At 46.3% G+C, this 144,179-nt stretch overlaps 1 protein-coding gene and 1 long non-coding RNA gene across 2 annotated transcripts; one reads left to right on the forward strand and one right to left on the reverse strand.

Annotated features, from left to right (window-relative positions):
- Positions 1-59,829: 59,829 nt before the first annotated feature.
- On the reverse strand, positions 59,830-109,978 carry LOC121104625. The gene is made up of 3 exons (XR_005836983.1): positions 109,898-109,978; positions 78,514-78,609; positions 59,830-60,131 (listed from the first exon to the last, which is right to left on the reverse strand). It is a non-coding gene; the product is annotated as an uncharacterized LOC121104625 (long non-coding RNA).
- MC3R (melanocortin 3 receptor) lies at positions 102,126-110,053 on the forward strand. Its single transcript, XM_008699492.2, has 2 exons — positions 102,126-102,486; positions 107,265-110,053. Exon 2 carries the CDS (start codon positions 109,046-109,048, stop codon positions 110,015-110,017), a length of 972 nt encoding a protein of 323 aa, XP_008697714.1. The 5' UTR covers positions 102,126-102,486; positions 107,265-109,045; the 3' UTR covers positions 110,018-110,053.
- Positions 110,054-144,179: the final 34,126 nt, after the last annotated feature.

Raw genomic sequence — 144,179 nt, forward strand, 5'->3', positions numbered from 1 at the left:
CTATTTGAGCTGCTATAACAGAACATCATAAACTGGGTTACTTATAAACAACAGAAATTTACTTCTCACAGTTCTGAAGATTAGTCTGATTTCAAGGCACCATCAGATCTGGTGTCTGGTGAGGACTTCTTGGTGCATAGAAGGCTGTCTTCTCACAGTCCTCACATGGCGAAAGGGTGGGGAGCTGTCTGGGGCCTCTTTTATAAGGGCACTAATTTCATTCTTGAGGTAGAACCTGGTGATCACTTCCTGAGGCCCACCTCCAAATACCTTCACATTGGGGATTAAGCTTCTAATGAAAGAACTGGGGGTTGGGGGCACAAATATTCAATCTGTAGTACCATCGATGGTCATCAATGGTTGGGAAATCTCACAAACATTTTGCATCCCCACAAAGAGAAGAAATTCCCAGGGGCCAAGCCTGTGGAGACAGCACCTTTCCCAGGAAAGCCAGCAGCTTGCACTTTAGGCTTAAACTGATGTTCGGGGGGCACCTGGGTAGCTCAGTCCGTTAAGCGCCTACCTTTGGCTCAGGTCATGATCTCGGGGTCCTGGGACTGAGCCCTGTGTCAGGCTCCTTGCTTAGTGGGGAGTCTGCTACTCCCTCTCCCCAGCCCTGCTCATGCTCGCTCGTGAACTCTCTCTCTCTCTCTCAAATAAATTTTTTAAAAAGTTAAAATAAAACAAATAAACTGATGTTTGGTCTGAAAATACTTGCCTGGTGCACTCCCTCACCCTGTTTAAGTCCCTACTCAAAAGCCTGTCTGGAAAGGGCCTTTCCCTGACTACTCACCATTCCACCCCTCTCTACTACTCACCTCTACTCACTCAACTGTACTTCTTAGCACAGCAATTACGACTGACTCCGAACCCATTTTTTGTCACCGTGTTGACAGTTCTGTCTCCTTCCACTAAAACGTAAGCTTCATGAAGGTAAATTCATTTCCTGCTTTGATCACTGCTTGATCTCAGTACCAAGAAACTACCTGGCATATTGTACGGTTTCGGCAACTATATGTTGAACTTAATACAACCAGATTATTTGAAAGAAGGCCAGAGCCTGACATCTTATAAGAAGCAGAATAGTTTTGTGAAATTAAAAACATCCCCCCCCCAACCTTCCAGCTTCCTACCCCGACCTCCTGCATGTTCAGACAAGGGCCTGGGGATTCTCCGGCAACCACCGACAACAGCTCTATAATTCTCCACCCACAGGCGAGGAGCTTCATTTCCAGTATGGGGAAAGTGTTTTGAATTCTAAACAAGACCCGACATTTAACATCCCCTCGTTTTTCTCTCTCAACAGTTTACTCCCCTCACAGCTAATGTGATTAAGCATTCACAGCAATGGGTGTACATTTTTATTAGGACTATGACGAGTGATTCAGAGGTAATTAAGCAAAGGAATGTTTCACACAATGCTCACTCCACTTAAGGAATAAACTCCACATTTTGCTGGATTAACTGGCAAAAAGAGGGGGGGAAAGGCATTTGGAGAGTGTCAACTGTTAAACAACTATCAGACGTATTGTTGGGCCTTGGATAATCATAAGAAAGTAAAATTTTTCATTTATACAGAAGGATGAGAAAGATAAGAAAAATCAATATAAAGATATATATTACATGGTCAGTTATTAAAGCCCTATTTTTCTTTTTTATAAGAGGCAACATCTTAAATGTACATCAATAACGGGATGAGTGAATAAATTGGAGAATGCACAGAATTTTATGTAGCACTTAAAAGAATGAGGTACGATGACAGATACCTACATAGAAAGATGGCTGTGCTACATTGATAAGGAAAAAAAGCTGTGTGATAGTTCTCATTTTAAAAAGGAATTTAATCAGTAGGTGTAGGTTTCTATGTGTATGGAGAAAGTTATTCAAGGACACGTGTCGAACTGTTTTAAGTGCTAACTTCTAGGAAGCGGGCTTGGGCCTGAAATGACAACAGGTACATATTATTTTTGCAATTATAAAAGATATTAAACCATTTTAACATTTTAAAAATTAAGCAAAAGCAAAAGCAAAACAACAACAACAACAACAAAACTGGGAGCCAGAGAATCCCTGGAATAACCTGATTGCTGCAAGGAAGCATGGCCACTTCAACAAGGTGCTTCCCCTCCTCTTTTCTATCCCAGCCCCCAACCCCTTTTTTCCCCCTAAAACACAGCTGAACACAAGTGAACTGACTTGTCTGGTACTCAAAGAAATGGTGATCTGTGCATGTATAAGAGGAGAAACTGGCCAGGACAGACAGGCTGAGCAACATTCGTCGTCTCCAGCAAATCCCAACGTCCTGTTGTCAGGGGTAATTTTTGCTCTGTGCTAATTTTACCTTCTGCTCTAACACCAGACTCCAGCTCCACGTTAGCTTCAACTCCACTACGGCCTGAACTAACGCGTTGCCAAATTTTTCAAGGGCCCTTTACAAATAATCGATACTAGTAACAATGACTGCTACGTTTCGTGCGTCCACAACGTGCCAAGCCATATGCTAAGGCGTTACGGGGTTTATGCCACGTGATCCTCCTAAATCATCCTGCGCGTAAGTATTATCATCTGTGTTATGAGAAAGGAACTGGAGTCTCTCAGAATTTAAGTGACCTGTCCAAAGTCACACAACTAACCGATGGTGAAGAGGAGAAGTGTAGAAAGGGAACGCTGAAATCCTGATCCGGTTGAGACACGGATCTGCCTTGCTGGGCCCTGCTACGTAATGCGCAGGGCCCAGTGCAAAACGAAAATGTTGGGAACTCTAGTTCAACAAGTATTAAGAATTCCAACACGGCGACCACAGAGCCTTGAAACAAGCGTGAGACCCTCATGGGCACGGGCTCCTGGGAGACTGTCTGCCTGTGAAGCGGGCCCTGTATCTCGCCCTCTGCGTCTGCAGACATGGCAAACACGTTCCATTCTGGAGCCTCAAGGAGCAGCTGCAAGGCTCCGCTGTTGGGGAATGACCAGGCGACAGCTTCTGGGCCCTGAAAGCAGTCAGCCTGCAGCCTGAGGAAAGGAAGGTAGGCAACAGGATGTGTCCCGAGCTCCTGACCCATGACAAGGCTTCGTCCTCCCCTCCAACTCTTCACATCAAAAGCAGACTCCCGGCCTCACTTCCTCATCCCACACATGGCTCCATCACTGGCAGCCGCACACACCCCCACGCAAGGCAAACTGGAGGATGCCTTTTCTATAGATGGGTGTAAGTCAGCTACCCCCATACTCAGCCACCCCTGACTTGACACAATGATCCAGCCACTCCACTCACTGCAGAAATCATTGCTATTTTTTTAGGCAGAAACCAACCTCAGTCCATATACTGAAATAAGTTTCCAAACCTCTAGGGAATAAAGTGTAAAGCAAGAGAAAAGAACAATGATAATGGCAGCTACCTCGGAATTCAGTGTTTGCTAAGAGCTAGACGCACTTTATGCACATGTTCCCGTTCCATCGCCACAGAAGCTCTCTGAGGTAAGTACGGTCTCCATCCCATTTTACTTGTAAGGAAGGGGAGGCTCAGGAGGGTTTAGGTAACTTACCCAAGGTCATGCCGCTAGTGGCTGGGGGACAGTCGTAACCGGAAAGCAAACCCAAGCATCTGCCCACACACTCCATGGTGGCCAATAGTTACTATAACCTGGGGGCGCCTGGGTGGCACAGCGGTTAAGCGTCTGCCTTCGGCTCAGGGCGTGATCCCGGCGTTCTGGGTTCGAGCCCCCATCAGGCTCCTTGGCTGGTAGCCTGCTTCTTCCTCTCCCACTCCCCCTGCTTGTGTTCCCTCTCTCGCTGGCTGTCCCTATCTCTGTCAAATAAATAAAATCTTAAAAAAAAAAAAAAATAGTTACTATAACCTGGACTGGAGATGGGCTGTCTAAGTACGATACCAAGCGTGACTGCATACGGGCATCTGGTAGACCTGACGAGGTTAAAAATTGTAGACATTCACGTGTCAAAAAACACAGTGAACAAGACTGAAAGGTAAACCATATCCACGAAAGGATATACGCAGAAGCACGAATCCCTTACTACGAATAAACCACTTAAAATGAGTAAGGGAAAGGCAAATATCCCACTGAAAAAGGAACAGACAAAAGACCTGAAAAGGCATTTCACAATAGTGACTAAAGGAATGCAAACAATGGTCCGTGGGCCACATCTGGTTCACACTCTCTGCTTGTAAGGAGAGTTTCATGGGGGCCCAGCCATGCTCCTTTATGTCTGTATCGCCTGTGGCTGCTTTTGCCCTGTGATGGCCAAGCTGAGGAGCTGCCACAGAGCCCATGGTCCACAAAACCCAAAATATCTTCTACCTTATCCTTTACAGAAAAAGAATTTGCCACCATCTGGTTTACAGCAAAAGTTTCTGAGTGAGACAGACCTGAGTTTGAATCCTTGGCAAGTTATTTGAGTCTCTGAATTCCAGTTTCTTCCCCTGGCGGTTGGAAAGATGAAGTGGGGTAACATACGTAATGACGTGAACCCCGCGCCAACTCCTACGGAACACTCCACATGTGGTCACTAAGATCACTGCTGTTGTGGTAATTGCCCTTGGCATTGAACATTTAGGTCACTTCGAGTTTTTCATAGGATTCGATAAACCTAATTCAATCACATGGTTCCTCAGGATACATTCATAGAAGAATTCCTAGGTTGAAAAGCATACACACTTCAAGGATTCTGTGGCAATTTGGTAAATTGACCTCTGGAAGGTTTGTACCAGTAGGGCCCCCCTCCCCCAGGTCAACACTAGGTATTATCATGGTAATAGATAGTGGACTTGCCTACAAGGGCAGGCAGGCTGGCAAGTTTCGTCTTCCAGGTATGCCTACAAAGAATAGGAAAGCCAGATTTGATTGAGCCCAGAAGGCTTTACAACAGCAAATATGAGAGTGAATCAGAGAATTTTCACATTATTTCCTAGATAATTAAGCTCTATTTATAATGAGCAAAAACTGAAGACAAAACCATTATGCATATTGGCATTTTTCATTTGAAAGATATTTATATAGGGCATACTTACCTAATAGAATACGCTGCATTCACCAAAATACATAACGCACCTGGACTCGGGCTAGACCCAGCTAAATACAAACGCCCCCCATAATCTTTCAGGTGGTTTATCTGGCTTTTAATCAGCACAGACTAAATGTAAGAAGAGCCAGTTTCCGCAGGAAATAAGGCGTGGGAGTAGGGGGTTGCATGGTTTTGGACTTCTTTGATCTAGCAGGATACAGATCATTTGGTGGGAAGACAGGAGGTAGCAGAGGGGAGCAATTCCCCTCTTGTTTAATCTCTAGCCTTGAAAAAAAAACCACTCAAATAGTGCGTGTTTGAGAGTTCCCATGACAACCAATTCACCGCATCCTTTCCTCCACAGACTGTTAAGTCATCTCCTACATATTCACAACTAGATGATAAACTGCGTGAAGGCAGAGTCTGAGTCTTGGGGAAGAGCCTGGCTCATAAAAGACATCAGCACACGCACAATAAGTAGACTCCAACTGCTTGAATGGAATGAAAGACCCGATCGGGTTTAAGGCAGGTTTCGGGGTGTGCAGGATTACTTCTAGAGCATGAGCCTGGAACCTTCTTCAGGTAAGGGAGGTCTGGGAAATCATCTCCAGTGGTATTTCTTATGCCCCTCCCTAACTGGCACCCTCCTCTTTTTCTGATAACAGTGGGCCCCAGGCCCGGTCCTCAACGCTCAGTGGACTCAGGGTGGAGCATGTGAGTGGCCTAGCCAATCGGTGCATCAGACTCCCTTGGCCAGTGCTTCAGAGGGCACATAGTCCAAGTCAGTCCCGAGAGAATGAATCTCAGGAGTTTTTCAAGAACTATGGGAAAGATACTTATTCTTTCCTCCTGGGCTTGAATGTGAGCAGATATGAAGCTGTAGTCCCCAGAGCTATCTGGATACCTTGGGGAGCATCGGAATGAAGCCAACACTCTGACAAAAGCCAAGAGGCAGGAAAAGTCCAGTTTCTGCTAAATTAGCTTCAGCCAGGGAACCCGTCCTACCCCTGGATATTTCCTTTTCGCTAAGCAGCAACTCTCTTATTTAGGTCTAACTGGTAGAGCATGCTTCACTACGAAGAGCAGCAAGGCCTGGACCCTTTCCTCACTGCAATTTTTCAGAATTAAATAAAGGCTGGAGATGGGGAATTCCAAGCTCCAGGGTCTACGTCTGGCTCTCAGCCAGCATGATCACCTTGAATCTCTGAAAATGCCCCCCCACCCCCCACCAAAGACCTAAGAATGAGCATGACGAAGCACACATTAACTCCCTGGATGCCAAAGTTCATAATCAGGATTTGGACCCAAAGGCAAGTTTCTCCCTTATGTCTTTATTTTCCTCCTATTTACTCCTCCACATGTCCCAGCTCACTGGCAAATGGCCATATAACCAGTCAGGGCTAGCAAGATGTGAGCACAAGTGACGTGTGTCATTTCTGGCTGAGGCAGTGAAAAGTTCAGACACAGCTCTCCGGTATTTTTTCCCCTCTATGGCCAACAGGGGAAGCCACATACTCTACATGGTATCACGGCAGAACGACGGCAAAGTCATCAGCCTGAGGCCCCGGCAACCCACAAGAGATGTGAGGCCTGAGTGGGAGAAAAAGAACCACTTCTGTTGAGTTGAGCCACTGAGATTTGGGGGCTGTAGGTAACGACCAGCCCTCTGCTGATAGAAGGAGGTTTGGGTCCGGAGTTTTCTACATATGCATTTCCCCACTAACTCAGAAAACATTTTCCTTCAATAATGACGTTGATATTAACACCATCAAAGAGTGAAGAAGAGCGTTTCCAAAGGCCTTGACCACATCAACTGAGAGATGAAGTTGATCTGGATAACTACCCACATGGGGTAATTCCAAAGTCAAAAGCAAAGTAGGTACGTGTTTGGGGGACACATACAGAAAAATACAAAAATGAGACCAAAACCCTTGGCACTGAAAAGGTAAAGATTTTCCCTTCTCATAGGGGAAAAAAAAATCAAAAAAACAAAAAACCAGGCAATTAGACAAACGTCAGTATTCTCAAGCAAGGTAAACGGAGGCCATCCCGCCGGGACGTTATCAGCTGCTGAGTTCACGCTTCCCACACTTTTTTACGTGTGTATCTCCACATATTGACCAAGGAGAAACCTATCTGTTGATGTAAAATGGAAGTCTCATTGGATTTTTTGGATGTTGATGAAAATCAACTTTACGACATCATATAACACATACAAAGTGCTAACAGTTTTAAACATTCTCCTAGATTTTTTGTCCACGGACAGTCCGGTCAGAACTGAAATTGATGGTATTCATGTGAAAAATGTCAGGGGTCCTTGTTAGGTTAATAGGTTGCTCTTTCTTATGTATTTATAAGTTGTATATTTTTAATCAACTTCAAAGCACTAATAGTCATGCCAAAAAAAAAAAATGGCTATTTTCAGCAAGGTCTGCGTTCTATGGCAAATTGAGGCAGGCAGCTGAGCAAACTGTGCTGTCAGTGTGTGCTCATTAGAAACCAAATCCTTAGAGTAGCTGTATTTATGAAAAAGGAGCACAGAACAATAATTTAGGTAATAAAAATGAACTCAAGAGGAAAAGCATTAACGTGGCAGCAAAGCAAAGTACAGTCTCCTGTGATGTTGATATCTTTTCTGTCCATTATTTTCATCAATACTTTAAAAATGTTAGCTGGGCAGTTTCTAACTAGTGCTAACCAATGGCAAATTTCTTGTCTCCTCTTCCTTAGAGCTAGGTTCTGAGCCTAGTGGAAGGTGAAGGGGAGAAAGAACCAAATCGTTTAAACTTTGAAAACAAGATTTCCGTCTGAGCTGGAGACATTCACTTTAACTTTTCATTTTTGTTAAAAGAAGGAAAATCTTCAAAGTTCACAGGATGACTAGAAGCTGGCCTTTTTGCCAACATTTCCAAAGGGGTCCTCTCGCAAGAATGGTGCCTTTTTCAAGCCTCTCGGGGAGCTGGTGCTCCCGCAGAGGTGGCCTGATCTGATTCAATCATCACCAGGAATCTGTCTCATTCGCTCTGGGACCAGGTCCCTGGCAGAACTGTGTGGACACCGACACGCTGTCGGAGAGTAGGTGCTCCCAGGCACATCAAGGGAGGCCGCAGGTCTGCGTACATTCAAAGTTTAGCTTATGAGGCCTTCCCTTCAGCAGGCCGACTGCACTGGGGCGCAGCTAGGGGCAGCGCCTGGACGGTGGTGTCAAGGCCAGGAAGGGAGCCACGGGACCAGCAGTGGCTCTAACCAAAGATGTCCCGCAGCACAGACCCCACATGTACCAAGCTCCTGCCCACTCTTTGTTGTTGGGAGCTCATGAGCCGCCAGCAGATAAGCCATTATTTCCATGGATTTTCCCTTGGTCCCATCTGCCCCAGGCAAAGTAATAGGTCACCCTTTCCCACTTGCTGGAAGGGTAACCCGGTAGAGCCTACAATAGTCCAGAAGACCACAAGCAACCTCTTCTTATAGAACCCCATTAACTAGGGAGCCCAGGCCCATCGAGACCCTCCCACATGGATGGCTGAAGGCAGAGAGAGCCGTGTGTGAACTGCTCAGGCATTCACTTACCAGGAATGAAAAGATGCACGTCACCATTGAAACCCTTCCTTTCTCACACCATCTTAACACAACCATCTCATTGGTAATTCCCTTCAAATTTTAAAAAATCAAAATATGGTCTAACCTTGAACAGGGAAACAGCCTCAGGTTTGGAAAAGCCAACACTGTACTTCAGCAGAAAAAGCCAGTGGATCAACTTAACAAGACGGAGAAAACTGGAAAATGGTAAGAAAAGTCAGTTCAGACATTCAGAAGAATGAGACAAAATAAGGAGAGATCTTTTTTCTCCTTCCCCCAGATTTCCAGAGTGAACCTGAGGGAGACCTGCACACGCTCGCAAGCACCCACGCACGCTCGCACGCACCCACGCACACGCACCCACCCCCACACACACATGCTACAAAATACTGTCTCTGCACAGGCGTCAGCAGGAGAGCCCAGACAGCCGATGGCTCTCCCACGCCCCCACAGTGGTCCACAAGCCTGGCCCCGCCGACCCCACAACAGATCCTGGAACTCTCTACTTCTCCCTACAGCCCAATTCCATGGTTGGCTCAAGTTTGGGTTTGCCTTTAGGGAGTTTATTCCTTATAAAATGTCTTGTGATACCTCAACCTTTGGGCTAACGGAAAGATTCTGATTTTTGTGAAGAACTTTTATCCTCTTCTTGTTCATTTCTTGCACTGAAATTTTTTTAATGCAAAAATACCAGAGCACTTTGTGATTACGTAACTGTCCCGGATTATTTGGGGAATCGTTCTATTTGCTACTAAAATGTTACTTTCGTTGACTCCCACTTTATTTTGAGGAAGTGTGTCTCCTTTTGACAAATTACAAAGTAAAAACAAAAAAACTGCTAACCAATGCACCCCAGTTAAAAGATAAATCCCTTCCTTAAAAATAGCTGCAACATAAATAGTTCCAATTTTCATCCAAAATAAAATGATCTCCTCACAGTAATCTTCATTCAAGAAGAAAGACAAGGTGTGGCTCGGTGACCTTGGCAAAGTAAGCTCGGTTTCAGTTTCCTCATCTCTGCAATGGGGATAAAACTAGAAATGATGTACTCAGGTGCTGGGGGGGGTCTTTCAAGATGAAACCCCTTGTCTCTGAAGAGCCCCCCACCCACAGGTCCTCTTCTTCTCCCAGGACGCTCACCTCTTCCTGCCAGGTTCTCTCCCTCAGGAGTGTGGGACTGGCGTTCAGACACAGCCAGGCATAGGGCTGCGGGTGGCTCGACGTGAGGCGGCGTAAACTTGCAAACTTTAGAACAGCCTTCTCGTGCCATGTTCGTGGAGTAACCGAGAGAGCTGGTCAGGACACGTAAACGAATCAGGCAGGTATGCAGAGAAATTAGAGAGAGCTAAGAGGCCCAGAGCAGCTGCCAGAGCTCCTGATGGTCTTCTACCTCCCAGCTCCGGTTCCTGCGAGGGCCGATTGCCTTCAGCATTTAATTTCCTATATTTAAATCCAGACATAGTAGGCTCATATAAAGATAAATTCTAGACTCATTTAAAAAAAGAATAAAATGGGGCGCCTGGGTGGCACAGCAGTTAAGCGTCTGCCTTCGGCTCAGGGCGTGATCCCGGCGTTCTGGGATCGAGCCCCACATCAGGCTCCTCCGCTGGGAGCCTGCTTCTTCCTCTCCCACTCCCCCTGCTTGTGTTCCCTCTCTCGCTGGCTGTCTCTATCTCTGTCAAATAAGTAAATAAAATCTTTTAAAAAAAAAAAAGAATAAAATAACCTCTCCCTATTTTTTTTTTTTTTTGCAACATAAAACAACCCTGATATTATCTCTCAAGATCTGAGCTGGTGGGGCAGTTCTTCCGGTCGGGGCCCCGGCGGCTGGGGCTACACTGGACTCTACTGGATGGCTGCACTTACGTGGTTTTGGTTTTGTTTTTATTCCAGTATAATTAACACAGTGTTATATTCGTTTTCGGCGTATAATGTAAGATCCAACAATTCTAGGCATTTCTCCGTGCTCATCCCAATAAATATACTCCTGATCCCCTTTATCTACTTCCCCCCATCCTTCCACCCACCATCCTTCCACCCACCTCCCCTCTGGCAACCACCAGTTTCGTTGCTCTGTGTTTAAGAGTCTGGTTTTTTGTTTGTCTCTTTTTTTCTCTGTTTGTTTTGTTTCTTCAACTCCACATCGGAGTGAAATCATACGGTATTTGTCTTTTTCTGACTGACTTATTTCACTAGCATGATAACCCTCCAGGTCCATCCGTGTTAAAACCAGAAAAATTTTCATGAAAACATGGAAAGGAAAAAATGCCAAAGACATGTCTTTCTTTATCCACACTGGCTCTTCAAAGAGAACTCTGCCACCAGCCGGGGTCTGCGCGGCCCCTCCCACACACGGATTCCAATTAGCGTGAAACAAGGTCTTTAGACACACGTGGTCATCAATATGCAAAAAGGTGACACCAAACCAACGTCGAGTGCCCAATTACCCAAATGTCTTGCTCACGTACCAGCCTTGAAATAGTCAAAGGCTCTTTGGCAAATCATTTTCTTTAGAGAAACTAAAGCCACCTTTGCACGCAGATGATTTCACATCCCTTAACAGCCACTCTTGGAATGATTGACTGAGCTGCCCGTCATAGAACGCGCCAGGTCAACGGGGTACTGTGAAGCCATTTTACTTAGCTGGGGGAGTTCGCCCCAGCTCAGGCCCCCTTTGGATTTTCATGTGACTGACAAGCAGCTCATCACTTACGAGAGGCCTCAAGGCAAGACCTCTTCCAGTTTGCTCTTTGAAAGGAGTCAAGCCTGGGGACCCCCTGGTCACAGCCTGAGGGCCAGATATGTTGTAACCATGGGAAGTGCGTAAGGGCAGGCCCATCTGGGGGCTCGCTGAAGGGAACAGGGGAACATCTGAGAGTCCCTGACCCTGCAATGGGCTGGTGTGGGGCCTTTAACGGACCGTTCAGAGAACTCCATGAATGATTTCCGGGAACACAGAAGAGGCCGGCGTGTAACTGACTGAGGAATCATTTGCTACTGCACCGATGCTGGCACAAAGAATGTTCTTCACTTTCCTACACCCACGGTACTCGCTGTATGCGCCCAAGTGGACCTATTTACCAGTGAACTTGCTCTTGGTTTAGAGAGTAGAAATTCATACTCACTCTGCAGCCAAAGGGTAAGCAAATTTAAGAAGGTCTGATTTCGATGCAAATCAACTTACTATGCTGTATTTCTCACGGATAATTTCTCTGGGCCCCTGTTACCAGGAGAAACACGGTTCAGTGCAGACCCCCCCTACCTCCCAAGCACTGGCCCAAAATCTAAAGACTCTGGCAGAGCCTGGATATGCACAGGCTCGCAGTATGAGCTTATGGTCAAGAGGACAAGCTTACTGCAATCTAGTCAACACCCCCCACATCTGTAGGAACATGTAGAAAATTCCCAGCAATGACGAGGTCTATTCAGTGGTGGAGGAGAAACAAAATCACACTGGGTGTTTATCTGCTTAAACGTATATTACCAGTATGCTGACCTCTGGTTTCAGCTCCCCCAAGTAAAGAGTCTGGAAGCTGTCAGTCCCATCCTTATAACAAGAAACAGCTCAACAAAGTGAAAATCGATGTCTGGTCTGGGACCCAGGAGAGAAGTGAGGCTGCAGGGCAAACCACCACCCTGAAATCTGAAGAGGGGAGAATTCAGAGGAACATGGCCAAGATCTGCTCACCTGGAACAGAAGCCAGGGACCTGTAACAGACAGGAATAGTCACGTGGCCACTTTGATGAGTTACTGGAGGCTGAGAACAGACTAGCAAGTGGGCTGAAACCTTATGGGGACCCCACAATTTCATGGGCTTTTCCTCTAGAAACCCCACCAGGTTCTCAAGGTGAAGACTCAGGTAGGATCCCCCAATGGCTCTGACTGGAGGAGAAGTGTAATCCTTATGAATTAGCCACAGAGCTTTCCTCAAAACGCAGGTGTTGTTGCCCTGAGTCCCTACTGCCGGACCCATCGGAGGCGTCACGATACTCCTGCTGGCAGCAATGCTGGATGGTTGGATGGATGGATAAATGAATGGATGGTAAGTCATCTGAGCCCTCATGGAAATTAAAATACAGAAATTCCTAAATGTGTCCCTCATAGAACACCCTCACTAACACCTTTTGATGTTTAATAGCTGCGCCATGGTGTTAAAAAGTTCTAGTATGGGGGTGCCTGGGTGGCTCAGTCGGTTAAGCATCTGCCTTCAGTTCAGGTCATGATCCCGGAGTCTTGGGATTGAGCCCCGCATCGGACTCCCTGCTCGGTGGGGAGTCTGCTTCTCCAACTCTGCCCCTTACCCCACTCATGTGCTCTCTCTCACTCTCTCTATCAAATAAATAAGTAAAATCTTTTAAAAAGAGAGAGAGAGAGAAAAAGTTCTAGTATGCTCAAAAAATTGGTGGGAAATGCTCAATTTAGGAAGTTAAACAGATTTCTTTACTACAGGAGACTGGATCCCAGGCACCTTTCTCTTTCTAGAATTGAACACAGCTGTTATTAGACACTCAGTAAAATAATCAAGAGTGAAAACATCACAGAGCAATTCATTCCACAGATGCTCACGGAGCACCCACTATATTACAGGCACTAAGCCAGCGTCTAGGAAGCAAAACGGGAGCAAACAGGAGCAGAAGCGCGCAGTAGAGGAAACAGACATTAAACAAGGAATCTCATAGGTAAGTGTAAACTCACAACTGTGACGCTCGTTACCACGGAGAAGTAGATGGAAAAGATACAATAAAGCGAACAGCTTGGTCAGGGAGGTTAGGGAAGGTTAACAAAAGAGATGTGAATTTAAACATTAGGAAAAATTAATGTGACAAAATGGATGCGGGGGGAGCGTCACGGGGAATCCAGCAGAGACATGTGTTCCTTAACGGCCCTTTGAAGTCCTGTAGCCAGAGGGGGCGTGGCACACGCAGGCGTGGAAAGAAAGCCAGACTGCCGTGTACGGTTAGGCCTCCAAGCGCCGCAATGATCTGTTACGCAGCGTTAGATGCCAGATACAGGTCACTAACTCAGAGAGATCAAGGTTTCTGCGCTGAATGTGTTTCCTTAACCCCTCCAGATTCAATCCCCCCACTCTCTACCCTGCTTCCTGCCCTGAAAGTCTTGTATGAGCTGCAACAACCAGAGTCCCTCGCCCTCTGGCTGCTACTTGGGTTTGGCCAATGGGCGGCACCAGGACAAAAGTCAGAGGGTGGGGGGCGAGAGAGGTCGGCGTGTCTCCTCTGCTCTCACAGCCGAGGTACAGTTTGACACTGACTATATCCTCTGCTCAAGGCCATGGCTCTTAGTGAGTGGTCCCCTCCTGCAGCCTCGGTCTCCCTCGGTTCCAGGACCCATTCTCCCCCTTGCTCCTTCAGGCTTACAGACATAAATGGCCTCCTGCTGTCACTGCCCCTGGGTCGTCTCACCCACCCCCACTGTTCCCTTGATTAATGCCACCTATGCCTTTGCAAACAATCCTTTCTGTTGTCTCGTTATTCATGCCATTTGGGTGTTCCATCTCTCTCGGGTGGACAGACCCGACTCAGCTACAGAGTAGTGGAGCTGTGACTCTAAGATTCAGAAACTTAAGAAAACCTGAAGTAACGGGGCGCCTGGGGGGCTCAGTCCGTTGAGCGTCTGCCTTTGGCTCAGGTCGTGATCTCGGGGTCCCGGGATCGAGTCCCGCGCTGGGCTCTCTGCTCTGCGGGGAGTCTGCTTCTCCCGCTCACTCTGTGCACGCACTCTCTCTCTCTCAAATAAATTTTTTAAAAAGTTTAAGAAACTAAAATATCTATACCTTCCCTCAGTGGGCATAAGCCCAGGGACTGGAAATAAGCCCGTTAGGCTCAGACCGACATGGGTCCAGAGCTTCTGTGGAAACTGACTTAGCCTCTCTGGGCCTCAGTTTCTTTTTTTTTTTTTTTTTTAAAGATTTTATTTATTTATTTGACAGAGAGAGAGACAGCCAGCGAGAGAGGGAACACAAGCAGGGGGAGTGGGAGAGGAAGAAGCAGGCTCACAGCAGAGGAGCCCGATGTGGGGCTCGATCCCATAACGCCGGGATCACGCCCTGAGCCGAAGGCAGACGCTTAACCGCTGTGCCACCCAGGCGCCCCTGGGCCTCAGTTTCTTCATCAGCAAAAAAAAGGAACAATACCTGCCAGTCACGGCATAAAACTGCCATGAGAAATAAACACAGAAACCGTAAAACACATAGCACACAGCAGGGACCAGGAAACAACTGGTCATCTAAAATGCCATCGGCGAATTATCTCATTTTGCTAAACCAACCTGACCCCACGTGCCTGTTGGTACCGTCAACAGCCCCAGTATTCATCAGTTCAGTCGGCAGACCCACAGGAGGGCACTAGAAGCACGCACAGAGACGTTATCTGACCCGCGCTGCATGCACCTGAGCCCCTGCAGAGCTGCCGTAGCCAGCATCACTTACCAACGTCGTGTGCAGCTCCTCAGCTCAAAAGAACCGCTTGGCTCCTCCGAGCGCTGCTGTTGTTCTGCATCTCAGTGGTATTCAGAGACCGGGACGGGTCCTGGAGTCCTGTCACATCGAATTTTCTCTTCCCGGGGTCACACATTACCCAGACAGGTTTTTGAATGTGCAAAAGCGTGAGGGAAGGATAGAAGAAAACAGGAATCCACTCTCGGTGACATTACCAGAAACATGTTTTGACTTCAGATGAGTTCTGAGAAAGGGCAGCACCGTATGCCACATTTATGGCCACTCCAACTATGTTTTAATGAGTCCCTGAATGCTGACAGGAGGGCCACTTAGACCTGAATAATTGGGTCACCACAGTTTCCCAAGGACGTGGGGCGGGCTTGCGGGGTCTGATCGTTGGCAGAGAAGTGGCTGGTGGACGCAATTCAAAGTCAACGGAAAGTGAGCTTGAGCTGGAAACAGGGCCAGGAGCCAGAGGGTCCTCGGATGGTGGCACAACACAAGCGAGAGAGAGCGGCTCAGACGACAGTCCGCTGTCGCCCCCGTTACAAGGGCTGCACCACACTTCCCGGCCTCAGCCCTTGTGCTCCAACCACTGAGGTCTTCACGGGCTCACATCCCACCCGTCTCTTACTCACTTCGCTTTCTTAAAGCCAACCCAGAGTCTTGCTGAAATAAATTTATTGTCATTGAAATTTTATATCACCACCACCAACAGAAGCCAGCATCACTTGCAATCAATAGAAAGCAACAGTTAAAATAAACACAATGAAAACAAGTGTCATTTCCAGATCCCTGCCAGAGACTCTTTTCCGTGGAATGGACTGAGTTTGACACGAGCTGTCTCCTCGATAAAAAAGGGAGGCTGGCAAGTGTTCGAGCACCAAACGAGATTTTTTTTCCTCCTATAATCAGAATCATTAAAAGAGAATGGAAAAGAAAATAACTTTCTGACTGTGTTATTCAATTTTATTTTATGCTGAAGTCACCAAGTAACGCATCCACAATCATCTCGTTACGTAACCCTGGGTTACCCAGCTGGGATGCGGTGTGCTCTTCTGCACCGCCAAAGCCTGGCCCTCAGCCCTTCCAGCCATAAATCACGGTCTGTCAGGCTGGTGCATGGTATAGGAAGTAACTATTGTAATTAATCTCTTCCAAGTATCATCTGAGTGCATCTTGCCTGCTCCCCAGGGTGCAGACGCCACCCTCGGCATTGTACCAAGACACACTGAACTTCAAGTCCCACAGGCGAGAAACCCATGGAAATCCCCACCTTGAGGCACAGGGCGACCGCCCAGCAAAAGGACTCCCCTTTCCCTGCCGCGGAAGGGGTCTTCGTGGTCAGAACAATGTCAGAGAAGGGTTCTAGGGAAAGGGAGTCGGAGGACATCAGGGCCCTCGTCCTGATGAAGATGCCTGGGGCGTAGGGACCGAGGTAGAAATGGTAAGCACTCTCTGTGGGTCCAGAGAGGTCCCACCTCCAGCAAGGCCAGCACCCTCTCAGCCCTGTGCTCCTCCTCGGAGGTCAGGACCCTCTTGTGGAGCCCTGAGTGCAGTCAGGCAAGGGGCTGCCCCGCATGCCTCCTGTGGCTGCACCCGAGGGCTGGATGGTTCTGGCAGAGCCCATAGTACTGACCTGGGAGGCTGACCATCCCCCTGACCTGGCCGGGATATGGCAAATCCGTGGTCCTACGGGATGACCCGTGTGACGTGATTCATTCTGAGGCTCGTCTCACGCATGTCCATGAGGCCCCCACCGTGTGCCAGGCACTGTTCTGTGTACTAATGGTACAACGCAAGAAACCCGGCCAATTCTCTAGTCCTGCGGAGTTTATATACGAAAAGACAGATAAAGAGCAAAGGCATGGAAATGTCAGGTGACCGTCCGTGGTCCATGAGGAAGAGGGTCAGGAATGAGAAGGGAGGGGCTTCTTTACGCAGGTCCTAAAGGTCCAGGAGGGTCTTTGGACAGTGGGAAGTTGAGGAAAAGCGGGAATCAAATGAGAGAGTGAGCCATTTGTCTGAAGGGAAGGAAAAGTGTGCCAAACGGCAAGACCGATGATGGCAAAGGGCAGGTGACTGCGAGACACGTTTGAGCAGCAGCAAGGAAGCCAGTGTGATGGGGGGGGGCGGCAGGGGGAGTTGACGGGAGCGGTGGCAGGAGATATGGTCCGTGGGACAGCCAGGAGACCACAGCGGGCGAGCGTTGGCATTGACTCTGAAGGAGATGGTCGGCCTCCAGAGAGGTCAGAGCAGAAAAGCTGACACCATCTAACTTGTGCCGGAGAAACATGACCCTGGCTGGCGGGCAGAGAGAGCAGGACGGGGGCCCGGAGCTGGTTTTGAGAGAAAGGGTGGCATCCTGGTGCAGGGGGACAGCAGCGGAAGTGGGAAGGAACGGCACACTTTGAAGAGGTCAGTGACAGGACTCACGGAGGGACTGAAGTGAAAGAGGGAAAGAGAGGAGTCAAGGATGACCCCAAGATTTCTCTCCTGAGCGATGGGAAAACGGAGTTGCCATTTACGGAGATGGGGTGACCTAAGCGGGGGGCCGAGAACCGAGTGCTGGGCATGTTCTGTTAGAGACACTTAAAGGGAGTCGGAGGACATCCCTACGCAAGCAGAGATGTGCCCCAAAGCAGCAGGAGGTTAGTAATGATGATAACAATATTTACCATTTCTTTTTTTTTTTTTTAAGATTGATTCATTTATTTGAGAGAGCGAGTGACCGAGCAGGGGGAGGAGCAAGGGGAGAGAATCTCAAGCAGACTCCCCACCCAGCGACTCCCCACCCAGCGACTCGGGGCTCAATCCTACGACTCTGAGGTCTCGACCTGAGCCGAAACCAAGAGTCAGATGCTCAACTGACCGAACTACCCAGGTGCCCCCATTACTTATCATTTCATGCCAACCTGGCCTCTGGACCATCCCACTGCCCGTGTCGCCCTGGGTCCCTCTGATTCTTCCCTGGTGTCTCCCACCTACCACACTCACACCCTGAGCTGGGGTTAGGGACTCCTTCTCTGTGTTCACACGGCCTGCAGTATCTCTCCCATAACAGCACTTAGTACACCTTATTATAATTGCCTCTTTCTGGTTTGTCTCCCCCAGACTATAAGTCCCATGACAGCAGGAGTCATCTGCATTGTTAACTTCTGTATACCAGGCACCCAGTATGAGCTAAATCAATATTTTAGAGGCTTCTAAAATACCTCTATCGTCACGACAACCTTACAAGGAAAATAAAGATCTTCTTTCTGTGGAAGAGGAAACTTAGAAAGGTTATGTAACTTGCCCAAAGTCACCCAGCTTGTAAATGGAAAGGCTGAGATTTGAACTTGGGTCCCACTTGGTTTCAAAATCCATGTTCTTTGCCCCATGATCCATTGTCTCTCCTGTCGACCACACAAGACAGAGTTTTAATAATGATTCAGAACTTCCCTATAGCGACACCCACAAAAGTGCTTTCCATTCCCACCCCTCCACTCTCTCAAGCTCCTGTGAAGTCCTCTTTGGCTCACACTGGCTATACTGGGACTGCTGAAAATGAAGTACCAAGGTACTTGTCAGGAGGGGTGAGGAAAGTATGGGTCATTCAGATCGGTTTATTTTTCCATCCACACCTCGCTCTTCTCTCCCAGACCGATCCCCCACCCACCCCCAGCCCAAGGCTTCCTTGCAGACCACTTGGAGCCTCTGAAGTTGAAAGCATCACCGCCTGTCCAACAGGCAAGCAAGGGTGTGACACGGGGAGGTGAGCAGAAACACGACCATCTCATGACAAACGGTCCGTTTCCCTCACCCCGGAATTGGAGGTATTGCGGGTACAGGAACGAGACATTCCAGGTTTTATCAGGAAAAGATGCCGTCTCTTACTGTGCCACTTCAGACAAGTGAGCCTGTTTCATCCGCCTGAAATGAGTGATATTAATCTCACAGGTGATAGAAAGTTTAGAGGAAATGTATATAAAGGGTTCAGTGTCCGGCCCCAAGTAGACACTCAAAAGAAAACAGCGGCCACTTTTACTGGTAGGTCATTGACAGGGGGCGGCAGGACCCCCCTGCTACATTCAGAATGGCAAAAGAACACTACGCTCGCCTCAGAGCGGCCTGGAATCCCAGAGCTCCACCGCCCCTGCAGTAAGACAGCATTGACAAGGTTCTGATTAACTTTGCCAGAGATATTTCTAATTTAAACTGAGTTCTGTTGGACAGTTCAACTTGTCAGAGGAGAAGAGCATAACCACGGCTGACCTTTTCAAACAAAGCTAATTGCTTGGGTTTTAAGGTTATAGAGCTGAAATTTTGCCATATATTGATCCAGGGGTGCAAATTTCCCTCCGAATTCCTAATTTCCTCTTAAGGAGAAAGTAGGAATTTGTCGTGATCTCCTAGCCCATTTCCTCCAGGAGGAACAAAAATATTCAGAAACTTTCTGCTTCCAAATCAAGGTGGTCAATGACACAGTGTAATTTCTCAAGTGAACAATCTGACCCAATTACTTCGCTTTTCCTTTAGTCAGTCCGTACTTCCTGAGCACGTCTGATGGGCCAGGCAGTGTGCGGGGCTCAGCAGACGCAACGGTGAGCACACGGGACGGGGCGGGGCAGGTCGGTGTGAGTCAGGTGAGGACACAAATCAGTATAATTTTCCTGCATTGCACTGGGTGAGAACTAGGGTAGGACAAGCGGGGCCATGGCAGTCGTACCCCTCAGGTGCAGGCAGCAGTGGGGACTTTGTCAGGGATGTAAAGGCAAGTCAGTCTGCTTTTCAGTGTCACCATACGCCAGAAATTCTAAACACTATTGGTCATAAAACGCCCCCCCTCCCTGGACAGACCTCGCTCACCACCCTCATCTTGGGTGCTCCGCGATGACAAAGCGCAGGAGGGACCCATCAAGTCAGGGAAGCAGGGCTTCCAAAGAGGCACGCAGACCACGCTGGGATGGGAAGGAGGGCAGAGCTGTCCTGGCAAAGCAGCGAGAGCAGGGTACTCCACCGAGGGCACGCGGAGCAGTGACCCTGGGCCAGTGGAGAGCAAGGACTCCCGGAGCAGGGCCAGACGGGTAGCATGCATGATGGCAGTGGGCTGGAGGGTCCCCGGGGGAACAAGAGAGTATGTGTCCCAGAGAAAGGGCAACAGCCACTCAGCTGCAGCTGATCCACTCTCAAGAGAAGCAGAATTTCAGATTGAAAGATGCCCTATTCTGGGGGCGCCTGGGTGGCTCAGTCGTGAAGCATCTGTCTTCGGCTCAGGGCGTGATCCCAGGGTCCTGGGATAGAGCCCCACATCAGGCTCCCTGCTCTGCTGGGAAGCCTGCTTCTTCCTCTCCCGCTCCCCCTGCTTGTGTTCCCTTTCTCGCTGGCTGTCTCTCTCTCTGTGTCAAATAAATAAATAAAATTTAAAAAAAAAAGATGCCCTATTTTTGAAAGTAATGACAACCAATTAAAAATCAGAATGCCATATGAAAAACAAAGCACATCTGTTGGCCAAATTAACCTTATGACCTCTCCACTAGACAACTGGAAGAAATGAGAACCAGGAAGAAGCAGCAAGATGAGAAAAAGCCATCTCCCCAGTGAGAATTAGCCCCAGCTCCCTTGCCTGAGCCCCTGGCCACAGCCCCGGTCTGTTCGTGGGCTCCTTCTGTCCTGTGGATGACTGTGTGAGGCTTGGCCACTCACCTCTCTTCCCCAGGACTCTGTAAAGGCCTCGAGAGAAGAAATGACCTTCATCAACTTTGAATCCACTCTGGTGCTGGACAATGTCAGGCACTTGGCAAGTGTTCAGCAAACATTCCTTTGGTAGAATTTATCAGCTGGGCACCCCAGGCCATTGCAAATCATTTTCCAGCCTCTTTAGTTGATTCAGATGGTTTAATGTTTTCCTACCACTTCCTGAGCACCTGCCCTCCCCCCTGGAATGACCCTGACCCCTTCACACACAATATCTCCATTTTTCCTTCCAACCCTCTGTCAGGTCTGGACTATTCTCCTGCCCATTTCACGGAAGAAGAGATAAAGGCTTGGAGAGATACATAGGTTTCTGAAAGTCACAAAAGGAGTAAGTGGCAAAGCTAAGTTCGGACTCCAAATCATACCTACTCCAAGGTGCAAAACTGTAACCACTATGCTCCATTAAGATACAAGCAACAGAAGAGCACTGAATGCCAGCACCGACTACTAAAGCTATTATTCCCTGAGCGCATGAAAGCTCTGCATGTAGGTGGCCATCATCCTTGGTTTGGACAAATGGCCGGGGGTGCAATGTGTTTAGCAGCACCTTCTCTTGCCAGCCACGCCACATGCTTCGCACGGAAGAGAAACTCAGTTCTACTGTGTGTCGCCTCACTGACACCTAGGACAAACACAAACCAACCAACCTCAGGACTAGAAAGGAAAGAGTATCATCCAGCCTCTTATTCCAGTTTCTTTTAAAGTATAGGCAGATATCCAGAATATGGGATTGACTGATGAAAGCCGGTTGCAGCAACATATGTAATATGATCCCCCCAAAATAATTATTTTTATTATTTTAAAGAATGAAATCTTGCCATTTGCAATGACGTGGATGGAGCTAGTGTATGATGCTAAGCAAAATAAGTCAGAGAAAGACAAATACCATATGATCTCACTCATATGTGGAATTTAAGAAACAAACAGATGAACATATGGGAAGGGGAAAAAGAGAGAGAGAGAAAGAGAAAGGGAAGCAAATCATAAAGGACTCTTAAGAAACAGAGAACAAACAGGGTTGATGGAGAGAAGTGGTGGGGGATGGGCTAAATGGATGATGGGTATTAAGGAGGGCACTTCTTTTTTCTTTTTTAAGATTATTTATTTTAGAGAGAGAGAGAGAGAGCTAAGGTAAGGGCAGAGGGAGAGGGAGAGAAGCAGATTCCCCATTGAGCGAGGAGCCCAACGAAGGGCTCGATCTCATGCCCCTAAGTTCATGACCTGAGCCGAAATCCAGAGTCAGACGCTTAACCTACCAAGCCATCCAGGCACCCCAGGGAGGGCACTTCTTACAATGAGCACTGGGTGTTGTATGTAAGTGATGAATCACTAAATTCTACTCCTGAAACCAATATTATACTATATGTTAGCTAACTAGAATTTAAACAAAAATTTGAAAAGAAAAAATACAAAATAAAAATAATAATTTTTAAACTTTACTTAAATAAATATATGTAATTTAAATGAGTCTGTGCACACACGGGGAAGGGTCTGCAAGGAGACTCCATGAACTGACAGTGGTGTCTGGGGGTGGTGGCTGGACAGAATAGTAAGGGTGAGTTTTTTGCTTTTCAGTTCCATATTGTTGAATATTTTACTAGAAGCATATATTACTTTGCATTTAGAGAGAAGATACCCAAAAGGGAGGTCATTCAAGCCTTTGGAATTTGTCCCCTATGAGGACAGCATGGCCACCGCAGGTTGAACCCGTCCAGTGCAGCTGAGCCTTCCCTTGATCCACCGTGAGTCCCTCCCTCACTGGAGACATCAAACTACCCACAATGCCTCCAATGTTCCAACAGGGATAGGAAGACAGGGCACACTGATGCATTACATTTGGATGATGATGATAGTAATAATAATAATAATAATAATAATATTAATATTAATAATAATAATACCAGCAATTGTTGTCACCGTTTCCTGAGTAATTTTGTCTGTGTCCGACACTCAGCTATGACTTTTTATATTAACCCACTTAATCCTCATAAAAACCCTGTGATGAGGCTTCTGCTGTTATCCTCTGTTGTTCAGACAAGAGAAGACACACACACCATCACACGGCTACATGGCATGTCCAGGATTCAAACCCAAGTCTGTGCCAAACCATGCCCACTGCCCCCAGATGTTTTTAAGGACATATCTGGAAGAGTGAGTGCTAGTGCGTGCTGCCATCAGCAGCATCACCATCAGCATTGTCACCACGTTCTCACAGGTGACCAGGCGCCAAGTTCCAGTTATGGTGATGAATGTTCTACGTAAGATCATTTACTCAACAATTTGGTCAACACAATCCTTCTATTAAATAAGCAGCATTACCTAGTAACGCTTCATTTGTAAAATGAAGGAAATGAAGTTGAGAATGGTCTATGACCAAAGTGGCAAATCAGAGATTATCCACAAACTACAAAATAACAACACTCAAGCTTTATCTGTGACTTCACTCTGTCAGAACAAAGATAATTCACTATTTGATTTTGCTTTAAGTAGGCCTCCAGGTTCCCCCAGCTGACCTTTGCAGTCAACTATTTATTGCTCTGTAGTTCACACTGCCATAGTGGTCCAGTTTTCTCTTCCATTATTATTATTATTATTATTATTATTATTATTATTATGCATCCAATTGACTCAAGAGAATGCTGGAATATTTGTCTGATGGAGAGATGTCCTTACACTTCACAATAGTAGAGAAGGAAATTCACAACGTCCCCAAACATCTTCCATCCTGACTATAAGAATGTCAGTGGAAACACAAATCATTATAAGATCTGTAAATACAAAAACACACTCTACAATAATATCAGATATGCCAACTACATCCCACGTCAAAACCTGAGCTAGAAGACACAGCTAATAGGAGCTAAACAACCTACCATCTTCCTGTTCCTGCCATGAATCTCAGGAAATCACTATACCTACAAATAAAAGAAATCTTTTATAGTATAAAGTCATGACATTTTTAGGCTAAACAAGACTTTGGAGGTCATCCAGTCTAACCCCAGCCCAGATGTGTCAAGGGCTTCCCCATCATCGAGTGGACACCATAGACTCCAACAGAAACTGGATTCTAACAAGGATACTCCGAGGGAGCCTTGCAGGGGAAAGGGCCCCATCCTACATGACCCTCTGGACAGCATCCTGCTCCGGTTCCAGCAAATCTTCACACACTACTCCCTGAGTGGGAGTTTGAACCAAAAATAGTTTCCCACTTTACTCCCTAGTCCTGCTGATTCAGAAGGTAAATGAGCTGTAGGGCAGGAGAGAGTTCAGAGAGGTGGTGGAAGGTCTGGGTATCAGCTAAAGTTACATGATCCTCTAGAAAGAAAAAAAAAACAAAAAGCATGTCTAAGAACCCAAGACCTTTGACTGCTTCACACAAAAGAGGCAGAAAACAGCTAAATAAACCAAAATGATGAATGAATAACTAACTATCTGGATATAACCAGAGGCCCACATGGTCTTGGCTGACACTCTGTGTCCCTATCTATTCCAAAACATAATAATAATACAACAAAACATATAACCAAAAGGAATCCAAATCTTCACTCATTCCCATGAGTCTTGATAAAACGTAGGATATTACTCATATACCTTAAACATTTTTGAAAAGGCTTTGTATCCGGTTCTGCTACTCACCATCCTCCACGTGGAAAACACCTGATCCCCAGACTCACTTCTGAAACATTTCCTGGAAACCCAACCTGTCTGGTTCCTCTGACCCTTTCTCCCCCCTCCCCTTTGCCCCAGTTTATGCTTGTTTATTGCCTGCTGATTTGGTTTTTTAGGTAGCTCCCTTGGGTCTCTCTGACATCATTCCTCGTTGCTCTCCCTTCTCGTTCCCCGGAGCCTGCTCAAGAAAAGAAAGTGAGGGCTCAATGCCAGAAGCAAAACTCACTTCCTTTCATAAGGCAAGGGCGAGACTGAAAAAATTGCAAATTAATCTCTTTCATCCCCTTTATACACAAACGCACATGTATTTTCAAGACGTATTTCTGCATATCGACTTGAAAACATGCTACTGCCTTTTGATCACAGCAGCTTGTGGCAAAACTGTCTGTTTACACTCAACAGAATGCCAAGAGCTGGTACAGAAGTTCACAGCAGCGATGAACTCTATCGTTGAAAATTTTGAAGAGGAAGGTACCGCAATCAAGTGGGGCAACCTCAGTGAGCCTCTTCGCGCCCAGGTAGGAGAAACAAAAATTACAGAAGGGCTCCTTATTAGCAGACACTCCATAAGCCCCGGCTGAATTCAGTGGTGCTATAGAAAGAGTCCATTCCCTAAAAGAATGTTGTTTAAAAAAAAAAAAAAACAAACTGCTGGGTTGGTTGGTATCTGATTTAATTACTGGGGGGGAAAGGTTCGATTTCATTTTTCATGATTGAAGCCAATTTTTACTTCCTTTAATTACAATGTGCATTAAAGACCCTCTTCCCCATCTCTGTTAATGAGACTAAGGAGAAGCATATGGCTTCACCTCGACACAAACAGTCTACGATTCTGTGCTAGTTTCTGCTGATGGAGTTTCACGAATTGGGATATGCTGACCTCACACTCGGGTCCTGAACACACAGGGTGGGAAGGCCTGTTTGGAGGAGGTAGGGAAAGAAAAGGAGAATAAATTATTCCATTTGTTCATTTGACACTGGATAGATCACACGGGAGAGAAACAGTCACCACGAACTTCTCAAACTTTACTTTTCCTTTGTTACCAGGGACATTACCTTTATCGCACAATCCTAGTAACCACGAACCCCAGGACTGCCTCGTGCCCCGTCTCCACTGGCACAAGATTTAATTTGGGAAAAATGCAAACTGCTCTTTGACGATCCCTCTCTCGGTGTTAAAAATGGCTTTACGTTCAGATCGACCTGAAAGAAACCATTTTAAAAGCTTGTCATTGCACATTGCAAATGCTTGCTAGGATGCCCTGGTGGGTTTCACCATTATTAAAACAGCAACCGAAAATAAATAAATAAAATAAAACAAAGAGGGAGCCCATGTGAGGCCTGAGTAACACAGTGATTAGAAAATCATCTCTGCTTTGGTAGAAGATTGGAATCAAGAAATGCAACCATTTTCATCATCGGTATGACTCTTTGTAACTGATTTCAGCAATGGCCCCAAATGGATGCTGCCTGCTCCTTTGTTACCCACAGTTGATAAATGTGCATCAATTTTTCATTTTGAAGCGTTATTTCCTTTTGCAATTTGCCAAGTGCCTTTTCATGCCCCATTTGAAGACTGTCCCATGAACAAACCTCCTTCAGGGAAGACAAGTTAATTATCTGACTGCCACTCCGATTGTTGGCTGCTGGAAATAAAGTTCTTCGCCAGCCCTGATGGTGAAGCACCAACACCACCGTTTGACAATGGTCTCAAATTCCCACAGGACTGGTCATGGACAAGTAGGAGAGCAATGGCCAAGAACCCAGACTTAGAATCAGGCAGACCTGGGCTCCAATGCTGCACTTACTTTGGGCAGGTTATCTAACCTCTATGAGCCTCTGTTTTCCCCATCTGTAAAATGGCAATAGTCCCTATGTTATAAGATTATAAGCCTTAGATAGCACAACGTGTACTTAGCTGTGGGCTCACAGTAAGCACTGAACAAATACTTCTGTTCCGATAAACCGTAACAACTGAACAGTTCCCTTCCACTCACCAGAAGATTCTGTGAGAGGTTATTTCATGATGCTTCCCTAGGCATTAGTGCAGAAATGCTGCCACATGAGACAGTTTCTCACTTTGCAAATGTTTAGTGGTGCAGACTGGTGACTTCAGGAAGGGTGCTGCCAAGGGTGTCGTCTGGGTGTGGAGCTGCAGCACGTGGCTGCCTGCTGGGGGGACCTGACCAAAGGCAGACTCACATTCCTAGGTACTTCCTATTTCTCCTTACACACACCCTTGCAGTTCGCTCAGTAACCACTCTCTTCTACGAGTATATTCTTCTTAGTCATCTAGTTATTAAGAGTGAAAATGGAAGGACTCTGAGACAGTGCCATCCCCCTCGTTAAAATAATTAGTTTACCGTAAGACAAGAGAAGGAAGGGGGTAGAAAAGTCCCTTTGGTTTAGTATTTAAACATTCGAGCCGTGGGATGCATATTCTAATCTGAGTTTCAGAAGAGGAAAATAAACAGTACAAGAGCCAAATATGTATTAATTACGGCTTATTTATTTAGTGCCACTGATGCGTATCAAGCTGTGCAAAAGGTAAATTGAAGGGGTAAAATAAGGTCCCAGTTCAAGGGAGCAAACCATCCCAGAATACCTCCACCTCGGAATATTTTACATAGAGCTCAGCGGCTGACAACGATAGGAAAATGGGAGTTAAATCCACGGTAGGGGTGAGAGGGGGACAGGACAGGAGGGTAAAAAGAGAGAGCTAAAAGAAATAATTCCAACCCTGTTTAAGACCTCAGCCATGCGGGGGGACGTCAAGGGAAAATTCCCGCTGCCCGCTCCCAGCTCCTGAGAACCCTTCATGAACGGGGAGACAAGATCCCAAGTCCGCAGCAGTGGTTCTGACCACCTTCCTGCATAGCTCATCACTGACTTCTAATCATGCAGAGAGGAGGCCCAGGATGCCCCCAGCAAGACACTCCCCCCTTGATGAGTTAACATGAAGACAACTGCCAGTCCTGACAGCAATATGAGTGAGCCTTTATGAATAAGGTTTTTCAAGTGTTGCTGCTTGAGAAATGCTTGCTGGAAGATTCTAGAATCCTGAACCTCCAGTCTGGTGTAAATCACTGTACGAGTGCAAGAATCATGGCAAAATCCTCTATCTGATTTCCCCAAAAGAACTTATTTTTTTTAAAAATCTCCTTTATGGGGGTATAATTTACATATAACACAATTTACTCATTTTAAAGGCACAATCTGATTATTTTTTTAATTTAATTTTATTTTATTTAAATTCAATTAAATTCAATTATTGGTTTCAGAGGTACAGGACTGTGATTTATCAGTTGCATACGACACCCAGTGCTCATTACATCACATACCCTCCTTTGTGTCTATCATCCAGTTACCCCATCCCCCACCCCGCCCCTGCTCCCCTCCAGCAATCCTGTTTGTTTCCTACGATTAAGTGTCTCTTATGGTTTGTCTCCCTCTCTGGTTTCATCTTGTTTTATTTTTCCCTCTCTTCCCCTATGATCCTCTGTTTTGTTTCTTAAATTCCACACATCAGTGAGATCATATGATAATTGTCTTTCTCTGACAATCGGATGATTTTTAACAAATGTGTACAGTCCTATCACCACTAGCAGAATCATGATGAGAAAATTTTCATAACCCTAAAACGGTCCCTCATGCCCCTCTGCAGTCAATCCCCACCCCAACCCCAGGCCCTTACAACCACACTCATCTGATTTCTGTCAACATAGTTCTTGCCTTTTCGAGAACTTCCCATGAGGGCGCTTGTCCCTGGCTTACTTCACTTTCAATATTGTCTCCGTGGTCCATTCATGTTTGTAGTGTGTATTTGCTGTTCAGCCTTTTGACTGCTGTATAGTATTCCGCTGTGTGAATACACCACATCTTTACCCATGGACATCTGGACTGCTTCCAGCTTGCTGCTGGTACAAGTAAAGCCCCCACAAACATTCAAGCACAAGTCTTTGTGTGAACATATTTTACCTCTGGAGGGAAAACAGCTAGGAATGAAATTGCTTGGCCCTATGGTGAGGGTTGCTGACATTTATAAGAACTGCCTACATGTTTTCTAAAAAGCTGTATCATTTTGCTTTCCCATCCTTGTCAACACTTGCTACCATCAGTCTTTAATTTTAGCCATTCTAGGGGGTGTGAAATGGTATCTGTTGTGACTTCAATTTGCATTTCCCTGTGATGTTAAGCACCTTTTCATGTGCTTATTTGCCATTCATACATATTCTTTGGTGAAATGCCTATTCAAATCTTTTGCCAATATTTTAGTAGACTGTCTTTTTTTATCCAATTTGTCCATCATTTCTTTTTCATGATTCACTGTTTTTTATGCCCTATCTAACAAATCTTTGCCTAATCGAATGTTAGAAAACATTTTCTCCTATTTTTCTATAAGTTTTATATTGACAGATCTTATATTTAGGTATATGGTCTATTTCACTTTAATTTTTGTGTATGAAATGGGGCAAGGATTGAAGTTAATTTTTGCATATAAAGTGATATATATCATATATCTAAAAAGTTCATTTTGTATCTCCAGTTGTCCAAGCACCGTTTGTTGGAAGACGATTCCCTCCCCATTGAACTGCCTCTGCACAAAGCTAGTGAAAGCCTCCAGGCCCACGGGCTCACCAGCAGTAGCTGCAAGCGGGAGGCAGTGATGAGATGATCCTAAAATAATGACATTAGTGTTTAATACACACATTATAGACTCCTACTCCACAGTCACTTAAAGTGATGGTGAACATCTATACTGATTGATGATAAAAAGATACTTAATAAAGTATCACTTAATAAAGCAATGAAAAATTTACCACTTAATAAAGTGATGAAAAATTTATCACTTAATAAAGTGATGAAAAACCATATTACTAAACAGAATAGATTTAGGAAGATTTCACAGAAGATTTCATGTTTCTAAATAGAAGAGTAGACAATAAGAAACACAACACCAGGGGCAGACAGAGGAGCGTGTGACTCTTGACCTCAGGGTCATGAGTGTGAGTCCCATGTTGGGTGTAGGGATTATTTAAATTTAAAAAAAAGAAGAAGAAGAAGAAAAAAAAACAGAAACACAAAGACCAACAAAAGATCTATTCCAAAAGTTTATCGTGGTCATCTCTAGGTGGTGAATTAAAGATGATTTATATTTTTTGCAATTTTCTCAAATTTTTCAACGTGTGTTGATACTTTCATAATAAAAAGACTTTTCTATTTTGAAAGTGTCATAGGCAGAAAGAGACAGAAATGAGGGTGGGCAATAATTTATTGCCCCAGATCTGAAGGGCGAAGTCATCCCATTTACTACTAGAAAATCTTAACGAGTCTCAGCACCATGTGGGTAGCACGGAGAGAATCTCACGATAGCTCCAGACAAGGCCCCGTTATCAGTAAAATACATGCTGACGTGTGTAATTCTTAGCTCTGAGGATGCTTAAGTCGCATGCATGGCAATGAGAAACTGCCGAGAAACATGCAAGTAATGGTAGAAATTAGTAGTCAAGCTATTTCAAATTAGTTTTTATTCAGAGTCAGTTGTTTATGGCCATAAGGCAGTACCAAGCTACTGTCTACGGAATCTTGGAGTGACTCCTAATTACCTGTAACTGGATTTTCTGCCTTGCAGATTATCTGCAGTGGCTCTGGAATTGGCCCATTCATCCCAGAAGCTCTCCAGCTGAGTGGGATCACGTAGCCCAACGTCTATCCAGAACAGTTTAAAACTGATTCAAAAAAAGAACAAGGTAAAGGAATGGGGGATGGATTAGCATAGAAACGAGATGCCGAAGAGATTTCTAAATTACTGCCTGCAGATCTTTGATAGTGAAGTTATTAACCAGCCAGGCAACAAAGGGGAATAAATAAACTTAAGTTAAAATTAGAAAGATTTCACTTTGGCCGCAGGATACCCTAAGAACATGATTACACTCATTCACCCAACACTGTGGCTCAGACACATCCACGGTTCTTCAGTGATGACCAGTCCGGTCTCATATTCTAAGGGGGACCTATGGGGACCGTTCTGTGGATTACTGAAAAAATAACCAGACTTTAGCAACCAGGCTCCAAAATGTTAACCCAATATCAAAATCATCACTGATTCCATCAATTAACACTTCCTGAAAATCAAATCGAACCCGGCCACTGCCCATTTTCCCTGTCTTCTATTGCATAGTGTGGGCTTTAGGAAATAGATGCGTCTGAATGAGCAACTTCCGTAACAAGTGTGACATTCCCTTTAGATCTCTTTCAGCGTGAGAAATAGTACTCCGGGCCTTCACAGCTCTGGCAGTCATAGAAATCTCTTCCCCCACACCCTCTTCACCATCACCTTTTCCTACAGGTGCTCCTGTTGCTGACTGAGCAAAGAGAGCAACGCAAAGAGGAGGAAGGAGACGGGGTGGTGGGGAGTGGGACAGAACAAGTTCTGCAGGCTTGGCGTTGTGGGGGCAACAACTGCTGAAAACTGTTTGCAAGTTTGACTTAAAGTAATTTCTGGGGCGCCTGGATGGCTCAGTTGGTGGAGTGTCTGACCCCTGATGTTGGCTCAGGTCATGATCTCAGGACTGTGAGATCGAGCCCCAGGTCGGATTCCACGCTAATCGTGGAGCCTCCTTAATATTCTCTCTCTCTCCGTCTCCCTCTGCCCCTCCCCACTGCTTACACGTACTCTCTCTCCCTGAAGAAAAAAAAAAAAGTAATTTCACACAGAGGAGTCAGAGTTCTAAGAAGGAGAACCCCCTTTTCTCCCACTCAGGTATTGGCTATTTCAAGGTTTCTCAGGTGAGGACTTCTTTGAGATCACAAATTTCTGCCTTCAAAGACTGTCAAGGAATAAAAACCGAATGATCCATTAAACAGCATTACTCCACTTACCTTAATACCTCAAACAAGTTCTCCTATATAAATTTCTTGAGTTGGTATAACAAAGAGGAAATGGAGGTACTGTCAGCCCATCGTATTAATAATAAACAATAATTATGGAACATTCCCTATGGACTGATACAAAACCAGGTGGTTTTGTACACATATCTACACATATCACTTCATTTTATCCTCACCCCAAACTATGAGGCAGGTTACTATTATCGCTTCTTTTGTGGTCCGGGAACTGGAGCTCAGAGAGGTTAAGTAAGCAGTTCAAGGTATCACAGCAGTAGAGTCAGGGTTTGGACTCTCATCAGCCTGTCCCTAGCCTGGGTTGTAAGTCACCACCTGTCTTACATGTTCTACACCCAAGAAAAGCAAACTGCACCCCAATAGCGGTTAGTGGCCTTGTTGCAAAATGCTTTCTGAGGTCTTATGTCTTCCTTTTGCTTCTGAATAAGACTAACCTAAACAGAGCTCTCATAAAACTATGTTTGATCAGTATAAACGAGCAGTGAAGCCATTTAGACTAAGCATCGTGCAACCCCCCAGCAGGGCAGTGCCCCCTCCACCCCGTCCCCAGCCACCACCATCGCCTTCCCAGTGGAAGGTTTTCAGATTTTTCTGCTAACACACTGTGGGGGTTTGACATGACCCACCTGATGGCAGACAGGAGACTTTTGTCTTGTGCTTCAAGAAGAAAGAAAAAGGAAGAAACAAGAAGAAAAACCAAAACAACAAAACCAGGGAGAAGGCTGGTCATCTTTTTAGTGCCTATTCAATCCTTCAGAGTCACAGATGGCATAAAGCATCAAGCACTTATTTTCGACTCAAGAAAAAATTTCCAGTTAGACAAGAAACCAATTCAACAAGGCTTCCAAGACCTAGCAGGTCAGCATTACAACCTCCACCAGCAAAGTGGTACAAGTATTCATGATTATATTTTTTTTTTTGCTCAGAGAAATTAAGTGATTTACCCAATTTATCAGTAACAACAGGGATTTGAACCCAAGCCTGTCCGAGTGCACAGCCCAGGCTGCCAACCACTTGCCTAGACCAAGGATCAGCATGCATTTTCTGTAAAATAACATATAGATAATATTCTCAGCGTTATGAGCCATGACGTCTCGGTTGCAACGTCTCAGCTCTGCTTTTGTAGCACAAAACCAGCCACACACAGTAAGTGAACAAATGGGCGTGGCTGGGTGCCAATAAAACTTTATTAACAAAAACAGGTCACCAGCCAGATTTGGCTCAAGGGCCACAGCTTGCCAACCCCCCTTCCATACTTTCACGAAGGAGAAAAGATTTAAGCTGATCTGTTAAGGATCGTGCATCAGTCTGCTGAGGCTGTCATGATAAGGTACCATAGGCGGGGGGCTTAGACAACAGAGATTTATTTTCTCATAGTTTTGGGGGCCGGTAATCTGAGACCAAGGTGTGGGCAAGATTGAGACGGGTTGAGAGGGTCTGAGACCTCTCTCCTTGGCTCGTAGATGGCCATCTTTTCCCTGTGTCTTCCCATGGCCCTCTCTCTGTCCGTGTCTGTGTCCTTAACCACCCCTTCTTATAGTGACACCAGTCATATTAGTCATTTAACGACCTCCTGTTACCTTAATTACCTTGTTAAAGAGCCTGTCTCAAATACAGTCACATTGCGAGGTACTACGGGGGTCAGGACTTCAATATATGGATTGGGGGGACACAATTCAGTCCATCACAAATGGAACAGATTTCAACATGTGAAGACAGGAAGGGAAGAAAACTAAGGAAAAGCACGGGGTTTGTAAGGGTCAGGGTAAGTCAGCCAGACTTTATACCGGGTGGTTAGGGACCTGTCTCTGAAGAAGTGATATTTCAGTTGAAGTTGCTTAAGAATACCATCAAGCAATCAAACCAACACAACAAAGAGTATTTATTGGCTCATGGAATTGAAAAGTCCAGGCGTAGGTCTAGCTTCAGGTATGGCCTGATGCAGCTGCTCAATGAATGTCACCCACAGGAGGTCATGTAAGCAGAAAAGTGCCTTTATTTGTTCAACGAATATTTATTGAATTTCCTTTTCACACCAGCCCTCTTCGCACTAAGGGTTCCCCAAGAATAAGGCCCTCGAGAAGGCTCTAGTCCAGTGGGTGCTACCATAGGACAGACCCTGAATGAGGGTAAAACCCACACAGAAGAAAACAGTGCGAAGAAGTGGAGGAGAGATCTAATGACATTGATGACGCACTGAAACAAGCCACACCTGAAGCTACCATACTCTAAATTTCTCAATCCCGTGAGCCAATAATTTCCATTGATCTTGTTTGCTGCATTTTGCTGGTGTACTTAGACAATTTCAACTCAAATAACCCTTCTTCAGAGAAAGCAATGCTGACCATCCACAAGACTAGGCCTTCTTTTTAACCACCCATAACCCCCAGTGCTTTACCTTCATGGCACTTATCACACCTGCAAATAGATTATGGAATTAATTTTCATAACAGCTACCTCCCCGGGAGCTCTATGTTGGTACACAGTGGGTGCTCCAGCAAGTTATTTTTTTAATACACTTTTTTTTTAAAGATTTTATTTTTATCTATTCGACAGAGATAGAGACAGCCAGCGAGAGAGGGAACACAAGCAGGGGGAGTGGGAAAGGAAGAAGCAGGCTCATAGCAGAAGAGCCTGATGTGGGGCTCGATCCCAGAACGCCGGGATCACGCCCTGAGCCGAAGGCAGACGCTTAACCGCTGCGCCACCCAGGCGCCCCTAATACACTTTTTTAGAGCAGTTTTAGGTTCACGGAAGAATTGAGCAGAAAGTACGGAAAGTTCCCATCTACCCCCGACCCCCCCACACACACAGCATCGTTAACTATCAACATCCCACACCAGAGTGGCCCATTTGTTACAATCGATGAACCCCCACTGATATATCATCATTGCCAAAAGTTCCTAAGTTACATTAAGGTGCACTCTTAGTGCTGCCCATTCTGTGTGTTTTGACAAATGTATGATGACATGCTTCCACCATGAGGGCCACACAGAGTAGTTCTACTGCCCCAACCATCCTCCACTCTCCACCTCTTCATTCTTCCTCCTCTCCCCAAGCCCTGGTAAAATTTACTTTTTAAACAAGCCAGAAAACTCGATTTTTTTAATGCCCGTGCTAATCTGGGATTCTGATTACTGTTCTGGCCCTTTCTTCCAGCCTCCAGGGTCGTGCCTCCCAGGTTATCAGTCCATGCCTAGGACAGGACTGACCCCCAGCTGAGCAGGCACGAGCCCAAGGCACTCACCAGCAGCTCAGGAAGATGGCCTCGAAACTTCTAGGCTTATGCCCTCCAGCCTCCATTCCACTTTTAAACCAGCAACCCAGCTGCTCTCTGTCCTGAGTGCCCAAATGCATCTGGAAGGAGGCATGATCCTCCCACGTCCAACAGATTCACTTAGTGTAATGTCACCGGTAAATGTATCAAAACCCGGTAGATGTTCTATTTATGGTAATTGCTCTGAAATGTTACCAACGTGTCTCAAAATATAGGTGTTGTCTTGAGCATGTGACGAGAGGGTGAGGTATGCCTCTTTTCCTTTTCCATCTTGGACCCCCTCCCAGAACAACAGGTTCCTGACAATTAATGATTCCCTGTTTTCCTGGTTTATTTGAAGCGCAAGGTACCGCAAGCCTCAAGGTTCAGGTCTCCTGATCTGATCTTTCTAATGCCGCTTCCATAGTACTTATCAGTGCCAATGTTCAAGAAAAGAACACAGTCTTCCCATAAAGGCACGGAAAAACACCCCCTCTTTCATATTCTCACCTGCCTGCTAGGTTTCCTGACAAAGACAGATTGGAGGTGGGTGCGCTATGTTGCCGAGCGCTCTTCTGCTTGCAGGTGGTGATGAGTACGCTTCGACAGCAACTGATTCAGGAACAAGGACCAGTGGTGCTGGTTCTCCAACGTCCACCTCCTGGAAAAGTCATGAAGCCCCATCCGTGGCTCTGCTTGGCCTTTCCTTCATGCCTGGTCCTCACCATATCTCTGGCCTCAAGCCATCCCCCTCCCCATCCCATGACCCAAAACCCAGAAGAACAGGATATTCAGAGGGGGGCCGGTACCTTGAGCTCCGCAGCCTGACACAAAAGGCCTTTGCTGTGTCAGGGATCCGGTGAGAGAGGGAATTGCCAGGGTTTGGGGCTCCCTTTACAGAAAGCATCATTCACTCAACACAGGCTTATCGAGCATGTTCCACATGCTGGATGGACGCTGGGGACAAGGGGCTGTGAAGGGAAGAGGAAAAGATGGCAGTCCATGCCCTCATGGAGCTAAAAATCGATTCAGGAGACCACTGTTGATCACACGGATTGCACAAAAAATGTGTACAACGTCCAATTACGACCAATACTACAGAGAGGTACGTGGTCCTGTGTGTGAACAACAGCAGGGATGGGTCCGGTCAGGGAAGGCTTCCCTGGGGACTTCGAGGACTCCAGGAGTCACTTCCTCAACTCACTCAGGTCTTGCTCAAAGTCGTGTCGTCAGAAGAGATGTGCTGGACCCCCTGAAGTAGCCCTCCCTCAATCCCCCCCTTCCGACTCCCTGTCCTCACGCTGCCTTCATTTCCCACCTCACTGATCACCCCGAGATTACACTGCACGCCCACCGGCCTCTCTTTGCTAAGAGAACAGAGGTCCCATTGTCTTGTTTTGTTCTACCAGCAGCACCTGGAACAGTGCGGGCACACAGGACGTGCTCAGTGAGTATCTGCTGAATGAACGAGTCAGTTGTGCCGATTTCTGAAGGACCACTGGGTGGTCCCAAGGGGAAAGTGACGGGAACAAACACCTTGTCGGTGCAACCAGCGTCACTACCGCTCGAGGGTCTAGCACCCGGGGCGGGGGGGAGGTGACGAGACGGGACCACTGAGGATGAGGAAGCAGGAAGCAGGAGCCAGGCTACAGAGGCGGGTGTGATGTGGTCTGGCATTGCTCAAAGCAAAACTGGGAGCAGCCAGAGTTTTCATCTTTACCGTAAAAGGAAGACAGAGCTCATGAAGGGAGGCTGGAAGGGTGGTTAAAATAGGACCAGATTTGCCCCAAGGGATGGGCACCCTGTCTGCGGATCTGGGTGCACCACAGTGGGCGTGGAGGCTGGCTGGGAGGCCGCTGCAGAGTGCAGGGAGAGAAGCAGCTTGGTCTGCAGTCGTGGTGGTGGGCAGAAGTCAAGGGGGGCCACATATACCTGGGACGTCAAATCCACAGGACTCGATAAAGGGCTGTTTATGAAAACAGAGTCTGGAGGGGAAGGTGGGGAATGTTCCCTGGGTTTCATGCAGCCAACACAAGACCCAACACGGCAGACGAGTCCCTCACCTCCCAACGGCCAAGGGCAAGCATGGCTTCTTGGAAATCCTGGCTTACATTTTTGTACACTGACCCCAAGCCCACTGCCTTACAAAGAGGGGCTCCAGGGCCACCCCATCCACCAGACTGTGGTGTCCTTTTCCCACCAAATGTGAGGCCATGGATTTGTAGGATTTTCTTTTCCACTGTACTCATGATTCTCTTGCTTTTCCCCTAGCTGACCTAAAATAGACAGTAAAACATGAGGAAGGGGCCAGTCCTCAACCCACCCAGGGAGAAGAAGGTTGCCTACAACACAGTTACATCTCCAGGACCCACCACAAAATTACAATCTCATTCATATTTTAGGTTCTATCGACCACATAGTTGGTGAATTTAATCCACCTTTGAAACCCACAGAGAGCCCACATGATATCGAATATACAGGGCTTTTGTACAATTTCAAAATACAGGGTGCTTCTGGTTAGAAGTGAAATTGCCAGGAGAAAATTTGTTAGTGATCAAGCTTAGCATGAGGGGAGAATATCAACCAAGAGCAGCCACGTGCACGAGCGTGCGTGTGTGCATGTGCACACGGGTGCACGTATGTGCGGCTCAACGGGAGGAGAGAGAAAATATCAGTGAAGTGGGGAGGGCACCTGCTCTCAGACACACACGCACGCGTGCGCACACGTACACGCTCTCGAATCTGAAATGGAGGCAGCCTGAACCCTCCGTGGGTTACCATCACCACCTGTCAGCGCGTGTTAACGACAGAACGCCGCACTTCTCTCTGATGTACATAAACAAAGCCCAGAGCTGTTAATAGGTTTGAAACGACATTACGGATCGCCCAAAACAAAACTGCGACTGTTTCAGAGACAGAATGCAAAGGAAAGAAACCGCGGAGTGGATGCAACTGCCCAGAATCTCTCCAATGTGGGGACACAACAGCAGCGGCAAATCTTTTACTCCAAACCAAGGCCAGGAGGCACCGGAGCCGCTGCTGGGAAATCCGCTCAGTGCAAGGAGGTCGCTGCCCCGTCCCTTTCTGCCGCGCCCCGTCAGCACCTGCTGGGGTCAACGAGCAAGGATGAATCCCAGTTCCAGTTCTGGCCGCCAACCTGCAGCATTTATATCCAGCCCCGCTCTGCACACCCGTGGCTTCACTTCCAACAACTGCAGGCAGCTAGCCCCTTCCCGACCCTACGACAGGCCCGTGGAAAACTGTTAGCCCTCGAGCATCCGCTGGTTAGGTAATGTCGCCTCGTGTCCCGTTACAGACTGGGTTCCATTTCCAGCTCTGCCAATGACTGTGTGATGTCAGGAAAGTCACCTAACCTCTCTGAGCCTCAGTGTTTTCCTCTGCAAAGCAGGAAGAAAAGATCATTACCCCCACCCACTGCACACACCCCGATTCCAGAATTGTCTGTACGGATTAAATGCAATGATAGGTGTGAAGCGGTAAGAAGCAGTGAGCAAAGTAAGCGGCTCATACTTTGTTAATCTACCCCTTCTTTATGCGGCTTAATGTTAGATCGTTTCCTAAGCTCTTGACAAATATTAACTGATTTCATCTTCAAAACAACCCTGTGAGGCTGATACTGTTATTTCCTCTGTTTAATGGATTAGGAAACGGAGGCATCGAGAGGATGGGGTCGTGCCCACGATCCCAGCTCGTCAGCGGTGGCGGCGCATCGCTCAAACCCACGCCTGAACCCATGTGCTTCACCCCTGCACTTCACAATCTAGAAATGTTCGTTATTCCCATTATTTTAATCCCTCATTCTAAGCATCTTCAAATCCAGCTGATTTTCCTTCCTTTTACCCATTTCACTCAGCTCTACTTTTCCCTCCACTGCCATCACCTGAGAAAATTCTGGTTCCCCCTGCTCCCATCCACCCTGCACATGACCCCAAAAATCAACGCTCCTAAAATGTTACTTTCCTCCCATCCTACCTGCTCAGACCCTTCCACAGCTCCGTTCCACTTGCAGAGTGAAGCCCACGCTCCCCTGGGTCCTTCATCAGCTGGACCAGTCCCAACTGTCTCATCCCACGCTGCTCGTGAACCCTCGCCTCCAGCCACCTGGTCCCCCCACCCCGGGGTCATACAGGCCTCTCCACTCGTCCTGCCTCCCCTCTGCTCACACTGGCCCTTTCCCAGAAATGCCTCCTCTGTGCCCTTCCAGACTCTGCACGTCCTTTACCCATCCTCTGCCGTCTACAGCTCAAATCTGTGGGTGAGTCTCAGGAGGCCAGAGACGGTGTGAACTACAGCAAAGAAGGCGACAGAAGAGGTATCCTCCGGGGGATAAATCTGGAAGCAGATTTCTGAATAGACAGAGAGAGAGGAAAAAAACAAGGAAGCCAGTGATCTCAACGCTGAACTTTCTTAGCAACATCTCCTTCTTTGATTAAAAACAACACAGAAGTCTCAAGCTGGTGTCCAAGAAATCAAATACAACCCACAGATGTGTTTTTCTTTCCTTCACAATTTTTTTAAATACATAATTTTTTTAATTCGCCTGAAAATTCAGGTTTCCAGCTTCTCTTTAAACATGAGAAGATTTAGCCACCTTGGACTCCCATTCTCCCCGTATGTCAGAGCTGATCTGTCAGCAGCTGTTCCCTCTACGTGGGGCATTCACCCTCCAGTTAGCCACAGTCCCCACCACTCCCGATTACTCAACCCTGAGGTCAGGCTGCATTTATCATTATGCTTACACTCTTTCTTTCCTTGCAGTGGAAAGTACTTCTTGTAAGTAAGTCCTGTCACAAGAAGAAAGATCAAACATAGACTAAGATGGAACACACATTTCAAGGCGAAAAAGAGACAAATACTTTTGATATGGAAACAAAGAATATTCTTACATCTTTAATATGCAAACCCACTATTCCATTGACTCTTTGTGTACCTACCTGGCATTGTGGGCATTTGCAGTGGTGACCCCAGGTTTAGATCCTTCCTGGGACTCGGACCTTCCTGCCAAGCCTTATTCTGCTTGCCTCTGGAAGATGGGGAAAGGCCATCCTGGAAACCGTCACAAACTAGGACTGTACCCAAAGGCTGGGTCCAATGCCCTGAACCTTTTCCTCACTTGCTTTGTGCTTCCAAAGCATATTCTCACCTTTGGATATCTGATTGCTCACAGGGCAGGAAATCATATAAACTCATTCCAAATAAGGTACAAATGCCTGATGATGGTTTCACATAGTCTATCTTCAGGTTACAATTTAACAGGTGCCTACAGTGCTTTAAGCTAGTGGTTATAAATGGGCTTTCTAAGGCCTTAAGTTCCTCTCAGGTGCTGGTGTGGGAAACCGGTTATGCGGAATGAGGCAGAGGGAAGCCCAGATAACTCACCAGACCAGCTCCAATTTCCCCTGCATTATAAAATGAAGTTCTGTGTAAGATGCCATCAGAGGGCGGAAAGGAGGTGGGACAGTTCTACCACTTTTAAGGGAAAGAATGTCTAAGTTTTGGGGTGCCTGGGTGGCTCAGTCATTAAGCATCTGCCTTTAGCTCAGGGCGTGATCCCGGAGTTCTGGGATCGAACCCCACATCAGGGTCCTATGCTGGGAGCCTCTCCCACTCACCCTGCTTGTGTTCCCTGTCTCGCTGGCTGTCTCTCTCTCTCTGTCAAATAAATAAATAAAATCTTTAAAAAAAATGTGTAAGTTTTAAAAGCAATGATGTAGTCATTACGGTTTTGGTTGCAAGCAAAGAAAACCAACTCAGACTGAGTTTACAGTAAGTATAATGGCCCAAGGAGAGAGGGGGCACGCACAGAGCCTGTGGGAGCTCGGACAGGGCAGGCTCGAGGGCAGGCAGCAGAAGGAAAGCCTCCGCACCGTAGCCCAAAGGCTTGGACAGTAACCTACAGGCTCTGCTGTTGGAACGAGGGGCTTCCCGTGGGGCCCTCTCTTTATTTGACTGACCTGGAATTCTAAGTCCCAGAAAAGCGAGCCCAGGACTTCTCACCTGTGGCACTGCTGACAGGTGGGGCTGGGGAACTGCTGTGGGGTCCTGTGCAATGTGGTGTGTTTACGAACACCCTGGCCTGTCCCCCCCTAGACGCCAGTAGCTCCCCCTACCACTCACGACAACCAAAAGTGTCTCCAGACACTGTCAAGTGTCCCCCAGGACAGAACTGCTCCCAGGTAAGAACGATCAAGTTAGCCCAACTTCAGAGATACCCCGGCTGTCTTAGGGTGAGGGGCTGCGAGGGTCTGGACCCTCAGCTTCCACAGCAAAAGGCAGGTGCCTAAAATTACCCTCAAGACTCAATACAGTACTTACCCCACAAGGAAATCAAAGACTATTCGGTAACGAGTAATTGAAAGCTAAAATTGTACCAATGACTAGCTCGGTCACCTCAAGCTTCAAGAAGCAAGGGCTCTCTCTCGGCCACCAGAAACAGCCAGCAGAAGTAACGGGATGGGGAACGGTGACCCGTTTCTGCTCTCGTCTGCCTCCCCACCTGCCTGTCTCATCAACGACTCGGGAACTGAAGCTCTCCAAATCCAGTGCAAAGAGAAACGGCTGGTTCCATGAGAGGCGTTCCAGTCTGAACTGCCCAATCTGGACTTCTCCACGGTACCTGACAGGATGTAGAAATCCTCTGAATGGGGGTGGGGTGGGATCACAGGTCAGTTCCTTGTCAAGCAAGAGAGCAGATTTGTTCCCCCTGACCCCTCACTCCAGCCACACCACGTGGGTCCCGCGCTGACTCCCACGGGTTCGGGATCGTGTGACTTCGTGGCAGCAAATCTCTCTCTGCCACCATGTGCTTGGAATGTTTCTCGCCCACCGGGACACAGCTGACAGGGTTAACTACAAGCCTCGTATCTTGGAAGCCCTTCAAAACTTTCAAACCTAGTTCCACCACAACAAATGGCTTTAAGATCATCCAAACGATGAGAGGAGGAGGAAAGGGGAAAAGCGAATGGAAATACACAAGTAAGTAAATTATTGAGTCTCTCAAGAACCTGAATGACCCCAGCATGTTAGCCTGAATTTACGTCTGCTCTATATTTGCAATTCATTCTTAGTGCACAATTACATCTTAAGTAGATAATCCTCTGCAGAACAGTTCTTCTGTAAACAGCCAGTAATTTTGATATACTAGAATTAAAAGAAATTTCCTAAGGCCAAATTCTGCCATGTTTTAAAAATATATACCTTGGTTATTCCAAGAATAATTTTGCTTCAGGGACCCAATTAAAGTTATCAAAACTGTAGGTTCTTCTGGATGCAAAAGATGCAATATATTTTGCACATACGTCTACTGTTATTATTTTTCAGGGATTTCATTTTACAGATTTAAAAAAACATCTTCAACCAAGGGGAAGAGTTTTAGAAGATCACATAATTCTAAATTGCAAACAAAAAGCACAAAGCTCTGTAATCACAAAGGCCTGTAATGAAAGGAGGAGCCGGTTTGTTCACGGACAGGTAAAAAAAAAAAAAAAAAAAAAAAATGCCAAATAGGTTTGTTTACGAGATGCTGCAATTCTCAAAACTTTGAAGTTTAAGATGCGGTAAGCACAGTTCATATGAGGCATAATCAAGAAGTGGTTGTTTGTTTCTGTTGCTGCAAAATTATGGGGTGTCCCATATGGGCTAGCATCTTGTACGGTTGTAGATATGGTAATTACCCTGCAAGAATCCTGACATTCCCTGCTTTCCCGGGGAAGAAAGGGGAGCAATGATAGGGACAGGTGATGACAGCCTTTCAAGCGTCTCAATCCTCCCAGCTACAATCGTTTAAGGTATGAGCAGCAGAGCAGCCAAAGAGCCAGAGAGACAAATGGAGAAGGTGTTACATGTGAACAGGTAAATCAAAACGGTTCCACTTATTTGTGAGATCTGTCAAATTATTTGTCAGCCTGATAACTGGGGGAAGTTTCTGACATATTTCAGTTAACCAGGTATTTAACTTGCAAAGAAGATTTGAGCAGCTTGACCTTTATCATTTCATAATGAGCAAAGAGTTTGCCTGTCACACCACGATTTCTGTTATACGGCTTCAAAAAGCGGGAGAGAGAGAGAGAGAGAGAGAGAGAAGGTAAAACCACATTTGTCCATTTCCCTGCTGAAATATCACCAAGTCAACCTGTATTATGAGGTCCAATAGACTGGACCCCAATCCGGCCACCAGAAATAACAGTTGACTGGTAGGCAGAGGAGGGACCCCTAAATCTATTTCCAGATTTTATTTTCAAAAATAAGTTGGATTTTGGGTGCGCCTGGGGGGCTCAGTCTGCTGAGCATCTGCCTTTGGCTCAGGTTATGATCTCGAGGTCCTGGGATAGAGCCCCGCATAGGGTTCCCTACTTAGTGGGGAGTCTGCTTCTCCCTCTCTCTGTTCATGCTCTCCCTCTCTGTCTCTCTCAAATAAATAATCTTTAAAAAAAAGCTGGATTTTTTTTTTCCATAATGTGGTGAGCCAGCAAACGTTTTCTTAAAGGGCCAGGCAGTAAATATCTTAGACTTTGCAAACCACACAGTCTCTATACAGCAACTCAACTCTGCCACTGTAGCTTGGAAGCAGCCCACAGCACGCCGTACATGGCAGAGCATGGCTGTGTCCCAAGAACACTCCATCTGACACAAAACAGGTCGCAGGCCAGACTTGGGCCATCATTTGCTGATCCCTAGAAGGGAGCGGGGCTGGCTCCATGCACCTTCAGCGCTTCAGGGCTGCTCCAAGCTATCGGAGGTTTGGGGGAGTCTCTCGACGTGGCAACTATGAGATTTTTGCTTCAAACCATCAGAAAAAAAAGATAATAACAACAGAGTTTATCATTTACTATTTTTACCTTGTGGATTCCATCTTCCTCCCTCATGCAAATTCACAACAGGGACTTTCGGTACATTTCACGCAGACGTACCCGAAATGGCCCAAGTGAGAGCACATTAGTCTTCAATCCCTATCACAGCTTTGGCAGGTGTAGCGGAAGACGGAGGGAAGGCGTAGCTGCTTCTCAGCCACTAGATCCCTTTCCAATCCCAGGAAATACGCCCAGCTTCTCACTTAGGCCAGAGTGACCCCAAACAGCCTCTCTGCAGGGCCCAGAGATCACCCTGGCAGAATCACCCAAGTAGGATCTGGACTCCATGTCACAAGCTGATAATGCTTCCTTTTCAATTTGAGGCATTGGGATTTTTTTCAAAGCATCATTCTCCTCGAAAACTAAAGCCCTGAAAACATTCAATGCTTTCGAGGAAGGCTGGCTCTTTTCATCTGTTACAAAAAGCCACCTTCCCTCCACCCATATTGATTAAAACAAAATTGTTCGTTTCGCATTTAATTCATTTGTATCTCAAAGTTCTTGAGTAATGTGAATGAATTCTCAGCGTGATTCTTCCCAACGCTATGCTTCAAAACAATGTTTTGATGCAAACTCTAATTAATACCAATTTGTAAAATGTGAACATTAAAAAAGATTTTCAATTATGAAATTGGCATCCCAGTCACCCGGACCTCAGAATTCTTTCCCCGAATCTATCCTGCCTGTTAATAGGGCGTCCGCGTAATTGGATTGTTGATTTCATCGCTTTGGGGCTTCTTCTTCGTCCCCCGCTCTGAGGCCCTTAATGGAAAAGCCCAGACTTACCACTTTCAAGGTGAATGAGCAACCGCCTGGCCTTGTTTAAGACCCAAGACGTGTCATTCTGCCCCTGAAAGCTCCTGGCCCCATCCTCAAGCTAGCCAGCCACTTCCATGAGGAGCAATGAATAGAAAGAGCTTTGTAGGTGAGGGAGGCTTTTTAAGAGGCTGAGGGCGGCTTTTCTACCCACGGTGGAGCAATTTAAATAACAAGGGTCAGGATTAGCCCTTTGTAGAGTTGAGGTGGAAAAAAATCTGCAGAGGCAGTGAAATGAGAAAGGTGGACAGGATTCATTCTCCTACAATAGATCCATTTCCCATCTTGCTAAGCACACACAGCCATAATTACATTGCCTTCCGCGGACCTGTATACACTCTTCCTCCCGGCCGTCAACACACATGCGCCTCTATAGATGAAAACCGATTTTAATATAGAAACCTCGGTATCTATAATTCATGCTCTTTAGCCTCTCCATATTTATTCTGCATTTTAATTAAGGCCAAAATCTGAATACTTTAGATGGATGGTTTCTTTCTTTTATGCATAGCTTATAGGCAAATTACCTGGCAGAAGCCCAAATGTTAAGCAAACACAATAGAGCCAGAGACTAGAGTAAGCTATTATCTGGACACAACCAGCCCCGGAGAGCTTAGAAAGCTCTTGCCTCTGAAAGGTAACCATCTCAAGATTGACAGGGCTCATCCTCCCTGCAGTCGTGACAAAACGAGAGGATAAAATGCCAAAGTGGGGGATTACCAGGATATCACACCTCTCCATTGGAAAGCAGCAGTGGGTCCCATCTGGTGACATACACGGAGAAAGTGTTCTAGGGGCCGGGGAGATGAAGGGACTTGGAAGACCTGACATGTGCTGGGAATTCATCATCAGGACCCAGAACTGAAGTTCCCCAAACGGGCACTGGAATGACCCAAACACAGACAAACAGGCCCAAAATCAGAAAACCCGTTAGCTCCCACGTGAGTTTGGTTGAAACGACCAGAATTTTCAACAAAATGTTTGATGCTTTGAAAACCGTAGGATGTTTCCTCATCAATAATTTATCAAGGAAGGTGATCTTTAAAATGTGAGACTCCACCTAAGCCTTGCCCAAGCAGGCATCAAAGCTTCTACTTCAGTTTCCAAAGAAGGTCAAATCTGAACCGATGCCTGTTTGTAAATAAAGTTTTACTGGAACACAGCCATGCTCACTTGCTTTTGTATTACCAATGGCTGCATTCGCTCTGGGGTGGCAGAGTGCAATACTTGGGATCCAGACCGTCTGGCCCACAAGGACTAAAGAATTCACTCTCTGAGCCCATACAGGAAAAGTTTGCCGGCTCCGCTCCCAGGAATGGTCCTCCACTTTCTGCCTTTTATTTTCTTCCTTCAGGAAAAGAAGGGGCAAACAAATCAGAGACATTTAGAATTCCCAGACTGTCTCCATTGTACTGTTTCTATTAGTCTTTACAGAGCAATAAGAAACTACAGAAAATTCTCCCCAAGTGTCTTCTCTGATAAAACAGGTGAAACAGCCTGTACTAATTTTTCAGCCCTCCTAACACTGTACTGCAAATCACTTCTAGATTAGCTGACAGCTATGAAAACAACACAAAACCACCACGGACAGTGTAAGGGCCAAGCCCTGGGCTAGTATTTGACCCCCATCGTTGCATGTTAATATCCATACCGTCACAAAGTACGTCCTGCTAGAATGCCAATTTCACACCCTGGGTAAGGGACAGAGGCAGTTTTGAAAACCAGATCTGTCTGATTTCAAAATCCCGTCTTCTCAATTACTCTACACCATAAGCTGCCCGATCTCTGGCCCCACCTCCACTGCTGACAGCAACAGCTGACATTTTATACACTTACTCCACCAGACACTGTTCCATTACCCCTCAAAACAGACCCATAATGAGGATGGTGAGACCATCACACCCATTTCGCCAATCAGGTGAAATGACTTGCCTAAGGTTATGCGGGTCGTGTGAGGTCGTGCTGGGGAGCTGGCTAAAGAACAGACCAGTAGGTTCTTCAGCTCTCCGGAGCTCGGCCTGCCATCTATGAAATAAGGGGTGTAACTTTGCAGGACTTTGAAGATGTAGCAAAAAACTGTGATTGATTTGCTTAAAAAAATAATGTTTGTGGGCCACAGAATAGACTTTCAGTCCCCTCCAAGCCTCAGAAGCAGCTGCCCGGGGGTCACCATGGACATTAAAACTCTGCCTCCGGGCCCTGTCATGGTGGGCCTTCAACTACGTATAGCTGGAGCTCTCTGGAGAGGACACTACTAGGATAGGTACATGAACTTCCACCGTGCTCAGGGTTCCCAGACCTCCAGTTAAAATGCACACTAAGTAAATAAATATTGAGAGAGCAGAAAGAGAATGTAGATGATACCACTATTTAAAGATGTTCTTGGATGCTTACATTTTTTTTTTCTCCTCCCAGGATTTATTTTGCTGTCTCTGAGAGAATACTACCCAATTTCCTTTGCAGGAATCACCTTGCCCCTATTAGATCAACTGGATTAAACCGAATCTCAAATGTGCTCTACCCTCACCTGGCCAAGAACAGGCCACATCCCAACTCAGGCCTCTCAGAGCTGGTTCTGGAAACTCCAAACAGAGGATGTTCGATTGGAGGACCCTTTGTGGACCCTGGTAGCAAGAGCCTGTGCTACAGCTGAGTTCCAGATCTGCCAAGCCCAGCTCCAGCCTTCCCTCCATCGGGGGAACCACCACACAGACTGACAAATCCCTGTCTTGTAAGTTAGCCAAACTGGTTTCTCTTACTTGTAACCAAGCAACACTAATTTTTTACAATTCCAGAAGCACTGTTCTTAAAAAACATTCAGTGTCATTTCAGCCTTATTTGGGGTCTCCTTTCTAAGAATTTTTTTTTAAGAGAGAAATCGCGAGCACTTGCCCACACCCACCCATGCATAAGCAGGGACGGCGTTAGGGCACAAGGGTAGAGAGCATCCCAAGAAGCTCCACGCCCAGCGCAGAGCCCTCCTCAGGGCTCAATCCCACAACCCGAGATCACCACCTGAACCTAAATCAAGAGTCAGACGCTCAACTGACTGAGCCACCCAGGCACCCCTAAGAATATTTTTAAACCAAGTTTTCTACTTTTGCTTTAAAAAAAAAAAAGCTAGATAGCTATTTTAGGATGCCAGGTAAGGCAGAAATTTACTAGGTATGAAGAGACCTACAAAGTGAAATTTTAAAAGTTACACTTCATTAATACTTGTCTTAAAGGGAAATAGGTACACATATTTTTATTTATTATTCAGATCTGATCATCAAATGTCTTAGCTTTCCTCTCCAGCACTGGCCCTCTAGGACTTTGATATGCTGAGATTCTCTGACCTCAACTGGGTCTTGACCTCAATCTGTTGTCCAAACAGCTGCAAATGTGCTGTAAAGCAGTACAGTCTACTCCAGATTTTACTACCTATCATTTATTTCATCCAGTTATTTCACTAAATGCTTTCATGAACATGATCCACGATATCCACGGTATTTCTTTCTTACTTTTATAAATATCACAAGAAAGGAAATAGAGTTACTTGGCACCCCTTGCTCATAGGGAACCCTACACACAACTCTTTTCTTCTCAATGGGCTTATAAATGTACTGTCTAAATATCTGTCCTACAATTGAGATCCTTGCAACAGTGTCCCATAATATTTGGGATGAAATCCAAACTTCTGACCATGGCAAACAAAGCCCACCGTTCAATGGCCATCACCTAGGGCTCCAACTTCATCACAGACCTTTCTTCTCTTCCTCCCCTCCCCTCCTTGCTCCTTCTCCCTTTGCTCCACCTCCTGCACTTTATCCCTGCTCCCCCAGCCGCCGTCTGTCCCTCACACATGCCAAGCCCTCTCTCACCTCAACGCCTTACACTTGCCATCTCCTCTGCCTGGAACACTCCTCCAACCTCCAGGACTGGCTCCTGCTCGCCATTCAGGCCTCAGCTGAAACGTCACTACTTTAAAAACCCTCCCGGATCACTTCACCTAAAGTATCCCCACTCCCGACTTGCTCCCGCATAGCACTGTTCTGCTTTGCCGCGCAGATTATATTGTTTATGCTTTGCGTCCTTACCTGTTGCCTCAACTACAATACGAGATCCATGAGAGCAGAGATTTGATAGTTGTGGCATGTAGAACAGTGTCTGGAACAGCGAGCTTGTGAAAGACGCAAGGAGGGAAGAAGGGAAGGGAGGGAAGAGCTTTGTGAAGCACTGGCACGTCCCTTTGGCTGCCTATTAACTTCTATAACCTATGTTTTAGAAAACTAGGACACCATGGGCCTCTCCCCTAAACCTTCTGATCATCATAATAGCGATTCCTCGGGGGGCAGGGCTAAGTTCTGTGGGACTGTATAAGTTTGATAGACCCTCTCTAAGAAAAAGAATATAGAATTATGTACTTGAGGGCAGATATAGAAGGCCGTATTTATTTAAAATGAGAAAAGAAAGAATTTTGGAAACTCAATCCCTTTCTTCTTGGATCTCTCTAGGTTATTTGCCAGAAATACTCAAATTAGAAATGCTTCCTGACAGGGGTCTGGCCTCAGCCACACATCTAGGACACTCGGCAACCCCCAGCCACCCCCAGAAGTCAGGGGTCCAGGCCCATGAGAGTTCCAGAGGCTAGGCTTCTTTTGTTTCCCCGCCCATCTGCCTCGCGTGGATAAACCACGATGCTCGACCACATTCTGTCTTCACTCCTACCACCTCATTCAACCCATAATGCCCAGCCCCCAGAACAAACCCCCACTGCACAGAGGGGGCCGCTAAGGCAGAGGGGACCGCTACGGCGGAGGGGGGCGCTCGTTCTCGGCAGGTGCACGATCAGGTCCCAGAGAGTGTGCAGTGTCCCGTCTTCTTAGGAAAACATGAGCTCTTCTCAAGAATGTTACCCTCCCCAGGTCTGTCTTACATTCTTATTCCATCTGAACAATTTTCTTTATCAATCATTTCTCTTCCAAGCCATGGTTCACTTTAAGTTTCCTGACCACACTCCTAACACCTTTGTTTGCTTTCGTTATTTCTATGTTTGAGCGAGTTCTAGATTCTGTGCCCCCCCTTAGCAGGCTCTGTGCCCCCTCTTGCAAGTCACCAAGGCAGGTACATGTAATGGTAATAACGGGTGTCCTCACAAAGAACTGGGAGGAGAGGGCAGACGACAGGACACAGGAGAAATCCCGGCCAAGGGCTGTTTCACTTTTGCACAAGAGAAGTGCAAATAAAACCCACAGTGGTCTCTCCCTGACCACATGGAGAACACCCCGCGCTGGTGAGGCTGGGGGGGGGGGGGATTCAAACTTGGACAACCTTTTTCTGGATGCATTTGGCAACTTCTGTCAAAATTACAGATGCATTTTGACTCAACAATTCCACTTCCAGGAATGTATTTATATGCGTATATTACTTACACTCACATGCGGGTGAAGAAATGAATGCCTAAGGTTATTTATGGCAGTGTTATTTCCAAAACCAGCAAGTTATAAACAATCCATATGTCCATCTTTAGGGGCCTGGTTAAAGGAATCATGATACAGCCACACAGTGAAGTATCATAAAGCTGGAAAAAAGGAATAAATGAGCTCCTTATCTTCAACTATAAAAGGAACCATAAGATATTTATTGAAAGTAGAAGCAGGCACAGGACAGTATGTATAGTTGAATGACATTTTTTATTAAAAAGGAAGAAAATTAATAGTTTTTTACTTAGATGAATAAAAACATCACATGAAGGAAAAACAAGAAACTCATAACCGCAGTTACAAGTTTTGTTTTCGGAGGGCATGGGAATTAGGATGGGAGAAGTATTTTCCACTACTGATCTTTTCATCATTTTTTGTCTGGATCCACATGACTGGATACCCTTGTCAAAAATTAAAATTAAAAATTAAATGGGTCGCCTCACACTCATCAGGAGGACTACCGTAAGGAAAAAAGAAAATAACAAGTGTCAGCAAGGATGTGAGGAAACTGGACCCTTTGAGCACCGTTGGTAAAATGGTACAGCTGCTGTGAAAAACAGTGGGCACTGCCTCAAAAAATTAAAAGTAGAATTAGCAGTGTTCCTGGGTGGTACAGTCAGTTAAGTGTTCGACTCTTGGTTTTGGCTCAGGTCATGATGTCAGGGTGACGAGATCGAACCCCTCGTCAGGCTCTGCACTCAGCACAGAGTCTGCTTGAGACTCTCTCTCCCTCTCCCCCCACTGTCTCTCTCTCTCAAACAAATAAATAAATCATTTTAAAAACAGAATTACCATAGGATACAGCAACTCCACTTTTGGATATATACCCAAAAGAATTGAAAACGAGGTTTCCGAAAGACAGTTATACATTCCTGTTTGTAGTGGCTTATTCACAACAGCTAAAATGTAAGAAGCAACCCAAGAATCCACTGAAAGATAAACAGAGAAGCAAAATGTGGTCCATCCACACAATGGAATATTATTCAGCCTTAAAAAGGAAGCAAATTTTCCCAAGTGCTACAAAGTCCACACGGACAAACCTCAAAAACATTACTCGGTGAAGCAAGCCGGTCACAGAGGGACAAGACCACTTACACGAGGCCTTTAAAGTAGACCGACTCACAGAGACAGAAAGTAGAATGGCGGGTCCCAGGGAGGGGGGATGGGGAATTTTAGTTTAATAGTATAGAGTTTCAGCTCTACAAGACGAAAAGAGCTCTTAAGATGGACGTTGGCAACGGCTGCATGACATTATGACCGTATTTAATGTCACTTAACAGTGCACTTAAGAATGGTTAAGATGGCAAATGTGATGTTATGTGTGTTTTACCACAAAAAAAAAAAAAAAAAAAAAAAACCTGGAGAAAACGATTAAACTGGGGAGACTGGAGACTGAATCATTAAACATCTGCTCTCCGAAGAACAGTATTACTGGACATTAGTCATCATTTGAAGATTTATGTGATATCAGAAAATCTTAAACTATCATGCCAAAATTTATCAAATCTAAGAAGGGTGGGGGGACTTCTTTCAGTTATAAATTCGTGAATTTAATGTTCTAACAAAGAACATATTGAAGGAGATGGTGGTGCTGTCCTCAGCAGAGAACCAGCTTTGCCCAGAATCCTTTCCTGCCTTGTCCTGCAGCAAAGCCCTTCTACTTCCCACACCTATCCCCCTCACCATGTGTGGACACAGTCCAATCACAAGCTCACTTCCTGTGCCTACAGTGGCATGTGACTCAGGCTGGCCCAATAGGAGCCCTCTGACTTGGAGTGCAGTGATTGGCCCATGGTAGGGCACATGACCCAGCCAGGCCAATCACAGTCGGTATTCTGGGAAAGGCAAGGGAAAGCAGTGGTTCCCGCTGAGACTGTGGGCATTAAAGACACTGAGGCCTGGGAGCTGCGGCTGACCTTCTCTGTGGCCATGTTGAATCATAAAGACAGTTGAAGACGAAGCCCTACGGAGAAATGCAGAGCAAAAAGATGGAGAGAAATGGGGGCCTTGTGGCATGGGTCCAGCTATAGCCGATGTTATGACCAATCGCTGGTCTTTTTCACTTATTTGAACCAATAAATCCCCACACTGCTGAGGGCGTTTTGAATTGGTGTCTGGCGCTTGCAAGCAAAAGCGTCTTGGCTAATACACACTGAATCAATGATCAGCAGCGCTGAGCCGTTTGTCCAGTAATCAGGATGCTTCACGCTGGTCCCCTTCCAGCTTCTCGGTCCCCCTTACAACCAAGGACCAAGCTTGGCAGTCGTGCTGCGGTCCTGCTCTCATTAGCTTCAGCCTCTTGCCTACTGAGGTAGTGCCGCGAATCAATCAATACTTTACAGGCACTGTTCTGACAACAGTCAGTGCTGTCAAAAAGAACAAATTTCCTTTAACAGCGCCTGTCCTGGGGGTGAAGATAAAGCACTAGAGAGGGCAGTAAAGTCGCCACAACCATGGGCTGTGATGCCATTCACTCCACCTGATTCCTCCCAAGTTGACTCACAGCAAACAGTTTAAGAGGACGAATGACGGAAAGCAACATGCCATCCAGAATTCCTTCTAAGGAAGTTAGCAAGACTTTTTTTTGAAGTTTTGATATCCAACAGAAACCAAATTCAAGATCCTGCTCTGCTGTGGGCTGGCCGTGTGTCTGGGCAGCCACCTAAGTCCTCTGTACGTCATCTGTAAAATGAGGATGCTCATTGTCCCTATATCACAGGGTCGCTGTAAGGACCAGTGACATACCACAGGGGAAGAGCTTAGCACCAAGAAAGTGCTCACCACAAGTTAGCAATCAATATCATTTATTCATCCAGTAACATGGTTTGACCTCTTATCAGCAAAGCCCAGGGAAAGATGAAGCAGAGAATATAAAGTTTATCAGACATGGGTCCTAATTTCAAATAACTTACTGTTTATTAATAAGAGAGCTAGGAAAGTATTCACATTAACTGTTAATAAAATAATAATAGGCCACACTTCCTGGGCCAGACCCTGGAGATTTGGTGATCAGTAGGACAATGGGCTCTGTCTCCATGGAGGCCATGTGTTATTGGAGGAGAACGGTAATAAATAATTCACTACCTGATTTAAAGTTCTGGTAAGGACTACAAAGGAGGAGTCCACGGTGTTAGAAAAGCAATAGCAGGGACTCTGAGGTGGGATGTCTTGACGTGAAAGTCATGTATTAAGAAAGCAGCCCTCGGAGAGCCTGGGGAGATGGCAGAAGGCAGAAGCAGGAGAGGGGAGGGGAGGAGGCCAAGCAAAGGGGCAACTTCATGCAAAGTCACCTGACCCCGCAGAGGACCGGGAGTGTAAGTGATGACTCAGAGTTGGCCCAACCTGACCCCAGCAGGCCAGACCTTCATTACCCCATGCCCCTCAGCCGTTGGCAAAGGGTCACCCTGGGAGACACAAACCCAGACCCTCCTGATTGTTTGGGGCATGCGGTGCCAGTAGCCCAAAGGAAGTCCTTCAGTGGAGATGTGCAGATGCAGGCAGTGGGAGCAGAAACCCAGGAAGCCCGAGAGGGGCCCTCGGAGCAGTGGAAGTGTCCTAGGGGACACGGGTGGAGCCCCACAGTGTCCACCACACTGGGGACCTTGACCCCCGGTAGGATGAGGTATCAAGAACGGCTTCCCTGAGGAATGACATTTTCGCTGAGTAGGAGGAGCTAAGCAAGGAGCAGGGGTAGCTCAGTTTGAGATCAATTAAGGGGTTATTTAGGTGCAATATTTTTGCGGAGGGCCGTGAATCTGGGGATCTTGTAGGACGCCATTCCCATCTGGGCTCGGTCTGCAGCCGTGACACGCTCTGCTGAAGCCATTCGTGGCTGGTGCCAGGTGGCCAGTTTGACGGCTGCCACTGGTGACATGCACGTAACTAGAGATTCAGAATCTCGGTGGGAAGCGCTTGACAACCTCAGAGCTAAATGACTCACCCTTTCAGGGGCCAGTTCATTGCTCATCCCAAATCCTTCCAAACACAGAGCACCTGGTACAATACAAAAGGGCACCAGTACAAAAGGCTCCCTTAATCCCGCAGCCCCTGCCTGTGATCACGTTTGCCTGGTGCAGAAGTTCTGAAGGATCTCCCCTTTCACTGCCAAGCATGTCCCTAACTCCTACTAAAAAAGTGAGGTCCAAGAAGTATGTTTTAAGGGAAATCAGACCTTGGTCTACTGAGATCAGCACTTCTCACCTGGGGATGGGGGGTGTTGTTCCCCCAGGAGACGTTAGCAATGTCTGCAAACATTTTTCTTTTCATAACTTGAGGTGGGGGTGGGGAGTGGCATCCGTGGGCAGAGATCAGGAGTGCTGCTAAGCACCCCACAACGTGTACAATGACCACCACACAAAGAAATGCCTGGCCCAAAATGCCAACAGTGCCAAAGTTGAGAAACCATGAAATAAAACAATGGTTAAAGGTGTGGCAAAGGTTGGATCTCCAATCTACGACCTCTCTCTTTTTTCCAAGTTCAGTGATGTGGTGTGTGTAAGACACAATTTTTTTCAGTATCAAGTAGCAGAAACTATGTTCAACTATCTTAAGCATAAAGGATTTCTTGTTCAAATAACTGATTAGTCCAGGCACGGATGATCCAGGGGTCCGAACGATGTGATCAGGAATCATTCGCTCTCTTCCCACGTCCTCTCCCCCGCTCTCACCACTTCCTCTGTTCTTTTTCCTCCCTTTCCGCTTTACCCTCAAGGGGACTCTCACCATGTGAAGCTCTAAGGAGCACGGGCTTATATCTTGCAAAAATGACCCCTGGGAACAGGAGAACTTCTTTCTTCCAATCCTGTAGTTATATCATGATCTAAGAATTGGCTTGACTTTCTTTTTTTTTAATTTTTTTAGAGAGAGAGGGAGCGTGGGGGGGGGGTCAGAGAGAGAGGGGGAGAGAGAGAATGTTAAGCAGGCTCCACGCTCAGCACAGAGCTCGATCTCACGACCCTGAGATCATGACCTGAGCCAAAATCAAGAGTCAGATGCTCAATCGAACGAGCCACCCAGGTGCCCCAGAATTGCCTGACTTTCTAAATGGGGCAACTTGACCATTACTGAACCAGTCACTGTAGCCAGGGGATGCAGAACTCTCAAAGACTGGGCCTGAGTCCCATGTCCATATCTGGAGGCAGAGAAAGTAAACCCACCCAGAACCATATACTACAACTGCATCTCCAGGAAAACAGGGTGCTTCAGGTGTGAACTGTGCAATCAGTCCTCACATCAATCCTGAAATGAAGATGGTATTTTATACCATTGCTCAGACATGGAATCCCATTGAGACGGCAACATGGCATAGTTGGAATTGCAGTGTCTGGGGCCAGATGGACTGAGTTCAGCTCCAGGCTCAACAACTGACACTGGGTAATTCTTATCTCTTGTGCTTTGATTTCCTTGTCTGCAAAGGGAAATGGTTTGTCATGGCAATTCATGAGTTCATCCATAGGAAGGGTTGCACTTGACAAATGTCATCTATCCCTTCTGGAAACTAATCCAAGCTACTCATTTTACAGAAGGAGAAACTGAGGTCTGGAAGAAAAAAAAAACAATCTGACTTCCTCCAGATCCCACAGAGGGTCTGTGGCAAAGGCAGGACCAGAGGGCCCACCTGTCCTGACCCAGGGCTCTTTTCATGACACCCCAGACCCTTCTGAAGATTTCATTTCACTATAAATTTCATCAGCCCCCACAGGTGGAAATTTTCCACCAGAACCCAGCACTCGCTGATTTTATAAACCCCATCCACTACGGCCTGCCAGCCTTTGCCCAGTGGAAAGCCTTCCCAGCCAGGATGGGGTTGTAGGGCCTGACCTTCCCCCACCGGGTGCTCGTCCCACTCCCACAGCTGGAGAAGACGGAGGGTCCCATTGTCAAGGCTCGCTCGCCCTGCTCTGGCTTTCCCAGCAGCCTCCCTCTTGCTTTCTCAGGCTCCCTGGAAATCCATCAGCTTCATGATATTTATTACTTGCTCCTTCCATTTACGAGTTAGCTATGGAAAGGGGGAAGCCATGTGTTCCTTTCAGACAGCACGAGAAGTGGTGAGAAGAAAAGGTTATGGCTGTGTTTGCTTTACTTAGTGCTGTTTTCCCGCTGCTCACGATCAACACACCCCAGCAGTCCAATAGCATATTATTAACCGAAGAGCTTTTTCCGATCAACACCAAACAGCCGCTATAATGACACAGGGCCTAGGTAGAGAGGCAGAAATAAATGCTAATCTTAAAATTAAATTGCTATCTCTTTGCATGTCTGAGAGGACGGGACAAGGATAATGGGCGTAAGTGATAGGGAACGCGACCTGGGGAGAGGTGCCACCCCTGCCACGGTGACCACAGTGAGCCCTGACGCTCACTGAGCACCTGTCGCCTGCCAGACACTGCGCGTCAGTCCCTTCACGCCCTCGACGACCTGCTACAGATGCGTGGCTTCTGGACCGTGTCATAGATGAGGTAACTGAGCTTGAGAGAGATCAAGTAACTGGGACCAAGTCATACCAGGCATAATTGGAGAGGCACGGGTCTGAATCCAGGCTATCTGGCTCCAAATCCCATGAATGTAGGCATCATGCTAAATTACCTCTTGAACCCGTGCATAGGGACATGATGTTTCTCGGGTCTGAAGACACCTTCCATCAGTTACTCATCTAACAAATATTTCCCAGCTGCCAATTGTTAGCCCCTGTGAGGTGGGCACAAAAAAACCACCTAGAACCTTCCATGGCTTCCTTTAAGAACTGGCTGATGCATGTCCTGGCAAGGGAAAACAGGCCTCTTCCGAAGGAAAGAGAGCTAGAGGACACTCGCTGGGGGGGTCCCGCATTTCCTTCCTGGTTACCAAGACCAAAGCCAGCAGGGAGCTCGTGTGGCTCGGCTTCTCCACTATCAAGAGACCTCAGTTTAAAACCCAGGCTTGTCTCTCCTGTACTAGGTACCACCTGTGGAAGGTGACACGGTCTCTCTCAGCATTTTCCCCTCTTAGTGCAAAATGGAGAAGAGAAGCCTACGTACCGCTTGGGGTTTTTTTTTTTTTTTTAAGATTTTATTTATTTATTTGAGAGAGAGACAGCCAGCGAGAGAGGGAACACAAGCAGGGGGAGTGGGAGAGGAAGAAGCAGGCTCCCAGCAGAGGAGCCCGATGTGGGGCTCAATCCCAGAACGCCAGGATCATGCCCTGAGCCGAAGGCAGATGCTTAACGACTGCGCCACCCAGGCGCCCCCACTTGGGGTTCTTGTAGGGATTAAACGAAGACCTTTACCGATGCAGCCGAAGCTCCGAGTTTGCCTGCAGGAACCAGGCTGCAGACTGACCCCCGCTGCTCCTCACTGTCAGACGGTTTCTTCCGTCATCCTCGTGCTCCTGGCCTCAAGAATCCCTGGGGCCACCCACTGAGATCTCGTGCATCCCGTGCCCTCTGGTGGAGTAGAGAACCATCGGCACCCAGGGCTCCAAAGGGCTGGCCGTGGGAAGGCAGCCTCAAACTCCGCACAGCGCTGGCGTGTGGCCAGCATCCAGTGGTGTTCTGTCTTCACAAAATCCAAACGGGTTTCCTCACTAGGAGTCTGAACACGCGAGTGGGTAATGGAGCCATAGCGACGGATCTTTCTCTGTAACAAACACTCCTCACACTGCTGAGCTGAGATCACCTGTGGTTGAGCCACTTCTTCGGTACCAATTCTCCATTAAATAGGGGCGTTAGGGCAACGCCCGCCCACGACAATAGCAAGCAACATGTTCAGGCCCTCACCGATGCCAACATCGAGTTAAGCACTCCCTAAACGTGAGTCCACGACCCCTCACCACCTCTTCAGTACAGACGGTAACTATTCCCGCTTTGTGTGTGGGGGCATCGCAGCTCGAAAAGGCCACTGAGGTTATCCAAAGCCGACACTTTATTACATAACTGCTGTATGAGGCAGTCTCTTTGAACTGGAAAGGGCAGAGCCCAACCCAATCTGGGTTCAGAGAAAAAAATAATCCCATAAATATCTTGGCACATACAATTGGAAAATTCAGGGGCAGAGGCTAATTCAGGCAAAAAAGGATCCAGGCTCTCAAACGGCTCCTGCGACACCCCCTCCTTGACCCTGCTTCCTGGGTTTCGGCCTTATCCTCGGGGACGCTTCTCCTTCCCGGTGACGAAATGGCCACCAAGAAGTCTAGGCATGCACACGAGCAGAAGGTCAGAGAAACGGAGTGTCTGTCTGGTGCAGTCCGGAGTTCCAACAGAGATCTCCGATCGCGCCTCATGGTCCATCTGGGGTGTCCCAGGCCAATGCCCTCAATCACTTTCTGTGAGGAGGAAGTGCAGTCATGTGATTGGACAGACCTCAGTTGTCCGAGGATCCCTGGAGTCAGAGACTGGGAAAGCCACACCCCAAGGGCCTAGACAGAGGGCGGGAGGTGCATTCCCCAAGTGGTAATCAAGGAACCACTAGCAGCATGAGATGCCCGACAAAGAGCCACAGGTGCCCTGTCTCAGGTTCTCTTTTCCTCGCTCTCCTGATCTAACGGCACACCATGTCTGATGATCCTTCCTCTGGCCCATTTTCCCCGACCTTGTTCTCTGACCGAGAAGCAGCAGACAATAGAATGCAGGAAGTTGTGTAACTCTGAAGATAGTCGAAGAGCGGGGAGGAGGAAGCAAGAGAGAGAGAAATGACTTAATTCTTTCCCCCAAAGTTTTGTAGCAGCCTAGAGGTCTCTGGTTTATGGATACACATTAAAGAATCTTTTCATGAGAGCTGTTTTATGTGAGAAAGCCGTTTAAGCAAGAAGGCACTTGGCTGCTCCATCTAAATGAAAATTTTCAATTAGTCTGAAGAAGTTAATTACACCATCCTTTAATAACTGCCCTGTGATTCTGCAAATCCTCTATTAATTGATTCAACCGTCTGCCCCCAAACCAAGAATCAGCAAACAGGTAGAAAAAGACCAAGAAAGCAGCGGTAGTGGCGGAAGAAAAGGCAAAGACAGACGTGCTATGTTCTCTGCTGGGAAGGTGAGGTGCAGAACACAAGTCTGGGAGAGTTACGGGAAACTGCAACGGGTGAGAGATTTGGGAAGTTCGTTCTACAGATCAAAGGAGCTCCCGCAAGCCGTGTGCAACATACACGATGCTGGCAGGATGCATCCCGCTGCTGCACAGCTCCGAGGGGAAGCAGTTCCACGGGCCTTGAGCCAGACCATTAAAAAAGCACGACTGGAGCCATATTCCGTGGCCCGTGGCAGTTTGGGAAACTGCTATGAACAGCAGCTTTCTGTGAGCTAGAGAAAATCCTTAACGCAGAAGTCAGAAACCAGGGAATCCAGTGTCACCTTTGCAAAAAGTGACTGCTTCGATCCTGCTGAGGCACACAGCACAGGGTCTGGTAATACACGCATCAAAGCGGCCTGAGTTCGGATCCTGGCTCTGCTACCGGCTGGCTGCATGGCCCTCGGTAAAGCCTCTTGGGCTCTCCATTTCCCTAACTGTTAAGTAGAGGAAATACACACGTCTATATCATAGGAGTCTTATGATGGTTAAATGAGAGAGTGCATATAAACTGCTCAGCTCCTGGAAAGTGGTAAGAATTCCTTAAATTCTTACTGTTGTGTTAGCCAGCCATTACCCTAACAATGCTACACGACAAATCACTCCCCAGACTCAGGGGCATCCAACAATAAGCATTTATTTCTTGCACACATATCTGCAGGTTCGCTGGAATTCAGCCGGGCTTGGTTTCAGCACGCAGGTGGGGCCCAGGCCTGCTCCACGTGCCTCTCATCCTCCTTGGGTGAGACCAGAGGCATGTTCTGCTCATGGAGAAGAAATGCAGCAGCTTAAGAGGGCAACCCTGACTCCAGAAACACAGTTCAAGACTCTGTTCATACCTGCTAACTCTCCATTTGCAAAAGCAAGTCACATAGCCAAAACCAAAGTCAAGGGCAGAGAAATGCACTCCCCCGTGGAGGTGGGAGAGAAGGAATTATATTTGGCAAATAACTGTCTGATTTAGCACAACCATCTTAGTTATATGGGATAAGGACACAAATCACTGCCAAGCAAGCTCTGAGGAGTATCAAATGAGTGTTTATTAGAGACCGAATTCTATTCCCCAAAATCGGTATTTCGAAGCCCTGATCCCCAATGTGACTGTATCTGGAGACAGGCCGTTGAAGAGAAGGTTGGGGTTACATGAAGTCATACGGATAGGGCCCTAATCCTGTAGAGCTGCTGTCCCTCTAAGAAGAAGAAGAGACATCAGGGCTGCAAGCACACCGTGAGAAGGCAGAGGTCTACAAGCCGGGGAGAGAGGCCTCAGGAGACACCAAGCCTGCTCACACCTTGATCTTGGACTTCCAGCTGCCAGAACTGTGGAAAATAAAGTTCAAGTGTATTACCCAAAGAAAACAAAACACTAATCCAAAAAGATATATGCAGCATATTTACAACAGCCAAAATACAGAAGCAACCTAAGTGCCCACTGATGGATGGATGGACGGATGGATGGATGGATGGATGGATGGATGGATGGATGGATGAAGAGGGTGTGTGTGTGTGTGTGTGTGTGTGTGTGTGTGTGTGTGTGTACACACAATGAACTATTACTCAGCAATAAAAGAGAATGAGATCTTGCCATTTGTGACAACATGGATGGACCCAGAGAGTATTCTGCTTAGTGAAATAAGTCAAACAGAGAAAGGCAAATACCTTATGATTTCACTTCTGTATGAACAAACAAAAAACAAAACAGGCCCATAAATACAGAGAACAAACTGGCAGTTGCCAGAGTGGGGGGAACGGGGGAAAGAGGGCAAAGGGGAGTGGGAAGTACAGGCTCCCAGCGACGGAATGAATAAGTCACGGGGACGAGAGGTACAGCACAGGAATATAGTCAGTGGTGTCGTAATGGCTTCGTATGGTGACAGGCAGTACCGACACTTACGGCAAGCGCAGCATAACATACAGAGTTGTCAAATCATTGTGTTGTGCACTCAAAGCTAACGCAACGTTGTGTGTCAACTATACGTCACTTAAATAAATAAGTAGATTTTCAATCATTTAATGCACACAGCCTCTGGTATTTTGTTGCAAGAGCTTCATCAGACTGATACGGCGATAGAGAAAATAAGTCCTAAAGGAGGGAGAGATTTCTTGGAGAAGACATTGCCTGGTGAGAAGTCAGGCAGGTGGTGGTGCAGTGGGCACCGGTGGAAATCGTGTCGGGAGGACGGCATCCCAGACGCAAGAGATGGCCTTAGCATGTTCCGAAGAGGGACAGGAAGACAAGAGCTAGCACCACCAAACACCTGGTTGCAGGCCCTGCATCAGGCTCTTCACATACCTGCTCTTCTTTCATCCTCAAAACAACCCTAAGCATCCTACATTCGAAGGAGGAAGAAACAGGTTTGGTAAGATAAAGATTAACACCCAACAGAACTGAAATATGTCAGCGATTTCTACTCATCGGTGGCTGTTAGCTGAGGTCTAGAAAACAAACCCTATGGCCTAATGATGAGAAAACAAAGTGTTCCCAAGACATGTCAGACAGTGAGAGAAGAAAGCAAATCCCTGCCCCCCAGGCACGGAGAACTCAGGATAGGAAAGGGAAAGAAAGGGGAGAAAGGCAGGCTCTCTTTCCTCTGTCCATGCAACGTAACAATGGCAGCTAGGAGTTTTCTGGAACACAGCACTGTGGTCAGCACTGTGAACTCTGCTCTCGGCAGCCCTCATGTAACCCAGCAGGGAGAGAAGGAAGCTGTTCATTGCAATGTGACTGTGCAGGTGATAAGAGACTCAGACAAACTGGGCAATTCATGGGTATCGCTCTATGTGGCCACTTGTGGTCCAATGGTGTGTGCACCAAACTGGTCCTAAGACTTGGGATTTCTCAGCCTTAAGGGCTGCCTCCTCCAAGAAGCCTTCCTAAACCAGCTCAGCCCTTAGAACCAAGCCTTCCTGATGGTCTCAACACTGAAATGGTAAACCTACACCTCTTTACATTTTTTATGTATGTCCTATACCCCCGGTGACACCACAAGCTCCCCAGGAAGGGGATCTGCTTCGCATCACACAGCCAGGGCCCTTACTGAAACCACATCTCCCTACCCTAATAAATGCTCATCAACACATCTTGCTGGCAACTTCCCACCCATTTCTGCTCCCCAATTCTCTCCACTGTAGAGCCCACAAGCCCAGCTGAAGCAGGCTCTGGACAAACCAGTTCCTTCTAGGCTCACAGACACTTCCAGAATAATGAATTGTGATGTGGTGTGGCTGAAATGGGATTGTGGTTTCAGATGGCACTCCGATTATGTTAAAAGCTCGCCATAATGTGATGAGTGGGATCCCAAAATCCAACCACATCAAATGTGGGCTGGAGTTGTTACAAAGTGAACATAGCGACCCAGGAGGGCCTCTCACCAGCCTGCCGGCTGCCTCAGGGCGCCACCTGGTGGCAGGAGCCTGCTCTGGTTGAACTCACTCCAGGGATGATTCTAGGCTTTGAAGCCCACTTGTTCTGCCAGGAATTAGGAATCTCGCTGTTAGCTGGCATGCGCTTCACCAGCGTGGTCCAGGAAAACAGAGCTAGGAAAAAACCGGTGACGCCGGGCCTCTCCCTCTGCCACCCTGCTTCCTGGCATGGAGTAGCTAGAGATGGAGTCACACTGCCTTTTCCAGACTTGCCGACCCCAACCACACGTTCCTCCTCCTCTAAAAAAAATTAAACTCTTAAGCTCTACCCCACTTGACAATCAAAAGTCAATCAGCAATTGGGTTATATCAGCATTCATATTTCAGGAGACATTTTTGCAAGGTCCTGTTGCACTACATTATTTGAAATTTTGTAATAGTCATGGGTTTTTTTCATAATCAGGATAAAACAGCAATTATCATTTTGAAAATTAAAAAGGATCGAAAGCACACTGTGCTTTTCTATTTTTACACTAATGTGTACATGGGGGGGTGGTTCTTTAAAATATGTGTCTCCCTGGGGCGCCTGGGTGGCTCAGATGGTTAAGCACCTGCCTTCGGCTCAGGTCGTGATCTCCAGATGCTGGGATAGAGCCCTACATGGGGCTCCCGGCTCAGTAGGGAGTCTGCTTCTCCCTCTGCCTCTTCCCCCTGCTCCTGCTCTCTCTCTCAAATGAATAAATAAAATCTTTTTAAAAATAATAAAATATACGTCTTCCATCAGAGTAAAATTCACTTACAGATTATCCTGAATGGCAGTGCATGAGCTAAAAATGTTCTAAGCTAATAAACGTTCTAATAAATGTCCATTCTCTGCTTCCAACTCTATTTTCTTTAACAAATATTGTGTTCCTTTGATTTCCCAGGTGAAGAGAATTTAACCTCCAACATTTCCAAATTAAATAACAGACCTCAATAAACAGACCTCACAATTTACTCCCACCAGAATGACTAAGATGAGAAAGATGGAAAATACCCAGTGTTCGTGAGGATTTGAAGCAGCAGGATCTCCCAAACATGACAGTGTGGCAGGAGATACAAACTACTTTAGAAAGCGGTCTTTGGCAGTACCTGTCATAGCCGAGCAAATGCCGCCTTCGATCCCAGGAATTCCACATTCTTTCCCAAAAGACGTGCCTACAATGTTCACTATTCTTGATACTATTGTATTGCAATACACAATATCGTATTCTGATGTACATTATTACTCATGAATCAGTACTGTTCAGAATAGCCAAAACCTAAAAACTTCCCAAATGCTCATCAGTGATAGAATAAATCATTGCATACTCACACGCTAGAATGTTATACTGTGGTGGGAAGTCAGAACAACTATACTCAAAGATATAGCTTAATCTCACAAATATAAAATTGAGAGAAAGAAGCCAGACTCTATAGACTGCATGGTGTTCAGCTTCATTAATAAAATGTACGAAGACAGGCTAAACTAATTTTGAAGAGAGAAGTCAGGATGGTAGTTACTCCTGGTGGGACCAGGGGAGGGGTGACCAGAAAGAGGCATGCAGGGAGTTGGGGGGGAGGGGAGCTGGTCATGTTCCATTTCCTGATATTGGTGCTCTTTACGTGGTTATGTTCAGCAGGTGAAAATCTAAGCTGTACACATATGATTTGGACACTTTTATATGTATCGTGTAGTCAAAAACGTTTTTTAAAACAGCTCTCAATTCCTATGAAGGATTAGGTCTTGATCAATATAATTCACTTAGTGACCTTTTTCCAATTAATATCAAAAGAGCAAAAAGCAAAGCCTCTGCAGGTTGAAAATGACCGGCTTACAGATGAAAAAACTCAGATGGCATGCCATGCCCACAATCTTAGCAAAAACCAAATGTATATTTTATCATCAGGTTTCTTATCAAGAGGAAATAGTTCATCTTCCAAAAGGCAAGAGTCTTAATCTCTGTGCAGATCTATCTGAAGGTCTTTAAACATGGTTGGTTTTCATTCCTCTGTCTGCCCTCAGTTTAAATGAAAGACACAATTTCTGGAGACTTAAAAGGGCCAAGAGAGGCATACTGACATTTGACCTGATTTTGATCGAAGTTTAATCCAAAAATAATATTTACGCACAGGAGATTGAACTGCCTATAGAAGGCTCTTGAGCATCTAATGCCCAAGCAAGTAGAAAGAAGTCCAGGTGGCCACTGATACATCTTACCCACAGACTTCCTTCCCAGTCACCTAGGATTCTCTAGTTTCTAAACAGGCAAACAGTGACACCTAGTGGAAGCAATGGAGAACAGGCTATCTACAGTAACCGCTACTCATAAAAATTCTGTATGTGGGTTTGCTTTAAACGACCAAGGGGAAGTTTTTTAAAAAACAGATGAAAGTCACCCATTTAAATGAGTAAATAATATAAGGAAGCAAACAAAAGAATAAAAGTTTCAAATGGTAAACAAATCTATATCAAATATGTCCAATAATGCTAGTAATTGGAGAAAAGGAAATTAAAATAGCAAATACCATTTTCACCCACCTGATTGGAAAAATTACTAAAGTTTGATCTTCTCAAGAACTGACAAAAGTAAGGGGAGATCTGGTATTGCCGGTACCCTCCTTGTGCAGGAGGGACAGATACACTGGTTCTGTATTTTGGAGAGTAATTTGATGCTATTTTTCAAGATACTGAATGCATATGATACAATAATTCTGATTTCCAAAATTAATCCTCAACAACAATTTTCATTTTTTGTGCAAGAAAGTACAATCTAGGACATGCCGTTGTCCCAGAAAGCAAGGAAACATTCAATGAGTAATGAGTTCATGTCCAAAGGATATATGAGCTGACCAGAAGGGGTGCCCAATGGCCAACACTGAGAAGAGTAGAACATCAGAAATAGTAATGGCTGCAATTGATTGAAGCAGAGAAAATATATAAAGATCCACAAATCCATGCTGATACACAAGAAGGCGCCAACAAAGCAAAACTTAAACCTGTCTGCCATCACTGGAGATAACTATTACACCGTCTCCTTATTCTAACAATTGATAACTAATGGGAAAGAATTTAGCATTTATCCTACATTCCTAGCAGAAACAAAAGAAAAAATGAACTTGTGGGACTTCATCAAGATAAAAAGTTTCTGCACGGCAAAGGAAACCGTCATCAAAACAAAGAGGCAACCCACAGAATGGGAGAAGATATCTGCAAATGAAACTACAGATAAAAGGCTGGTATCCAAGATCTATAAAGAACTTCTCAAACTCAATACACAAGAAACAAATAATCAAAAAATAGGCAGAAGTTATGAACACTTTTCCAACGAAGACATACAAATGGCTAACAGACACATGAAAAAAGTGTTCAAAATCATTAGCCATCAGGGTAATTCAAATCAAAACCACATTGAGATACCACCTTACGCCAGTTAGAAGGGACTATAATTTAGGGCCACCCTAGAATTCCAGTAAATGAAAGAAATCTCTTCTTTACAGAAAAACGTCAGCTGGGGCGCCTGGGTGGCACAGCGGTTAAGCGTCTGCCTTCGGCTCAGGGCGTGATCCCAGAGTTCTGGGATCGAGCCCCACGTCAGGCTCTTCCGCTATGAGCCTGCTTCTTCCTCTCCCACTCCCCCTGCTTGTGTTCCCTCTCTCGCTGGCTGTCTCTCTCTCTGTCGAATAAATAAAATCTTTAAAAAAAAAAAAAAAAAGAAAAAGAAAAACGTCAGCTAATCGATGTAGAAGACATGGTAGGATTTGCAGATCAACATCCTACGACCCCAAATGAAACAGCTGATTGAGACAAGGCCCAGCGCAGAGGGCAGATGACAGGGAACTGGAATTTGCATGATGCCAATATACCCTTCCACAGATGAGTCTCTATTTGCAAGGGGAAATATGTGACTTTACAATGCAGAGACGTGACCACGCCAATCTTAAGCCAGTCATCAATATTAGCCTCTCCAATGGCGGGGCAGCCAGATGCTCTGTGTTTTCCCTTGTAACTTCAAGGTGGTATACACTGGCTACGCCTACCATATTTTTTTGCCAAAAAGTTTATCCTGAATCCATTCAAGGCCTTAGGTGTAACTTTCGGTTTACAGAAAATTTAGGTGACAGAGAACAAGTTAAGCACCATCATAAAGAAGCAATCCCCAAACCTAAAAGTAAGACATTCTATAGGACATTGGTCTTAGATCTTCTAGACGATACCATTGAAAAAAACCAGTGGGTGGGGAATGTTACTACCCTAGATTAAAAGGGACTCTAAGGGGGCGCCTGGGTGGCTCAGTCGTTAAAGCGTCTGCCTTTGGCTCAGGTCATGATCCCAGCGTTCTGGGATCGAGCCCCACATCGGGCTCCCTGCTCAGCAGGAAGCCTGCTTCTCCCTCTTCCACTCCCCCTGCTTGTGTTCCTCTCTCGCTGCCTCTCTGTCAAATAAATAAATAAAATCTTTAAAAAAAATAGAAAATAAAAAAAAGGGACTCTAAGGACAAATATAACAGACAAATGTAATGTACAATGAGGAGTCCCTGCCTGGGTTTTGATTTTGAAAACATTTGGGAGACTGTTGGGAAAAAATAACGTGAACAGGATATTGGAGGATACTCGAGAGCTACTGTTAAGGTTATTAGGTATGATGCAGAATGTCGGCCGTGCACCTGGACATCTTCAGTTTTTAGGGATGCACACTGAGACATTTAGGGGTAAAATGCTATGATGCTAATCCACTTTAATATGGGCAAATAAGAGATTAAACCAGTATGTCAAAATATTAGCAACTATTAAACACAGGAGATGTGAATATAGATATTCATTGTACTATCCTCTCTACTTTTCTGGCTTGAAATTAACTCAAATGAAAACTAATAGTAGAAAAAAGAAGATGACTTGTATAAGAGTATTCAATGTAACACTGCTGATGGGGGCAAACATCTGGAATCAATCTAAATGTCTTTCAGCACCAAAAGGATAAATAACTGACCTTCATAAAGAGACCCCACACTATACTCCCAGCAGAATAGCTAAGATGAAAAAGACAGAATATTTGGCACCACAAAGTACTAGTAAGCAGTAAAATGGCAAGTATTTCTTTACTCTTATATCTACTTATTTCTAAAGTTTGTTCCTATTTTATTTTACTCCCCATCGTATCCTTAGATTTCGGCACCTTATAGACGCACATATTTACTGTCCCTTCAGCAGATAAGGTATCCAGGATAGTAGTTCAAAACTTGTATTTGATGAACTGGTAACATTTCAAAATTTCACACACATACCCCCAAAAAATAACACAAGCACAGTTGGAAATGGCATAAATTTCATATTTTACTACATAAAAAATAGAACATTTACTAGCACCATCTTTTCACACAAGAAAGGACATTTTTATCACCAAAAGGCACAGATAGATGGCCATAATCCCAGATAAAGAGCTGTCCCTTACACGGAATAAATTTAGATTTATGAAGATTCTTTCACGTGAACCACCAGTTAAAACTCGGCATTGGAAGGAACAACAAAACGCTGGTGGTGGGGGCTCTCATCAAGTCGCTTGCTCTGGACATGGGGTGGTAGAATGCGGCGCATAGCTGGGCAGATTTCAGAATTCCAGCTCCTCTTATGTGTTCGGGTAGGAAATAAACACCATTGCTCAAAATGGGGTTAACAGAATAACTTTATGTTTGACAATCAAAACTCCAAGTGAACTGGATTGCACTAGACAAGCTGCATCCAAAATCCTATCACCCAGGGGCGCCTGGGTGGCTCAGTTGTTAAGCATCTGCCTTCTGCTCAGGGCGTGATCCCAGATCCCTGGGATCGAGCCCCATATCAGGCTCCCCACTCAGTGGGAAGCCTGCTGCTTCTTCCTCTCCCACTCCCCCTGCTTGTGTTCCCTCTCTCTCTGGTTGTCTCTGTCAAATAAATAAATAAAATCTTAAAAAAAAAAAAAAATCCTATCACCCACAGCCTAGGAAACACCCGAGTCTCTTCAGAGCCCTGGGCTTCTCAGCAGGGCGGGGGGGAGGGGGGGGGTTTATGCTGTGTGGTGAACAGGACCCTGGGCTGTGGACCGATCAGACTGGATTTGAACTAGCTAGACCAGCCCCTGACTTGCAGCCCGTAATTCCAGTATCACAATCTACCATAGTCAAAGGAGAGTGTCTGGTCAAAGCCATGGGGATCAGATGGAGTAATGCAGATCAATGACTCAGCATGGTACCCAGTTCCTGGGGTGAGAAACAAAGAGTAACCCTTGTTACTACACTTTTATTCCTAAAACCAAATTTCCACAGCTTATGGTTCTTCCACAACTGGGCAGACAGAGACCTAAGCAAGGTGGAGAGAGGGCAGGGGAAAGCCAAGGCTGGCATCAGCAAGCTCCCAGGGAGTTCCTCCCCACCCGGGGAAAGTGGGACATGTGAGGCCAGGTGAGGCCATACAGCAGCTTGTGGGGACTGTGGGCTGGAGGTGGGGAGAGAACAGCACCGAGTCTGCCAATCCCAGCTTACAAAAACCAGGGACGGGTTTAGCCCTGACCTAGGCTCGCACTTCCTCTGTGTGCGAACCTGCTGCTGGGAGACCCACGCTGCCACCAGTCCCTGGAGTCCGGCAAAGACTGTCCATCAAGTGGCCCCGCCCACCAGTGAGTGACAAAACTAAGACCCACCAGTCTCTGCTTCTCCTGTTCTTGAGTCAAATGACCCAAGGACAGAAGACAGTTTCAGCCAATGGATCCTGACACAGCGGTGTCCTGAAGATTGGTACCCACTGCCTGGACGCCCAGGGCTGCCTGGGGCCCCATCCTGTCCAAAGAAAAGGTCCTACGGACTTTCCTTTTATTCTAGGAATACCCCAAAACCTCGAATACGTCCCTTGTTTGCAAAAATTACCCCAGATTGATTCCCATTTCTTGCTACCTAGAGTCCCAAATGGTGCATGTCTCTTTTCCCAGCTGGCTGCGTGCTGCAACCCATTTCCTGCTTCTACTCCCAGGACGGATGTCACATTCAATGATTTTTAATGAACACCTACTAGGTGCCAAGCCCTGTACCAGGCTGCAGGAGCAGCAGTGGACACAGCCGGGACCAACAAGAGCAGCTGCGCATTCGGACGGGAGACTCAGACCAGAACACCTGCTTCGCTCCTGGCACCCGCGAGGGAGGGCGTCCCATCCTCCAGACGTGCCCGCCATGGAGCTGTAAGTTAGGACACGGAGCGTGACTTCAGAAATGCTGTTGGGATACTTCTTCCCATCAAGGTGCCCCGTTTCTTCTTCTCAGGTGTTTCCATCAAGAGCCCCTTAAACTACGTTTTTATAGGTCTTTTCACTGCAGAGATTACAAACTCAAATGCCTACTGGGGCCAGCTATTTTTATTCATTTGGCACAAATTCTGTACATTAAACACATACAAGCATTGTCCCCTTCAATAAAAAATATGCTCTCTACCATTTGTTTTTCTTGAAAAACTGCACCCTCTTCTTCTATTTTTGGTTTTGAACATTTTACAGAGACACAGACACAAGAGTGATATCGCTTTCCTCTTCATTCTCTGAGAAAAATATAGAGCAAGTATAGTCCTAAACAGCAGCTGACATTGGCTCTCACCGTCAAGGACACCGTCAAGTGTGGTGGGATTATGACAAGATGGAGAACCACTAACACCAGCTAGACTCATTTATTGTGATGCACGAAATCAGGCTCCCCAAAGTCTCTTTCTGAGAGAAACTAGAAATCCAGATTTTTATGTTAGCGTATCTGATTTTTAACTGCTGGCTAATAATTCAAAGCTTCATTTTTTTAATGCCATGCAGACCCATACTCTGCAGTTTAAACAGACAAGCAAAAACAAACATGGGCCATCACATTCTGCCCTTGGAATGTGAGTTCTACAGCCTCTGCGGTTATAGTTCTCAAAGGAGTGGCACCTAGCCTTCCCTGTACTTTGATGCAAATTAAATACAGGTGTCCCTTCCTCAGGGTTATTTTACTGCCACTTGCCAGAAAAAAATTCTAACAAATATACAAATTAGAGATGTTCACGATGTCCACAGCACCTCCTGGAGTTGGGCAGTCCACAACCTGCACACCTGTACAGAGCAACCCTGGTTTCATCCTCTTTGAGTTTTTCAGGATAAGCCCTTCAAATGCTGCTCACCATTTAAAGTGCTTTTCTTATTCTCTAATTATGTTTCTAATTATATTAGGCATTATATTTATACCCAAAAGATGAACTGAAGAACTGATTATATTATCCAGTTAGGACAAGTCCAGTTACCCAGATTAAAGGAGGCTCGAGAGAGTTTTTGTTTCGAATCTCAGTCCCTCTCTTCACCTTGCAGTGCTGTAACTCCTTGAGGCACATCTGCCTGCGACAAGATAATCTATGCCAGGTCTTCTGAATCCTCTCAGTTTGGAACTAGATGGATGTTACTGTTTACAGCCAGAACCTCCATTGTACAAAATCACCTTCTCCTGGCAATCAATTATTGTCATTATCTGTCGCGAGGCAAGTTCTTTACAATGTTTTCTGAAACTATCTCAGATCAGTAATTAAGTCCCCAGCCACGGCTCCTGGCTTTCACACAGTAATGAGCAGCATGGCCATGAAGCCATTAGAATGTGAAAAATTAAAGTTATCTCCCGGCATCCTTCCGTGATACCGCAGATTCATTTCCTCTCTTCTACTGATAAAGGATCAACAACAACTTTTTCCTTTTTTTTTTTTTTTTTGGAAGAAGCCTTTAGAGGCCAACTTACTTAGTCTAGAAGACTACAGGCCACCCCTTGAGGCAAAAAGAGCATCACAGGCATTCGGGTGGTATTCTCCCTCTGGCAAAATCCCTTCTTAATTAAGAAGCTCGCCTGCATAATTTAAATACATTTGAGCCAGGGTCTGGCCAAGTGTGCAGCCGACTGTCCCCACTAATGGCCCAAATTCACAAGCGCTTGTGCCTTATTAGCAAAGAAAAAGCGGCCCCTCCCTGGATTCCTCACAAACAACCCCCAGAGAGTCAAAGAAGTTACCAGGCCAGAAATGGCGCCAAATTCTACCTCATCTTGATGCCAGGCACGTGAGAAGGCGAGGCTCCCCGAGGACAGGAGACTTCATAGACTGGAAGAAAATCTGAAGGTGAAGGCTTTATCGCTTTTGGCTGGACAGTAAATGGCTCTCTAAACAAATATACTTTCCCTTCATACAGAAAAGACCCCATTATGAATATTTCTACATTTAAGTGGAATCCCAAAGTTCAAAAGAACACCCAGTCACAGGTTTGGAGCTGATCCTGGTAAAACAAACGGATGCCTCCCCAACGAGCTCTCTGGAGGGGAGCCTCTCAATCTGGTCCCAACAGCACAAGAGAGCTGAGAATATGGCAACTGGCAGAGGATGGCCCACTGGGGAGCCCGGCCACCACACGGCCCTTTAGATGCCACATTCCTGTGCCGTGGGTCAAGAGGGTGCTAGGGAGCAAGCGCTGGACAAGGAGTCAGAGGACTTGGGCGCAAGCACCGGCTCGCTCCTGGGTCGTGTCAGAGCCTCCAGTCACACAGCAGTGTGCCCGGGAGCAGGGGCGACACCTGCATGGGGAAAGATGTAAGCCGTGGCGACAGCGCCTCCAGGGCTCAGATGCCGCCTCAGACACGCCTATGACCACAGACGGGTAACTTCAGCCTCCCAGGCCTCGGTCACCAATTCTGCAGCCTCACAGCATCGTAAAGACTCAAGGAGATCAGGCACAAGAGCAGGCCACCAGGAGATGTCGTCGATCACGGGTATGGTGGAGCTAAAGGCAGACTCGCTGGAAACTCGCTGGACCTGCTGGAGGCAGAGACTGGTGTTCTCGCTCCCCTCCAGCCTGGGAAAGAGGCTTGAAGGGACCTACGCAGACAGCTCACCCCAAATCTTCTGGGGTGCATGAGACACTGAGCTGAAGCTGTGGGCATGTGACAGCAAGAAGAGAAGGCAGCGGAAGGAGCCTCATCCCTACTGCCTGGCGTGATGAGGCTGTATCCTTCCCCAGAGCCAGGAGGTCTCCACAGAGAACCTGGAACCATCTGGAAGGATTTCTGTCAATAGCGTGGATGGAAGGCAAGGAAGCAGAGCAAGAGGAGGCTGCAAGACATACCTCCCTCTGCCCCGGAACCAGAACTGAGGGAAGGGGCTTGCCAGCTGCATCACCCGTGTCAGGGGACAGTGCAGGGACCCAGAGCTCCCCGAGGAACCCTCCGATGAACCTCTGAAGAAGTGATGCTATAGGCAAATCCCAGAGCACAAGAATTTATTAGTCTCCGTTTCCTACTGCCGCTGAAACAAATGACCACAAGCTCAGAAGCTGAAAACAACAAAATTCACTCTCTTCCAAGGGTCTGCAGGTCAGAAGTCCAAAATGGGTCTCCATGGGCTCGGGTCCAGGTGCGGCCAGCCTGTGCTCCTTTCCTGAGGCTCCTGTGGGAGATCCCCTTGCTGGCCTTGCCCAGCTTCCAGAGCCTCACTCTGCCGGGCTTCTGCTGTGATGTCGCTGTCTCTGACCTTCCCTTCTGCCCCCTCCTCCACTTTTAAGGATCTTTGGGATTATACTGGGCCCAACTGGATAATCCAGGATCCTCTCCCTGTTTGAATTCCAGCTGCTACTTTGGTTCACCTTTGCCATCCATGTCCCAAGGATGAGGACAAGGACATCTTTGGGGGCCGTTATTCTGCCTACAGCACCCCTCAGATACTTTTACTCCCCAGAGACAAAACCTGCTCTCTGCTTCTGCAAGATTCTTCCTGGAACTACAATGTGGCTCCTTCTTATGACGCCTAAACAGCGCCTGCTCAGGTGCGGCGGCTCAGTCCAATCTGAAAGCCCCGTGAGCCACCAGCCCGGGGAGATGGTCAGGGGGAAGTCAGCAGTATAAATGTCGCTGGTAAGCTGCCCCGCCTGCCCACAGAAGACCTCCAGTTTCCCCTACATAACCCACCAACACCAACCCTGTGTCTGAGGGTCCTTGAGGGCTCTGACATCAGGTTTCCATGTTCTTCCATGGCCTTCAACTTAAAGAAAACCACCGTCCTTTGGGACGTGCCTCTTTGCTGCTGCTGTGGCTGGCATCCTCCCCAAAAGGACCAACATCTGTTAGAGTGGGACTGTCCACACTACCAGTTCCTGATGGCTCAGGACAGCCCCACAAGTAGGAGAGGAAAGAACATCAATGCTTCCTCTGGTCACCCGAAGCTCAAAGCAGCATTGCTGAGCCCCATGTCTCAAGAAAGCATGAGAAAACAGCTCACTCAGCTTCTGGCTGTGCCCTCTGCATCTGGGTTGTGAATCAGTCCAAAGACAAGGCCGGGCAGGAGACTGTCTCAAAGCCATCCCTCCTAGAATCCTCCTCCCTCTTTTCTCCTCTCTTTAGGGAGGCTCTAGGTCACTCTTCTCTTGCACCGAAGCCAAAAAGAAAAGCAAGAAGAAACCTGTCGTGCATACCATCTATTTCAGGCTCCAACCTGAGTAAGAGGGTCCCTGCTCTCAGCTCTGCAGTCCCCGCATGTCCTATAAACAAACAGTCCTCATCCGCGGGTGCCGGGGAGAACCATGTCGCTCGGACTCACAATGCAACCATCGGCTCTCATGACTGACACTGTTCAGGCCCCTGGGAAATGCTCCTCGGCATCTCTTGCCCTGGTCCTTAAGCCAGAAGGCACCTGCATCCAAACACCGTGAAGGTCTGGGGCTTGTGCAGCCTCGGAGACAGAGTGCAGGGAGTTGGAATAAAAGAACATTTAAGTAAGAGAAAAGGGAAATTAGCTAAGCTGACCAGTGCTTCTCCTCAATACATTTCTGCGTTTAACGGATCACCAATTGCAGGTGTCAAACACCCATTTTCCCACATCTCCTGTCATCCACTTTGCGATTCCAGATAAACTTATCAGTTAGGGGGTGACCACAACAGTTCGTGTGGTGGCCGAAGAACATTTGGCACTACGAGCTGTCTCACAGCAATCTCACACTTGTGTGTGCACGCCCACGCGTATGTCTAGACAAGAGGCAGTGAAGGGATGCCTCCCCTTCGTACTGGCGACCAGGTGGACGCCGGACGCAAGAACTGCGAACAGATTTACTGATGCAAGAACACTTACGTACGACTTACTGATGAAAAAATGCTTAATTAAAATGTTACTCGATTCTCGAATTTCAGATGTCAGCTTTACTTAAATAATTTTGTTTCAAATTATACTCACCAATTAAAATTTTTATCTTGCTTTTACTTTGAGCAATATTTTTAATGTTTTGGGAAGAAGCTAGCTTCAGAATATCTATGAGATTGTTAAATTTTGCATATTTTGATTTATAGTTTTATGAAATGTGTTCAACGGTGCCACACCCTGCATTAAAAGTTCTTTGTAGGGTGTGCCTGGCTCAGTTGGTTAAGCCTCTGACTCTTGATTTTGGCTCAGGTCATGATCTTGGGGTTGTGAGAGCCCTGTACGGGGCTCTGCGCTCAGTGAGGAGTCTGCTTGAGATTCTCTCTCCCTCTGCCTCTGACCCTCCCCCTGCTCACGCTTATACTCACTCACTCACTCTCTCTCTCTCTCATAAATAAATAAATGTACTTTGTAGAACTTCTTTCCATGATTCTCAAAGTGTGGGTGCAGCCAGCATGCTGTGTTTGTTTCTAAAGGGTGGAGCCTGGCATGAAACTGAGAGTAGGATCTCTCTCATTTATCTTACATCATCACCCACTGGAGACTGTTTAAAGGGCTAAGTCTCTCGGAGCACACTTGGAAGAGCGCTGCTTGCCTTCACTGTCAGTACAATGTAAGTTATGTGAAATCTTAAGTTCAACAACAGAGTTGCTCGTCTGAAAAGAAGGCAAAAATAAATTTTGTGGAATAAGTATAATTTCATGTGTCACATCTACCTTTATTTTACTACTCAATCCCCAAACATTGCCAGTCCAGGGAGGGAACATCCAGACAAGCACAATAATAATAAAATGTCATCCTCTTTGATAATTTGCCAACTTGGTCATATAAAACCTGAATTTCAGCTTTTATTATTGAATATTACCTTTATATATGTTTATGGGTCTCCCTATGAAGGCATGTATGTCAAGGCAGTGGGACAGAGCCTATTCGAATTAGCAGTTACTAGCGTACTTTCTGAACTTCAAATATTGAGACACCCGGTACCTAGATCCCACCAGCACTGGTGGGTCTGCACAAAAACACGCAGGGAAGCAGCAAAGCCTGCCCTCTCCAGTTTATGTGTAAGCCAGAGAAACCTCCAAAGACTGCATAATTTTTTTTAGTTTTGATCCCCAAACCAGCTCGTTGCCCCCACTCTGCTCATAACCGAACAGGGACACTGGTCTTTGAATACCTGAGTAGGAAGCCCGGGGAACTTGAGAGCAGCCAGACAGCCAGAGCACGAAGCTTGTGGAGGGAAAGCCAGTGGTCTGGGGCTCCACTGAGAGCCCCCAGGCAGAGCTGAGAAATCACAACAAAGACTATGTGCCCCCAAATCCAAACTATTTACCAACTGACCCTTTACAGAAAAAGTTTGCCGACCCTGACTGTGGAAGACTTCGTAAACCCAGTTAAGGGACTAAAGCTTTATCGTAAGAACAATCATGAGCTATTGAATGGATTTGAACAGAGAACTGGCACAATTTTAGAACAGTCAACCTGCAAGGTAAAGGATCGCATAAGGAGGGAAAGAATTAAGGGGGGGTTCAGTTGGGGGGCTGTACCAATAATGAGGTAGAACTGCGGGCAGCCTGGACTGAAGACCCGAAGGTTAAACGAGTTGTTTTAATTCCAAACATAAAGGTTTTCATTCCTACACTGTCTTCAAGGACCACTAGGTGGCAGCACGTTACAGAGAAAAATCATTTCTCCGGCCTGATCTGTAAATTTTTTTTTTAATATCTCTTCATTTATTTACATTTTCTTTACATTTTCTCAGCAACATTTCATACTTCGGGTTTGTACAATTCTTACACATCTTTGGTTAAGTTTATTACTATTTTACTCTTTTTGATGCAAGTGGAATTCTTTTATTAATTTCATTTTCAGGTTACTTGCTGCTAGTACATATCAGTGCAATTGATTTTGCATGCCGATCATGTATCCCACAACCTTGGTAAACTCATTTATTAGATCTATTAGGCATTTTTTGTTTCATAAATTCTTTACAATTTTCTACATATAAGATCATGTGGTCTGCAAATAAACAGTTTTACTTACTCTTTTTCAACCTAGAAAATCCTTTCTGTTGTCTTACTGCAAGGGCTAAAACCTCTAGTACAATGTTAATAAGTGTGGTGAAAATTCTTACTTTTTACGGTGTGCTCAGCTAGGCTTCCAGGAACCTAAGAGCTGTACTTCAGTGGTTTAACGCTTTGGGTTTTTTCAAGAAGCACCTGCTTCCTATTAAGTTAAATTTATGTCTATATTCTGTGTTTTCGACCAGACCTATGAGCAAGGGTATCATCTGAGAAAATGAAAGATGAACCATATTCACACCTCCAGTTAGATATGCTGGCGTAGCCAACAGAAGAATGGACAAAAAACCCAAATGTCCCACTGACTAAAGAAGAGATACAAAGATCAGTGAGCACACTCAAAACACCTGCTCAGCTTCACTAGTAATCAAAGAAATGTTCGTTCAAACAAAAATAAGACAGCCTGTAAGCCTGGCAAGGTTTTGCTTTTCCTAAATGGTGATCCCAGCATCGGCAGCAGCATGACAAAACGGGCACGGCTGATGGCAATGTAAACTGGTATATTTCCAAGAGCAAGTTTTCAGTAAATAACCCGGATATTGGAATTGTGCCTGCCTACTGACCAGTAAACCCACTGTACAGATATCTTAAAGGAAGAATCAAGACTGTTCACAAGGGTTTCCATCAGGGATGTCCACCATGGTATTACTTACACAACTGAAAGCAATCTAAGTGGCCAACGGCAAAGAACTCATTCATCAAGGTACATCCACGCTTGCGTGAATCAACAAACAGTCCTTGAGCTCTTACCCTATGCTGGGCACTATGCTCAGTATTGAAGACACAGGGCTGAACACAACAGACCCTGTCCTTGCTGTCCCAAAACAGAATTATTAAAGATGTTATTTTCAGGGAATATTTCATGAGCTGGGGAAATGTTCATGATACCACAAGTCAAAGGCAAATAGGATTGCAACCCGCTGTGAATTTATTTACATGTACATTATAAAAACAGCATGAACAATTTCAGCCCACAAATTCATGGACATAAGAAGTGCACACTTCTTTATTTTTCATAAATCAACTTAATTTTACCTCTAAGCACCAATCCTGCAGAGTTGTTAAAAGATTTGGCCTTCAGTCAGGCTCTGATCTTCCTTCTCTTACACCCCTAGGGTTTTGGTAAGGTTCTGGGTTTTACCCAGGACCCAGGTGTTTTTGCTCATGTGAGCACAGTGATTATCCCCAAATGCCCATCACCAAGGCCCTGTCGTTCTATCAGATCCGCTGCTCTGGGCTTTCTGTGAGGATCAGGAAAGATCACAAGTCTAGAAGAACCTCATGCCACGATCCCCAAGAGCAGCCTCGGACCACCCCCTAGGGCCCGCGACTCCAAGTGCAGTCAGGACCAGCAGCGCACCCATCGCCTGGGTACGACTAGATCAGAATCCGCAGCTCCGTCACATCCCTAGGTCACTCTTGTGACTAGTACAGTTCTGGAAGCACTACCTGAGGAGTTCTGCCCATACCTGCCTGCTGCTGCCAGGAGCCCAGGTTGGGGCCGGTCCAGAAACCCTGGGGCTGGACAATTACTCATTGGTCCAGATAAGCTTTTCTTTTATTTCCATCAATGAGCATCGATGTGTAAATAAAGAGGGCAGAGGGAGGAGCGTAGGCCATGTCAGCCTGCTGTCCTGTTCCTTCCACGAGCTCCTCCCTATTGGGGAAGTTCAGGGGCCTGTACCTGCTTTAATAAAGGAAAAGCAGGAGAAATCTCATGGAAGGAGCATAAATTCTAGTCACAAATATATCTTATTTTTCATAAAACCAAGACTAAAAAGAAAATATCATAATTAAACTCTGGGTAGTAGCACTATATCTTATTTTTAGTCTCTGCCTTCAACTTTTCTGTATTGTTTTTCCACGATGAATATAATTCAATTTATAAGTGGGAAAAAATTAAACACTTGCTAATCGAGTATACCCCTGTAGATGAAACACACATGCAAAATGAACCTAGAAATGAGAAGAAAAACTGCACCACCCACAGCAGGGCTGAGGAACAACTTCTTAGAGAGAGGGCACAGGTCGCCTGCACTTACTGAGAGGCTGGCCACACTGCTCAGAAGGGTGCTCTCCTGTCTTCTCGATGTACTGGAACTTATTCATTTAATCCAATTCCTATTAGGGTGTTTGGGCTTTTAAAGAAAAAAAAAAAAGAAAGAGAGGTTACATGGTAACTGAAAGAGGGAGACATCTGCCAGCTCATTTACACTTCTCTCCTTTCAAAAATAACGCACAAATTATAGGCAATTCCAAATAAAATTAGGTTGTTGTTTCAATGGGCTGTTAGCATGAATTACTGAGATAACCGGCTACTGAGAACAGAAAAAAGCCCGTGTTGCTGAGTTCTTGGGCTTTAACAAAACACATTGAGGGCTGGCGTCTCATTGAGGTCAACCTAAGGTACAAACAGGACGTTAGATTTTTCCTACTTCCTGCTGCCTGTTTCACAGGCAGAGTGTCCAAGAGGCTTCATCTCAATTTTCTGAGACCCGCCACTCACCCGCGTGTCAGAACTCCGCCCTGGAAGAGGCGAAGGAGGAGGTCCAGCTAGCAGGGTAAGCAGGCAAGCAAACGGGCACCGCTGTTTACTTCAAGGAGAAGTTGGCAGGGACGAAAGCAAGTCATGGTGCCCTTCAGCCAACTCAGCCTTGCTGTGCAAGTCACTGGTGAGAAAATCAAGTGGAGCTCTCTGGAAGACCCTCACTAAGTCACCTTCTTCTCAAGGACAATGGCATTTATGAAGCATGCACTTCAATCTTATTAATTCTTTCAAAGAACCAGCTCCTAGTTTCGTTGATCTGTCCTACTGTTCCTTTGGTTTCTATTTCATTGATTTCTGCTCTAATCTTTATTAATTCTCTTCTCCTGCTGGATTCATGCTTTATTTGCTGTTCTTTCTCCAGCTCCTTTAGGAGGTTAGGTTGTGTATTCAAGACTTTTCTCGTTTCTTGAGAAAGGCTTGTATTGCTATACACTATGCTCTTAAGACTGCCCTTCCTGCATCCCAAAGGGTTTGAAGAGTTGTGTTTTCATTTTCATTTGCTTCCATGGATTTTTTAAATTCTTCTCTCATTTCCTGGTTGACCCATTCATTCTTTAGTAGGATGCTCTTTAATGGACATCAAAAGAAAGCTGGGCTAGCAATCCTTCAGACAATTGAGATTTGAAACCAAAGACTAATAAGAGATGAAGAGGGACACTATATCATAATTAAAGGGTCTATCCAACAAGAAGATCTAATAATTCTAAATATGTATGCCCCTAACATGGGAGCAGTCAACTATATAAACCGATTAATAACAAGATTTAAGAAACGCACTGATAATAATACAGTAATAGTAGGGGACTTCAACACCCCACTCACAGAAATGGAAAGATCATCTAAGCAGAAGATCAACAAGGAAACAAGGGCTCTTAATGACACACTGGACCAGATGGGACTTCACAGATAGATTCAAAGCATTCCATCCTAAAGCAACAGAATACACATTCTTCTCAAGTGCACAAGGAACATTCTCCAGAATAGATGACACACTGGGTCACAAATCAGGTCTCAACAGGTACCAAAAGATTGGGATGAGTCCCTGCATATTTTCAGACCACCATGCTTTAAAACTTGAACTCAATCACAAGAGAGAATTTGGAAGGAACACAAATATATGGAGGCTGAGTGTGCACTTCAAAGAGAGCTTTATACTTGTAGGCACTAAGGGATCTCAGATTCCGGCGCAGGGGATTGAACGTGGAGGCAGGAATCCCAGAGCCCACATTCACCTAACGCATCACCGGGTGTTAAAGAACCATTTGTTTAAAAAGTAAAACCATGATTTTCACACAAATATAAAGTGAATGTGTGTCAAAAACTCATGAATGAGTGGAGGAACCAGGAAGATGTTAGCACTATTTCAAAGGAAAACGTGAAGAACGCACCCACAGAGAGGCAGCCAGGAATGCTGAGCTGAGCTTACAGCGAGGTGTAGAAAGTTGATATCCCGGGGGCAGCAATTACTGGACAAAACTCATTTGCATTTATCTCAACTCTCTACAACCTGCAGAATTATAAAATAGACAATGAAAGGCACAGAGAACCAGGAAGACGCACCAGACAGAAATTCCAGTTTTTCTTTTTTGGTCGGTCCCAGAATCTTTCCGTCCTTCACACGTTTTCCTTTCCCAGTTTACCGAATAAGCTGAACGCAACAGGGTTGGAGGCAAGAAAGCAAACGTACTCTCCTTCATGCCTCACATCCCTTCTGTTGACAGAGTTCTCTCTGCCCCTGGTGACGCTGCACGCAGATGCCAAAGCTCTTCCTGTCCCTCTTAGGTAATTAAAAAACCCAGTCCTGTCCAAATTCTAAATAATACTTTAAGCTGCTGGAAATGTCTCCTCTCTCAGCTGGCCTGCCTGCTGCTTGGAAGCCTGTGGTCAGGGGAAATGAAATTGCTTGACTCAGCTCCTCGCTATTTGCTCAGCTAGCTTCACCCACACTCGCCGAAGGGCAGAGATCTCTCACAGGATCATGAGTGTATCTGGCCTGGGCACCTGCTGCAGGAGGCAGACGCCAGGTGCTGAGTCTGTCAGTCACAGACGGGGTTCTTCAGAGACGCCCCTACGCCATTCCACCTGTTGAAGGGGGGGTCTCCCCTGCACTGCCCTGCACGTGGGTGGTGCCTCCTGCACCCTTCGGCGGATCACACAGCTCTCCTCCGTGGCTTTAAGGGCTCTATGGTCTTCCCCTCTGTAGAGTCACCTCACCACCCACCTCGTCTTGGCCAAAGTCCATCTCAAGTTCATTCAGAGTAGCTCACTTTCATGGGATACACCAGAGGTTCTCGACCAGGGCAATTCTGCCCTATGAAACATATGGCAATGCCTCAGACATTTTGGTTCTCAAGGGGGAGGAGTGATGCTGGCATTAAATAGGTGCAGGCCAAGGATGCCACCAAACATCCTGCAATGTATAGGACAGGTCCCCTTCACACATGTAAGGGCATGTGCGCACACACACACATACACACACACACAAAATCAGCCACAAAAGTCCACAGTGCTGAGACTGAGAAACTCTGGGACAAGCCGATGAGGGGCAGGAAACCGTTCCCACCTCCCAGCACAGGTCCTGGCCTGCCCTCCACCCCACCACCCCCAGCCATACAGGATTCAGATGCCAATCCTCGTGACCTTCAGACTCCTGGAGACTTGTGTCAGTCTCCCAAAATGCTTCCCTGGACCTGAGGAAGACTAAAGCACAGCGACCCTCTCCAAACACATCCTTCCCGGGGATTCTCTTGCTCAGGGAGGGGAGGGAGGCGGGTGCATGGCGGCTGCTGCAGGAGAAACACCATGTCATTTCTGAGACGATCCGAGCATCTGACCCAGTCCTCGGAGCCTCTGGTGGCATGTGACACAATAGAAAATCACATTTAACACTGTTGCTAATGTGCTGTTATGGGCGGAACTGTGTCCCCCCCCAACCCGAATTCATATGTTGAAGCCCTAACCTCCAGAATGTGGCTGTATTTGGAGGTAAGGCCTTGAAAGAAGCGATCAAGTTGAACTGAGGCCATGAGGCGGGATCTAACACAGTGTGACTGACTGGTGTGCTTACAGGAGGAGGGGATTTGGACACACACAGAGGGAAGACCATGTGTGGACGAGGCAAGAAGGCGGCTGTCTGCAAGCCAGGGAGAGAGGCCTCAGAAGAAACCAAACCTGCCCACACCTTGATATCAGACTTCCAGCCTCCAGACCTATGAGGCAATAAATGTCTGTTGTTTAAGCCCCCCAAGTCTGTGGCACTTTGTTCCAGAGGCCCAAGCAAACCAATGAAGGGTATATCGGTTCCACCCCCAATCTTCATTGGCAAAGGGGTGAAGTGTACCTAAGTAAACAGATATAAGTAGCTCTCGGGGCTGGTATGAGAACTCATAACCATCCGAGCAACACACAGCTGGTTTCTACTTCATTGTTCTGCCAACCCCCACACACAGCTCCCAACCTGTGGTCCAAGAGGGTTTCAGGAAATCCCACCATCCTGTCCTCATTCCTGTCCCCAAGAAGAAGAAAAAAGGAAAGGGGAGAGGCATTTCTCTCAATAGTCAGTGCAGAAGTTGGACAGCACCTCCACTTTTCGTGCTGTTGGCAGAGAATATAGTCCTGTGATTCTGGTCGTCACCAGAAGGGCCAGAAAAACCTCTTTAGCTGGAAGCCGGGGGTCAACCACAAAGCTTCCTGCCCCGTAAGCAGGGAGAATGGTACAGTACAGCCCCGAAGCAGTGACACTGCATCAGAGTTAGCTAGAGGTAAGAAATGGAGGAGCTGATTACAATTTCAAACATCCTGGGGCAACTGGCTGGCTCAGTCAGAAGAGTATGTGGCTCTTGATCTCGGGGTCATGAGTTCGAGCCCCACGATAGGTGGAGAGATTACTAAAGAAATAATGTTAAAAAAATATTTCAAATATCCTAAACAATCCATTGGATTATCTATAATCCATCAACGGATAAATGGATAAAGAGAAGGTGGTATACATATACAAGGGAGTATTCCTCAGCCTTAAAAAGGAACAAAGTCGGGCACCTGGTGGGCTCAGTTGGCTAAGCATCTGCCTTCGGCTCAGGTCATGATCCCGGGGTCCTGGGATGGAGCCCCGCATCAGGCTCCCTGCTCAGCAGAGAGCCTGCTTCTCTCTCTCCCTCTGCTGCTCCGCCAGCTTGTGTGCTCTCCCTCCCTCCCTCTCTGTCAAATAAATAAATAAAATCTTAAAAAAAAAAGGAAGGAAATCTTACTTTTTGCAACAATATGACTGGACCTTTGGGGCATTATACTAAGCAAAGTCGGATGGAGAAAGACAAATACTGTATGATCTCATTTATATGTGGAATCTTAAAAAAAAAAAAGACAATTCATAGAAACAGAACAGACTGGTGGTTGGCAGAGGCAGAGAGGAGGAGGTGGAGGCAATAGGCAGAGGTGGTCAAAAGGTACAAACGTCCAGTTATAAGGTAAATAAGTTCTGGGGATGTGATGGACAGCTTGGTGACTATAGCTGCCAATACTCTGTTGTATATTTGAAAGTTGCTAAGAGAGGAGATCTTTAAAGTTCCTCTCACAAGGAAAAAAATGCGTAATAATGTGAGGTGGTAAGTGTTGCTGAACTTACTGTGGTTATCATTTCACTATATATGCACGCATCAAACCATCAGGCTGTACACCTTAAACCTCTACAATGTTACATGTCAATTATGGGTCAGTTGTGGTTCTGTGTTTGCAAGTTCTCTCCCACTTAACTGTGTGTTCTTAAAGCTCTGAATTTCTATTTTCGTTCACTGGTGCCCCTGCCAGAGCCTAGCAGCACTCCAGGTTCATTTAGATGAAACATCCTCCATCATTCATGGAATTCACACAATTTTTGAGCACCTGCTATGTGCAGAGCTTAAAATCTCCCTGTCTTCTGTCACTTCAAAGGCACTTCCCTTGGACAACATTCCCAAGACTCTGAAGCCCACTTCATAAAGTCAGAAGAATTTTCATAGAAAAAAACACATTCTCAAGTACAGACATCAAGACGAGAGCGGCAGCTGCGTTCTCTTGGTCGCAGAATCGGTGAGGATGACATTTTACTGAGGGTGACGGATGGTGGCTTGTTAAAAAAATGGAAATGTTCTCGCTCTCAGGGAAAAGTCCAGATGCAGCCAGTCCATGGCTGGTAAGGTGGCTCCACGCCAGGAAGTCCTCAGGGACCCACATTTTTTCCAGATTATTACCCCTGGGCTGTAGCCCTAGTCCTCATGGTCCAAGATGTCAGCTGGAGCTCCACCCATCGCAGTTATGTCCAAGCAGCAGGAAGGAAGAAAGAACAAAGGGCAGAGGAGAGGGCAGCTCTTCTGTCAGGAATGTTGCTGGAAGGCGCTCCACAAAACTTCCATTCTCATCCTAATGGTCACAATTTAGCCCCGGACACATGTAGCCGGAGGAAGTCTGAGGAACAGTATTTGCTCTGGGTGGCCATGGGTAATTCTTGCTGCTCATACAGCACAGTGGAGAATACACCCTGGGGAAGGCAGACTAGCAGTCTCTGCCGTAGCGTGTCATTTGATCTCAGACTACTGCTGAGAAAGCATTTGATGAATTAAAACATGCTCATTACTGTATTCCCGCACTCTGAATATCATTTAAAATGTAAGGCGATTTCTCACATTCTGTTCCCTCCCCAGTCCCCGGGTGTAAGGAGTCGTTAGTGATGGTGTCATTCACAGGCTACTTCAACCACCGCATCCTCTTGAAGTCCCTGCAGCCAGAAGCATTCTCCAGGCTTTTTGAGGAGCCATGTCTGCCTCTCTTCAACAATTTAGCAGTCCGTGCAGACTGGGAATAAAGGAGCCAGGATATGATGAATAAGAGGGAGTAGTGAAGCCAGCAAAAGCAAAAAGAAAAATCCCAGGGAGTCAATGGTTCTTTGGAGAGTGTGAATCATTCATCTCATGAGCTTTTTCTCAAAGGGGAAAGTTTCAATCTCCTTGAGTTTTAATTATCACAAATCCCATGCCAAAGGAGTATTTGATCCAAGGAGAGGCTGAGCCAGTAAATCACCACCGGGACATCTGGAAAATCAGCAAATCGAAGAGAAACCACAACCACTTTGGGGAACTGTAGGGACCAGCTCCTTCCTTTATGGTTTGGGAAACTGGCTTATTATCAGCAGGAATTTCTGGGTCAGACGACCTTACCCAACACCAGATGATCTGACTGTGTGATAAACTCTAAGGGACCAGAAATAATTCTGTGCCTGTACCAGGGTTTCTCGACCTCAGCCCCACTGACTCTTGCAAGCAGACAATCCTCTGTTGTGGGGACTTGCGCGCTGTGGGGCGGTGGGCAGTATCCCTGGGCCCTACCCACTCGATGTCAGGAGCGCTCCCAGTTGTGACAACCAAAAATGTCTGCAGACATTGACAAATGTCCCCTGAGGGCTAAATAGTCTCCAGGTGTGAACCACCGGTCTGGATCCTCTTTTAGAATTTTGAAAGAGACTCAACACTGATAACAATAGATTTGGGTTTTCTTCATAGACCACTGTATTTTTTTTTTTTTTTGGTTTAATATTTTCACCCCTTTGTTCATTCATTCATTCAGTGACATTGGGACTCAGGAGTGGCCAAGGCAGGGAAGGTCTCTGGCCTCACAGAGTTTCCACGCCTGGCACTCTGCATGCACTGGGCCTCCATAAGCCCCACGTAAGGACTGTCGCATCTCATTCCCACATCTGCCCACCAAAGTGCACACTATTATCATCTTCACTTGACAGAGAAGTCACTTGCCCGAGGACACACAGCTCGGAAATGTCCGATTGCAGGAATCTGAACCCATACGATCTGAGCCCAGAACCTGCGCTTTTAGCCATTAATTTAGTATTAACAACACTCCAAGCATCATGCTCAGTGCTTAACATTATTATCTCAAGCCTGAGAGGCAGGGATGATTGGCCCCATCTTATGGATAAAGAATCTGAGGCTCTGAGGTAAAGCCTGGCTCCAAGCCCAACTCAGCTCTTTCCACCTCTCTGGCCTGCCTGGCCTCTGGGTAAAGCAAGCTGCAGTCAGGGCCAGGGCTGCTATTTGCACTTCACTTTATAAAAAGGAGGCTGGGTAGAGCAAAGTACATCTGCCTGTTCATACGAGCTTGGAGTCTGTAGCTTAAGTCATTTCAAGATTCTGGTTTTTACCAATTTGGCTGCACGATCCGAGCTCTTGGGTTACCGAATGGAACCAGCCTAGAGTGGAAGATAAGTAGAAGAAAATACCCCACTTATCACAGCAGCAGCAGCACAAAAGATGCAAGATGTAGACATAAATTTAAGAAACAGGTAGAAAAAAATTTAATTTTATTAAGACATACAAAGGAAAAAAACAGTAAAGAATATTCTTTTTAGATAGGAAGTCTCAACATTAGGAAGACGTCCACCCTCCTTAAATTCATCTGTAGAATCACCTAAGACAAAAGGTTCTTCTTACCAAAGGCTGCCCAGCAAGTGATGGGCATTCACGGAAAGCAGGGAAGTCTGACAGATAACCAACATTTACTGAGAGACTGCCATGGTCCAGACACATCAGCTAAGTTCCGGCATTATCCCCACTTTGCAGATGATGAAACTAGGGTTTAAGAATCTTGGTCAAGATCCCCGAGGCGATACAAGATGGAGGCAGAACTGGAACCTAGGTGGTATTCGTCACAGTCCCCATCGTAAAGCATTACGCAATGCTCTGGGGGCAGAAGACGATGTGGGCTCTAAAAAGAGAATCTTGGTCATCTTGAAGAAGTGACATTAGAGATGAGAAAAGACATACCTTTGAATATCATTCCTCAAAAGAGGCTATAATGGGAAGAAAGAAGCCCCTGGTTTTAGGAATACGATGTGTTTACACACCATTTTACTGTATCCCTCTGTTTAAATACTTGCTGTGATGTCATGTTGTCAGTATCTAAGAGTCTGCACGCCTCACCAGACTCTAAGCCCCTTGAAGGCAGGGACTGTACCAATAAGGCTGGTTTTGGCAACAAATAACAAAACAGCCTCCTCACAGTGGCTTAGACCCAAAAAAGCAGTTAATTATGCCACCTAACGAACATCTGTAGGTTCAGTGGTTCAGTGACAGTGGATCAACCTTGTCTCTCTCTCCGCCTTCAAGACTGCAACATGGCCGCCCTAGCGCCAACTACTGGCTCTTCACCAAAATGCATCTCAGGCAGAAAGCAAGTTAGGAGGGGCCAAAAGTGTATCTTACGTGCTTTTCTCTTTTCAAGCAGGAAACTAATCACCAGGAGCCCCCAGACAACTTCCCCTTATTACTCCTGGACTAGAAACAGGTCTATGCCCACATAGACCATTGCCCATGGTCTCAACCATTGTTGAGATGCCCATACCTCATGCCCACATTCTTGAAGAAAGGGGAGTGCAATTGCCATGCAAGCTGAGACCAATCATGATTTATATCCTGGGATGGGGCACATTGCCACCAAAACAAAGTCTGGGTTCTGCTGCCAGGAACAAGAGGGAGAGCAGTGGGTAGGCAACCAACAAGGAATGTCCCAAAGACATGGCTGTCATTTCACATCCAGCGTCTCTCATGGTGCCCGACACAGAGTAAATGCTTATGGAATGAACGAGAGACCTCATGAGTTAGCTAAAACTTCCATAACAAAACACCACAGCCTGGGTGACTTAAACAACAGAAGCTTCTTTTTTCACCATTCTGGAGGCTGGAAGTCCGAGATCAGGGTGCCAGCATGGTGGGGTTCTGGTGACAGTCCTCTTTCTTGGTTGCTGATGACCACCTTCTTGCTGTGTCCTCACACAGTGGGAACAGGAAGAGAGAGAGAGATCAATCTTCCTCTTCTGAAGCCGAAGTCCTACGGGATTAGGGCCCCACCCTTATGTGTCCATTTAACCAAATTACCTCCTAGAGCCTCTACCTCCAAATACAGTCACATCCGGCGTCAACATACGAATTTTGGAAGGACCCAATTCAGTTCAGAGCAGAGACCAAAGAATAAACAGGTGACCAAATGAAAGAGCCAGTGAATGAACGAATGACCAAATAAACGAACAGAGGCGAGGGTTTAGTTAGATACTATTTCAGGACACATGAAGTCAATAGTTTGCAATCTGATACAGGGCCAAAATAATGTGCCTTGTCACTGAGGTTTGACCTCTGGAAACCCTCCTGGAAATGTACTTTCTCCCTTCCAGAATGTGAATGAAAGAACAGCATTGGGTGTTAGGTCACACTCAACTTGTGACCTGTTACACCAAGCAAAACCTGCCACTGATCCCCGAAAGGAGAAAAGCTAATGAGCGTGGAGGAGTGGAGGAGCACCAGAAGAGCAAAGGTTCGGGGCCAGCATTCTGCAGGTGCTAGCCCACGGCGACACCTGAAGGACAGGACAGCGGCAGGAACTGCACTCCACAATCACACACCGTCCCCGGTCGCCAGCAGTGCACACGGAAGGCAACCCCCGGGGTTGGACATTAAGTCAAGCCCACTTCACTACAGCTGCCATGTGCACTCCACAATCACACACCGTCCCCGGTCGCCAGCAGTGCACACGGAAGGCAACCCCCGGGGTTGGACATTAAGTCCAGCCCATCTCACTACAGCTGCCATGTAAGGGACTCACCACCAGGCAAATCTCAATTCTCAGAAAAGTATGAGCACGTCTGAGGCAAAACCAAGGAGCCCACTTTTCTTTTCCTTTTTTTTTTTTGAAAGAAATGTTTCCTATAAAAGCCTTAACCTTTAAAAAAAAAAAAAAAGCCATTCCTAGCAAAGAAAACATTCATGTTACCATGGCTCGGATCATATACACAGAGCAATTTTCCCCTTCTGCTTCAGGGAGGAAGGTTCCAACGCAAAAAAGTCAACCCAACTGTCCTTGGAGCACTTAATATCCTTCTGTCCCCTTCTACTTCAGATGCTGTCCGTAGCTATTTTCGTCAACCAATGTTCCTTTAAATTATGAAGTCAGTGAAATGAGAACATCTTCATGGTCAACCTCATGGGACTCTGAAGGATACTCATGGTTGTGATTTTTGTATCTTACTCAATGAGAGAGAACTTCCTGTGGCTGGGTCCACCGTTTATTTACCAAATCCTTCCATGGAGTAAAGCAAGCCAAAGGAACAGAGGAATGCTGAGGAGTCATGTCAAATGGTCAGAACTAATCCCTCCAGCCTGGTCTCGACCATTCTGTCTTTGCAGCATCAGTCATGCTCTATTATATTTATTATGTGTCCATCTCTCCATCTCTCCCGGCCCCAGGCACCACTTCTTGGCTCCTCGAGAGCAGAGTGCACGAGGATTAACAGCCTACAACAACAAAAGGATGCCCTGGGCAGGCAGATGGCCAAGACCCTGGTGCCGTGTTGGAGTCACATACATGCACATTGAACAAATGCACGCTCAACTCCACGTGCTCTGTACTGTTCTGCCGAGGGAGGGAGATCATCTAAATAGTGAGGGAGACCCTCACTTGTGCAACATTCAGCATGTGTAAGCCCGGGTGCTCAGGTGCTCAGAAGATGAAAGACATGACTTTACTGTTCCTTCGCTTGGTCTCCGTCCCCTGGCATGAGCAGCTCACTGGGGTCTGAGACGGTAGCTTTGACATCTCCTAATTTTCTCTTCCTATCTGGCTTTAGAACTTGACCGCTTGGAGAGCAGCTCAGCCTGAGCAGACCTGACGGACAGAAATGGATGAAGGTGTGCGTGACCTTGTGTGTCTGCGTCATCTAGCCGCCATGGACAAGGGCTGTAGCGGATGCTCGTGTGCCGCCCGGGCCCCCTCCAGGACTGAGACCCTTTCCCCGGCTGCAGAGAGTACACTGGCCAACAGCCATCAGCTGAGTCCTTCTCTGAGGCTTAGCTTGCCTTCAGCTGAGAGAGACGTCTTGCCCAGGTCGACCAAGGGAGTGAAGGAATTCCACACTGGATGACGGTCGATGCTGGAGTGTGGCCGAGGCCCCTCGCCCCAAGCCAGTGCGGCTCTGCGGGGCCTGCCAGCTCCAGGGATGCTGTTGGTCCTGCTGGGAACAGCACCCCTCTGCCCCAGTCCTCTCCCAGGCTCACTGCCCCACACAGGTGCACTTCCGCCTGCCCCATGCCCATCGTGCGGAACACAGCATCAAGAGGACTCCATGGGAAAGGCCCATTCTAGAGGACGGGAAGAACGGCCCCAGCCTGGAGACATGGCCCCTCCCCGGCCCTGCACAACAAGGGAGAAGCTGAAGAAGGGAAACCAGAACACACCCCTGAGTGTGAGTCATTCCAGGCTGGACGACATCTTCAGCAAGGACCTTCCTTAAAATGAAGAGGCACTTTCCAACAAGCACTTTCCAGTCTGGGAGTGTCTTCCTAGGAACTGAACCATCTCATGCCTCCAGAGATCCGTGGGATTGGGGCCTGGCACGGGGAGGGAAGTGCAGGCCCTGGAGAGTGGTCTTGCAGATGTTCTGGGACGTGTGCCTGACACCTGGCACTGCACAAAGCCACCACACTGTGGGGACCTTTCATCCACTCTCGGCCGCTGCCTGACAGCAGGTGTCTGCCTGGAGTACCAGCCTCCCACAGAATGAGGGGACGCAGGTGACAGATGCTGCCCTCCAACCCAGCACATGTGTGCCAGCAGAGGCGACACGCACCGCACTTTGCATGTGTCACCAACAACAGCAGCTCCCTCTCTTCTCAGTGTCTGCCAACAGTGGTTTGACTTCTGTTCCCCCAAACAGGGAGAACAAGGTTGTCCGAGGACCGTCCTGGTTCAGCTCCAGACTCGCAGCACATAGCAGGCCTAGCTGCTTCTGTGCAACAGGGAGGAGGCACCTGGAAAATCAGGACACGGAGCAGAAGGGTGTCCACACTGAGAAGCATGCTCAGGGGCCAAGTCCAAGGCTCCTAGAGAAATGTGCCAGGGTTGCAAGACTGGTTCTTCCCACGGGATTCTGTAGCCCCTCCCAGCCTCTCCTGTAAAATGCAGTGAATATAACGCTGTCCCACGGGGTCCCTGTGAGGCAGGGCCCAGGCTAAGATGAGAAGAACCTGAGAGGGAGCACCTCTTTAAACCTGGCCCCCAGAGACGTGCCAGCCTCACCGCAGTTCCAGCTGGGCTGCCGAGGCCGAAGGAGGAAACTCGTGCACAAACATGCACTCAGGAGTCCGGGCTCTTGGGCCCGACCACACGCAGATCCCAGGCCCCCACCACCGCTGCCACCTCGGGGAGGTACTGAGCCTCTGTGGCTCACCGTCCTCATTTCAGCTTCTAGAGGCCCCCACAGTCCTCAGCTCAACAGGCCCCTCTGTCCTCAGCAGCTGCAGATCCGGCCTCTCACGTCTCCATGCCTGGATCCTTTCCACGGCAGCAGGGCAAGTCTGTCCGCCTGTGAGGATTAGATGAAGCTCACCCGCACAATCTGGGATCAACTCCCCATCTCATGGTCCACCGTATTAATAAACTCCGCAAAGTCTCTTTTGCCATGTAAAATCACATATTCACAGGCTCGGGGATTGGGACACGGACATCTTTGGGGAGGGGACATTTTGCTCACCACACGGAAAGGTGTTTTTAGTGTATCGGTCCTGATCTGGCTCTAAAAAGACAATAGGTCCGGCTACTTATTCAGCTAATCCTACATGAAGGGCCCGCAACGTCCTAACAGCATACATCAGAGAACCAATCAGACAAGGTCCCCGCCTTCAGAGAGTTTACAACCAAGCAGCTCCCAAAATGGTCCTTGGACAGCATCATCAGGATCCTCTGGGAACTTGACAGAAAGGCAAATTCTTGCACCCCACTCCAGGCCTGCTGAGTTTAGAAACTGAGAGGAGTGGGGACAGGGAGGATCTGGGTCCTAACAAGACTTCCAGGAGATTTTAGCACATGCTGAAGTTTGAGAATCACTTTTTGGGGGGGCAGGGGCGTGTCTAGTAAGCCTCTATCTCAGGGGCTGGCAAACATTTTCTACAAAGGGCCAGATAGTAAATAGTTTAGATTTTGCTGGCCATTCATGTCATAACTACTCAACTCTGCCATTCGAGTGCAAGGGCAGCCATGACCATACATAAACAAACAGGTCTAGGTGTATTCCAATAAAACTTTATTCATAAAAACAGGTGGTGGGCCATAGTTTACCAGTATCTGCTCTATCTAAAGGAAATGAGTTTCCCAGGCTCTAGGGGGAAGAATATCTTTAAAGAAAAAGATTTTATTAGGCTTTCCCAGAAACAGGTGCCCCCTCCCAGCATTCTGTTTCCTCTTTTCTGATTCCTAACTCTTCAAGAAACCTCCAGATATTAGTTTGCATTCCCAGGAATTCCAGAAAGAGGGTACCCTCTATACACAACACTCAAGTATTCTGGTCTCTGAAAAAGGGGTCTCATCATTATCAATGAATACATTAATCTGGAGTTAGCATGAGTCAGTCACCAAAGAACTTATCATCTATGGGTGTGCTAAGCACACTCACTGATGGGTCTGAGACACTGATTAATAGGCATGTGATCAATGGGACAGTAGCCTCAAAGATGTCCACTCCTAATTCCTAGACCCTGTGAATATCTGAACTTTCATGGCCAAAGGGACTCTGCAGATGTGATTAAGGTTATGGGTCTTTAATGGAGCAACTATCCTACACATCTTGATGGACCCAACGTCATCACAAGGGCCCTTATGTGAGGGAGGCAGGAGGGTCATGAGTTGGAAAAGGAGATGCAAGAGAAACAGAGGTCAGAGTCAGAGAGAGATTTTGATTCTAACTGTTGGCTTTGAGAGTAAAGGAAGGATCCATGATCCAAGAGAAGCAGTTGGCCTCTGGAAGCTGAAATATGCAGAGAAACAGATTCTCTCCTACAGACTCCAGGAAGAATGCAGCCCTGCCACCCCATTTTGGGTTTCTGACCTCCAGAACTGTGAGAGAATAAGTATGTGTTGTTTTAAGATGCTAAATTTGTGGTACTCAGTTATACCACTTAAGAAATTACTACAGACCATGACACGGGGATGCTAAAAGCATAATGTGCATGGTTCTATTCCCAAGTTCCCTATCAGTGCAGGCATTGCTAATCAAGCCCAGCACTCTTTTTCCGAGTTGATAAAGTCTTGGGATTTCTTACCACCCTGATCTCCAGAAGGCCAATACCTATTGACCCAAATTGGCATGCAAGAATGGGTCAGATTCTTGAATATAAATAACAAAACCCACTCCACCCAATTTAAACAGAAAAGGAACGTATTAAAGACATTAGGTGGCTCACAGACTCTCCAGGAGTGTCAGAACATTAGGCCTAAATCACCCTTTTGGACAGCCCCAGTGTGGAGCCTTTGGCCACCATCACTGGTCACACATTGGAAGCACTGATATGAACACAACAGCTGGGACATCTGCTGTCTGAGTGCAGCGTGCTCCCCCCCAACTGTCATCAGAGTCCATTCCACACTGGGCTTGTTCCTCGTAGTACCGCTTCCCAGTCCAAGTCTAAAAATGGCTAGTTCTCCCTCCTTGCTGTTCAAAGTCAAGTCTGTGGATCAGCTCCATTGTTATCCACCAGACTCCCAGCTGTTAACCAGAATCTGCATTTTGACAAGATCCCTGGATGATCCAGATGCCCGGCTGTGGGTGGAAAGCCCTGCTCTGCACCACCACACCCTGGCCTGAGACAACTCAATGGTGCAGACCCTACAGCCATCACTTCACCAGTGTAATGGCCCCAAGAAACACAACTCTCAGAACAGAGGTCCCAAGTGTTAACCAAGCCAAGGGAACAAGGGGAGCTGAGGAAAGTTAGGAACACTCCATTTTGTGATTAATGAAGGAAATACAACTCTAAAGTGCTAAGATGTTTTTTAACCAGGAAATGTACAGAGATTACGTTTGGACACCACGGAGGGTTTTCTATTCATTACATCTGACCCTTCAACCAGACTCAGTAGCATCAAGAACTCAGAACAGAACTCAGAACAACATGGATCATTTTGTCTTCTACACACAGGAAACTCCTGCCTTTGGTTATAATTTGACTCATTTGCTACAATTTGTGAATCAGCCATAAGAAAATGGACTTGGAGAAGCAAATAAGTTTCCAAAAGAGGATCCGGCAGAGTACAAAGGAAAAAATGTTCTTTTAAAAAAAGCATAAAAAGCAGCTTGACCTGTTCATTGCATTCAAGTGTTTAGAAAACAACTCTCTATTCACAAAATCTCCTCGAAAGTCAACAGATTAAGAGGAAGAAGTTTGTGGTTTTGTGGTTTTGAAATGTTCTTATAATTTCCACACTGGATTTTAAATGGGAAATTTTACAGTTGTTGGTTTGTTGTTTGTTTCTTTGTTTTTGAATGTGAAAAATGACAAAGTGAGAAAATGGAGGGTTTTGTGATCCAAAAGTTAAACCCAGTCTCGTAGGGCATGTTTTTTTTACTGTCACATAGAGACAGAAAGCAGACTAGTAGTTGTTGGGGTCTGAGGGTACGAGAGAATGGGGAGTGGCTGCTAATGGGTATGAGGCTTCAATTTGGGGTGATGAAAATGTTCTAGAATTAGGTAGTGGGGGTGGTAGCACAACCTTGTAACTATACTAAAAACCACTGAATTGTATACTTTAAAATTATGAATTGTATGCTATGTGTATCTCAATTTTAAAAAGGGAAAGAGATATTTACAGGCATACAAAATATTAGGAACCTAATGTATGAGTAAAAATAAATCTTAAAATTAGTTGGGAAATAGGGGCACCTGGGTGACTCAGTCAGTGAAGCATCCGACTCTTGATTTGCTCAGGTCATGATCTCAGGGTCCTGGGATGGAGCCCCGCATCTGGCTCAGTGCTCAGGGGACAGTCTGCTTGAGAGTCTCTCTCCCTCTCCCTCTGTCCCTCCTCCCTGTGCCCTCTCTCGCTCTCTCAATTTCTCTCTCTCCGTAAAATAAATAAATAAATCTTTTAAAAAAGTTAGTTGGGAAATAAAAGCTTATTCAATGCATAGTATTAAAGTATTTGGACACTGAGTTGAAAAAAATAGTTAATTTTCTTCTGCATGCCATTTAGACAATATGTTTATATACTTGTATGTAAACATGAAAATGAAAATCTGCAGATCAATGAAAAGGAAGGAGGGAAGCAACAAACGAACGAATGAACAAGGCACGAAGGAGGAAAGAAGCAAAGCCCGGCACACGGGAATATTCCTACGACGGTGCTGATCCTGTCACGGCGGAGTAGGTGTTGTGGCACTGGGTAGGGCTGGATCCAGGAGACAAAGGGCAGGACACAGAATACGGGAAGGCATGGAAGGAGGACCATTGGACAAGGGTGTAGGAACAGCCCTCCCATCACTATTACAACTAATTAATACTCATGTATCACAACCCACATCCCTTCCATGAGTAAAAGTAGGGATTTAAGACCCAGAAGAAATTCACATAAAAATGTTCAGACCCCTCAGGCAGAACTGGAGTAATCAGAACTCAATTACATAAGATCCTCGTTAGCAAGCGACCAAGGCTAGCAACCCAATGATGCCAGGTGGGTGTCATGTGCCGTTGACATGATGTGATGAGAAGACACGTCACCTCTGTGATATTCTTTTCAGAAACCCATAACCCCAGCCTAACCATAAAAAAAAAAAAATCAGACAAACCCAAATTACAAGACCTGCCACAGAATATTTGACCAGCGCTTCTCAAAACCATCAAAGTCATGAAAAGCAAGGAAACAAACTGTCATAGACTGGAGGAGACTAAACAGACATGATGACTTAATGCAATGTGGTTCCTTGCACGGGATCCTGGACCAGAAAGAGGACATTAATGGGAAACTGGTGAAATCAAAACCAAATGTGCGGTTTAGTGAGTAGCAATGCACCAAAGCTGGTTGCCCAGTTTCCACAAAAGTACTGTGATGATGTAAGATGTTAACAATAGGAGGAGTAGGACGAGGGCCATATGGGAGAGACACTCTCTGCAATGTTGCTGTAAATCTAAAACTCCAAAATAAAATACATATGATTTTGAAAAACTCAATTACGTAGCAAAGTGGCCGGCCACAACGGGAGTGTTACAAATACATATCAGAAACTCCTAGATTTGACTCAGATCATCGTAACATGTGCCCTGCCCTCCCATAACACTCATAGATGAGCAGTCTTCTTGTTCCTTCCCCAGAGCTGCCCCTGCTGTCAACTCACACTCTGCTTGTTCTAGCCATGCCTTGTAACAACGAGCTTCCAGCCAAGCACTGACCGAACCCGACCCGTCGTCGGTGGTGCTACGTACAGTCAGTACCTTCACGGAGGCCGCTGTGACATGTCCCTCTGTGAGGGATGCCGTGAACAAAAATGCCCTCTCCAGCTCTCCCGCACTATTGGCAAGGCTGTAAAACCCAATTGCTGGCACACAGTGAGAACACAGCCTGCTGATATTGGCCAGTTCCATATCTATGTCGGCACATACTCACCTCTTCTTTTGGGGTGAACAAGTTGCTGCACCAGCCAGGTCCCCCTTCAAGTCCCAGTTGTCAGCTGGAAGCCTCTAGCTTTATAGTTCCCTCAGGATTTGCCTCAGCTGCAGAACCCCGTCTTGCCCAAGAACACCCTCTTCACACCCAGCCCACAGCCCACAGCCCATGACCGACAATGTGATGGGTATAAAGGCCCAACTCTTTCAGCCCAACAGGGATGACTGTGATGGACCACATATGCTCCAGAGCTCCCCAGGGGGGGCTGATGCCTGCCTGCATCACCACTCAGCTCCTTCCTCTGCCCAATCCTGCCCTCTCCCTCTCTCTCTCCCCTCTCCCCTTCCCTTCCCCTCCCCCCCTTCCCTTCCCTAGGTGTCAATCCCTAATAAACATTTTGCATGGCGAACTCCATCTCAGTGTCTGCCTCTGGAGAACTCAACCTGTGACCTCTTTCTTGGGGTGGGGGTGGAGGAACAATGGATAAATACATTCAAGATAACCAGTCATACAATCCTTTATCCTGAGTTCCCAGCCTCCCTTGCAGCTAGGGTATAGCATGTGATGTCAAAGTTCTCAAAATAACAGCAATTCATTAGGAAAGCAGGACATCCCAATCACCTGAGCATTCTGAAACACAAACTGTTTTGCTTGGTTTTTGCTTGGGAAAATGGCCACCTAGAGGTTTCTACTTTTGGCTGCCATTTTTTTTTTTCTAGCCAAGTGAACATTACTCCTTTCCATTCACACAACTGGGACCTCCCAAAACGGAAAGGGAGAAAGTAGCTTTGAACCACAGGGAAAGAGTCCAAAAATGCAGTGCAGTTAGTAGCAATCAAAGAGGTTTTTGCAAAACTTCACTCAGAGAAAGTGGGATCCCTTCTGAATTCTACCGATAGCAACCCAACTGTGCAAGACCAGAAGGTGCAGTGATATTTCAAATCTGTGCTTCCTTTCCACATTTATTCACTTATTCAACAAGTATTTATTGAATGTCAGACACTCTTCCAAGACTTAGGGACACAACTTATTTTTAGGGCTCCTTAAGTTACTTTCCCTCCAGTTCTCCCTTTAGCAGCACATATACTGAGACTGGAACAACATGGAAATTGGGCCCTGCACAAGGATGACACGTGAAGTGACTCACATTTTGTTCTGTATCTTACCCCAAGACCTGGCCCCTCGCTTTCCTGTGAGCTCACACTAATAGATGATCCCTACTTGCCAAACCTATTAGACCTCATACCTCCTACTCCTGGGCCTCGCATGCCACCTTCTGGGGCTTCAGACCAGCATAGTGAGTAGGAACTGGAAGTCTTCCAGATCCACAACAGAAAATTCTATAAATAGACATTTCTGATTGAGAATAAGTCAATGAAATCATTTAATCTTTGTAACAGCCCCATGAATAAGACACTATAATTATGCCCATTTTACAGACAGGGAAACGGGCTTTGAGAGCTATAGTAACCAGCCCGAAGTCACACCACTAATTTGTGGCAAAGCTGGTTTCCAAAACCAGAAAAAGCAACAACTCACCCAACCTGCCCTCAACCTCCCAGAAAATCACTTCACTTCCTTGAAATTCAAACATGATTTCATCAGTGAGCTGTTCTATCAGTCATTGCCCCGTGACTCCCCTGAAATCCCTGTCTAGTCAAATACAACAAGAAACGTGTGAAGAGAGCTAACGACTGGTTTCCATTACTTTAGGGAACCGGGACTACGTCTCTGTCTGGCATCTGCAGGGAACAGCACATTTTCTCCAGGGGAATCAGCCTTCACTCTGGGTACATGGGATTCAGGTCTAGCTAACTTCCCTGCAGCTCCAGAACTGAGCACAGGACTCAGCCCTGGCCAACCCAGACACTGCATTCCCCTGTCCCTAGTGAATGGCTGAGGGATATGCTGCTCCTGGTCCAAACAGATTCGGGAAGATGAGGTCTGCATGTCTTGCATCAATTTGAGTGTGAGACCCTCACACTTTCTGCTGGACTTGAATTCACAGAGTGCGTGTCTAAAGCTGTTGGCACCCACCTTTACCCCAATATGGAACCTAAGATCGAGGCCAACATGAAGGAGGGGAGGGCCAAGCATGGAGCAACTCTGTGCTATGGATTAAATTATGCTCCCCCAAAATTAATATATTGCACATATATTGTATAGATCTAACCTCAGTGTGATGGTATTTGGAGGTGGGGCCCTCAGGAGATAATTAGGTTTAGATGAGGTCATGAGTGTGGGGACCTCTTGATGGGACTGGTGTCCTTATAAGAAGAAATACCAGAGGCCTTTCTTGCTCTCTCTCTCTCCATCATGTGAGGACACAGTGAAAGAAGTCACACCTGCAAGCCAGGAAGAGAGCTCTCACCAGAAAAGAAACTGCCAGACCTTGATCTTGAACTTTCCAGCCACCGGAACTGTGACAAAATAAATTTCCATCATTTAAGCCATCCGAGCTATGGTGTTTTGTTACGGCAGCCTGCACTAATTCACCTTGGGTCCTTGTTAAATTCATTGAACCTTAATCCAGCCACGCCTAAATCCATAAACCCCCTGAAATTTTCATTATATGAGAAAGTACATCTTTTATTTTCTTTGTACTTAAACCATTTTGGCTTCATTGCCAGAAGTTCTTCCCCACCCCATGGGCCCATAAGCTCCTTGGGAGGACAGCTCTGCACAACTTGTGATAGAAGGAGCCATACAGCCTTTCTGGCTTTTGGCAAGATTAGAAGCATATTAGTCATCTTCAAAAAGGAACCCCAAAGTGAACAAGTCATCACTTCATGGCTACTTTCTAGTTTATCATGTAAATCCTCCTCCACAAGGGCAGCCAACTACAATCTTACTGTTTGACCATCTTACACCAGCATCCTCAGGCTATCGCGCCACCAGCCAAATAAGGTATGTGCAACCCCATGTTGTCTTAGAGTTTAAGCATCGCCTCTAACAAGCCATGCCTGACTAGTGCTTCCCTAGTGCCCCCCTAATGCTTTCTTTCTATCTCTATCACCACGCTCCCACATCTCAGTCTTTCCAGCCAGACTCCCAGTTCCATGAAGGCAAAAACTATGTCTTGTTCCTCTCTGTCTTGCCAACACCTGTCATGGTACTGGGCACACAGATGCCACTCCATAACTGTCCAATGAGTGAGTACATGAAAGAACACCTTCATCTTCAACCTTCTTTCTCGTGGGGAAAATAAAACTGCTTCGCTATGTAGCAGCGTATTAGAAAACAGTCAGCTGTGTATTAGAAAACAGTCAAAAGTGCCACGACAGAAGAGCCAAACTTTCAGTGACTTAAACACAATAAAAGTTTATTTCTCGGGGCGCCTGGGTAGCGCAGTCGTTAAGCGTCTGCCTTCGGCTCAGGGCGTGATCCCGGCATTCCGGGATCGAGTCCCACATCGGGCTCCTCCGCTGGGAGCCTGCTTCTTCCTCTCCCACTCCTCTGCTGTGTTCCCTTTCTCACTGGCTGTCTCTCTGTCACATAAATAAATAAAATCTTTAAAAAAAAAAAAGTTTATTTCTCTTTCATGGAACGGTCCTGAAGGAAGTGGCTCCAGGCAGATGAGGAAGGCTGGCCATCTGTGATACATGGTTTCCGCTCCTGGGTCAGAATTAGACTCTAGTTCCTCCACCCCATCCTTATCACGGGAGAACATTTCATCCCTTCAGACAGCATAACATGGAAGCAGCGCTCCCACGCCAGCTCATATCCACGGTCACGTGGCCGACCGGCCGCAAGGGAGACTGGGAAGTGCAGTCCTGACTGGACAGCCACGTCCCCTGATTCTTGGGGTCTGTGTCGTTAAAGAGACAATGAATACTGTCTGACAATGGTTGGTCATAGCAGGTAAGGCTTTAGGCCAAGCATGCACTTCTTACAGCATTTTTAAATAATTTAGGGATAGTCTTGTAAACGTCGTCTATCACCAAGCCCCTTCACTATAGAATAACTCTGACTGGAGTTTGTATGCCCTCATTGCTATGACCACCCCAAGCCCTGCTCTGTACAGGCCTGGAGTCTGGCCCTCATGATTCATCCCAGGAACTGGAGTTCTCCCCAAAATCCCAGTCTCACAGCTAGGTTCCAAACAGCTACTTTCAAAACCTACAGAAGCATTATAACATTGGGGTTGAGCTCTTCAGCTCTGCAGTCAGACAGGAGTTCCTCATTTCCTATCTTGTGTGCCTTTCCCAAATTACAGAATGCCTCTGTGCCTCAGTGTCCCCATCCACAAAGCAGCAATTTTAATCTTCACCCTATAGAGAGCGTGACACAGGAACTCATACACGATAAGCCCTCCGTAAATGTTAATTGTTGCTTTTACTTCCAGTCCATTCACACTCAGACAGTACGTGCTGGCCTGGACATCTCTATATTCTTACTTCCAGCTGCTTCCACATCATCATATATGACTGGGGGACCCTCGGCGGACCCCCAAAGCACTGCACACCTACAGAGACCACTGCTTGTCATCTTCCTCAACAGTGCTCCGGGGCCTCAAATGTCAACCTGTCGGCAAATAATGGGTCCATCTGCAACCCACTTCAGCCCTGCCTGGCCCACTGCACCCTGACACGGGCCTCACCTTGGATGTGACAGGTGTTTGTAAAATGCGGAGGACTGGTGAACTTGGCAGAAGCCTAACATGGTTTTTCTGTCCTTTTGTGCGCAGTGTGCCTAGCTGGGAAGTGAGGCCTTATTAATTCAGTCTCCTCCAGAGAACGTCAATCACCAAACTCACACACATTAACAAGAGAGAGCCCTCTTTAGAGCAAATGATAATGAAAGCTCTAAGAATTAAAATGCAATTAGAAGCTGCCAGCACTACCGATACTTTGCACTCATGGATCAAGAGGCTAGTTGCTATTTCATCATCTACAGAAGGAAACACAGTGAAAAGAGCTTCAGCCGCTCTCCTAATGCAATGTTCATGACAAATCTGAATTACAATGATTTCCCCCCTTTTTCTTTCCTGTCTCTTAGTGCCACTCCCCTCCCACCCTCCACCTTAATTATGAATTCCAACAAACTGAGATCTGGTATAAAAGAAATTATCTTGATTCCATGGGCATAAGAAGGGCTCTCTTCTCCTCTCGGCACATTGATCACACACTCAAGATGATGATTAAAGACCCCACTTCCACATTCAGCAGGTCTTTGTTACTATCAGGATATTAATTTATTAATCAATTACAAATGTCAGATGGACACCTCAAACCCTCTTAATCAAGATACAAAAACTGGGCTGGTGGGATTGACTCATGCGACCGAAGGGTTAAGGAATATAAGCTCCAGACATGGCCGGATCAAGCACTCGAGGGGTGCACAAGTCTCCCTCTTTTCATTCCTCTAGACTGACTTCATCCTCAGGGAGGCCCTCCAGCCCCCATCTCTGACACCACGGTAAGCACCTGCATAGGGCCTTCATCACCCCAACTGTGGCTCCTGAATGGGCACCTGACCCCTCATTATGGCTAGAGGGGTGGAAGGCTTTGGACCAGAGCTGCCCGACAGAACTTTTAGTGAAGACGGACGTGTTCTACATCTGTGCTGTCCCATATAGGTGCCACTTAGCCACGTGTGGCTACTGAGCACTCAAAACATGGCAAGGACAGCTGACAACGTGAATTTTAAACTATGCTTTACATTCATTCATTTAAATTTAAATAGCCACACGTGGCTAGTGGTCACCATATTGTTCAGAGTCTCCTGATGACATCATGAGCAGGAAGCACACGTCTGGGCTCTTGCCAGGCCCACTCTAACCACGGGGAATGAGAAAAGAAAGGAAGTCGGAGGCACAACGCCAGACGGAGGGGAAGTGGCTGCTGGGGATACGAAGACAATGGGAAGTTTTCTGGTTTGCACAGCTGGCTGGAAACTGAGGCCATTCACAGGGAAGGAAAACACTGAAGGGTGACCAGATCCGAGGGAGCAGAACACAAATTCAATACTGGACATGCAAGTGTGAGTGACCCACGAGGAGAAATCAGAGGTATGGTCTGGAGCTCCAAGAAGGCTAAGCTAGAGGTATAAATATGAGGGGCACTGGCGGGTGGCAGGACTTTGAAGTGGGGGCAAGATGAGACTCTGTAAGGAAGAAAACTGAGTGGGATCGGCAGAGGGGAGCCTCGATGCTCAGTGGTGTAGGGGAGGAGGAGGGGCTTGAGAAGTGGGATGAGAAACAGTTACCACAGATCAGGAGGGAAACTGGGAGAACACCGTGCAACAGGAGCCAGGAAAAGAGAAAGGATCTAGAAGGAAGGAGTGGTTGACAGTGCCAAATGCTGCTAAGTTAACCAGACATGGGTTAAAGATGAAGATGTGCCATGGGCATAATGACAAGGAGGTCACTAAGTGCCCTTTGTGAAACCCATTTCCATGGAGTGACCAAGACAGAAGCCAGAAGGGCATGGCTTGAAAGATGAAGAGTGGAAAAAGCAGGTGTTGACCATTCTTTCAAGAGCTTCAGATGCGAGAGGAGGGAGGTCTGATGAGGAGCTGCAGGAATATATGAAACCAGAGAAGGGCTGAGGTCTTTATGAGAAGGATAGGAGTATTTGCAGATCAGCGTCTCATTCCACCTTTTCCCAAGATAGCAGTATTTTAAGGGCACAACTAAGCCATTCAATGACTTAGGAAGAAAAAAATAATCCTTTAAGAGGCTTGAACTTCAAAATGGTTTGCTCAGTCATTGTTCACTTAGTATGGTCAGAATTAATCAGGAAGTCCCCCAAGACCGTGGCACACTCTTTCCCATCTTCCCGTAATTTCAAGATGATGTCTTCCTCAAAAAGATAAAGGGATACAATTTTAAAATACATTTACAGTCTCTGTCTCCCAGAAAAGAAAAAGAAAATAAAGGAAAATGGATGGGTGGTAAGAACGATCAACAGAATAAAAACTGTGAGAGAGGCTTCAAAGGAAGGAAATAGTCGAAGCTGATGATTATAAGAATAAAATGTCAGTCCAGGTTAAGGAAGCCGTGAAAGATGCCTACAAAATCTGAAAAGACTCTCAGAGAGGGTCAAGTTACCAACCTGGAGTACGTAGCCATTAGTTTGGGGTGCTTCTCAGAACGTCTGGGGGATGAAGGAAGAGCCTGGAGGCTGGAAACAGTTGCATGGAATGTATCTACCATGAGTGTTAGTGTGTGCTTTCGGAAAGGATGTCCCTCTGGTCTCCACCATGAAGGGACACACCACTAGCGAGTCTTCATGTGATTACAGTCCAGTTAAGACACAGGAAGCACTATCGCGATCATATTTTTTACAACCTATTCGAGTACACTTACACACCACAAACCTCACTCGAGTGTACAAATGAATGATTCTCAGTAAGTTTACTGAATTGTGCAACCATCACCCTCACCCGGTTTTCAAACACTTTCATCACCCCAATTGTGCCCTCTGATAGTTAATCTCCCCAGTTCCAGGCAACTACTAATTTACTGTCTATACAGATTTGCCTTTTCCATACACTTCCTGTGAGTGCAAACACACAAAATGTAGTCTCTTACGTCTGACTTCTTTTGCTTAACATACTGGCTTTGAGATTCACTCATGCTGTGCATGTAACAGGATTCCGTCCCTTTTTACCGCTGATTCATGTTCCACGGTGCGGATACGCCACATCTGGTCTATCTGGTCACCAGGTGATGGACATGAGGTGATTTCCACCCTTTGGCTACCAGGAATCATGTTGCTGCAAACATTCACATCCAAGAATTTGTGTGGACATTTATTTTGATTTCTCTTGGGTAGACTTCTAAGAGAGGAATTACTGGAGTCAGATGGTAAGATTATGTTTTGCTTTCTTTAAAAACTCTGTTGGCTGTTTTCCAAAGTGCCTCTACTGTAATGTTTGAGGCTGTCGGTTAGGCCAGGGACAAGTATACAAAGACAAACAAAACAGCTCTCACTCACAAGCAGCACATGGTCTAACGGGAAAGAAATTTTCAGTAAAATTACCGTCCGATGGAGTTACTTCCTGCTAGCACTGAAAAAGTGGGGTCTATCAGGCAATTATCCAATTAAGATTGTCTAGAGTGGAAAAAAAGAAAGACCTGGGGCTTCTTCCCTTCAAACATTTTTTGAGCACCTAATATGTTTCTGACAGAAAGCGGAGATGATTAAATATGAATACGGTCATGCTTCAGGAATTTTGTTCAGCTGTGCGGAACAGAACACCTCACCTTACCAGAGCTTACATAAATAAACCACTGCTTGTCTGTCACAAAACAGAAACCTGGAGGAGCTCAGGACTCTGCCTGCCTCTCTGTAAAGTCAGCAGGGATTCAGGACCCCCTCGAGGTTTGGGTGCCCCAAAGGATCTGGCGCTTGTCCTCAGACTTACAAAACAGGAGATAAAGCTCCAGCCTCCACGCCGTCATCCCACTAAGGGCAAAGAGAGCATACTGGTTGAGTCGGCTAGCTGGCTTAGTTGAGTCACTTCCCTGGACCTCCCCTACAAACACGGGCCGGAATCGGGTTATGCCGCCCACATGGGAGGCCAGGAAATGAGTGCGTCGTCTAGGCATACTGCTGTCCTCAGTAAATTAGGAGTCCATTTGTAAGGACGAAGGGGAAACAGGCATTAGGTGAGCAGCCCACAGGCCTGCCTTCTGTCCTTCCTGAAGTAAATAATCAAGCAAAGAGCAGAGCATGCCAGAGACATGAGGCACATGGTAGGCATTCTGTACACCTTAGTTTGGGCTCTCTCCCCCTCCTCTGAGCTGAACCCATGACAGAGACCTGGGAACAGGTAACTTATTTGGGAGATGATCCTAGGAAACAGGCATGAGGTAGAAGGGAGAAGGAGGAGGCCATCGGAGCTCAATGTCACAGGGACATCTGGGCAGCATGTAAAGCAGCCCTACATGCCCACCGGAAGGACAGGAGGCTACAGAATTTACTCAGTAGCTCCAGCCCTTAGTGGCTGAGTGTTGCCCCAGATGGTGTCCACTCCCCCTTCACTTCCAAGCTGAACTTGATCAGGCTAGGAGGACCACCACCACTCCCCGACGTCAGAGGAAATCCTGAGACGCCATGTAGTGGGGGGAGCCCTGGACATGGGACCTGGCAGAGTGATTGGAAACTGAGTGATTGGAAACTGAGCTCCCAAGGACCTGCCCAGCAAGAGGCGGGTAAAATCAGAGGCAGGCTGGGGGATGGGAACACAGGCATGAAGGCCATCTCTTTCTCAGAAATAATTAGGGTTAATGATAAATCTAGTCATTGTCTCCAATATGATCTCTGGCCAACGCTGTCCCCATTTAGTGGCATGGGATGTCACTACCAAGGGGGGAATTAAGTGAATAAAGTACATAAGATTTGAGGAAAGCTGTAAAAAAAAAAAAAATGCAGTTCACATTTGAGCTGGGTCTTGAAGGCTATGATGCATACATGAGGCACAAACTCAAGGAAGAGCTCTTTGGGCAGAGAGGACACCGAGGTGGATTATCTCCTAGGATAAGAATGTCCTCGTTATGGTTTATTAGAACTTTTGAAACAGGTGCCAACAATATATGGGAACACTGAAGACTGTCATGTCTTGCGATTGTTATTAATAGAGCCAATGCATTTATAGAAGATTCGATGAAAAGTAATGCTGCATCTGTGCGGCTCCCCCAGGGAAGTAGGGGTAGCGTTTAGGGAACACCCAATCAACGCTCATTAGCAGAGAGGGTGCTCTGAGGATGCAGGTTTGCAGTGGCAGGCTCCATCAGCTCCCTCACGCTCAGCCCATGCCACGCACCGAGGGCTGAAGGACCCAGCAGATGATGGATAATCTTGATTATCTAGCTTTGCAGGTAACGCCGGTGCCCCTGAAGCCACAGATGAGACAGGATGAATACACCCTGGATGTGTCCTGAGGGTGAGGAGGAGAAGTTCCCGAAAGGATGAAGATTGTGTTTTTCCCCAACCTGGAAGATGGGTGGTTTCGCATCAGAACTCAAGTTGCTCTGCTGAGAATAAATAGAAGTGTTATCTCTTATGCCCCTAGGCAGACTGAGATCCCTAGCCAGGCGCCTTTTTTATTTTAGTAGAAACTGCCAAAAGATGAGACTATGCACAAACACTAGGATTGCCTGCAAGTGTTCTCCCAATATTCTCTCCCGAATTTGATATCTTTTTAATTCTTGTTAATCTAACTGGAAAAATGGTTTTGGAGTCCCGTTTGGATTTGGATTTCCCTGACTCCCCAGAAGGCTGGACATCTTTTCATATGTTTACTATCCGCCTGTATTTGCTCTTCAGTGGATTTCTATTCATATCTTTTACCCAGTATTCTAAGACGTAATTTCATCTTTTTCTTATTAATCCGAAAGTCTTCTTTTTCTATAAGAGATAGTAACTGTTGAAGGCCTATGGCAAATGTTTTCTTCCTGTCTTTTGACTTTGCTTATGGCGCTTTTTTCCTGTACTCTAAATTTTGGATTGCCCATCTTGTTAAGAAAATCTCTCCCTTCCACAGTTTTATAAATATTTAAAATGTTCTTCTATTTCCTTATGCATATTTCTTCTCTCTCATACACATACACCCACTCACACGCAAAGACAATAGTTAGATGGATCATTAATCCATCTGGAGTGTATGTGTGTGCATGGGTGTGCGTGCATGTGTGTGCGTGTGTGTGTGCAGTGTGTGTGTGTTTAGGGGAGAATGGACTCCGTGCTTCCAGAGTTCACATGATCCTCGTGTGCAGCACCAAGTGTGACATGAACCAGGTACTGAAGTCTATTGCTAAACTCTGCTTTCTACATTTTCCAGCTCAAGAGGCATCCCGGTCCTCCCTTTTACTGAAGAAGAAAGGAGAGGGGCTCCCTGCCCATTGCCTCTCCCACAGTTCCACGGCCACTCTCAAATCTCCACAACCTTCTGCCTGAACATCTCCGCCCCTGCCCTCCCCTGGCCCCACACTGCCGCCACTGGGAGTCTTTTAAAAGCGCAGCCCCCTCTCACCCCCCACTGCCTTCAGGAGACAGTCCAAACTCCCACGTAGGGTGGATCCAGGCACTTCTTGACTTCTGCTTAAAATTAAAAAAAACACACACACACACACACACACCTTTGCAGCCTTATTTCTCAAATTGTGTCTCCCAGTTCTTCCACACTCTGGCCAAACTACTTTCAGTTCCTCAAAAACACCAAGTTTCCTTATAAAATACATAAATCACAAGGATAAAAAATACAGCATAGGGAAGGAATATAGTCAATACTACTGTAATAACATCGTCTGGTGACAGAGGGTAACTATAGATACCAGGCCAAGCGCTGTGTAACATACACAATTGTTGGGTCACTATGCATACACCCGAAACTAATATAACATTGTGTGTCAACTGTACTTCAGTTAAAAAAAAAAACCCAACTTTTTTTTCCATAGATCTCAATCCTGGCTATACCCCAGCTCACCTGTTGAAAATTGAACACACGTTTGTCCAGGTCCTACCCCTCATGATCCTGATTCAGGTCAGGTGGGTCCCTGTAACCCACGTTCTGCGATGATCCCCACGGCCAGGGTGGAGAGCCGCTGCTCTTTGTCTCCAGGTCTGGGGCATGTGAGTCCCTCTGCCTGGGACCCTCTGCTACCTCCCTGGAGCCCAGCCCCATGCCACTGCTGGATATCACCTCTTCTTCTGCCAAGTCAAGGCTTAGATGCTTTTTCCTCAACCATACAGGTTAGGGCCCCCCCCCCACGCTCCCCCAGCCCCCTGGCCTTCATCATCACGCATTCATCACAATGAAATATCACGTTCTGACTTCTCATCTTCCCCCTCGGACACTGAGTCTAGGGGAACCAGGACGGCGAGTCAGACCGGTTCACCATTATATTCCCTGCACTCAGCAGAGACCTGACATAAAGTAGGTGCTCCATAAATGATGGCTATTAAAAAAAAAAATGAATGAACAAGTTGGATGAACGGATACCTGTGGCAGTTTCCATGACAAATAAGAACTGCTCGGCCAAGGCAGCACGCAGAGGAGCAGTGTGGCCTGCAGAGGGCACCAGCCTGCTTCTCAAGCTCCCTGCCGCACGGGCACTGCTGTCAGTCAGAGGCACCAGATCGATGCTCAGTGGTCGTTTTGCTCGCTGAAGATGAAGTAGGAGTTGTCTGCCTGCAGCCCGTGTGTGAAGACTGAGTGTTCCCCCTCACTTCTAGCAACAGGTACCACATGCCCGGTGCTGCTATGAAAACAGCTGAAACTCTTAACAACCGGTGGCAGGTTTTCCATTCCCAGGTGGGGGTGTGAGAAGGGGTAAGAAGGAGGGAGAAGGAAGACGACGCAGAAGAGTGTCCATAAAACTGCTTGTCCAGGAAAAGCAGAGGAAAGTTCTCTCATCCAAGCTGACTCTGTCTCTCTCTCCCTCCCTCTCTGCACCCTTTTATCTGGGGCGAGAACAAAACCTCAGTCTGGACTGGACGGGCATCCAGCACCAGAATCTGGAGGGAGATCCCTTCCCGTCATCATCATCATCAGCAGCAGCAGCAACAGGAGGGTCTGGACGCTGCCGGGAGTCCCAGCTCCGATCCACCCGTCTGTTGGCAATGAACGCTTCGTGCTGCCTGCTGTCTGCTCAGCCAACGCTGCCAAACAGCTCAGAGCACCTCGCAGCCCCCTCCTTCAGCAACCAGAGCAGCAGCGGCTTCTGCGAGCAGGTCTTCATCAAGCCCGAAGTCTTCCTGGTGCTGGGCATCGTCAGCCTGCTGGAAAACATCCTGGTCATCCTGGCCGTGGCCAGAAACGGCAACCTGCACTCCCCCATGTACTTCTTCCTCTGCAGCCTGGCCGTGGCCGACATGCTCGTGAGCGTGTCCAACGCCCTGGAGACCATCATGATTGCCATCATCAACAGCAACTACTTGACCTTCGAGGACCGGTTCATCCAGCACATGGACAACATCTTCGACTCCATGATCTGCATCTCCCTGGTGGCCTCCATCTGCAACCTCCTGGCCATCGCCGTGGACAGGTACGTCACCATCTTCTACGCGCTCCGCTACCACAGCATCATGAGCGTGCGGAAGGCCCTCGCCTGGATCGTGGCCATCTGGGTGTGCTGCGGCGTGTGCGGCGTGGTGTTCATCGTCTACTCCGAGAGCAAGATGGTCATCGTGTGCCTCATCACCATGTTCTTCGCCATGCTGCTGCTCATGGGCACCCTCTACGTGCACATGTTCCTCTTCGCCCGGCTGCACGTCCAGCGCATCGCGGCGCTGCCACCTGCCGATGGGGTGGCCCCGCAGCAGCACTCGTGCATGAAGGGGGCTGTCACCATCACCATCCTGCTGGGGGTATTCATCTTCTGCTGGGCCCCCTTCTTCCTCCACCTCATCCTCATCATAACCTGCCCCACCAACCCCTACTGCGTCTGTTACACTGCCCACTTCAACACCTACCTGGTCCTCATCATGTGCAACTCCATCATCGACCCGCTCATCTACGCCTTCCGGAGCCTGGAGCTACGCAACACATTCAAGGAGATCCTCTGCAGCTGCGACGGCATGAACCTGGGGTAGGGTGCCAGGGCCGTGGAAGTGCGCGGCGGCTCCGTCGCTGGGAGCCCCCAACCAGCCAAGATGTTTAGAAAAAAGAAGAGGAGGTAGAGAAATCCTTGGAAGACTTAAAATATGTCAACAGCCATGATCGAACATGTCTTTTGTCTTTGTGCTTGCAAAGCCTTTCGAAGGGGAAAATGGTACGTAACAGGCTTTCTTGAAGGATTCCAAAGTGGGTAAGTCATTGATTTCCCAAAGAGGGCCTGGCAGGACTCGGTGAGGGCTGCTCTGGGTGCTGCCTGCATTCATTTCCATGTACCCGGGGTCTGTAAGGCCCACCTACTCCCTCCTGCGTCCTCCCCGTGTCTCCCTGCTGCAAGTCAGACCAGACAGAAGGACTCTCATTGACTGTAAGAGGGATTCAAATGTCTCCCCAGCAAAACTGTTACGGTTCTGGCTGTCAGCTGCTCAGATGGTCTTGTCCTTATTTCATAAGAGACTGAGTTTCTATTCTATAACTCCATGTACTGTAAATAAATTGCCTAAAAAATACTGAGCTCTGCGTGGAAGAAGCAATGCTATGTATGCCCCTCTCCTTAACCCTCTAGACTAGTCTCCCCCCGAAAACTAGCATGGGGATGTAACCTATTTCTGTTTTGGCTGCTGCTGCTGCTGTTGTCAGGTTCTTATGCATTAAATCTACGGCAGCTTTCAAAATTCTAATGAAAGACAGATGCAGTGCTTTGGAAAATCAGCACATACCTGTGTACAAAGTATTTTGATACCTTGGTGTTTAAAGGTGTAAATTTCCCTACTTAAAAAAAAAAGGCTTTTTCCTATTATTCCTTTTCTATCATTAAAGCAAGAGAGGGAATCATGGATGGGAGGGCATGTGCCCCAAGAAATGGCTTTACTATAGTTTCAGAGAGTTTCAGAAACTGTGAAAATGCCTCTGGCTTTCTCAGAAGCTCTGTTTCTGCTCACAGTAGCCGGGTCTCTACCACCTGATCTCCAGAGTCATCTATGAAAGAGACATTTCTTGGTTCACTGCTCCTTTTTCTCAGTATGGTGTAAAAGTTGACCCAGCTCTCAACGCCTGCACCTTATCAAGCAAAGCTCTTCATCCCTGTGAGCACAGGCAAGCTTTGCTGACCAGCACAGTCTCTGCGCCCCGTACGTCCCCGCATCCTCCACACACTCATCAGACCCTTTCCTGCCCTAGAGAACTTCACACCGTGCTTTCTGGCTGTCTTCACACCGCCAGCCCCCCACCCAACCACCCCTCCAAAGAATTCTTATAATAAGCTATGTCTTTGGTGTACAAGTGTGTATTTTTCTTGTGCTTGAATATACTGTGGGTTTTGGTACTTGAAGACATCCTGCCAGTAGAAGCAATATCGCTTGTCTCTTGCTTTGGTTGTGATGTTTGGAAATAATAAAAGGCTGTTGTGACTGCTAAACGTGTGACATATCAAAATATGCTACCCAGCAGCATCCCGGTGACTTCTGCACATAGCCCTCACTCCTTACTCTGTACTTCTGAGGATTCTGGAAATGGCACTGCCAGTGCTCAGCTTTTCTAGGGCAATGCCTTTTAGCCAAACTACAAAATTCTCCCATTTAGTTTCCAAAAATACCAGGCTGTAGTTCCTGAGCCACTGTCACTCTCCATTATTCTAATCGAGACACCCAATAATAGGTCTTGCCCATGGCCACTCAGCCAGCAAATGTGGAAAATGGGGAGTCAGATTCTTTGAAAATTGTATTAACAGCTATAAAAATTATGATGTACTTTTTCTATATAAACAAGATAAAAATAACTTACTTTTCACTCTCTGATATCAGCTTTCACATTACTTCACTTATCCTCTCAACAAACTTCTAAAATAGGTGAGTCATGTTACAGATGGAAAACCTGCGCGGGAGGGGACGTGGCTGTCCAGCCACGCCCAGCTGGTTAGGGTCACAGTGTGTTTTGTGTCCTGGGGATGATGCCTTTCTGCACCAACCTGATGCTGGCAACAGGTATTCATATGCGGACCTGACTCCGCTCTCCTTGGTGAATGCATCTTAGCTTACAATCACACTTCCAGATGTAAAAGCCCACAAGAGTCACCTGGGATCTTTTTCAAGTGCAAAATTTGAATCAGTAGGTCTGATTCTGCATTTCTGACTCGACAAGTGCCTGGAGGATGCAGCTGCTGGTCTGGGGACCACTTTTCACAAAGCAAGGGCACAGAGGACTTTCAAATGAGCATAATGGAAACCCAAAAGTCCTCATCTGCCTAGAGTGCTGACTCCATGCCGAGAACCATGCTAAGTATCGTATGGGCTTCTGCTTCTCTGACCCCTGCAATAACGCCTTGAGGCAGATACCATGATCACCGTTATTTTGCAGATGAGGCATCTGAAACTCAGAGATTAAGGAGCTTGTCTATGAATATTCAGCTAGCAAGCAGAGAAGCAAAGGTTCAAACAGGCTGCCTGATCCGCATCCCCAAGTCCAATGCCAATGCCCTAGTGCCTCTCATGGAAACAGTATAGATGGCTGAGCCATGATCCAATGACATCAGAGGCAATGTGCTGCCATGGAGGGAGACTAATGCATATTTCTACAACTCACAAGTCCAGAATTTCATAATAGAGTTTCCATAGAGATGTCATAAAAACCAAGAACCAATTAATCATTTTATTTGCTCTCCTTTTCCAAAGCCTATGCGTAACCCTGGGGAGTACATCTCTTACTGGGGGGTGAACAACATTAGGCTGGCTGCCAGGGCCACTTCATGTGGGAACCCACTGGACATTCAAAGCAGCAGGAGCCAGGTTTGAAAATGCTTAATTTGGGGAAATAAAAGCTCATCATGATTTTAATTCATGTGTTAAGTTACGTTCACCTTTCACTCCCATCCGCAAGGCAAGATCACTGCAGTGGTTGATTCCCTGGGTCTCTAGAAATGCATGCCTACTGTCCTTAAGTTGAACATATTTTTTTTTTTATTTATTCATTTGACAGAGATAGAGACAGCCAGCGAGAGATGGAACACAAGCAGGGGGAGTGGGAGAGGAAGAAGCAGGCTTCCAGTGGAGGAGCCTGATGCGGGGCTCGATCCCAGAATGCCGGGATCACGCCCTGAGCCGAAGGCAGATGCTTAAGGACTGAGCCACCCATGCGCCCCTCAAGTTGAACTTCTGTTCTTAATTCCTATAGGGCTGGGGGCTACAACGTACTCAAGCCTCCTACACTGAAAACCTTCACCCACCCTCACTTCCACCAAATTCCATTCTGTACACAGCAGCCAGGGGAACCCTTTAAAAATACAAATCAGATCACATCGCACTCCTACTCAAAACTCTTCAGCGCCTTCAAATAAAATTCCATTTCCCTACCTGGCCCTACAAAGCCTTAAAGATCTGATCTCCTCTGGTAAATCCCCAACACCCTCCTGCCCACACTTAACCAGCCCCACTGGACTCAAACTCACCATACTCATTCCTGCCCCAGAGCCTTTGCATCTGCTATGTCCTCAACCTCAAGCCTCTTCCTCCCATTATCTTCCCACACTTGGCACCCTATCATTCAGGTTTCAGCTCAATCCTCTGAGAGATGCCTTCCCTGACTACTCTTTCTCAAGAAGACCCCAAGTATTCACATGAACTATTATTTCATCACAGATCTTGTTGCTATTTTATATTTTCTTATTAGTTTATTCATTTAATTATCATCAATCTCTCCCACTAGAAGGCAGTGCCCAGCATCTAAAACTGGTCAATAAAGAATATGTGTTAAATGAGTAAGTGACTTCACTAATACACTTAAATAGGAGTTCAAGTCTAACCAGAGAGAATATAATATGCCAGCGATCCTGATTTGGTGAATGTCAGTACTAAACATGGAGTCTGAGAAAAACAGCCCAATCTCTGAAACTTACGATCCAGAAGATCAAAGGTAATGCCAGGCATCTAAAATCTTCAAAATCCACAGACAATTATGATGCAAATTATGAGAACCACCTAAACCAACAAGCACTGCTCATTTCTGGAGAACAAAAACCAGCACCCAGGGGCTTAAGTTTCTTTCCCATCACCGTTTCCTGTCGGGGTGTCAAGCACTTGCAATTAATGTCGGGCGTTCCAAGAACCAACAACATAAATTGAAAAACTGGAAGCACCAGATGACAAAATACAGAATAAAAGGAAAACTTTCAATTGAAGAATTCAACCTTTCTCACCTAAGAACACCTATGTGGGAGCCAAATCAATAGAAATAATAATAATTAGACACTATTTGGGGTTACTGTGTGCCTGACACTGAGTTAATAAGCATTTTGATAAATTAACTCACTGAATTTTCACCGAAACCCTATGAGCTAGGCATGACCACCGCTGTAGCCTACAGAAAAGGAAGCTGGATCATGCAGGAGGTTAATCATCTTGACCTGGGCTCCCAAGAAGGTGAGAGACAGCACTGGACCCCATAGCACCGTCAGGCTCCACAGGCCATGAGAGCCACAGCGCCACACCACCCAGCTGTGTGTGTTGCACACTGATCACTAACCAGCGTGTCATCAAGCAGGACTGGGTGCAGATTCTATCACCCTTCTACGCGGGGAGGAGAGTAATTCATGAAAGTTGGTCTTCACCAAGAGCAGGGTTGTGTCACTGATACTCAATGAGTCCCAAGTGGTGTCCCATGACTCAAATCCATTCACTCAGAAAAATCTAGGTACCCAGCACTTGACTACTGTGGGTAAAAGTCATTGATAACAACAATAACTAATGTTTAGAGAGTATTTAATTATATGCCAGATATTGTCCTGTGCACTTAACACATATGCTCTCATTGAATCTTCACAACTATCTTCTAAGACCGTGGTTCTCAATCAGGGACAGTGTTGACCCCACGGTCCATCTGGCAATGTCTGCAGATATTCTCGTGGGTCACATTTAGGATGGGAGTGGTCCTGGCATCTAACAAGTAGCAGCCAGAGCTGCTGCTAGACACCCAACAATGCACAGGACAGGCCCCCACAACCAAGAATTATCGGCCTCAAATGTCAGCGGCACTGAGCTTCAGAAGCCTTGTTGTAAGGTAAGTAACTGCCATCTTCGCCATCTCACAGATGAGGAAAATGAGCAGGAGAAAAGAGCTTGCCCAAGGTCACGCTGCTTCCAGAAAGCCCTAGCACAGAGCCCAGGCTCCAGACAGCCCACCATTAATTCTGCACATGGAGGGGGGCCTCCTTTGTGCTAGCCCCTCTCAGGTGGCCAGGTGGATGGGGCCCTGCCCCGCCGAAATGCCAGCATACCAAGGAAATGACAGGTACAATGACACCGAACAGGCAGGAAGGGCATCAGAGAGCTGCAGAAGCACAGAGCGGCCCTCCCCTAGCCAGGGACCCCCTCGGGGGGGCCTTGAGGAAGAAGAAGCGGACAGGGAGGTGAATGAGAAACAAGTGGAGGAAACCAGAAGAAGCACATGCCAGAAACCAAAGGAATCTCAACGAACCTGGAGGCTGAGGGCCATGCCTACCACCACAAAACTCCTGGCTTCTTTGCCCAGCTATCTCTAGAAAAGCTGCCCAGGGGCCTCTAGGGAGTCCTGTAATCATCTTTCCCTGGGGACTATTCAAAGCTCCTCAGAACCTTCCAGTTCCCAAAAAGCATTAGACCCAGTGTCAGAAAAGGGTCAGCTTACCTAACCCAAGCCCCTCTGCGTCTCTCCCGGGTGTTGTGTTTCTTGCTGAGCATAGAGAGGATTTGGGAAGCTCTCCCCCTCTGCACCCTGACTGGCGGCAGGGCCCGCGTGGTTAGGGAAAGCACTGTACAACCGGCCTGACTGGGGTGGCAAGCACGAGCTCACGGAGTCCCCGTTCCTGCCGTGGTGTGAAGGCAGGTCAGAGAGATGCAGATAAAAACTAACACTCATCTTGATGAAGTCCCAAAAGTTCATTTTTGCTTTTGTTTCCCTTGCCTTTAGAGACGTGTCTTGAAAGGAGTTGCTGCGGCCAAGGTTGAAGAGGTTGCTGCCTGTGTTCCCCCCAGGATTTTGGTGGATTCCTGTCTCACATTTAGGTCTTACATCCATTTGGGTTTATCTTTGTGTATGGTGTAAGAGAATGATCCAGTTTCATTCTTCTACATGTGGCTGTCCAGTTTTCCCAGCGCCATTTGTTGAAGAGACTGTCTTTTTTCCATTGGATGTTCTTTCCTGCTTTGTCAAAGATTAGTTGACCATAGACTTGAGGGTCCATTTCTGGACTCTCTATTCTGTTCCATTGATCTAGGTGTCTGTTTTTGTGCCAATACCATACTGTTTTGATGACTACAGCTTTGTAATAGAGCTTGAAGTCTGGAATTGTGATGCCCCCAGCTTTGGTTCTCTTTTTCAACATTCCTTTGGCTATTCAGGGTCTTTCCTGGTTCCATACAAATTTTAGGACTGTTTGTTCCAGCTCTGTGAAAAATGTCAATGGTATTTTCATAGGGATTGCACTGAAGGTGTAGATTGCTCTGGGCAGCATAGACATTTTCACAACATTTATTCTTCCAATCCATGAGCATGGAATTTTTTCCATTTCTCTGTGTCTTCCTCAATTTCTTTCATAAGTGTTCTGCAGTTTCTAGAGGATAGGTCCTTTACCTCTTTGGTTAGGTTTATTCCAAGGTATCTTACGGTTTTTGGTGCTACTGTAAATGAAACCAATTCCTCAACTTCCCTTTCTTCAGTTACATTGTTAGTGTATAGAGATGCAACTGACTTCTGTGGGTCGATTTTTTTATCCTGCCGTGTTGCTGAATTGCTGTATGAGTTCTGGTAACTTGCGGGTGGAGTCGTTTGGGTATTCCACATAAAGTACCAAGTGATTTGTGAAGAGAGAGAGTTTGACTTCTTCTTTGAAAATCTGGATGCCATTTATTTTTCTTTTTTTTTTTTTTTTTTTTTTTTTGTCTGATTGCTGATGCTAGGACTTCTAGCACTATGTTGAACAATAATGGTGAGAATGGGCATCCTTGTCATGTTCCTGACCTTAAGGGAAAATCTCTCAGTTTTTCCCCATTGAGAATGATATTTGCTGTGGGCTTTTCACAGACGGCTTCTATGATATTGAGGAATGTTCTCTCTATCCCTATACTTTGAAGAGCTTTAATCAGGAAATGATGCTGTATTTTGTGAAATGCTTTTTCTGCATCAATTGAGAGGGTCATATGGTTCTTGCCTTTTCTCTTATTAATGTGTTCTATCATGTTGATTGATTTCCGAAAGCTGAACCACCCTTGCATTCCAGGAATAAATCCCACCTGGCCATGGTGAATAATTCTTTTAATGTACTGTTGGATCCTACCGGCTGGGATCTTGTTGAGCATTTTTGCATCCATGTTCATCAGGGATATGGGTCTGTAATTCTCCTTTTTGATGGGATCTTTGTCTGGTTTTGGGATCAGGATAATGCTGGCCTCATAAAACGAGTTTGGAAGTTTTCTTCTATTTCTTCTTTTTGAAACCATTTCAGCAGAATAGGTATTATTTCTTCTTTAAACGTTTGGTAGAATTCCCCTGGGAAGCCATCTGACCCTGGACTCTTGTTTTTTGGAATGTTTTTGATTACCGCTTCTATTTCCTTGCTGGTTTTTGGTATGCTCCAATTGTCTATTTCTTCCTGTTTCAGTCTTAGTAGTTTGTAAGTTTCCAGGAATGCATCCATTTTCTCCTAGATTGCTTAATTTGTTGGCATATAATTGCTGGTAATTATTTCTAATAATTGTTTCTATTTCCTTGGTGTTAGTCGTGATCTCTCCCCTTTCATTCATGATTTTAGTAATTTGGGTCCTTTCCCTTTTCTTTTGGATAAGTCTGGACAGCAGTTTATTGATCTTATTAATTCTTTCAGAGAGCAGCTTCTAATTTGGTTGATCTGTTCTACTGTTTTTCTGGTTTCTAGTTAACTGATTTCTACTCTGACCTTTATTATTTCTCTTCTCCTGGTTGAGTTAGGCCTTATTTGCTGTTCTTTCTCCAAGTCCTTTAGGTGTAAGTTTAGCTTGTGCATTTTTTGGATGGCTATCTATTTCCCTCTTAGGACCACCTTTGCAGTATCCCATAGGTTTTGGACTGATGTGTTTTCATTCTCATTAGTCTCAATGAATTGTTTAAGTTCTTTAATTTCCTGGTTGACTCAATCATCCTTTAGCAGGATGCTCTTTAACTTCCAAGTGTTTGAGTTCCTTCCAAATTTCTTCTTGTGGTTGAGTTCCAGTTTCACAGCACTGTGGTCTGAAAATATGCAGGGGATAATCTCAATCTTTTGGTATTGGTTGAGACCTGATTTGTGACACAAAATGTGGCCTATTCTGGAACAAGTTCCATGTGCACTCAAGAAGAATGAGTATTCTGTTGTTTTAGGATGGAATGTTCTACATATACCTATGAAGTCCATCGGGTCTAATGTGTCATTCAAAGCTCTTGTTTCTTTGTTGATCTTCTGCTTAGATGATCTGTCCATTGTTGTGAGTGGAGTGTTGAGGTCTCCTACTGTTAATGTATTATTATTAATATGTTTATTTTGGTTATTAATTGGTTTATATAATTGGCTGCTCCTATGTTGGGGGCATAGATATTTACAGTTGCTAGATTTTCTTGTTGGATAGACCCTTTAAGTATGAAATAATGTCCCTCTACATCTCTTACTACAATCTTTGGTTTAAAATTTAATTTGTCTGATAACAAAGATTGCTACCTCAGCTTTAAGATCCATTAGTGTGGTAAATGGTTCTTCATCAGCTCACTTTCATTCTGGAGGTGTCTTTAGGTTCAAAATGGGTCTCTTGTAGACAGCATATGGATGGGTCCTGCTTTTTTACCCAATTTGAAACCCTGTGTCATTTCATGGGAACATTCAGCCCATTCACATTCAGAGTAACTACTGAAAGATATGAATTTAGTGCCATTGTACTGCCTGTAAAGTCCCTGTTTCTGTAGATTGTCTGTTTCTTTCTGGTCTATGTGACTCTTGGGGTTTTTTTCACTTGCAGAATTCCCCTTAATATTTCTTGCAGGGCTGGCTTGGTGGTCACATATTCTTTCAGTTTCTGCCTGTCTTGAAAGCTCTTTATGTCTCCATCCATCCTGAATGACAGTCTTGCTGGATAAAGTATTTTTGGCTTCTTGTTCTTTTCATTTAGTACTCTGAATACGTCTTGCCAGCCCTTTCTGGCTTGCCAGGTTTCTGCACACAGGTCTGATATTATTCTGATGTTCTTCCCTCCATATGTAAGAAATCTCTATCCCCTAGCTGCTCTCAGGATAGCTTCCTTGGCTCTAAGATTTGCAAGCTTCACTATCATATGCCAGAGTGTTGGTCTATTTTTATTCATTTTGGGAGGGGTCCTCTCTTAGACATGAAGATGAAAAACTTTTGCACAGCAAAGGAAACTGTCAACAAAACTAAAAGGCAACCCATGGAATGGGAGAAGATATTTGCAAATGACATTTCAGATAAAGGGCTGGTATCCAAGATCTACAGAGAACTTCTCAAACTCAACACCCAAAAAACAAATAATCCAGTCAAAAAATGAGCAGAAGACATGAACAGATTCTGCTCCAAAGAAGACATACAAATGGCTAACAGACACATGAAAAAATGTTCAACATCACTAGCCATCAGGAAATCAAAACCACGATGAGATACCACCCTACACCAGTTAGAATGGCAAAAATGAACAAGAAGGGTAACAACAAATGTTGGCGAGGATGTGGAGATGGGGTAACCCTCTTACACTGTTAGTGGGAATGCAAGCTGGTGCAGCCACTCTGGAAAACAGTATGGAGGTTCCTCAAGATGTTAAAAATAGAGCTACCCTACAACCCAGCAATTGCACTACTAGGTATTTATCCCAAAGATACAGATGTAGTGAAAAGAAGGAGCACATGCACCCCATTGTTCACAGCAGCAATGTCCACAACAGCCAAACTGTGGAAAGAGCTAAGATATCCTTCAACAGATGAAGGTATAAAGAAGATGTGGTTCATATATACAAGGGACTATTACTCAGCCATCAGAAAAAATGATCCCCACCATCCAAATGGTGGGTATCAACATGGATGGGACTGGAAGGGATTATGCTAAGTGAAATAAGTCAAGCAGAAAAGACAATTCTCATATGGTTTCACTCATATGTGGAACATAAGGAATAGCGTGAATAACCACAGGGGAAGGAAGGCAAAGCTGAATGGAAAGAAATCAGAGAGGGAGACAAACCATGAGAGACTCTGGACTCCAGGAAATAAACTGAGGGTTGCAGAGAGGAGGGGGGTGAGGGTATGGGGTGACTGGGCGATTAAGGAGGGCACATGTTATGATGAGTACTGGGTGTTAAACACAACTAATGAATCACTGAACACTACATCAAAAACAAAGGATGTACTATATGTTGGCTAACTGAACACAATAAAAAAATAAAAATAAAAATTTTTAAAAACAATACTCAAGGACACCCAAGGCTGGGCTATCATGGCAGTGAGGGAAAAGAGGTTTTGGGGCAATTACACCAGGCCTAGGTGTGAATCCTCAGGACCATTTTTGACCTCTGTGAGCTCCTTTGCTCATCTGTAAACAGTAGGTTCCACCCACTTGCCTGGCAGCATTTAGCTGTGACAAATGAATGCAATGTCACAAGGTCCAAAAAATAATCCACGTAAGAATTTCACAGTCCCCTTCCCTCCACTGGCTTGCCTCTAGAAATTTCTGGGATTGCCTACAAGCTGCCTACCCCTCCTCCCCCAGGTACCTGCAAATGGCTATCACTAGGGATGGGGAGGAAAAGGTGAGGTAAAAGTCAGCCCAACATTTCCCTTTTCCCAAAGTACACAGTAAATTCCACCAGGGGTATGCAAGATTGCCTGCAGTGGCACCAACACCTGCCAACTGTTTCTACTGTAAAAAAGAAAACTTTCCCAAGTAAACCACAATTTGAGTATTTGGGTTTATATTTATACTGCAAGTATGTCTAAATGTATATTACATTGTTTATGAGACTCATGATCTCTTAAATACTGTTGCTCAGGATTGGACTCTAGTAGTGTTTACAAATAAAGAGTTGGCTATAATGAAACTATTCAGTAAATGGGTCATGGACACGACAACATCAGCAGGGGCACACATGAACAAGTAAAATTTGAGAAAATCTAACCCAAAGGTTTTCATCATGAGAAGAAAAGGATTAGAGGAGAGGAAAGACTGGTCAGGGAATGGGGCAAGAGGGGAGAAGCTGCCATCCATCAATATGAGTTTAGAGAGGGGCACAGATGGAGTCGGGATTCACAAGGAGGCTGGCCGTGCTCTTGGCATGGTTTTCTCTGGTCCCTAGGCATTATCTCAGGACACCGCAGTGACTGGCACTGAATTCCACCCAGGTTTCTCAACGTTGGTACCATGGACCTCGGGGCCAGATAATTCTGTCCTGGGGTCACCCCATCACATTACAGGACGTTTACCACCATCCCTGGTCTCTAACCACTAGAAGCCAGGGGTACCCTCACAACACGACACATGGCACATGACATTGTGTCTCCGGACACTGATGTCCCAGGGTGGGGGAGGGCAAACCCACCCCCAGCAGAGAACCAAGGCAATACACTCATTTGTTCTCTGCATCTTCTTTCTTTGTGATGCCACACTGAGTTATTTATGCAGGCTGCCAAGGGATGTGTGCAAACAAACATCCTATCAAGGGGTCTTGAAAATACAAAGTGCTCAGAAAACAGTGTTGTTGTACTAGGTCAAATCGTCTCTCATTCAAGAGGACACACACAGCACGGTGGGGCTTACGTATCCCCTTCTCACACACCACTTGCTCAGGTCCTCAAGAATGGGGTGAGTGGCCTTCCCCCAAGCTCTCCAGCCCCCGTACACCTCCCAGAGAACTTACCACATTGTGTAACTGTTCTGTGAACAACTCTCCCTTTTCTGCCAGTGAGCCAAACTGAAGCTAGCAAGGTGGAGAGGGTGCCAGGAGGCTCAACAAATGTAAGCATGGGCCTCTGACACGGGAATTTGCAATTAGCTGCACAGACATATAAGAAAACCCTCATTTCCAGAATTCCTGTGTGATCTTTTTTTATCCAGTCTCTGAGGTCAGACAGACCTGTGTTCCAAGCCTGCATCTTCAACTTGCTGCATAAAGAATGTAAATTCTCATAAACCAAGTAGACATCTGGCAGCCACTAAACCGGGACTTTATTTTACAATTAAATTATTTTCTTTGGCAGGAGGGGAGCTCCCTAGAGGGTTGGAAGCTCTTCTATTCCTCAATCCATTTGTGAAAATTCATTACACTTTATTATTTATGTACTTTTTAATGGGAGTGTGATAAACATACAGACAAGTTCTTACAAATTCTGTGCTTTGCCAGGTTTTGTGACAGACCACGCAGGAAGCATGTCTACCATAGAGCCAGAAGTTGGCTGACGTGGAAAAGCAGAATGGGGTGAGTTGCTCTGGCCAAAGAAATACAGTTCCCATACAATACCTGAAGAATCAACTCAGTTCTCCAAACACTTTATAGGCTACACGTCTGATCTGAGCAACATAGATACATGCATGTGTCTGGCAGTGTTTTGTTTGTTTGTTTTTAATTGTGGGGGAAAAGGTCCTTCCTTTCACTTACTGTGTTTATGCTCCGACATGTGCTGATTTTGAAGAGGTTGGCACATCCCACTCAGCACCAGAGAGAACACAAGAGCAGTGTCACAGATGGTCCTTTGGGGTGAATGCCACCAGAGAGGCTTTGAAGGATTCTGTTTATCAGTAAAGAAAAGGTTGTGTGCCCCACCCTGAAAAGACTGGGTGGCCAAATGGAGGTGAAATTTGGGAGAGCCCAGGACCAGGCATGGTTCTACGCTCATGTGACCCTGAGCAGTCTGTCTCCGTCTCTGAGCCTCAGGCACATGCCGATGCGAGTGGCAGAGCTGGACTAAGGAGGTGGTTTTCAACCCTTGTCCCTGTCCATGGCAGTCACAGGTGGCCACTGCTTCAGCACTGTGACTCACGTGGCACAGACCCCACCTCAATATCAGCCACAAGGCAGGTGCCTGGCGCACACCTGACTATCTGTGGACCCTCCAGCTCTTGGGCACAGTAACTACAGCTGTGACTCAAGGCAGCCCAGGGAGACTCCATACCTGTTCTCGAACCACTGAGAATCACAGGCCCTCCTGTCCCTGGAAATCTGGGTACCAAGCTGCCTGGGCTGCAGGAGGGAGGGACCAGTCTGTCTGAGGATGAAGCCAGCATCAAAGGAGGCAAGCAGAAGAAAGAGAAGATTCCCGCTGTTATTTTGTGAGTGCCTGCATCCCGCTATGCCTGAAGCTAGTCCTAAATCTGGCCTTTCGCTTACTGAGCTAATGCCATTTATAAGCAACAGCATTCTGACAAATACGGAGGCCAATGTGTCGATTCCTCAGGGACCAAGGGGGGAGAAGTCAGGTAGGGGCTGAGGGGAAAAGGGCAGAAAAGTAAGAACAGAGAGGGCTCCAGGCTCAACAAGACCAGCGCCTGTGTGGTCCAGTGTGCATACTGGGTTTACACGTAAGATCAGATTTGCAACAAGAACTGAAAACAGAGACAAACCACTAGAGTAGATGAGGCAAGGAAATCTCTGATCCGCCCTCGTATTATTCTAAGGGTAAGGGTAAAGCAAGCAGAACTGCATGGAAACGTTTCTAATTAAAGGGTGACAAGGAGGGTAGAAAACTGGACAGCCAAACCGACATTTCCAGTATGGAGGCCACCCACTTCCTCCTCAGGCGTCCCTCCATCTTTAGATGGCCTGTCTCAAGCACTGCTCTTATGCTATCATCAGTGGAGAATATGATGGTGTTAACACAATCTGGGTTTTCTTGGCAGTCAAATTCAGAGGGAAAGACATGCCTGTGTCAGGCAGATGCTCTGAGTAATGGCAGGGAAATGCATGGATCTCTGTGGTCTGCGAACAGCCAGCAGAGAGCAGAGTCTCCGCAGAAGGAACAAGGAGGGTCTGGAAGTCTAGTGGGGACAAAATCTGAAATGCCTGTGGTCACCAGTACTTGGAGCAATGGATTTACCCTTTGGGGGTGAGGGCAGCAACAAAGCGCTGAGTCCCACCTCAGGGTGGGCCCAGGGCATGGACTCAGGGTGCCCACGCAGGGAGCAGGAAAGGTTCAAACTTTATTCATGTCTGCCAACTCCTCCCATCCCTTGTCCCCTCTTCCCTTCCCCTAACTGGGAGCACTGTGAGGAGGTGGGCTCCAGCTGACTTCTCCAAGTCCACCCTAGTCCTGGTCCAAAGCAGGCACTCCAAAAACCTCTGAGCAGTGAACAAACGGATGTGAACAAATGGGGCCTCAACTTTAACTCATTCAAACAGAGCAGTGTCATAGCACCGGGCCCAAGGTCGTGAACTTTAGAAGCAGGCAAGACCTGAATTTGGCCCAGGGCCCTGCTTCTCACAGGCTCCCACCTGAGACAGTAGTTTATTTCTGTTTCCTCACCAAGAAAAATGGGAATACTCGCACCTAGGTCAAGCATGGTTGAGACATTTCAATGAAATAATACACAGAAGACTCACTACCACAGTGGCTGGGGCCCACCAACATCGCTCCCACTGCTAATATTATCATAAGAGAAAATCAGTGGGTCATCTTGTTCAATTCTGGGCACACCCTGGGGGGCCTCTCAGACAGGAATACACACCCACAAGTCCCTGGGGATCTTGCTGAACTGCAGACTCTGATTCACGGTGCTGGGATGGAGCCTGGGGCTCTGCATTTCTAACAGGTGACGAGCTGATGCCCTTGCTGCCAGACTCAGAACCACACCTGGGGTGGCGAGGCTTCCCACGACCGAGACATCAAAACTGAGGGCAAGACAATTTTCCACAGCTGAAAGTCACAGTTTAAGGTGACTTCTTGGCAAAACAATCTCATTGACTCCATCCCAGGAGGCCAAAGGAAAATCAAAAGGGATGGTGAGTAAGTGAAAGCATCCTGAGGATTTCTTCCTAAGGAATTATTCCCCAGGCCCCCTTCTGGCACAGGCAGCACCCCACCCCCCCACCCCACCGCCAGAGCAGCCACTTGTTTGGGATGAAATGAAGCAAGCAGGTGAGTTACAGGCATTGCAGACGTGGGCAGGATTCCCCTGGCAGACAGTCCACTCTCTGAGCACCCACAACGGAGACGATCCCATCAGTCAGAAGTCCCACCGGAAAACTCCAAAGACAGTAAAAACAAGCTGAGTAGCAAGCAAGGCCATGGAGCCTCTGGGCGAGAGAAAGGTGAGTAAGGGTGACACAAGACTTCTAGAATCATCATCGCTGGTTCTTACATGAACCAGAAGCACTTAAGAGCCGTGGGTCTCAAATTTGGAGGCACCTGGCAAAACTTTAAAGATTCTGATTCTGGGTCCTAGCCGTCAGGGAATTTCATTTAACTGGCAGGTAGTGCAGCCCCATGGCACGGATTTTTTTTTTTTTTTTTTTGAGCTCCAACATGATGGTTTGGATATTTGGAATCAGTCAGGTCAGGATCAGAATGCCATCCGTGCTGGGTAATGCTCACCCCCTGCACCTAGAGTCTCCCATCTATGAACCGGGAATAGAAACTAGCTTCAGGAAAACGGTGAGCATCACAGATAAAAAGCGCAAAAACGCTACTCAGTATTCGGCAGTCATTCCTGGGCGTCTTCTTGCCTGAATAAGACTTCTTCTTCTTTAACTTAGATCTTACCTAAAGTCTCGAGCCAATTTACCAGTCATCCGCTTCACAACAGCTTGTTTTCAAAAGATGTTAGGCTTCAAATATCCCACTTGGCACATACACTGCATACTCCCTTCTGAGCCAGCCTGTTCTCCACGTCCACATCTTCTCTTCCACCATCACAAATATTGGTTGAGTGCTTAATATGGACCAGCTACCATGCCTGGGGCTGGGGAAGGAACACCGAACACGACAGCCCTGTCTTCAGGAAGCCTGGTGGCAGGTGGAGAGACTGCCCTGGGACAAGCAAGGTCCAGATTCCCTTTCAAAGTGAAAGCTGGCAGGAAAGGAACACACAGCTCCAGGCAGATTGATCTCCTCACTGTGTCTCGTGGACGCAATCGCTCGGCCATTCTGTGCCTCAGGTTTCTCTGTAACATGAATGGCTCTTGTTCTCCCCAGCCATTCTCGAGTGGGTAAGCGGGCCAAAAAGGTAATAAGGAACACTCCACCAAGCGGATCCGAAACTGCTCCAGACTTCCCTCCCACGGGCAGATCACCTCCCCGACAAAGGACGAGAGAAGGAAGCAATGGCAAACAAGGCAAACACGCCAAGCCAAAGGCAAAATTGTTTTGTGTGCTCTAGAGCTCAGCCAGAAACACTTACTAAGGTCAGAATTTGCTCCACAACACTTAGGAACAAGAGACAGCCTGTTATTCCGATTCTTAAAAATAAAATTCTGATGACTTCTACTTATTCCAAACATGAGCAGAGTCAAGACTCTTACAATTGCAAGCAACAAAAATTCACTCACACTGGCTGAAGGAAAAAAAAAAAGGGAGGAATGGATTCAGCCCTGCTACATCTGGACACTGAAATGCTGTCATCAGAAATCTCTGTCTCTTGAGACTAATTTCCTCTCCTTTGGCTTCTTTCTTAGGCAGGTTTTTTTCACATTGGTGGGCATGACAACATGAGACTCTATTCTATCGGCTCACACCCCCAGTAGAAAACCAGCTTCTCTTTCCCCATAGTCCCCTTATTCTTGTCCCACCATCCAAAAGAGAAGAGAACAAACTTCAGGCCAACTGACTTACATCAGACACCAATCGTCGAATCTGTTGCTGGCCAGCGCCTTCACTCAGGCCTGGAGAGATCCCCAGCTGGCCACAGGGACCCATATGAGTGAGCTGGGTGCTGCTTCCAAGGTAAGTCAGCACACCAGGCACTGTCCATGGTCTCTGGTCTCTCGCTCTGCAGCCCTGCTCCTCCAAGTACCGTCAACGCCTGCTGGGGGCTCTGGGGGCCCCATCTGCATGACCCGCTTCACATTTCTTCTGTTTCCCATAAAATACACCTGCTAATTCTTAACTAACACTTCAGTGCATTCATTTTAAGCTAATGAAATACTGTTTAAAGAGTCTATGCAGAAAGACAAATATACATGATAGGAAAGATAGGTGATAGGGAGGCCTGGGTGACTTAGTCGGTTGAGTGTCCGACTCGATTTCCACTCAGGTCATGATCTCAGGTTCATGAGATCGAGCCCCATGTTAGGCTCCGTGCTGAGTGGGGAGTTGGCTGGAGATCCTCTCCCTCAACCCCTTTCCACCTCACACATACTCTAAATAAATTAATTAAGTCCTTAATACGAAAGAAAAGATACTGAGATTTTAACTGGGTGGTCCTAAAAGTTTGGTTTTCTAGTTCTTTGTTTCAAACATTCAAGGGCTAAATGGTTTGCTTCTCACCCCCAGTCTTGACCTTGGTTTCATAAAACCATTAGCAGGAACCTTTGATCTTTCTGGGCCTTGGTACTCTTCAACACTAATCAAGTTGAAGTGTCTTATGAATCAGACAGAAATATAAGTAGACAGAGGTGTCGAGTGACTCAGTCGGTTGGGCATCCAACCCTGAGCTTCGGCTCAGGTCACGATCTCGGGGTCATAGGATTGAGCCCTGTGTCACGCTTTGCGCTCAGCGGGGAGTCTCCTAGAGATTCTCTCTCCCCCTTGCTCTGCCCCCTCCCCCGGCTCCCACTCGTGTGTGCGCTCTCTCTCTCTCAAATAATAAATCTTTTTTAAAAACAGCAATATAAGTAGACAGTATCTTACCTTTTAAAAGGTCAGTATAAAAAGAAATTGAGTGGACCATTTCCTCAAATATCACTTCCATTTGGAAACTCCCTTCTCCCATCTCAACTCACAAACATAAGTTGACTATTAATAAAACAATTAGGTCATTCATGCAAATGTTCTAGAAGTATTATTCTTAACAGCCAAAAAGTGGGAAAACCCAAATCTCACTGCCTGGTTGAAGGGATAAACAAAATGTAAAGTGTTACTCAGCATAAGAAGAAATGAGCACATTCACAGCACAGATGACCCTCAAAAACACGACGCCAAGTGAAAGAAGCCAGACCCACAAGACTAGATTTTGTGCAATTCCATCCGTATGAAACATCTAGAAAAGGCAAACTCATAGACACAGAAAGTAGATTAGTGGCTGCGTGGAGCTGGGGGTAGGGACGGAATGAACTGTAAACAGGCACAAGAGATCTTAAATATTCTTTTTCTTTAAGATTTTTTTTTTATTTATTTATTCGGCAGAGATAGAGACAGCCAGCGAGAGAGGGAACACAAGCAGGGGGAGTGGGAGAGGAAGAAGCAGGCTCACAGCAGAAGAGCCCGATGTGGGGCTCGATCCCACAATGCCGGGATCACGCCCTGAGCCGAAGGCAGACGCTTAACCGCTGTGCCACCCAGGCGCCCCCCTTTTTTTTTTAAATATTCTTTTTTTTAAGATTTTTTTTTTATTTATTTATTCGACAGAGATAGAGACAGCCACAGGCACAAGAGATCTTAATGAGGGGACAGAAACACCCTAAAACTGGATTGTGGTGTGGCTATGCGACATAATAAAAAGACTGATATTTGGTCTTTGTCCCTGGTTCCTGGCACAGCTCCTAAAGTCCTTAGACTCTCTTGCGAATGAGAGTGAATTTTGTATGCTAATGAGATGAGCTGGTGGGGGTGGGGGGCCCTGAGATAGCTTCAGGGTGAGGGCTGGTGGCCAGAGAGACCAAGGGCATGATCAGAGGGTTGGAAGTTTCAGCCCCAACCCCAGGAAGGAAAGAAGAGCTGGGGACTGAGTTACTCACCAATAACCAATGATTCTCTCAGTCCTGCCTATGTAATGGAACCTCCCTCAAAACCCCTAAATGGTGGGGGTCCAGGGAGGCTGGTAACCATATCAAGGACCTGGGAGGGTGGCACACTCTCCTTCCCACATACCCTGCCCTGGGCATCCCTTCCATTTGGCTGTTCCTGAGCTGTGTCCTTTATGATAAACCGGTAATAGTTAAGTAAAATGTCTTCCTGAGTTCTGTGAGTCACTCTAGTGAATTATCTAACCGGAGGAGGGGGGTGTGGGAACCCCGATTTACAGCTGGTCAGTAAGAAGTGCAAGTGACAACCTGAGACTTATAACCAGCTTCTGACCTGAGAGCAGTCTTGTGGGTGAGCACTTAACACCTAGGGGTCTGCACTTACTCTGGGTACTCAGTGGCAGAATGGAACTGAACTGCAGGGCAGCCAGTGGGTGTCCAGAGAGTTGGCGAATTGCTTCGTATGGGAGAGAAACGCATACATTTCATGCCAGAAATGTTGTAAAAAACAGCTCATTGCACAACTCAGTAAAATTACTAAAAATCACTGACTGTACACTTAAATGGGTGAATTTTGCGGTATGTAAATTACATCTCAATCAAGTTGTTTAAAAAAATAAACCTGCCAGGAAATAGACAAATGACATGAAATGTTGCACATGTTGTCCCAGAACACAATGTTCAGGGACCCAGCTATCTGTATCGGCAGAAAGTTCAGATCGCCCCCCAAAGATATTCCAACATCCTCTACTTTCATTAATGTCAGAGAGGGAAGGGTCAGTCTCGCTCACGCCTATATCCAAGAGCAAATGAGATGCATGCCCTTTAAGACCAAGGATGAGCACAGTGTGGAACCCCACTCCGCCAACACTATGCCCCACCCCACAGGGGCCCAGACCCCCACTACGTCAGGGATCAGATCCCTTAACCCTACTCAAGCTGCAAATTCTTAAGGCATAGACCTCCCACAGCAACCTAAACCCAGCACTTCAATGTACTCCCAGTTCCCCGTCAGACCCAACCCCCAGGGGTCACCCACCACGCAGGTTGCCAGATTTAAAAAGTAGGGGATGCTCAGTTCACAAACCTATACTTTTTCAATGTAAGTATATCCCAAATATTGAATGGGACATACTTATAATAAAAAATAATCCATTGTTTATCTTGCAACCCTCCATAGGGAATGAATACGATGGTTCTAATGAGATCTATTTTTATTCACTAAATCTGACAACACTACCCCCACAGCTATTTTATCTCCTGGGACTCTCTCTTCCCTGCTTCTGGATCTTTGTCAGAGCCCAAGCCACACACACAGTAGGTCTTCTTAACTGCCCTCCCAGGGAAAGGCAGTTGTGTTATCAACCTTTTCCCTTCCAGAAGATTCCAGGGCTTCTTAATGCTAGTCGGTCTGCCTTCCCCTAAGCTCTACATTGCAAAGGTCAGGGCAGCCTTGCTAAGTCCAATAAAAACTCCACTTTCCCAGGCGCCTGGGTGGCACAGCGGTTAAGCGTCTGCCTTCAGCTCAGGGCGTGATCCTGGCGTTCTGGGATCAAGCCCCACATCGGGCTCCTCTGCTGTGAGCCTGCTTCTTCCTCCCCCACTCCCCCTGCTTGTGTTCCCTCTCTCGCTGGCTGTCTCTATCTCTGTCGAATAAATAAATAAAATCTTTAAAAAAAAAAAAAAAAACAACAACAACCTCCACTTTCCCGTTGTGCTCTGAGCCAGCAACACCTCCTCACCTCGCATTGGTACGACTCAGAGGAACTTCAAGGAGCAAAAGGCATCCGTAGCTTTGCATCTACATAGAGACCAATGGCAGTGTCTCTTGCTGAAAGGAAAAGTTAGCACACGGTCTCTCTTTGTGCAGGGCCAGCACTTGGCTCGGGAGATCCTTGTTAGCACTGCTATCTGCAATTTCTACGGCACCTATACTGTGCCAGGCTGTGAAGTCAGGAACCACAGCACCCTGCGAGGATCACAGAAGGAAAGAGAACGAACATTTACTTAGAGTGTACTGAGCACAGGGCACCATCCCAAGGGCTTTCAGTGTACCAATTTATTCTATTTTATGCTTATTTCATTCCCTTCACACCCTTGGATGAAGAAACTGCTTACTATCTGCCTTTTACAGACAGGAAAACTAAGGCACGGAGCAGATAAGGAACCATGCCCACGACAGGCACCTAGAGAGCGGCCACAGGCTTCGCCACACAGGTTCTAGGAATCAACCACTGACGGACCAAAAATTGGTCCAGGAAGCATACGTCATCCTTGGTAAAGGGCTTGTGTGACAGGATCAGATCGTGGGACATTCAGACCTGGAGTCTACCCCCCACGAACTGGGCATCATCCAAAACACCATCCAAAACAGCCATTGCTTACTGGGAACTGACTGTGTGCCAGTCGCTGCGCGAAACCGACCACACAGATCTGAAACAGTGATGTCACTTGATCCTTTAATTTTATTTTATCTTCAAAACCACACCGCAATCATATTCATTTCATTGAAGCTGATACTGAGGCTCAGAGAGGCAAGTAACTTAACCAGGGTCACACAGCGAGAAAGTGGCAAAGCCAAGATGGGAGCCACAAGCCTGAGCTGTCTCCACTAGGGCACAATGATACAATCAGTAAGAAAGGGCTGGGGAAAGGGAAAGAGCCTCAACCATTTCATAATAAAAAATAAATTGTTAAAGGATTTGAAAGTTTAAACCATTTTAAAAAGGAAAAACTAGCATTTGTTTAAAAAAAAAAAAAGAAAAGAAAGAAAATAATCAAATCTGGAAGTCTGAAGAAGCCCAAATCTGTCTGGCTTTACATTTCCATGACTGGATAATGATTGGGTGTTCAGTACACATACAATAGAATTAATTTCATTAAATAGGACAAGGAGTGATTGTTGCTGCCTAGAAAAAAAAATCTTAGTAATTATACATTCCCCTCCAAAATGAAAGGTCAGGCTGTCCTACCCAGTGAAACTGTCACACGAGCCATTAGCCATTTAAGCCAGCGAAGTCCTGTCTTCAGTGTTTTGATTGACTTCAAAAGCTGCTCTTAATGCCCGGTGCCTTCCTCTTCCACATCCGGTACATGTCGTGCCATGAACAGACCCACCCCAGACAGGTACAAACCACTGGCCCAGGAAAGTCCTTTAAGACCAAAGACACTGAATCTGAGACACTCTGTCCCTTTGTCATTTGGAACCTGCAGCATACCCCCTTGTCAAATGCCCAAAGACAGCTGTCCAAGCAAAACTCGTGGACTGAGCGAGTTAACGCCACTCTTGGGACCCGCTTGTGGTCTTGTACAACAGGTATTCTTGGGGATCCTGAGCTTTTGTTGAACAAATCCCCATTTTGGTGCTTTTCTCTGAAAGCCCTTACTGGAATTCATTTCTCAGAGGTGACGATTCCTCTCCTGGGATTAATGTGCAAACAAAACGGGTTGTGTTGAGGGGTATAGGAATGAGGGGAGAGGAGGTGCCTTCCACTGTGAACAGTATTAATGTAATCATAACAACATATATCGACTAGAGTTTTGGTTAAAATCTGTGGTAACGGTATTGTCATAGGGTAATGGAGCAGGATAGGAAAGCTAAATCCTCACCTTTTATGGTGGGAAACGCACAGATGACATCTAATATGTGGAACCAAGTAGACCCAGAGGCGGACTACCGTGTAGCAGGACAGAACTCAGACCTCCCCTGCCCAACTGTCTTCCTAGGGCTGCTGGTGATCATGGGGATGAGATGTTTTTATAAGTCACACTGCATGGTCACCAAATAACAAAGGCTAGCAATGGCAGCAGGAGCTGATAACCTTGAAGAAAAGTGGAAAGGACAGAAGGGAACTGCTGGGCACCACGCTGGAAGCTTTAAGTGCATGCGTCACCAAGTCCCAGAGCCCTGCATGGTAGTGGCCATTTCCCATCTTCAGTAGTGAGGAAACAGGCTCTGAGAACCTAGGTCCATTTCCCAGGCCACACAGTAAGCTGGAGTCAGGATCGGACTCCAGAGGACTCTGCATCCTGACCTGTGGTTTGCCCACACTCCTCTTTGGGTGAAGGCATGGGGCAAATACAACTGAGAATACCTTTCTGGTTTTAAGGTAAAAATGCCTCCACTCTGCTAACGTATCACAACAGCTATTAACATGTTTTCTTTCATAGGCACAGATTAAAAAAAAAAAAATCTAGCAAGCACTACCTTCATGGCTCCAGACCCTGTAAGGGGCAAGTTAATGACTCATTTAGTAACCCCCATGATGTTCCTTAACATTTAAAATGAAATGGGCAAAGTCTTTTATGTGCCATAAAAGAAAAACGCAGCTCAACAGGTGCATTAAAAGGCCATATTTTAAAAAGCATTTCTGTTTATAATTATTGGCATTTGTGCTTTAATGCAAGATGAAAATCCTTCTGCTCAACACACTGAATGTCTCTTGAGGGAGGGAGTAAAAAAATCAAGTCTGCCTTGAAACCAAACTACCTTTTCAAACAGCCTGAGCTTCCCAGTAGAACTCAAGTTGCCCTGACATCTTGGAGGTGACTTTTGAACTATGAAAAACTCCCTTCTCTTTCTCTTTTAAAAGTTTATTTATTTATTTTTTTAGTAATCTCTCCACCCAACGTGGGGCCTGAACTCATGACCCGAAGATCAAGAGTCGCATGCTCTTCCCACTGAGCCAGCCAGGCGCCCCAAATCCCTTCTCCTTCTTAAGCAACAGCTGACTTCTTAGCTCAAAGGCCCCCTCCTGCAGAACGCCTCCACGGACTGCAGCCAGGCACTGGTGACCAACGGCTCCTGAATGCCAGAGCATTTACTACACGCAACCCCCAGCTCTTGCATCGAACAAACAACTGTGTGAGCACCTACCCGTTCCAATGACCGTGCTCACGCAGGGAGCAGAGCGTGGAGAAGACAGAGAGGGGTCCTGCTCTCCCGATCTTACCCAACTAAATAAACAACAAGATACTATCAATTGTGGTAAGAATTACGGTAAAAATAAACCACCTGATACCACCGAAAGTGACTGGGATGAGGGTGGGGGTAGGCTGATAAAAGTTGAACCACCAGCTCTCCTGAGGGGAGGCCCTAATTCAGAGCGTTTTCTCATTCCTTTAGTGTAAACAACCCCCACGGCTGAGTTCAGGCTCGCACCACGGTGTTACGGGGCAAGAACTTGGGAGGTGTGCTGCTGTGCGCCGTTACAGGAGAGCTCCAACCATACGGACAGGAGCGCTGCATGACCTCAAGACCACAGAAAATATTAAAATGTTGTAAAATAATTAGAAAGTAATGAATCTGGAGTATTCATCATCTTTGTTTTTAATGCAATTTATTTCATCATAACTTCATATACTTTATTTTTTAAAGAGAGAGAGAGAGAGAGAGAGGGCATGCAAGCGGGGGTTAGGGGTGGGAGGGACAGAGAGGAAGAGAGAGAATCTTAAGCAGGCTCCACACCCAGCATGGAGCCGGACACAGGGCTCGACCTCACCACCCTGAAATCATGACCTGAGCCAAAATCAAGAGTTAGATGTTTAACTGACTGAGCCACCAAGCCTTCCTAAATAACTTCATTTTTAATAGTGACTATTCTTGACAAGCAGCTTATAACACTCTTGAAAATTTAATAATCTACTCTCTCAAGCCAGACAGGCAAGCTCCAACACACCACATTAATGAGGGGGCCAGAGAAAGGCTGTTCTGAGCAAGTGCCTTTTATGACAAGACCAGAGAGAAGGGGAGGAGCCAGCTACACAAAGATGATGACAAAGGGGAGGAGCCAGCCACGCAAAGATGCTGACGTGAATGGGGCCTTGGGCACAAAAGGGAGAGGACCTCAGTGGGGCTAGGGCTCAGGGGTAAGGGGGTAAGGGGGTAAGGAGAGAGGTGGGCCTGGAGAACAGGCAGAGGCCAGACTGTGCAGAGCCATGTGGCTAGTAGAAGTGACTCAGCTGACAGTCTGATGACAACAGGAAGCCATAGAAGATTTTATTAGGAACCTCTGGGAAAATGGACCACAGGAGGAACAAGAGAAGGGAGAGCATCTAGGCAGGTATAATAGTGGTCCAGGAGGCAGAGGATGAGAACTCCCAATGCTTGTGTGTAGTTTTGCAAATGGTATGGGGTTTTTTTTCATCTTTTTTTTCTTATAATATTTTTTATTATGTTAGTCACCATACAGTACATCCCTGGTTTTTGATGTAAAGTTCGATGATTCATTAGTTGCGTATAACACCCAGTGCACCATGCAATACGTGCCCTCCTTACTACCCATCACCAGCCTATCCCATTTCCCCACCCCCTTCTCCTCTGAAGCCCTCAGTTTGTTTCTCAGAGTCCATAGTCTCTCATGCTTCATTCCCCCTTCTGATTACCCCCCCTTTCTTTATCCCTTTCTTCTCCTACCGATCTTCCTAGTTCTTATGTTCCATAGATGAGAGAAACCATATGATAATTGTCTTTCTCTGCTTGACTTATTTCACTTAGCATTATCTTGCAAATGGTATGTTTTCAAGGGGCCATTGACATTTTTCTTGCCTGAGCCCCCCAAAATGAATCACAGAGGGCAAGATACTATTTTAAAGACAAGAAAACTGGGCCTGAGGAATATCTCAAGGACTTTAACAAAGGTTACAGGGCATGTTAATGGTTGTGACAGGGCTTGAATCAGTTGCCTCCTGTACCAGTATAATCATTAATATCACCACCTTTCACTCTGAAAAATGTCCCAATTTGAGATGTAAATGCAGGATGAGGGAAGACAAAGAAGAACTATGTGAGGGTGCCCTGGAATTGGAGGTATGGATAGGAACTCATGATTTCTAAAGTGTGTGTCTATGTGTGTGCATGAGAGAGAGAGAGAGAGAGAGAGAGAGAGAGAGTGTGTGTGTGTGTGTGTACACACGTGCATGACTGACAGGGCCTAGAAGCAAAGACAGCCCAGAAGTAATGCACACATCTCCAACCCAAATCTTGGTCCCTAAAACCATTCCCCACAAAAAGGAACCACCGGTCCTCAGAGAAGTGGTTGATTTCATGGCTGCAGCAGGGACAGTACAAGATAAACCTGGAACATCTTGTTATGCCAGAAAATAAGAATGTGCTTGAAACAATGATGGGGAATGTCAAAAAAAGGAATTCCCATTGGCCAAATCTGGGACAATTTGAGCACCCAAATGATTAAGGACAGTAATGAATTATAAACCACTGAGAAAGACAGAAATCTATGAGTCCATACTGATAGGAAATAGAGATAAATAAGTAAATAAAAAATAAAGGGCGGGTCTTATTCACAGTAGAATGTTAACTGCCAACTGGTAAATATGGGGGAAGTGGCAGATCTGTAAAACTATCATTTTTCAACCTTCGAAGAAAAGAGTGGTTCTGGCAAAAATCGGTAAAGAAAGCTACTTCTAGGGGTGCCTGGGTGGCACAGCGGTTAAGCATCTGCCTTCGGCTCAGGGCGTGATCCTGGCGCTACGGAATCAAGCCCCACATCAGGCTCCTCCGCTATGAGCCTGCTTCTTCCTCTCCCACTCCCCCTGCTTGTGTTCTCTCTCTCTCTGGCTGTCTCTATCTCTGTCAAATAAATAAATAAAATCTTTAAAAAAAAAAAAAAGGAAAAAGAAAGCTACTTCTAGGGGGAAATGTGGATGAGGAAAGGGATATCCGTGTGATCTTAAAGTGTCTCTACTGACATTGCTTCTTAGATACAGGGGAAAATAGTTCCTATACACTGGAGAAATCAGACAGCTCTGAGGCTGGGTGATAGAATCAGCATCTCTAACGAGGGCAGGTGGACATCGTGGGCCCACAGACAGACAGCCTGAGGACGTGACATCACTAGTGCAGTGACTTGACTGGGAATGCAAACCCTAAAGTATTACATTAGGGAAAACATAGGTGGAATCATCTAAATAAATAAAAATTGTATGTGTTCACATACTAAGGCCTCAAAGGACACCCACTAAAGAGTTGACAGTCATCACATCTGCAGAGTGAAAAAGAGAAGGTAAGAAAACTTGCACTTCCTACTTTATATATTTGGGGTTTAAGATTTTATTTATTTATTTATTTATTTATTTATTTATTTGAGAGAGAGAGAGAGAGAGAGAGAGAGACAGCGCACAAGCGGGGAGGAGGCTCACAGTGAGAGGGAGAAGCAGACTCCCCACTGAGCAGGAAGCCTGACTCGGGGCTTGATCCCAGGACCCTGAGATCATGACCTGAGGTGAAGGCAAACGCCCAACCTACTGAGCCACCCAGGCGCCCCTGCTTTATTTACATGGATAGTATTTGAATATTTTGACAGGCATGTATATGTTATTGCTTCTTAATACAAAAAGAAAGGGAGAAATATAAAGGAAATACAATCAGCAGCTCTGTCACTGGGCTTCAGTGACTAAGGGCATTTGCAACAAGTAATGGCCTTGACTGTCCTGCCGCCCTTAACTGAATTCTCTGAAAGGCTTCAATGTCGCTCGGGCATTTTTCTCTCTGAAATGCTCGGCTTTAACAAAATTCTGAATAGAAGTAGGACCATGAGTCACAATTACAGGAAGGTTTTAGAAATAGTATGTAAAAATTACCTAAGGCAGCTTGGCTAAAACTTGCGCAAGCAGGAATGATTCACCCCAATCAGTAATGTGGGTGAGGAGGAGAGAAGAACGGAAAGCCTCATGGGTCATTTTGGTTAATACCATCCCATGCTGCCCATATCTGGAATGTTGGGAAAAATCTTTGCTTTCTGATTAAACAGGTTTACATTTGTCACCACAGTCGGGTTTAGTTCCAACAGCCAGGCACATAAGGCCCTTCCTAGATTCTCACACGCTGAGGCCGCCATTTTGAAGAACCGTGTTCTCCTGCATTCAAGTACAGGGAAAAAACTACATCAAGCACAATTTAATAAGGACAGTAGAAAAGCACAGTGGATGTCTGTCTGGTAGCATTTGCCAAGAGTGTCATATTTATATCTATGCTTATCCATCTAACCCTTCTCAGTATTTTCAATAAAATCACATCACATTAGATGTCACCTGAAGCTTCTACTCCTTCCTCACACCTTTAACCAGACTCAGCCACTTTTCTCCCCTGTCATTGTTTTCACCAACTGCCTGAAACTGAAGACAATCCTGTCTGCCCGAAAGCCACGATTTCTTTGGGCATTCTGTACTTTCTGCTATTTTATATTAAACCTGCCTTTCCCAAATTTCAGTTATATTTGTAGCATCTTCATGGTGATGAACAGATCAGTTAAAACCTGTCTTAAAATTGACTTAACGTTTTTAAGAGCATATCTTTTTAAATTTAAATTCGTATTTTTTTTAATGGAAAATGGATATCCCTTCCTAAAAATGCAAAAATAGTACCATTTGCTGTATTAGTCAGGATCTGCTGAGTTTTGTGGCAAAAACAAACAATCCCAAATTCTCAGTGTCATTACACATTAGAAATTCATTTCATGACTGACCCAAGTCCATCACCATCCAGCCACCCTCTCCAGTACCAAAGTCCTCTGTAGACCCAGAGCTCCGGGCTGCATCCACCTGACACCTGCCAAATCAATATGTGACTCCGCGGTCACTGACTGGAGAGCTAAGCACTGGCTACTGAATGCTTTCCCACCTAAGTGTCAACCATGCCCTCGGCTCACATTGCATTGGCCAAAGCAGGTCACGTGACCACGCCTGCCATCAAGAGGAAGGCAATCCTCCTGTGTGTCCAGATGTAGAGACCAGACAGTGGTGAGTCATGGAAATGCCTGCCCATGTACCTCATGAGAAGCCAGTAAATCCAAAAATAAATATAATAAGAATGAGCAATGTCATTAACTTCTAGCTTGATGCTGTTGCCTGCCAAAGGGAGAGGAGACAGAGACAGAAAGGTGTTAAAGAAACGCAAGCAGAAGAACCCCTCTAACATGCCATGGAGGACAGTAATTCCAAAAATAAATGCAATGAAAATGAACCAATAGAATTTTAAAGATTAAGATGATATATTCAAAGTGCCTAGCTCATTGCTTATGACTAAGGACTAATTCCATCACTTTAATTATATTTTTAAAGATTTTATTTATTTACTTGAGAGAGGGGAGAGGGAATGAGCCAGGGGGAGGAGCAGAGGGAGAGGGAGAAGCAACTCCCCACTGAACAAGGAGTCCGACGTGGGGCTCGATCCCAGGACCCTGAGATCATGACCCGAGCAGAAGGCAGATGCTTAACCAACTGAGCCACCCAGAGGCCCCTAATTATTATTATTAGTTCCATTCAGAGAAGCATGACGCACATATTCACTGCAACAGTTATGAAAACTGTCCAGCAACACTGAAAAACTCATATACCACATGAAAAAATGCAAACTGCAAAAATTTAACTGTGAGATGAGTGCTTCATAAAAATGTGTACTTGACAATGGACTACCATCCATCCTTAAAAAAGGAAATCCTACCATTTGCAACAGCATGGATGGACTTTAAGGGCATTATGCTGGGCGAAATAAAACAGACCCAGAAAGACAAATTCTGCATGATCTCACTGATACGTGGAAACGAAAATGTCAAACTCACAGAGGCCAAGGGCAGAATGGTGGCTGCCAGCGGCTGGGGTTGGGGAAAAATGAGATGTTACTATGAGGGCACAAAGCTTCACTCATGTGGAAAAAGTTCGACCGATCTAACGTACAGCATGATGACGACAGCTGATGATACCATACTGTATGCTTGAAATCTGCTGGGAGGACATCCTAAGTGATTTCACCACCAAAACAAAGGGTGACTACGCGCGGTGATGGATGTGCACTAGCCTCATAGTAGTGACTGTTTCACGATGCGTATGTCCAGCAAAACATCATGAGGGTCACTTAATCCTCAGAATTACCACAAGAAGGGCGCCTGGGTGGCACAGTTGGTTAGGTGTCCAGCTCTTGATTTCGGCTCAGGTCATGATCACAGGGTCATGAGATTGAGCCCTGTGTTGGGTTCCATGCTGAGCATGGATCCTGCTTGAGATTCTCTCTCCCTCTCCCTCAGCCCCTCCCCACCGCCAACCTCTCGTTCTCTTTAAAAAAGAGAAAGAGGGAATGAGAAGGGAGGAGGAGGGGAGGAGGAGGGGGAGAGGGAAGGGGAGAGGGAGGGGGAGGAGGGGAGGAGGGGAGGAGGGGAGGAGGAGGGGAGGAGGAGGAGAGAGGAGAGGAGAGGAGAGGAGAGGAGAGGAGAGGAGAGGAGAGGAGAGGAGAGGAGAGGAGAGGAGAGGAGAGGAGAGGAGAGAATTACCCCAAGCTAGGCGCTACAAGCTCCAGATTACCAATGAGGAGACCAGTCACAGAAGGACTAAAAACGAGCCCACACTACAGAGCTTGTTCTTGAAAGAACTGAGATCTCAACACAGGTCTGATGCTCAAGCCTGGGTCCCAGAGGATTCATTTTGATTTCCATCATTTTAATTGCTTGCCCTCCCAAAACTCAGATATGCAGAATGCTTTGTATCTCTTTATTTGCCATCAGTTAGGTTTTGAGTCCATGCCCTCATTCTGCTGGGCTGGTAAGAAATTCAGCCCTAATTATTCCTAGCGTTTCACTAAAACCACAGCCATTAACCACCATCACCTGCTCCTTTAGGACGATACACAGGGGCTAGAAAATTTCTAGCACCAACTGGGAAGCTGCCCAGAGTCTGGTTGTCTGTCCACAGTAGCTTCTTCCAGAAAGACCATTTCTGCCTTCGGTTTCACCCACTGTGTCTCTCCCACACCAAGTGCAGAACCAGGCATCGCTGGGATGCCCACTACTCCTGCCTAGGATACCATCCCCCTTCACCCCTTCAAGTAAAGGTGGCCATCCTCTCTAAGACCTTTGGGCGGTGGGGAGGGGTTCCAAAGAACAAGACTTGGGATTCCCCTCAGGATCCCAGTGAGAACAAAGGCTTTCCTTCTCCTGCCTCAGCCTATGGAATTTCTTCTTCAATCTGGGTAAATCCTTTCATCTCTTTCAAAATTTCTCCCATCAGGATTCCTCCTCTCTTCCAACCCATTCTTTGGTGGGCTTCAGCCAGGAGCCACAAGTCAAATGGCTTCAGGGCCCAGGACAGCATGTAAATGAGTGAAGTCAGCAGGCAAAATGAAGACCACACGGTCCATGGAAAGAGGAGAGCTGCTCCTCAGCACCCACTCAGAGCTGTCTTAGGAGAATTTTAGGATCAGAGTTGCCAGTTTCCTGGAGATCTCAGAAATCCAGATGCTTATGTGCAATTGTCCGATCTTTGAAATGCTATACAGGTCCACTAGAAATGCCTTTCAGGCTACAACTGGCCCTTATGAAGGTCATTTTGTGATCCCTGCCTAACTCGGGCTTTGGGAAAAAGAACATGGGAGAGCAAAGTGTTCATACAATTTCTGCTTCCTGCAGTACCGGAGCCTTCCCCCAAAGAAAGAAAATCTAAAACCTTCTCCCTACCTGAATGTGAAACACAAAGAGAAGAAAAACATTACAAATTTAATGTCTCAAAAAAAATTATCCTGCTACATCTCCATTATTCTCTTATTTGTACAAGCTATAGAAATTCAAAGACTACTTTGCCTCCATAATCTAACATGTTATTTATCCAGATTCTTTTCTGGTTATAAGTGATAAGAAAACAACTAGCTAAGACACAAAGAGATTCTATTGCTTGTATAACTGAAAAGGGTAGATGTGGCTTTGGGCTCGATTTTATAAATAATTCAGACACTGTCACAAAATCTTGGTTTCCCTCCATCTCAGTAAATTGACTTCTCAGGCTACGCATGGTGGCAAGACTGCAGCAGCCTGGGACTTGCTCCCAGGTTCAAACAGGAATGACAGTCTCTGTCCCAGGACTCCCTCCTGAGGCTCCTTGCCTTCCCCTGGCTCTGATTTGCATCCCTGACCAATCACTAAAGCCAAGAGATCAGGAGCTGGTGACTGACCTCACCCCAGGTCCTGCTCCACCTGTCAGCTGCAGGCACCCTACCCAAGCACACGGTGGAAGGGGAAGGAAGACTTGCCAAAAGAAACTCGAATATGAGCAAATAGATGCTGAGAAGGCAGAGGATGTTCACCAGAAGAGGCTTGGAGAAGCACTCACTCAACAACCTGTTTTGCACAGCTGCTTAAGAGAAGCTAACAGTTTCGAAGCGGCACAGAACAGTCCCGCAAATCACAGATAGCTTCTGCAGACGAAATCTGCAACGGCCGGTGCAAAATCAAAATGTGAGGGGTCTTGTTCAAAAGGTGGGGAGGGGGGATGCTGTTAAAGTTACTAAAATATTAAGTTTTCCCTTCATTCTGTAGTCTCTCAACTGATCATGGTATCTTTTCTTCGCTAATATACTAAGGAAAACCTAAATTTTACATTGTGAGCATGAATTTTACTGCTTCTCTTTCCTTTATGCAATGTCAGTTTAAATGCAAATAAAAGAGCGTTTCACATCTCTGCAGAATTACCAAAATTACACAATTTGTATTTTGTAGCTCACATGTGCACATGCATCTCACTCCTACCAGAATAGTCGAAACGCGGCACAAAACCAGCTCAACTGTCTGTATCTCACTTTTTGAGACGGCACGTTCTACCAACACTGTCTGCCTTCCGCTACTGATGAGTAAGGAAGACTGCAAGGAAAGGGAACTCTGGAGCACCCCTACCTTCTCGTTCCTTCTAATGCATCGCCTTCGGCATAAACAGTTGGCTTACACAGGGAAGTGAGAAAAGATAGGATAGGGGCCCTTGGTCGTTTGTGTTTCTTCCAGCAACATTGCCTTCTTCCTATCTTCCAAGCAGGCTGTGGTTTGAATAAAGTAATTAGCCTCCCAAGGCTACCCATGTCCCTGCTTACTCAGTCGTGGAGGTAAGGTGCTTATGCTGTACTCCCCTGGAGTCTTGCTGACTCCCGTGTGGGGTGGGTCCACTGGAATTCTGTGCTCCTGGGCATTAGGACAGCTACGTGCAAATGAGACAGACAGGAACTGCGGCAGATGCACACGTCACACGTGCCTCTCTCCTCATGCAAATGTCACTGTCCTGTCGGACTTCATTTACAAAACACAAGTTCAAAGACGAAGCTGTTAAGAGTTTCAAGGCGGTGGCAGCAGGGCATTTTACCAAGCACAGGGCCCCTCTGAGAACATGACCTCAGAGGGACAACTGTCCATGAAGCCGGCCCTGACTTCAGGAGACACGGCAGCCCTCATGTGAACACAGACGTTCTCTGTGTTACTGCGGATACCTCAACCCTCTCATCACCACGCAAAACAACAGACTCAAAAAGTCATAGTTTAAAATAGGTTGGCCAATAGACAGGAAAATAAAAGCTCTATAAAAACCAACGCTAAACCCCCACAACATTGCCTATTTGGCTAATTATATGTTGTTCTGCTCCCTAATGCTCCTCTTACATTCATCATCATCGAGATGGTACAGATTGAGCTGTGCCGCATGTTTGTTTCTCGTGGGTAAATGTCCAGAAACAGATCAAGTGACTCTGTGTACCTTTGCTAAAGAAGTCTGGAAAGGAGACTGGGCCAGTGAATCAAGGCCCCAGGGATCTATCACTGACAGGTCGTTCACAAAAGAAATGACTCACGTTGAGTGCCTCTGGAACAAATCAGCTTTTATTTATAAAGCACCTCTGTAGCTCTTGCTCAATGCCGGCAACTGTTCTAAACATTTCACAAATTTATCAATCCCCAGGAAAATTCTAAAAGGTAAGAAACCATTATTATGCCCATTGTATAGGTGGTCAAACTAAAGTACAGAGAGATTTATTAACACCTGGCAACACAGCTTGACGATCGTCAAGAGGCAACTGCGGTGGTCAGAAAGTCCAAGTTCTAAGAGAATCGATTAGTCCTGATTTTCCCACCAGGCATAACACAACCTGCCCAAAAGGCGTAAATCTTTACTCAGCTGGTCTGAAACTGACAGCTCTTCTGCCCCACTGCCTCCCAGCGCTGACTGTATCTTGTAAGAACCTGGACAGCTCTTAAATATCAGGACGCCCTGGCCTCAGCCCAGACCAATGACTCAGAACCTCCTAGATGGGACCCAGTCAGCACTGTTCTGTAAAGCTGCCCCGTGGTTCCAGTGCGCTGCCATGGTTGAGACCCAGAGATGTCTGACCCACTTTCCCTGGTATGGTGGTGAATGACTGGCCACCATCGAGAGAAAGAGCTGCCATTTGGGAACCACTTATATTTTAATAGAACCCGCCCAACTCCTCCCCTTCTTTAAGAAAATATTTATTGCATCAAAAATAGTT

The sequence above is a fragment of the Ursus maritimus genome, unplaced genomic scaffold, assembly GCF_017311325.1.
Source record: "Ursus maritimus isolate PB19 unplaced genomic scaffold, ASM1731132v1 scaffold_22, whole genome shotgun sequence".
NCBI lineage: Eukaryota > Metazoa > Chordata > Mammalia > Carnivora > Ursidae > Ursus > Ursus maritimus.

Excerpts from the sequence above, each read along its gene's own strand:
- MC3R (XM_008699492.2), top strand. The coding sequence starts at position 109,046 with ATGAACGCTTCGTGCTGCCTGCTGTCTGCTCAGCCAACGCTGCCAAAC.